Source organism: Pongo pygmaeus, chromosome 3, assembly GCF_028885625.2.
Source record: "Pongo pygmaeus isolate AG05252 chromosome 3, NHGRI_mPonPyg2-v2.0_pri, whole genome shotgun sequence".
NCBI lineage: Eukaryota > Metazoa > Chordata > Mammalia > Primates > Hominidae > Pongo > Pongo pygmaeus.
This window is the reverse complement of record NC_072376.2, coordinates 64485283-64611394: the sequence shown is the minus strand read 5'-3', so window position 1 is coordinate 64611394 and position 126112 is coordinate 64485283. Positions and strand designations below refer to the sequence as shown.

At 38.6% G+C, this 126112-nt stretch overlaps 1 protein-coding gene, 2 long non-coding RNA genes and 1 other non-coding gene across 19 annotated transcripts; 2 read left to right on the top strand and 2 right to left on the bottom strand.

The window, feature by feature from the left end:
* Positions 1 to 8779: 8779 nt before the first annotated feature.
* LOC129034786 (uncharacterized) lies at positions 8780 to 24024 on the bottom strand. Its single transcript, XR_008502017.1, has 3 exons — positions 23910 to 24024; positions 19029 to 19120; positions 8780 to 9323 (listed from the first exon to the last, which is right to left on the bottom strand). It is a non-coding gene; the product is annotated as an uncharacterized LOC129034786 (long non-coding RNA).
* Positions 23016 to 74686, top strand: EXOC1 (exocyst complex component 1). Of its 16 annotated transcripts, none has more exons than XM_063663671.1 (20): positions 23058 to 23362; positions 24310 to 24387; positions 27716 to 27849; positions 29820 to 29950; positions 33629 to 33788; positions 37727 to 37914; positions 40068 to 40295; positions 40493 to 40625; positions 41241 to 41350; positions 47315 to 47464; positions 53221 to 53326; positions 58305 to 58349; positions 59630 to 59793; positions 60728 to 60835; positions 62054 to 62130; positions 62960 to 63188; positions 66440 to 66623; positions 69393 to 69640; positions 72059 to 72253; positions 74011 to 74686. In XM_063663671.1, the coding sequence occupies exons 3-20, from the start codon at positions 27726 to 27728 to the stop codon at positions 74161 to 74163; spliced, it is 2733 nt and encodes a 910-aa protein (XP_063519741.1). In that variant the 5' UTR covers positions 23058 to 23362; positions 24310 to 24387; positions 27716 to 27725; the 3' UTR covers positions 74164 to 74686. The 16 variants fall into 16 exon arrangements, with proteins under 16 accessions (XP_054340388.1, XP_063519743.1, XP_054340394.1 ...); XM_054484415.2 differs by having other exon boundaries at positions 23060 to 23206; positions 69393 to 69592; XM_063663672.1 differs by having other exon boundaries at positions 23060 to 23206.
* LOC129035888 (U6 spliceosomal RNA) lies at positions 54994 to 55100 on the top strand. The gene has a single exon (XR_008502382.1). It is a non-coding gene; the product is annotated as a U6 spliceosomal RNA (small nuclear RNA).
* A 35434-nt stretch (positions 74687 to 110120) lies between the features above and the next one.
* LOC134739539 (uncharacterized) lies at positions 110121 to 120748 on the bottom strand. The gene is made up of 2 exons (XR_010126317.1): positions 120457 to 120748; positions 110121 to 112449 (listed from the first exon to the last, which is right to left on the bottom strand). It is a non-coding gene; the product is annotated as an uncharacterized LOC134739539 (long non-coding RNA).
* Positions 120749 to 126112: the final 5364 nt, after the last annotated feature.

Sequence of the window (126112 nt, the reverse complement as noted above, 5' to 3'; positions counted from 1 at the left end):
ACGTATTTCAAAATATCATGTTGTACCCCATAAATATATACAATTTTGGCCAGTGCTTTGAGAAGCCACGGTGGGAAGATTGCTTGAGACCCAGGAAATTCAAGACCAGCCCAGGCAATGTGGCAAGACCTTGACTCTAGAAAAAAGTTAAAAATTAGCCAGGCAGAGTGACATGCTCCTGTAATCCCCATTACTCAGGAGGCTGAGGCAGGAGCCCAGGAAGTGGAGGGTGCAGTGAGCTATGATCGCACCACTGCACTCCAGCCTGGGCAACGGAGTGAGACTCTGTCTCTTAAATGAATAAATAAATAAATAAACATGGGAGTCATTGCTGCAGACATGACCAACAAATTAATGCTTAAATTAGTGGGTAAAAGTTTAGGCAGAGATGGGATGTTTTAATAGCCTCAAAGTGTCCCCCCTAACATATTTGTTGACTAAAAATAAAAAAAAAATGTAAGTTGGCAATAGTAGACATCTGCTAAACATCATCTTAACCAGGGATCAAGGATAACATTCCAGTATGGGGACATATCAATATTGCATGCCACTGGATATGAGGCACTAAGAAAGGCACATCACCTCTGATATTCCTCCCATATCCATAACCCTAGTCTAGCCGTGAGACAACATCAGGCATACCCAAATTCAGGGGCATTCTACCAGGTACCACTCTTCAAAAGTGTCAAGGTCAGGAAAGACAAGGAAGAACTGAGTGAATTTGTTTGCTAGGGCTGCCATAACCAACTATCACAAATTGAGTGACATAAACAACAGAAATTTCTTGTCTCACAGTTCTGGAGTTCAGAAGCCCAAAATTAAGGGGCTGCAGGGCTCATTCCTTGTGAGAACTGTGAGGGAAGGATCTGTTCCTGGCCTCTCTCTCTTGGGCTTGTAGATGGTCATCACCTCCTTGTCTTCACGTCATCTCCCTTTATGTCTTTGTACAAATTTCCGCTTTTTATGAGGATACCAGTCATATTGGATTAGTATTAGATTACCACTCTATTGACCTCATTTTAACTTGATTACCTGTATAAAGACCCTATCTCCAATTAAGGTCACATTCTGAGGCATTGGAGAGTAGGACTTCAACGTGTGAATTGGAGGTGAGGAAACACAATTCAGTCCATAACCCTGATGAACAGATTGGAAGGAAGTTTAAGGAGACATGAAAACGATGTACAATGTAAATTGCTAGATTGGATCCTGAAGCAGAAAAAAAAAATATTGGTGAAGAAGCTGGTGAAATCTGATAAGGGCTATCATTTAGTCAGTGGCATTATACTGAGGTTAATTTCTTAGTTTTGATCATTGTACCATGGTTATGTGAGATGTTAGCTGTGGGGGAAGCTGGGTGACAAGTGTGTGTGTAGGAGTTCTCTGTACTATCTTTGCAGTTGTTCTGTAAGGCTTTTTTTTTCCCTAAATAAAAAAGTAAAGATCTATTCAAGTTTATTTCCTATGAAGGGGCTAAAATATAAAGGCCATCATTTTATAGACAGCATCAAAATGTGGAAAAATGAGTTAGTTTAATCTTATTCCCTGAAAACAAGTCATCTAATATCTAGTTGTGTTGAGAATTGTCCATATTGTTGAGAATTAACAAAGAGGGCAAGAGGTAAAAACAACTTTTGATCAAAGCAGGGAGTGAAAATGATGATGTGCTAAAAAAAAATCTCATATATCCTATGCCAAGTCTTGCATTGCCCTCTCCAGTGAATAAAAACCTATCCATATAGTTCATGTGTCTGCTTCTTAGGGGAAAAGTTCAGACTGTGGTTAACAAAAGTGACCACTTCCTATATTAGAGTGATGTATTTATAAAGAGAATAAAGATAGTATCTCATTCCCCTTTGGATTATATACAGGAGGCACTCAAGATATAAGTATTTAATTTTTGACATATAATTTTTATAAAGGAAATATGACTTTTGAGGTATTTATTGAAAACCTAATCACATTAGCACTACTTCCTCTTATGTTTTTTTTTATTTTATTATTATTATACTTTAAGTTTTAGGGTACATGTGCACAATGTGCAGGTTAGTTACATATGTATACATGTGCCATGCTGGTGTGCTGCACCCATTAACTCGTCATTTAGCATTAGATATATCTCCTAATGCTATCCCTCCCCCCTCCCCCCACCCCACAACAGTCCCCAGAGCGTGATGTTCCCCTTCCTGTGTCCATGTGTTCTCATTGTTCAATTCCCACCTATGAGTGAGAACATGCGGTGTTTGGTTTTTTGTCCTTGCGATAGTTTACTGAGAATGATGATTTCCAATTTCATCCATGTCCCTACAAAGGACATGAACTCATTTTTTATGGCTGCATAGTATTCCATGGTGTATATGTGCCACATTTTCTTAATCCAGTCTATCATTGTTGGACATTTGGGTTGGTTCCAAGTCTTTGCTACTGGGAATAGTGCCGCAATAAACATATGTGTGCATGTGTTTTCATAGCAGCATGATTAATAGTTCTTTGGGTATATACCCAGTAATGGGATGGCTGGGTCAAATGGTATTTCTAGTTCTAGATCCCTGAGGAATCGCCACACTGACTTCCACAATGTTTGAACTAGTTTACAGTCCCACCAACAGTGTAAAAGTGTTCCTATTTCTCCATATCCTCTCTAGCACCTGTTGTTTCCTGACTTTTTAATGATTATCATTCTAACTGGTGTGAGATGGTATCTCATTGTGGGTTTGATTTGCATTTTTCTGATGGCCAGTGATGGTGAGCATTTTTTCATGTGTTTTTTGGCTGCATAAATGTCTTCTTTTGAGAAGTGTCTGTTCATGTCCTTTGCCCACTTTTTGATGGGGTTGTTTGTTTGTTTCTTATAAATTTGTTTGAGTTCATTGTAGATTCTGGGTATTAGCCCTTTGTCAGATGAGTAGGTTGAGAAAATTTTCTTCCGTTTTGTAGGTTGCCTGTTCACTCTGATGGCAGTTTATTTTGCTGTGCAGAAGCTCTTTAGTTTAATTAGATCCCATTTGTCAATTTTGGCTTTTGTTGCCATTGCTTTTGGTGTTTTAGACATGAAGTCCTTGCCCATGCCTATGTCCTGAATGGTAATGCCTAGGTTTTCTTCTAGGGTTTTTATGGTTTTAGGTCTAACATTTAAGTCTTCAATCCATCTTGAATTCATTTTTGTATAAGGTGTAAGGAAGGGATCCAGTTTCAGCTTTCTACATATGGCTAGCCAGTTTTCTCAGCACCATTTATTAAATAGGGAATCCTTTCCCCATTTTTTGTTTTTGTCAGGTTTGTCAAAGATCAGATAGTTGTAGATATGCAGCATTATTTCTGAGGGCTCTGTTCTGTTCCATTGATCTATATCTCTGTTTTGGTACCAGTACCATGCTGTTTTGGTTACTGTAGCCTTGTAGTATAGTTTGAAATCAGGTAGCATGATGCCTCCAGCTTTGTTCTTTTGGCTTAGGACTGACTTGGTGATGCAGGCTCGTTTTTGGGTCCATATGAACTTTAAAGTAGTTTTTTCCAATTCTGTGAAGAAAGTCATTGGTAGCTTGATGGGGATGGCATTGAATCTATAAATTACCTTGGGCAGTATGGCCATTTTCACGATATTGATTCTTCCTACCCATGAGCATGGAATGTTCTTCCATTTGTTTGTATCCTCTTTTATTTCATTGAGCAGTGGTTTGTAGTTCTCCTTGAAGAGGTCCTTCATGTCCCTTGTAAGTTGGATTCCTAGGTATTTTATTCTCTTTGAAGCAGTTGTGAATGGGAGTTGATTCATGATTTGGCTCTCTGTTTGTCTCTTATTGGTGTATAAGAATGCTTGTGATTTTTGTACATTGATTTTGTATCCTGAGACTTTGCTGAAGTTGCTTATCAGCTTAAGGAGATTTTGGGCTGAGACAATGGGGTTTTCTACATATACAATCATGTCTTCTGCAAACAGGGACAATTTGACTTCCTCTTTTCCTAATTGAATACCCTTTATTTCCTTCTCCTGCCTAATTGCTCTGGCCAGAACTTCCAATACTATGTTGACTAGGAGTGGTGGGAGAGGGCATCCCTGTCTTGCGCCAGTTTTCAAAGGGAATGCTTCCAGTTTTTGCCCATTCAGTGTGATATTGGCTGTGGGTTTGTCATAGATAGCTCTTATTATTTTGAGATATGTGCCATCAATACCAAATTTCTTGAGAGTTTTTAGCATGAAGGGTTGTTGAATTTCGTCAAAGGCCTTTTCTGCATCTATTGAGATAATCATGTGGTTTTTGTCTTTGGTAATGTTTATATGCTGGATTACATTTATTGATTTGCATATATTGAACCAGCCTTGCATCCCAGGGATGAAGCCCACTTGATCATGGTGGATAAGCTTTTGGATGTGCTGCTGGATTCTGTTTGCCAGTATTTTATTGAGGATTTTTGCAGCAATGTTCATCAAGGAGATTGGTCTAAAATTCTCTTTTTTGGTTGTGTCTCTGCCCGGCTTTGGTATCAGGATGATGCTGGCCTCATAAAATGAGTTAGGGAGGATTCCCTCTTTTTCTATTGATTGGAATGGTTTCAGAAGGAATGGTACCAGTTCCTCCTTGTACCTCTGGTAGAATTTGGCTGTGAATCCATCTGGTCCTGGACTTTTTTTGGTTGGTAAGCTATTGATTATTGGCACAATTTCAGAGCCTGTTATTGGTCTATTCAGAGATTCAACTTCTTCCTGGTTTAGTCTTGGGAGGGTGTATGTGTTGAGGAATTTATCCATTTCTTCTAGATTTTCTAGTTTATTTGCATAGAGGTGTTTGTAATATTCTCTGATGGTAGTTTGTATTTCTGTGGGATCGGTGGTGATATCCCCTTTATCATTTTTTATTGTGTCTATTTGATTCTTCTCTCTTTTTTTCTTTATTAGTCTTGCTAGTGGTCTATCAATTTTGTTGATCCTTTCAAAAAACCAGCTCCTGGATTCATTAATTTTTTGAAGGGTTTTTTGTGTGTCTCTTTCCTTCAGTTCTGCTCTGATTTTAGTTATTTCTTGCCTTCTGCTAGCTTTTGAATGTGTTTGCTCTTGCTTTTCTAGTTCTTTTAATTGTGATGTTAGGGTGTTGATTTTGGATCTTTTCTGCTTTCTCTTGTGGGCATTTAGTGCTATAAATTTCCCTCTACACACTGCTTTGAATGTGTCCCAGAGATTCTGGGATGTTGTGTCTTTGTTCTCATTGGTTTCAAAGAACATCTTGATTTCTGCCTTCATTTCGTTATGTACCCAGTAGTCATTCAGGAGCAGGTTGTTCAGTTTCCATGTAGTTGAGTGGTTTTGAGTGAGTTTCTTAATCCTGAGTTCTAGTTTGATTGCATTGTGGTCTGAGAGACAGTTTGTTATAATTTCTGTTCTTTTACATTTGCTGAGGAGAGCTTTACTTCCAAGTATGTGGTCAATTTTGGAATAGGTGTGGTGTGGTGCTGAAAAAAATGTATATTCTGTTGATTTGTGGTGGAGAGTTCTGTAGATGTCTATTAGGTCCGCTTGGTGCAGAGCTGAGTTCAATTCCTGGGTATCCTTGTTAACTTTCTGTCTTGTTGATCTGTCTAATGTTGACAGTGGGGTGTTAAAGTCTCCCATTGTCATTGTGTGGGAGTCTAAGTCTCTTTGTAGGTCACTCAGGACTTGCTTTGTGAATCTGGGTGCTCCTGTATTGGGTGCATATATATTTAGGATAGTTAGCTCTTCTTGTTGAATTGATCCCTTTACCATTATATAATGGCCTTCTTTGTCTCTTTTGATCTTTGTTGGTTGAAAGTCTGTTTTATCAGAGACTAGGATTGCAACCCCTGCCTTTTTTTGTTTTCCATTTGCTTGGTAGATCTTCCTCCATCCTTTTATTTTGAGCCTATGTGTGTCTCTGCATGTGAGATGGGTTTCCTGAATACAGCACACTGATGGGTCTTGAGTCTTTATCCAATTTGCCAGTCTGTGTCTTTTAATTGGAGCATTTAGTCCATTTATATTTAAAGCTAATATTGTTATGTGTGAATTTGATCCTGTCATTATGATGTTAGCTGGTTATTTTGCTCGTTAGTTGATGCAGTTTCTTCCTAGTCTCGATGGTCTTTACATTTTGGCATGATTTTGCAGCAGCTGGTACCGGTTGTGCCTTTCCATGTTTAGTGCTTCCTTCAGGAGCTCTTTTAGGGCAGGCCTGGTGGTGACAAAATCTCTCAGCATTTTCTTGTCTATAAAGTATTTTATTTCTCCTTCACTTATGAAACTTAGTTTGGCTGGATATGAAATTCTGGGTTGAAAATTCTTTTCTTTAAGAATGTCAAATATTGGCCCCCACTCTCTTCTGGCTTGTAGAGTTTCTGATGAGAGATCTGCTGTTAGTCTGATGGGCTTCCCTTTGTGGGTAACCCGACCTTTCTCTCTGGCTGCCCTTAACATTTTTTCTTTCATTTCAACTTTGGTGAATCTGACAATCATGTGTCTTGGAGTTGCTCTTCTCGAGGAGTATCTTTGTGGCGTTCTCTGTATTTCCTGAATCTGAATGTTGGCCTGCCTTGCTAGATTGGGTAAGTTCTCCTGGATAATATCCTGCAGAGTTTTCCAACTTGTTTCCATTCTCCCCGTCACTTTCAGGTACACCAATCAGACGTAGATTTGGTCTTTTCACATCGTCCCATATTTCTTGGAGGCTTTGTTCATTTCTTTTTATTCTTTTTTCTCTAAACTTCCCTTCTCGCTTAATTTCATTCATTTCGTTTTCCATCACGGATACCCTTTCTTCCAGTTGATCACATCGGCTCCTGAGGCTTCTGCATTCTTCACATAGTTCTGTAGCCTTGGCTTTCAGCTCCATCAGCTCCTTTAAGCACTTCTCTGTATTAGTAATTCTAGTTATACATTTGTCTAAATTTTTTTCAAAGTTGTTAACTTCTTTGCCTTTGGTTTGAATTTCCTCCTGTAGCTCGGAGTAGTTTGATCGTCTGAAGCCTTCTTCTCTCAACTCGTCAAAGTCATTCTCCGTCCAGCTTTGTTCCATTGCTGGTGAGGAACTGCGTTCCTTTGGAGGAGGAGAGGCGCTCTGGTGTTTAGAGTTTCCAGTTTTTCTGCTCTGTTTTTTCCCCATCTTTGTGGTTTTATCTACTTTTGGTCTTTGATGATGGTGATGTACAGATGGGTTTTTGGTGTGGATGTCCTTTCTGTTTGTTAGTTTTCCTTCTAACAGACAGGACCCTCAGCTGCAGGTCTGTTGGAGTTTGCTAGAGGTCCACTCCAGACCCTGTTTGCCTGGGTATCAGCAGCAGTGGCTGCAGAACAGCGGATTTTCGTGAACCGCGAATGCTGCTGTCTGATTGTTCCTCTGGAAGTTTTGTCTCAGAGGAGTACCCGGCCGTGTGAGGTGTCAGTCTGCCCCTACTGGGGGGTGCCTCCCAGTTAGGCTGCTCGGGGGTCAGGGGTCAGAGACCCACTTGAGGAGGCAGTCTGCCCATTCTCAGATGTCCAGCTGTGTGCTGGGAGAACCACTGCTGTCTTCTAAGCTGTCAGAGAGGCACATTTAAGTCTGCAGATGTTACTGCTGTCTTTTTTTTTTTTGTCTGTGCCCTGCCCCCAGAGGTGGAGCCTACAGAGGCAGGCAGACCTCCTTGAGCTGTGGTGGGCTCCACCCAGTTCGAGCTTCCTGGCTGCTTTGTTTACCTAAGCAAGCCTGGGCAATGGCAGGCACCCCTCCCCCAGCCTCGCTGCCGCCTTGCAGTTTGATCTCAGACTGCTGTGCTAGCAATCAGCGAGACTCCGTGGGTGTAGGACCCTCTGAGCCAGGTGCGGGATATAATCTGCTGGTGCGCCGTTTTTTAAGCCCGTCGGAAAAGCACAGTATTAGGGTGGGAGTGACCCAATTTTCCAGGTGCCGTCTGTCACCCCTTTCTTTGACTAGGAAAGGGAACTCCCTGACCCCTTGCGCTTCCTGAGTGAGGCAATGCCTCGCCCTGCTTCGGCTCGTGCATGGTGCACTGCACCGACTGTCCTGCACCCACTCTCTGGCACTCCCTAGTGAGATGAACCCAGTACCTCAGATGGAAATGCAGAAATCACCCATCTTCTGCGTCACTCACACTGGGAGCTATAGACCGGAGCTGTTCCTATTCAGCCATCTTGGCTGCCCTCCCACTTCCTCTTATGTATCTTTTCTCTCCCCTTTGTGTTCTCTGTCTTCTTTTCTCCAACTCTTTCTGTTTAATTGCTCTGTAGGCCAAAATGTCTTTACTTCTCTACACTCTGCCCTTACGTATTTTTTCTTTTACTCCTCTTTTGCCGTAACCACTGCAAGCAGTTTGAAACTCCTAGAACCTAAATACTAAGAGTGACAGAGTCACCCATACTGGCATTCAGGCTGTACACCACACCTAAAGGAGAATCAGTCCTATCATAGATGTAAATTAACTCAGATGACAAACTACAAGTGAGCTCTACAATTTTAGGCCACCCAGCTGAGTTCTGGAGCAGTGGACAAGAGCTGCCTCCTTCATAAACCCTCATCAGCACACACAGAGAATTTCCACAAACATCCTCACTAGTGTACACTCCAGCAATTGTCTGTACCCTCTCTCTCTCTCTCTTTTTTTAAGAAACAGAGCCTTGCTATTGTCCAGGCTGGAGTACAGTGGCACAATCTTAGCTCACTGCAGCCTCAAACTCCTGAGCTCAAGCGATTCTCTCACCTCAGCTTCCGCAGTAGCTGACACTATAGGCACGTTCCACCACACCTGGCAAATTTTTTATTTATTTATTTTTTTTAGATACTGGGTCTCACTATGTTGCCCAGGCTGATATTGAATTCCTGGCCTCAAGCAATTCTCCTGTCTTGGCCTCCTAAAGTTCTAAGGTTACAGGCACGAGTTATTGTGCCTGGCCTGCATCCTCTCTCGGCCACATTCTGAGCATTTCTTTGTATTAGCTTGTAACTGAACCCAGGGTCAGCTGCTTGCCACTTGAAAGCCGAATACAAAAAGTGAGGTTTGGTGGGAGAAAAAGCAGGTTTTCATCGGGAAGCCAGCAAACCGAGAAGATGGTGAACTAGCATTCTAAGGTACCACCTCAAGTTTTAAAACTTACTACAGGATTTTTAAAGGGAAACTTGGTATGGGAGACATGGGAGTGGTGCAGGCTGCAGGGTCTGTATGTCTTGTTCCAATGGCTGTCTTGGGTAATTGCCCATCTGGAGGTCTGGTTGGTGTTATCTTGACTTCAACCAGATGATGGTGGATTAATTGTTCACAACTCCCCCTAAGCAGGAGGATTCTGTAGGGACTTCATGCCTAGATTGTTTCAAAATTAGCCCCTGAAATTTTAAAGAAGTGTATAGTTAGAGAAGCATGCATGATGCAAGAGTCTTGTAAGAAAGGGAGAGAAACAGAGTTTCAAAGTGCACTTCAAGGCCATATTTTAAGACTCAAGAAAAAAGTTTTAAAATGCGTTCCAAAGCTGAGATGCTTGGTTACAATCTGGCTATTTTCCCAATAATGCTATGTGACAAACAGTCATAAAACTGAGAGGCTTAAAAACAAGCAGTTAGCTCTTGCTCATGCATCTGTAGGTTGACTGCAATATGGTTGATCCAGGCTGGATTAGGCTGGACTAGACTGGGCTGGGCTGGGCTCGGCTCCAAGCTTCAGGTTAGGCTCAGGTTTGCTCCACATCTCCTTTCCTCCTGGTACCAACAACAACCCAAAACATGTTTTTCTTTTTTTTTTTTTTTTTTTTTTTTAAGATGTAGTCTTGCTCTGTTGCCCAGGCTGGAGTGCAATGGTGCAATCTTGACTCACTCCAACCTCCACCTCCTAGGTTCAAGTGATTCTCCTGCCTCAGCCTCCCAAGTAGCTGGGACTACAGGCACATGCCACCATGCCTGGCTAATATATATTTTTTTGAGATGGAGTCTGTCACCCTGTCACCCAGGGTGGAGTGCAGTGGTACGATCTCAGCTCACTGCAACCTCCGCCTCCCAGGTTCAAGCGATTCTTGTGTCTCAGCCTCCCAAGAAGCTGAGATTACAGGCGTGTGCCACTATGCCTGGCTAATTTTTGTATTTTTAGTAGAGACGGGGTTTCGCTGTGTTGGTCAGGCTGGTCTCAAACTCCTGACCTCAGGTGATCCACCCACCTCGGCCCCCCAAAGTGCTGGGATTACAGGTGTGAGCCACCACACCTGGCCAACTTTGTATTATTTTTGTAGAGAAAGAGTTTCACTATGTTGGCCAGGCTGGTCTCAAACTCCTGACCTCAGATGATCTGCCCACCTCGGCCTCCCAAAGTGCTGGGATTACAGGCCTGAGCCACCATGCCCAGTGCAAAGCTTTGTTTCCTTATGGTCAACGACAGAAATACAACAGTCAAGTTCAAGTATACAAGCACATTTCAAGCTTTTACTCGCATTATGTCTGCTAGCAATCCATTGTTCAAAGCAAGTCACTAGGCCAAGTCCAAAGTTAAAGAACAGGGACCTACCATGAGGTCATATCAAGGATTTGAATGAATAGTAGAAATAAAGGGGGGTAATAAGGACTAATAATTCAATCTACAGACCCCTCATGTTGCTTCTCTTGCTCACATGCTACTCTCAGAAGCCTGAGCCCTACCTGCTATTGTCTCCTCACCTAGATGGGGATTGGGAGGATGGCTGGTCACACAGAAGGCATTCTGCCTGCCTAGGCTCTGGAAATCCCTTTCAGGTGGAGTTATTCAAGTTATGCAAGAACATATTGCTTAAATTTTTATTATCATTTTTACTTTTAAAAAGTATAACATATGTTTCACTTAAATTCACACCAAGATATTGCATGGGCAAGGAAGTGGTAGTCCCACAGAGTGAATATAGCCAATGGTCATAAGTTTTCCTTCCAAGATTCTTGAAGGCACATTGAAAGCTTGTTCATCTTTGGGCTCTTTATGGCACATAATATAGTGTCTGCCCCAATACATGTCTATGTCTTAATTGCTTGAAATAAGTGAGATTTGGAAAATCTGATTTTTTTTTTTGTAACAAGGAGACCTAAATTTTAAATGTATTTCTTTGATTGATATTCTTTGATTGATAGTTCCCATTTGCAACATATTTTTTTTTATCCTTACTCAAGCAGCAAATAGGTCTATGATTCTACAAATCCATTGACTATGTTTTTTTAATTACAAAAAAAGTTCCCCTTGAAGTCTGGTTGTGGGAGAAGCTTGAAAACTTTCAGTTCTTGCATAAAATGAAGTCAAGTCCTGTGACCACTTGTTTAGACAGCCTCTAAGAACAGCTTATTCATGATGTGAGAATAGTCATTTGCCCCTTCGTGGGGAAGTTTGAGCCAAGAAATTATGAATTAACATAATTATTTCCCAGAGATTATAGAAGTGCTTAAAGAGACAAATATTTGTTTATCTTACACAGTATTTTAAAATCATCTAATTCTCTACTCCTAAAAAATACTATTAAAAGAAAATAACACTAAATAGGTTAGCAGGGGTTGAGGGGAGGGGAAAGGGGACTTACTATTTAATGGCTATAGAGTTTCAGTTTTCAAGATGAAAAGTGTTCTGGAAATGGATGGTTGTAATGGTTATACATTATGAATGTACTTAACACCATTGAACTGTACACTTAAAATGATTAAAATGGTAAATTTTATGTTATGTGTTTTTAATACAATGAAAATTTTAAAAAGAAAATATCGCTGAAAATATTAAGAAAATAAACAATTTCCTGTGCTTTCAAAAAATTTTCCCATCCTTAGGGAGAGCATTAGGTCAAATACCTAATGCATAAGGGGCTTAAAACCTAGATGACAGGTTGCTAAGTCCAGCAAACCACCATGGCACATGTATACGTATGCAACAAACCTGCATGTTCTGCACATGTATCCCAGAATGTAAAGTAAAATAAATTTAAAAATCCCACCCTTACACACACACACACACACACACACACACACACACACACACAAAACAATAGAAAGAAACATACCCTGTCCTAAAAGTTACCCCTGGGACTAATAATTCAATCTACAGACCCTTCATGTTGCTTCTCTTGCTTACATGCTACTCTCAGAAGCCTGAGCCCTACCTGCTATTGTCTCCTCACCTAATAGGGATTGGGAGGATGACTGGTCACACAAAAGGCATTCTGCCTGCCTAGGCTCTGGAAATCCTCTCAGATGGGATAGTTTAAGTGCATAGTTTAAGTACTACTTATCAGAAAGTTACTAACTACTGTTTAAACACTTACTAGTTGGTACATGTGAAAATATATCTTCTTATTGAATTTTATCCATACAAATGCTGAGCAATTTAATAATTCTTTGAGATAAAGGAGGGATATAAGTTTAAAGCAGAGTATTCAACATTAAATCTGATTTTTAATAAAAATGAATATGGTCAAGCCTGTGTAGTCAATTACGTTTATCTTGGTTTGCTTACACTTTTAGGGTGTGGTCTAGGCTTGCTAATGGCATCACTCCTGAATTGCCCAAGTACAGAAAAGAGAAAATCCTGTGTCCAGTGCTTGACCTAATTGTATTAATGGAGTCACACTGAAAATCATTAACTACCACTTAAAGCCAAAATATGCATATGATATCTACAGTGACCAATTCCTAGAAGAGATGTAGAATCAGTTAGGTAAGAGATGATCTCTGCACTTCTGAGAGAATCTCCTAGAATGTGTATAAGGAATTCAGCACTGTGCATTTGTAATGACTGCCCTTTATTGTAATATCACTCTACAATATGTATATTAAATAAGGCAGCTGCATAAGAAAAGCATTGAGACTCAATGTGATTCTGCAAGCCAATCTTTGCCTTCCTTATATTTATTTGTATGTCACATTATATTACTTTCCAATAATGATGTCAAATGTGCATCTACTATCTAACTAATATTTATTTATAATATTTACTTAATTAATATTGATACAGGTAATTACTATCCTCATTTAGTGACTCCCTGACTTCCTCCCATAAAGCTACAAAGAAATGGAAAGTATCGTGGGGATATTTACATCTATTTCTAACAAAACCTAAAACAAACACCAATTGCTTTATGTATTTAACAGTAGAGACATTTCTTCCTTGCTGCAGTTGTTAAAGATATTTAGAAAATAAAGAATCTGGTGAAAGGCCGAGGTGGGCAGATCACTTGAACCCAGGAGTTCGAGACCAGCCTGGGCAACATGGCAAAACCCCATCTCTACTAAACCCCATCTCTACTAAAAATACAAAACATCAGCCAGGCATGATGGCATGTGCTTGTAGTCCCAGCTACTTAGGAGGCTGAGGCAGAAGAATCGCTTGAACCTGGGAGGCAGAGGTTGCAGTGAGCTAACACCATTGCACTCCAGCTAACACCATTGCACTCCAAAGTCTTGCACCATTGCAAGACTTTGTCTCCAAAAAAAACAGAACGAAAAAGAAAATAAAGAATCTGGGAAGTGCAGCACTGTAACTCTTATTGTCCACCCCCCACCCCTACAAAGAGTTACTTGGTGTTCTTTGTGTTGATACTAATAGTCTTACATCTCTGAAAAAAAGTTCTTCCTTTCTTAGACAGGAACATGCACCATTAAATTATAAGAAAACAATGCTAAGAAATAGAGAAGAGAAAAATCAAAGTAAGTGTCCTAATAAATTTCAAATGTTTAAAATGTCAAATTTCAAATTGAAATTATATAAATCTACATGATTTTAAACATGTGAACATTTTAAACATTTGAAGATCCCTTAGCTTTATACCCAAATTAAAATTAATCAGACTGATATCAAAAGACAGTTTGGATGCCAGTAAAAGAGGCATCCAAATATGAAATATGAAAGTCCACTTCCATGAAATCTATGAGTTTTCTCACTAAACAATGTCCTCAAAGCCAGTGGAGCTACCACCGATGAGTGTGTCATCAGAGACAGCCCTAGAGGGAGTGGGGCACTTTTGCCCTTCCTCCTTCAGGGGTTCAAGCTGAGGAAAAGGATGGTCTCCCTCCCCCTTCAAAAGGTGCAAAATGGATTCAGGTCTTGAGAAGAACATGAAGTCTTTACAATCTTCAGGCCTCTGCTTTACTGGTGCACAGTAACAAGAGCGATTTCTCTGAGGAAACAATTAACTTCTATAAATCATCAATATTTACTACTCTTCACCACTTAGAAGAGACTTTTCCCTTGGAGCTTACTAACAATGGAAAAGTTATTTCATGCTATGTAAGTATGAGATTCCTTCATATGTGATACATGTTAATATATACAGCCTTCTTTCTATGTAAAGGAATCAGGACCTCAGAACCTCCTTGGGCAGAGAACTGAGTGACTATTACATGTTTTTCAAGTAGGTAAATCTGCCCAATTTAATCTACTAAACCAATCTGCATGTAATAACAGCTACCATTTATTGAATGCTTATACTGTGTGCCAAGCAATGAGACAAGTGCTTTACAAGAAACGTCTTAGCAAATATGCCCAAGACAGGATTACTATTTTTTATTTACAGATGAGAAAATTGAGGCTCTGAAGAGTTAAGTAACTTGCCCTGTGGTCATTGACTCAGTAAAGGGTAAAGACCAGATTTGAACCCCTGGTCTGTGTGATTCCGAAACAGGAAAATTCCCTTATCCCCGTCGCAGGGCATGCGATGGGGGTGTCACTCACTTCTTCAGTGCCCCACTGCTCAAACCTCTAGGGGGAGCATACAGAAGGGCAGGTTGTGGGGCTCGGACTCCACGGCAACGTATAGGGGTGAATGTTTACAGCTCCTGAAGCCCTGCTCAGCGTTTATTACAGGGTGCTCTTTTAGTTTAGTCATCCGGACGGGCTTGTGTTAGCTAGCTCAATTAGACCTCCTGCCTTATTGCAAGGAAAGGGCTTTCTGTGTCCTGAGGTTTCTTGCCTTGGTGTACCGGAAGAATCAGATCCCACGTGAGGGCTTGGAGAATGAGTGCAAGGTTTTATTGAATGGAAGTAGCTCTCAGCAGATGGAGAAGCCAGAAGGGAGATGGAATGGGAAGGTGGTTTTTCCCTGGAGTCCGGCTGCTCAGCAGCCCAGATGTCCCCTGACCACCTGGGGCCAAAATCTGCATCATTCCGCCGGTGGATGGCCTGTCGGTTGATGGCCTGCCTGCATCTGTTGTGTGCTCTTCCCCTGGCATGCTTCTATGAACGTCCAGCCGCTTGTGTGTTCTTCCGCCAGTGTGTTCCTCTCAACGTCCAGCTGCTTGTGTCTCTGCCTGCTAGGGTCTTGGTTTTTATAGACACAAGGCAGGGGTGTGGCAGGACAGGGTGGTCTTGGAAAATGCAACATTTGGGCAGGAAGGCAGGAGTGCCTGTCCTCACCTAGGTCAGTGGGCACAGGCCCAGGGGTGGAGCCCTAGCCAGGGCCCACGCCCTTCCCTTCCCAGCACTTGCCTGCCCCACTCCCTTGTCAATTCCAGTAATGATATACTTTTCATTATTTCATGTTGCTTCTTAAGTCTACTTTATGCAGTGGGCTGTGGTGACATAAAGATATTCATTGAGAGACTACCATGGTATACCATGTGTGCTAGGACTAGACAATCTGTTCCTCAGTTTTCTGGCTTTGAAATGAGGATAATAAAGATTCCTTCTTCACAGGGTAGTTGTGATGATTAAGTTAATTAATACATGTAAAATGCTTAGAATAGTACATAGCACATAATAAGTGCTATATAATTGTTATATATTATTCTGAGTTCCAGGAATCAGAGATACATCAGTGAAAAAAACAGATAAAAATCTTTGCTTTCATAAAACTTCATTCTAGAGAAACAGCAAATGAACAAACAACATATACAATATGTCAAAATGTAGCAAGAACCATGAAGAACAAAAGCAAAAAAGGAAGATAAAAAATACTGGGAGGAGGGTGGTTGGGGAACTATTTTACATAGGGCTCTCTTGGAAGGCCTCAGTGAGGTAACATTTGAGCAAAGACTTGGAAGCAACATGGTAGTAAGCCATGCAGATATTTAATGGAAAATCATTCCAGGCAGAGAGAATAGCAAGTGCAATCATTCCAGGTAGAGGGAATAGCAAGTGCAAAGGTCCTGAGGTAGTCTGCCTGGACTTTTGAAGAACCAACAATGGGTACGGGTGGGGGGGCGGTCAAAGGAGTAGAACAATCAGAAGGGGATAGTAGAAAATCAAGTCCCAGTGGCTGGGGAAAGAGGACTTGTAGTTCCCACAGGTAACTATAAGGATTTTTGCTTTTACTCTGAAGCTATTGGAGGTTTCCGAGCAAAGAGTAATCATGATTTGACTCATGCTTTTAAAAAGATCACGCTGACAGTTGTGTTCAGAATAATCTGTAGACAGATAAGCATGTGGTGGCTCATGCCTATAATCCCAGCATTTTGGGAGGCTGAGGTGGGAGGATTGCTTAAGCCTGGGAGTTCAAGACCAGCTTGGGCAACATAGGGAGACCTTGTCTACACACACACACACACACACACACACACACACACACACACACACACATGAATTTTTTAATTAGCTAGGTGTGGTAGTGTGCACCTTTAGTCCCAACTATTCTGGAGGAGAATTGCTTGAGCCAGCCTGGGCAACAGAGCAAGACCATATCTCTAAAGAGAGAAAGAGAGAAAGAGAGCGTGAGAGTGAGTGCAAACAGTATAGGAGGCTTTGCAATAATTCAGGAGAGACATGATATTGACAATAATCCAGGAAAGAGAAGCACTGAAGATAGTGAGAAGTAGTCTAGATATATTTTGAAGTCAGAATCAACAAGATTTTTTGAATGATTGGATATAAAGTATGAGAGAAAAATAGGAGTCAAAGCCAGGCATGGTGGTGCACACCTATAGTCTCAGGTGCTTGGGAGGCTGAGGTGAGATAACCCCTTGAGCTCAAGAATTTGAGGCCAGCCTGGGCAATGCAGCAAGACCACCATCTCTTAAAAAAATAGAGGTGTCAAAGACTGGTCTGAGTATCTGGAAAGATGGAGATAACATTAACTCAAACAGAGAAAACTGAGGCATGAGCAGTATTTGAACATTTCCCATTTACCATTTTAAATCCTCCCAGCCTCACTCCTTATTCTAGGTGTTGCTGCAGTGACCAATTCTGTGCAGGCATTAACTGCCCTCTGTCAAAGGCCATGTAACAGCGCCTTGCCTCTCTCACTCCCTATCCATGGCATAGGATATTGCATCTCATGCCATCGTATGGAATACCTGCAGAAGTCAACCCTACATGTATATATGCAACTAGAAGAAGTATGTGGTGAAAACTTTGACCAATGACAGACAGGAGCCAATGGATAAGTGTTTTCCTCTTTCTTCACTCCAGTGCAGAGTTCTGAGACACATTTCATAAGGCACACATTTCAGAAGGCACTACAGGATTTATCAACTAATTGCCCACAGTGGGAGTCTGTTCAATAATTTACCCTTGACTTGGCTTTTCCTTCTTCTCTGTTTTATTTCCTCTGAATTCCAATCCTAGTCTATGAATTCATATTCTCAAGCAAACTACCTGCACATTAGCCTGTGTCTTAGGCTCTGCTTTCAGGTGAATCCAGGCACCAAAAATGACCTTAATAAGCAAATCTTCAGTGTGGAATTTTGGAACCTGACCCTACAACACTGATCACAAGACAATAAGGAACACTGCTGGTGATAAGTGGTGAGTGGTAAACTGCAAGTGATGGCAAGCTCTGGCATGCAGTAGAGTCGCAATTACTCAGACACTCAACAGTAGTAGAATGGAATGAGATACAAGCAGAAGATGAGGCATTGGATTAGATGATGGATATGGTACTTGACCATTATGGAAACAACTATAACTATAAAGCAGGCTGACTTCTGTTAACCACTTTTGAGATCTTGACAAAAGAAAATGACAGGCTCAGTCCACCCAACTATCTAATCAGGAAACACTATGAAAGCCTTGAAGGCAGTGTAGCCACTGAGCAGATTGTACTGAAAATCATCCCCAGGATCTAATCAAAAGGGTTATGCTTATACTCCATTCCAACCATAGCTGCAAATGCACAGCCTGTAACATCATTCATGCTAAATCAGGTCCCTAATAGAAAAATAATAGACCTTTGAGATCTAGAATGGGGGCATTTGTGTGGGTCTTATAATCTTAAATTCCCAGGTTTTGTTTTTTCCTCTATACCAAGTCTTCTTCTTGGAAAAAACAAAACAAAACAACAACAACAACAACAAAAAAACAGCCTCCCTTGTCTGGAAATGCTGCAATATGGCCTCATTTTCCACAACATCTACCCCTATTGCCACCCCCTTGCCACATACACACACTGTCTCAAGCCTATAACCAGTGTCAGATTTCAACACAACCTATGTGGGGAATTGCAATCTCTGATCCAGGGAGAGCTAGAAAAGGGCTTCTAAACCTTGGTACTAGGGACATTTGGGCTGAATAATTCTTTGTTGGGGAGGGCTGTCTTATGTATTACAGATTGTTTTGAAGCATCTCTGGCATCTACCCACTAGATGATAATAGAACTCTCTCAGTAATGACAACCGAAAATGTCTCCATACGTTGCCAAACACCCCCGGCGGTCAAATATCACCCCCATTTGAAATTCACTGAATTAGATGAACTCAAAAGGAATTTCAAAATGGGCTAGCATGTATCAGTAGGAACAAGGGAGACATGAGTGAGAATGAATATTTAGAGTGTTAGAGCACAAGAATCGGATTGTAAAGCTGGACAGGGGACATTTTATGATGTGGTGCCATGCACCTATGATTATGGATTTAATGTTTTGACCAACACCTGGAGTAAGTCCTAATACACAACTTTGGGGTCTCCTTAAATATTGGGCATAATGATGATCTGTGCTAAAATGAGGTTGAGATGCTAGAACAATCTTGAATGAGTATTGAGAAGGAATTCGGAAGACTCAGGGAATCAGGAATGTTAGAGTGAATTTATTATGTGTGAGTGAAGAATCACCACTAGACTGTTTCCCAGGAGTAAAAATATTGGAATAAACTTAACTGTGAAACTAAAATACCCACCACTTGGATATGTTGCCCAGAAGGGTTGAGATGCAAAGTTGTCCTAATGTTCAGGCCATTTGTTGCAGCAGATCTGATGGTGCTAGAAGGACCTGTGATGAATAAGAGTATTGTATGAAATCTCTGGAAAGCTCCAGTGAGATCATTGCAGCACAGTTCCCTAGTGGTCTACAGGACCATGCCTTCTGAGGCAGAGAACTATTCTCCGTTGGGAAAACTAGGGCTGGATATTATCAATCAAACCAAATTGTAAGTACAGAAACAGTCTACTGAAGTATGGAAATAATATAGGTTCTAGTCTAAGTAGGTCCAGAAGACACAAGTAAATTACATGAATGTGTGACTCAGAATCCCCTGGCATGTGCTTTTATAGCATTGACATCTCTTCCTCAATTCGCTCCTATGGCCTCTTGGGAGTTCTTTATGAAAACCTCACACAGAATTAAACATTTGAGCCTGGTTCACAGATGGGTTGGCACATTATATTGGTGGGTAGGTAAAAGTGAACCACTACACTTTAGACCTACTCAGGAATGGCTCTAAGAATGATAGCCTGTGGCCAGGCATGGTGGCTCATGCCTGTAATCCCAGCACTTTGGGAGGCCAAGGCGGGCGGATTACGAGGTCAGAAGATCGAGACCATCCTGGCTAACATGGTGAAACCCCGTTTCTACTAAAAATACAAAAAATTAGCCGGGCATGATAGTGGGCACCTGTAGTGCCAGCTACTCAGGAGGCTGAGGCAGGAGAATGGCATGAACCTGGGAGGTGGAGCTTGCAGTGAGCTGAGATCGCACCACTGCACTCCAGCCTGGGCGACAGAGCAAGACTCTGTCTCAAAAAAAAGGGAATGGTAGCCTGTAGGAGTACTTTTCCCATTGGCAGAGCTTACAGCAGCACACTTTATTGTTCACCTTATATAGAAGGATAAGTGGCCTGAAGTAAAAATATTTACAGACTTCTAGATTTTCCTTTCTTGCCTACATCTATAATCACCAGAACTATGTCATTCTTCATCAACATTACCCCAACCAAGGAATCCACTTTATAGCCCCCCCAAAAGTAACAATGTACACATTGAATATACCATAGAATCCACAGATATTCACATATATTGCCATAGCCCTCATCACTCAGACGCAGCTAGTTTTATGAAATGGTGGAATGGCTATGGTGGAATGGTGGAATGGTGGAATGGTGGAATGGTGGAATGTTATAGGCTCAGCTAATATGTCTTCTTGGGATTGGGCTGTTGTCCTACAGGAGGTGGTAATGCACTGAATCGACTAATAAAGTGTGCCCATAACAGCTAAAGACATGACTCCAGAAACCCAGGAATGGGACAAGGATTGGTCCTTATTATTATCATTCCCAGTGACCCACTTGCAGAATTTGTGTTTCTTGCCTCTCAAATTTAGGATTTGGGCTGGGCAAGGTGGCTGACATCTGTAATCCCAGCACTTTGGGAGGCCAAGGATGTGGCCGAATCATCTGAGGTCGGGAGTTTGAGACCGGCCGGGCCAACATGATGAAACCCCATCTCTACTAAAAAAAATACAAAATTTAGCTGGGTGTGGTGGCACAAGCCTGTAATCCTAGCTACTTGGGAGACTGAGGCACAAGAAATGCTTGAACCCAGGAGGTAGGAGGTTGCAGTGAGCTGAGATCATGTAAGTGTACTCCAGCCTGGGTGACACAGCGAGACTCTGTCTCAAAAAAAAAATTAAGATTTGCTAGATTGCAATAATTGGTTCTTCAGGGGTTGAGTGGGGAATGCTGCCACCAGGATAAACACTATGGAATTCACTGCAGTTAAAACTTTTACTTAGTTATTTTGTGCTTCTTACGGAAGTGGACAAGCTGACAAAGAAAGGAGTTACTATGCTTGTGGGAGTAATTAACTGTGATTAGCAAAAGGATCTGGGATTGTTGCTCCACAATAGCACTAGGGAGGAATTTGGAATCCAAATAATTCGCTGGGGCTTACTAGGTGTTTCTGTACCCAGGGATAATTTGAACAGGTAATTACAGCAATCATGGCTTAACCAGAGAAAGGAAAATAAAGGCTGAAGGTGGGGGTCGTTTCACCAGAGAAACAACCTAGACCAGCTGATGTGCTGGCCAATGGTGAGGGAAAATTAGAATGGGTATTGGAAGAGGGAGTTAATACAAGTATGGTCCTGACATTGGTGCAGCAGTAAAAACTGAAGCTTATTCTATTAACTCTCTTATATTAAGGCTTTGCTGAGATTGTGGCTGGCCATCACCTTGAAGAGACCTCTGTGAAGGACTGAACATAACAGAGGGCACAGGCAGATCAGAGTGCTGCAAGGTATGGACACCTTCTATGTCCTTCTGTGCAACTTAGGCCATGACTTCAAATCCCTTCAGCCTATTATTCTAACCACTGCTGCAGCAACCTGCTCGGAGCAGGTTTGATGACCTTTGAACAAGTGCGAAATACCAGCACCTCTCCTCTCACTTCCTGCCCCAGCATGTCTCTGATGTGGGAGTCAGCTTGGCATTCATAACTGTGCGATTTGTAAGTGTGGACTAGTTAATGCCCAAGGGCATTAACCTTCGATCAAAGAGGACAGGAGCCAACATAAAAATGCTTCCTCCGTTATTTCCTTTAATGGACAGTTCCGAGACTCATTTCATAAAGCTTCTTAGAAGGTCCTAAGGGACTGAGAAAACATTCAAATATGGTGATGACCAATTCAGTAACACATTCTTATACTGCATCTCCCTCTTTTTTGTTTTGTCTTCTTCCTCTTCCCTCATTTTGCTCCGTGGGATCAAATTTCCAAATAAACTATTGCATATAAGTGTCACTTTGCAGGGAATCCAAGAGGAGAGAGGATAATTTAATTTTTGGACACACAAGTTTGAGGTGTCTATATGACATCCAAGTGGAAATGTCAGGCGATGGGCAGTATATACACAAATCTTGAGGTTCAAGAAAGAGATCTAGGCTTCTGAAATGCAATTCATTTCCCAACTTTGAGGAGGGCTATAAACATACAGGTAAATAAAAGAAAGATAATAGGACCAAAGAACACATGCAATTGTCATAGAGTGTCCACAGTAAGCATTCTGGTGCCAAGCAGGAAAGGGTCTTTGTAAAGATATAACCAGATCCTGCTCTTAAAAGAGAAGTCATCTGATGAAAGTGAAAAGTATTCTAACTACTGTTTGCTCATTTAAATTTCTAGCACACTTATCTGATCTGTACCTGTCTTTGGTCACTTATTTTTTGTCCTATTTTATATATATTTGTATCTACACCTTGTCTAGTCCTACCACACTGTGAACTCTTTTAGGGTAAGATTCATGCCTGAATCACCTCTGTACCTGGAATCAAAGTGCCTAGCATAAAAAAAAGGTGCCAGGAATATGGAATAAATAAAACACCTATCTCGCAACCAGCAACATTGGCATCATTTATGCCTCCCAAACTTAAATATGCATAAGCATCATCTTGCTAAGATGCAGATTCTGATTCAGTAGATCTGAAGTGAGTCAGAGAGGCTACATTTCCTAAAAAGCCCCCAGATGATGCCCAAGCAGCTGATCCACGGACCACACTTTGAGTATCAAGGTCATGAGGACAATGGTTCTTGACCTTAGCTGCATATGAGAATCATCTGGGAAGATATTAAAAGTACTGATGTCTGGGTCCCACCCGCAGAGATTCTGATTTAACTCATTTAAGCTCTCCAAAGTTTAAGTAGCAAAGATCGAGTTAATAGAGCTTTACATAGGAAAAAAGAAAACATTTAATCGAATTTCTTCTTAAATGAATTGCTGCAAATATCTGAATAAATAACTCTTAATCCCCAACTCCCAAGTCAGTTTCTGTACCGCAAAGGCCCCGCCCCTGCCCTTCCCTGACACGCCCCTCCAACGAGTTCTTGCTCCGCCTGGCCACGCCCGTCGGTTGGCGCCCCGCCCCTCCGCGTCTATTGGCCGCTCTCTTTTTCCCCTATCGCTTCTTCTTCCTTCTCTACGGGGTTAACTTCCGGCGCAGAGTTTGTCACGTGCCCGGATATAGGCAGTGTTGGGGAACGGCCGCTTCCCGTTCAACGCTTTATTGAGGGGCGCATCCTAGTGGCCCCCATCCGGTCTCCGTTTTGGAAGACCCGCCTCGGCACGGGCGGGCTCAGTCCGGCCTTGCGGTAAGCCTTCGGCCGCGGCTGCCTTGTAGTCCTGGCGGCGGCGGACAAACGAGCTGACAGGCACCAGGGTCTAAGGCGTCTCCTCAGTCCGGCTGCTCTCTCCACGCCTGGGGTCGGGCACCGGTCCCTCTGACCTTCCTTTCCCCGTTTGTCCCGGTAAGACGAAGTTTGGTCAGAGCATTCTCCAGCCCCTTGTCCTCGGGTCTAGGAGAATGCGGAGCTGGGAGGGCAGTCCTCACGCGCCCCATTACGGTTCCGCCCATCGGAACCAGATTTGGTTTGTACAAAATGACTGATCGTAAGCTCTTCGGCGTGGACCAGGAGAGGAGAGCGTGACTGTGCCTTCCTCTTTGTCCAAATTCACATCCCGGCACCCCAACCCCAACCCCAACCCCCCCCCCCACCCCCCGCCAAATCTCTTAAGTGTATTTCTCTATTTCCTTGCACAGTTTTATCTTCTAGATGACAGTGCTTCATGCACTAATATATCTCAGCAGCATACAGGGCCCAACGCACACGGGCACTCACACTGACCGACTATTTATCACACAGTGTGGTGGTCAAACTGAGCTGAAGGAAACAACCAGTACAGAGTAAGCGGTGGCTGGCTGCCTTTGGAACGTGGTCAGACATGGGTTCTCAGACCTGGAGAATAATTTTAGAGGACCTGTAGGGATTTATTTACTGACTTTCAGAAAAGTACCGTAAAGATTGAAGAGTTAATCACTCGACTCTCAGGATGTAAATGCCATAGAAGCACCCGGCTTCAGGTCTTCCTAAACATGTCTGTCATGTTGACTACTGTAACCTAGAATAGCGTCTGGCACCTAATAAACATGAGTATTTGCTGAATGAATGAAGAGTGACATACTGCTTTTCATTATGGCTAACTCCTTTATGAGGTATGCCCAATCCTGTCTTGTTTTGCCACTTACTGTACACTCAGTTGTTGCTTTTAGCCAGAGAAGGAGTATGTGGTAAACGTTGGTCCCTATTATTAATTTGACCAGTTTTTACTATTCAGTTCTAATTACGTTAACAGATATTTAAGTATCCACTAAACACAAAACTATGATGAACATCCCTCCCTTCTTTGTCTTTAGGAGAGTTCTTGAGATACAGAAGCTTATGATTTAATGAGCACATTAGACGGCAAATGCTTGATTTGTTTAGCAAATGCGGTAAGTGCTGTAGAAATTTAGAGGAGAGATCACTTTGGATTAAGATCTTCATGGAATCAACTTAATGTAAACCATGAAGTGTAATTAGGGTTTGGATAGGGCGGAGATGATATTCCTTACATGGAAAGTACCAAAGTGAAGATTTGACGTCCAAAATGAACAGAGTGCTTGGAGTGGAATGTTTTTGAGAACATTAGGAAAACGTTGAGTAAGAGCGTGATGTGATACAAACTTTTAAAATTATCTTGTTGTTCAGGGTTGTGGGACCTTGCAAAGAAATAACCAGATTTTGTAGGGTTAAATAACGTTGATATGAACCTGGGTCAGTATATTTGCAGTGGGAAAAGAAAGGAATAAATTACATGTAGATGGGGGGAAATCGCAGAATGTGGTAGCAGATTTCATGTTGACAAGGGAATAGGGAAGCAAATATGGTAGATTTTGAACCTGGACATTTGCTTATAGATGTGAAAGTTAGAAAAGGGGAATCTTGGAGGAGCTATAGCTGTCATGTTAGTTAATTTAAGCATTTGTTAAATGCCTAGTTTGCCAAGTTCTAGGAATACAAAGATGATTAAGACATGGTCCTACTTTTAATAGGGGATAAAATACAGCTAGCTAGAAAATACAATTCATAAATGCCATATTTATGAAGTAGAGGGGAAGTGTTAGAGAGGTAGAAATTACTCTGTGTGAGGCGGCAGCAGGGGGGGGCTACTTTACAGAAGAGATGACATTTTAGCACAATCTTGAAGGATGAATTGTAATTTCCTAGGGAGAAGAGAATTCTAGGAAAAGAAGATTGCATGAACAAAAGCCCAGAGATAGAAAAGTAAACTGGCCAGTGCCAATGTGGCTTGGGCTTAGGAAGAAATATAACATAGTGTCTGGGCCGTACAATATTAAGGGATTAGCAGCATGGACACTCTATAATAGGCCAAAAGGAGGATAGGTTGGGTGAAGGTGTGGAGAGATGGAGAAGCAAGCAATTGGGGAAAATTGTATTTCATGGCTTTTATATCCTCTGCAAGGTAGATTGTTAAGTCATTTGCAGAGAGGGAGGAGGCTAACCGCTAGACCTGGAAACTGAAGGAGAGTAATAAGGATTTGCAACAATAGTCATGGGGAATGGGAAAAGGAATCATCAAATGAGGGATTAATTGCCGAGCAGCATTGAAAGTCTAACTCATTGGATGTAGATATTTGTAATGCACGCAATGAGCGTGGATATGTGGCTTTTGAAAGTGGCATCTGGTAGTCCAAGAGAAGTGAAGAAAATAATACAGTTTATGGAGACTGATAAAAACAAGATCAGCTGGTCTACAAACAAGGTGAAATAATTGTAGGGGATAGTTTAGGTATAGGAAAATGAGCACTGTCTCCAGGCTAGGTTGGAAAAGAAGTAAACTTGGAGAGGCCAGATTAAGAACAGAAAGAGCAATGTCAGAAGACTAGAGGCTGAGATGAAGTGGAAGTGGGAAGATGTGAATTTTAGGAGAAAAGCAATTTTTGGAATTGGAGCAGAGATAGAAGTTTTACAGATTGAGTAAAATATTGGAAAGACCTGGTTTACAAAATAGTCATTGTGCTGTAAAAATGCGTTGTAAATCATTTATTTAAAAATCGTGATTTATTCATTTTCCCATAGAAATAGTGTTTTAGAAGTTAGTGTCCTAGGCAAGCTCACATGTATGAAATACTACACATTTGCATTGAAAAATTGTAATACATATCCACACAAATATGTATATGAAAAATAAAATAGAGATTTAAAATTATTTTAAGTTGATGTTTGAAAAGATGCTGAGTTAGATAAGAAAAAGGAGATAAGTGGAAACCTATTTTTATAACAGTTTTATTGAGATTACGTATCATAAAATTTACCCTTTTCAGTTGTATAATTGAGTGATTTTTGGCATATTCACAAGGTTTTACAACCATCATTACTATCTAGTTGAAAGACATTGTCATCACCCCAAAAAAGAAACTCCATACCCATTAACAGTCAATCCTCCTTTCCACCTTCCCTTCCAGCTCCCAAAAACCACTTATATTTCTGTATCTATGGATTTTCCTACTCTGGATATTTCATATAAATGGCATCATACAATACGTGGTCTTTTGTGTCTGGCTCCTTTCACTTAGCATAATCTTTTCAAGATTCATCAATATTTTAGCATGTTTCATTACTTCATTTCCTTTTTTTTTTTGAGACGAGTCTCACTCTGTTGCCCAGGCTGTAGTGCAGTGGCGCAATCTCGGCTCACTGCAAGCTCCGCCTCCCGGGTTCATGCCATTCTCCTGCCTCAGCCTCTCCGAGTAGCTGGGACTACAGGCGCCCGCCACCATGCCCGGCTAATCTTTTTGTATTTTTAGTAGAGACGGGGTTTCACCGTGGTCTCGATCTCCTGACCTCGTGATCCGCCCGCCTCGGCCTTCCAAAGTGCTGGGATTACAAGCGTGAGCCACCGCGCCCGGCCCTTTTTTTTTTTTGCAGCAGAATAATAATCCATTATATGGATATACCACATTTTGTGTATATATCATTTGATGGACATTTCTGTTATTTCCATTTTTTGGCTATTGCAAATAGTGCTTCCATGAACATTCATGTACAAATTTTTGTGTGGACATATGTTTTCAGTTCTCCTGGGAGTGGAGTTGTTGGATTATAAGGTAGCCCATGTTTCGCTTTATGAGGAATCACCAAGCTGTTTTCCAAAGTGGCTGCACCATTTTACAATCCCACCAGCAATGTATGAGAGTTCTGTTTCCTCTCATCTTCACCAACACTTGTTATTTTCTATCGTTTTTATTTTAACCACCCTCATGGGTGTAAAGTGGTTGATACCTCATTGCGGTTTTGATTTGCATTTCCCTAGTGGCCAGTGATGTTAAGCATGTTTTCATATGCTTATTGGCCATTTGTATATCTTTGGAAAAATGTCTGTTCAGGTCTTTTATTCAATTTTTAATTGGGTTATTTGTCTTTTTATTGTTGGAAGGGTTCTTTATGTAGAAAACTATTGAAAGATTGAGCAGTGGGTTGAAGATTTTTTTCTTAAATCTTGTGTGTGTGTGAGTGTGTGTGTGTGTGTGTGTGTATACTCGGTGAGCATTTCCAAACATTTTAGAGTTTGATAACACTGGTTCTCTAATTTTATTTCCAAACTTACAGCTTTATATTTTTGTGATATAGGTGTATTCATATATTAAATCATTTTTCCTAGGCTTGTTAACCAAAAATCATTTTCAAATCATAAATTCAGAAGTATAAGATGGAATGATGTTGAGAGTGAGCTTAATATCTATACTCCAAATTTTTCAGCTGAGAAAAGATGACAGCAATCAAGCATGCATTACAAAGAGACATTTTTACACCAAATGATGAACGCCTGCTGAGCATTGTGAATGTCTGCAAAGCAGGAAAAAAGAAAAAGAACTGTTTTTTATGTGCCACAGGTGGGTATTTAGTAAGAAAGAGTACTTGTTTTGTATCCTTTTATTATTTAGGAGATATTTCCTCTTTGTTTTGAATATCCTCATTGTCTCTGTAATTGGAAAAATTGTTGGGTCAACACATTCCTAGTTAACACTTGGCTTTGACAGGCTGTTAATTGTTACCAATCTGGTGGCAGTGAAATAGTATCTCATTGTGGTTTTAAATTATATTTCCCTATAATGATGAGATTGAGCATCTTCTCATGAATTTCTTAGTCATTTCATTCTGTTGTCTATGAAATTTACCTGTTTAAGCCTTTTACTTATTTTTCTGTTGTGTTGCTTGTCCTTTTACTGATTTGTACAAGTTCTTTCTATAATCTGGGTATCAACCTTTTGTTGGTTGTATGCATCCCAGTTAGTGGCTTGTCTTTTCACTTTTTATGATGCCTTTTAATGAAATTTATAATTTAAACTAAATGAAATTAATTAATCCTTTATGGCTTTCCCTTTTGGTGTCTTAAAAGATCCTTCCCTGTATCTTTCGTGCAGTCATAAAAATATTTTCCTAAATTCTATAAGTTTTATAATTTTGCCTTTTACAGTTTAGTCTTAGTTCACCTGTGTCGACATCTGTCATGGTGTGTGTGAGCATTTCTGGTTGTCATCTTATACGTTATTTTTATTTTGTTTTTGTTCTTTATTCCACCTAAATTTTAGAAACAACTTGTCGAGTTTCAGACTTTGTTGGCATTTTGATTGCAATTGTTTTGAACCTGTAGTTCAATTTGGAGAGAACTTGCATTTTTATTGTATTGAATCTTTGTGTCCATGAACATGGTACAGTTCTTTATTTATCTAGGTGTTTTTTAACTTTTTATAAGTTTCATCATTTTCTCTAAAGATTTGCCATGTATATTCTTGGATTTACTCCTGGGTATTGATTTATTCTTAGATTTTATTTGATAGTCATGAAAGCTCTTATTAACATTAATACATTTTAAAATCATATATTGTTAGAATTCTACAATGAATTGTTGATGTTTTATATGGATGTCTATCAATCCTGCCAAACTTTCTTATTCATTCTAATTATTTGTAGACTCTTTGAAAGTAGTGATATTTTTCTTCCTTCCTTTATAGTTTTTGTATCTTTTATTTTTGGTTTAGTTTCCTAGTTAGGACTATCAATACAGTCTCCATCTCAAGGAGAATGACTTCATTTTTAAGCACGGTATTTGGTATAGGGTTTTTATAGCTATCCTTTACAGTGTTAAGTAAGTTCCCTTCTATTCCTGGTTTCTTACACTTTTTTAAAAAATCATGAATGGGTGTTGAATTTTATCAACTGCTTTTTCATATCATTGATATTATCATAAAATTTTCTCCCTTGTTAGTGTAGTGTATAATTATACTTGGTTTTTCAAATGATAAATTGACTTTTTAGAATGACCTCATTCAATTGTAATGTATTTGTATTAGGCCATTCTTGCATTGCTATAAAGAAATTCTTAGGCCAGGAGCAGTGGCTCATGCCTGTAATTCCAGCACTTGGGGAAGCTGAGGTGGGCAGATCGCTGGAGCCCAGGAGTTTAATTAAGACCAGCCTGGGCAACATAGTAAGAACTTTATATATAAATAAATTGTTGCTCTTTGAAATGGTATTTTGCTCTTTCAAGCCTGGCAGACTTTACTTATGTCAATCATTCTTTAGATTTTTACCTCATACTTTTCTTTAAATCTGGTCTGAATTAATTTATAATTAATATATCATTCCCTTATTTTTCAAGGAATCTCCTCTGATCTTCTAGTCTGACTTAGATGCTTCTATTAGGATTCTGTGCTTTCCTCAGTCATAACACTTGTTGCAAAGTATTACACCTCTTTTAGTATCAGCTACTAGGCACCTGAAAGCTATACTTGCAATGAGTGAATGAAGAATGAGTGAAAGGAGTAATATTTCTAATAAAAGTGTGCGTTTTACTCAACAGTGACAACTGAACGCCCTGTGCAGGTTAAGGTGGTCAAAGTCAAGAAATCCGATAAGGGAGATTTCTACAAAAGGCAGATTGCATGGGCCCTTCGAGATCTTGCTGTGGTAGATGCCAAAGATGCTATCAAAGTAGGTTTTTCTCAGTTCTTTGACCTGTGTTCAGAAAGCATCTTTCGTTTTATAACATGGTATTATGTATTCTAAGATGATCTAAAAACAAATTAATATATATGTTTGTTTTCTTATTTTTTTGCTTTTTTTAAGCTATAATTATGTTTGTGCACAAGCTACATAAACTAGAGCAAAATTACCTTGACTGTATACATTTCTGTGTTTAGATTAAGTATAATTTGTATAAAATCTATACATAGTATGGATTTTAAAGTAGTGTGTCATGAGTTTTTTTGCTTGTTTGTTTGTTTAATCAGAATCATGTAACCAAAGTGATCCTTCCTTAGTCTTCATGAGTAAACATAGAATCACCAGCTGGGGCAGCCAGACTGGCCTTTTGAGGCCACCAAGGCTTTGATGTTTGTGGATCAAAAAAAAAAAGAAATGATAGTGGGTTACATACCTTATTTTAAGGAATGTAAATAATAAGATCTATAAAGATATAAACTTACACTTTATAGATAAACCACACTCAAACTCCAAGAAAGTTGATTAATGTGATGATCACATTAAAGGACCACCTATATTCCTGACAGTTAAAAGCTTTTCACAGCAATACCCTTTTTTCAAAGCAATCAAGTAGGCCTCCTTTGATTAAATTAGGTGCTTCCTCCCCCTGGCCCTCTCTCACTCTGCTCTTCATCTTTCTCTGCAGCCCTAACACACCTCCAGAGCACTAGGGAATACTTTGTACCATAACTACTTGTATGTCAGTGGGACTAACTTAATAGCAAGGCTTACACTAGTGAAACTACAGGTGCTCTTTGACTCTACAAATCTCATACATTTACTAAAAAGGCACAAAGTAAAAACAACAAAAAACAAAAAAACTGCCTGTGTAAAGCAATCTGATAAAATAAAATTCTGATTTTACCCTTACTTTGGTACAAACCTCCAAGGATCAAAAATCTGGACAAAATGACAGGTAGTTGAGTTGGGTGCAAAAAAATGAAGTAAGAACAATTTGAGGAAAGCCCTCTATATCTGTATAGTTCAGATTTCTTCCAAATGTAAATGATGCCTTTTCTTTAAGTATTCTAGGCTTACTGGCCCTTTGCTTTATCCCTAAGGAGCACCCAATGCTTAGAAAAATGTGAAATGTAGAAACTGGATTTGACAGAAATTTAGAAAGATGGAGATTGGAAAGAAAATTATAATGGGATGTTTAAAAATAATTTAGGCCAGGCGTGGTGGCTCACGCCTGTAATCCTAACACTTTGGGAGGCTGAGGCTGGTGGATTGCCTGAGCTCAGGAGTTCAAGACCAGCCTGTGTAACACGGTGAAACCCTGTCTCTACTAAAATACAAAAAATTAGCCAGGCATGGCAGCACGCACCTGTAGTCCCAGCTACTTGGGAGGCTGAGGCAGGAGAATTGCTTGAATCTGGGAGGCAGAGGTTGCAGTGAGTCGAGATCGTGCCACTGCACTCTAGCCTGGGCAACAGAGTGAGACTCTGTCTCCACAAAAAAAAAAAAAAAAAAAACTTTTATAAGTAATTTTATTACCATGGGGAGGGATCAAGAGTGGAAACTTTTCTGGTTGTTTTCTGTTTAAGACAAAACACTTTAAGGGCTTTCAAAACTGCACCTTTATTAAAAAACATTTTTCTCTTCAGTAGTTTTGCACTTTGTAACCCTGTTGACTTGCATAATTCAGTAACATTGCTGAATGCTTATTTGAATGCATTCTCGCAGCTGATGCCTCTTGCCAACTTGCTTAATGGAATTTTTTTTTTTTGCATTTTTTGTAGGCACCTTGGTGTGTGTACGCTATATATGGATATAAAACATAAAATTTTTATATATAACTTAACATTAGCCATTTAGTATCACACATTGATTTGTGTGAGTGTTGCCACTGGAGCACTCAGCTTCTTTTATGGTATTATGGGAAATATTCCCAGGGAAGAGATTATTTCCCATCAAGTTTCATATTAGTTGCCAATACTCTTGTTGTATTTTTTTGTAAGTAATAATGCAATTACCTTTTCATTGTAAATGCAGGTTTTAAATTTTTGATGCTTCAATTCTGTTTATTAAGCTATAAATTGAACTAATTAGTAGTTCCATGCTGCTGTAATATGATTGTTGTACCAAAGGTCAAGTCCTGATTCCTGAGATACTCCAGTTCTTCACAGTGAAAGTCTGATTAACTTCCCTTACTTTAATGTATTTACATTTCCCCCAAATAACACTTTAAATGAATCAAATATATTATTATTCTTTTACCCTGTAGAACATTAAGAATATTTGAGCCTATTTTTTAATTCTTTGGATGTGAAGTATACATCCATAAGTTTGTTTGTTTGTTTGCTTGTTTGTTTTGAGACAGGGTCTCACTCTGTCACCCAGGCTGGAGTGCAGTGGCACAATCTTGGCTCACTGCAGCCTCCACCTTCCAGGCTCAAGCCATCCTCCCACCTTAGCCTCCCAGGTAGCTGGGACTACACGTACATGCCACTACACCCGGCTAATTTTTGTGTTTTTTGTAGAGAAGGGTTTTGCCATGTTGCCCAGGCCGGTCTCAAATTCCTGGGTTCAATCAATCTACCCACCTTGGCCTCTCAAAGTGCTAGGATTACAGGTGTGAGCCACCAGGCCCAGCCTGTTTTTTTATATAATAGTCAAGTAGTTCTATTCATTCAAGGGAGAAATATTAGCCTGATGTGGATTATTGCTGTAACGTGGCTTAACAGACTTGTAGAAAGTATAGTGTAACTCTCTCAGATTGGTTGAGCTTCTTTATCACATGAAAGAACTTTAGGCCAGGAACAGGGCTCATGCCTGTGATGCCAGCACTTTGGGAGGCCAAAGCAGGAGGAACAACTGGATAACATGGGGATATCTTGTCTCTACAAAAAAATTTAAAAATTAGGCATGCTGGTATGTGTCCGTGGGCCCAGCTACTCAGGAGGCTGAGGTTGGGAGGATTGCCTGAGCCCAGGAGGTGGAGGCTGCAGTGAACCATGATTGCACCACTGCATTGTAGCCTTGGCAACAAAGTGAGACCCTGTCTCAAAAAAATAAAGAACTTTGAGACCTAGCAGCACTTTTCGCTTTTGAGATATCTTTTATCATTCCTTATTTTCAAAATAGAAAATAATTAGGAGCAATCTCTGCTTTTCACCTCAGTTCTTAGAAAGTACACCAGGATATACATTGCATTTTTCTCAAGTTTTATACTTAGAAGATATAGTCCTTATTAGGGAGTTAGTGTCCAATTATGGTTTCAAATAGTGGTAAATTATTAAAGAAAATGTATAACTAAAACTCTATAGGCAATTTAAAAAGAAAAATTAGGTCCATGTCAAAGCTAGAGACCATTGTCATCTTACTGATGAGGAAGCTAAGCCACAAAGCCATTAATGCATCCTATACTTCTACTCATAGACCTAAAGGGCATAGGGAGAAAATGACCACAACAGTATGTTGTTTTTTCTTCCAGCTTCTTTGGGGTGGTAAACTTTTTGCTATGAATTGAATTCTCCAAACTCTTCCCTTCCAGTTGCTTAGCTGATTTTTAATACCCTTCATTTTCCAAAAACAGCATAAATTCCTTTTTTTAATGCAGATTTTACATTAACAATGTAAAAGGATGTGATCAAAAATAGTATCTTTTGTATATTTTTATTTTAGGAAAATCCTGAATTTGATTTACACTTCGAAAAAATATATAAATGGGTTGCCAGCAGCACTGCTGAAAAGAATGCATTTATTTCATGCATTTGGAAATTGAATCAGCGATATCTCCGGAAGAAAATTGATTTTGTCAATGTTAGCTCACAGCTTTTGGAAGGTAAAGTTAAATAAAAATGTATATGTAAAATCAATTATATCTTTAAGTGAATATATAATTTGACATCATTCAAATTAATTAGAATACTGAATTATCTTATTGTAAAAGAACTTTAAAATAATTTTTCTTACTGCAGAAATTATGCTTTATTGTAGAATATTAATACATTATGATAAATAAAAACCATTTATTCTTCAGCGATAACTACTGTTAGCACTTTGTTAGATATTCGTCTAGTCTTTTTCCTATGCATAAACACCTTTTTAAGATAAAGAAATTTACATTATGTTTTCTAACATACTTTTTCATATAATGTATCATGAGCATTTTTCATGTTATTGAATACTTACCCCAACATTATTTTCAGTAGCACCATAGTATTCCATTATATGGATATACCATGTTATTTAACTAATCATTTATTTTTTAATTTTCCAATCTTTGCTTCTTTTAAACAGCTCTGGATAAATATCCTTGTAGCAGTATTTTTGTACAGAGGGTAGATGTAGTGGTTAAGAACATAGCTCTAGAGTCAGACTTCTTGGGTTCAAATCCTGGCTTTGCCACTAACTAGCTATATGACTTTGCATTGATACTTACTCTCTATGTTTCAGTTTCCTTTATCTCAGAACTAGAGATAATAATAGTATCTACCTCATAGGGTTGTTATGAGGATTAAATTACTTAATATATGAACATAGTAAGAACAGTGCCAGGTACATAGTAAGTGCTCAGTAAATATTAGCTATTATTATGTTACCAGTATAAAATCCTTAGACATGAAGGTTATTAGAATATTTTTGATCAATATATCTTCAGGAATGTTACTATGCATCATTTTGTGTTACAAGACAAAAACTCTACCATTAATTAGTGAAAATATGAGATTTTCTCTACTTTTAAAATTTCTTTCCTAAAGATAAAAACATTGTAAGATAGCACTTAGTAATTAGTGAGCCTGCTGCTGATTTTAGGCTTGATGCTTGGCACTGGCAGAAACAAGTCACATATGTCAGGCACCAGTAGTGCTGGTCTTATATAGGAATCCCCAGGGTTGCCATCTCACCAACACTAGTCCCCAATATCTTGGTAACTGAGTGTGTTGAGGGAATGACCTTCAAGAAATTTATGGTAACTTTTCATGCCTTGAATTGTGGTTTAATTTGCTTTGAATGGCTTTTATTTTTTTACCATTTCAGGGTTGAACATTCTGATGAGTCAGTGATTCAGTGATTCACAAGCTTGCTGTTCTGTCTTCAAATATTATGCATTTCCAGATGCTATTTATTGTGTAAGATGATTTTAAACCAGTATATTTCAGGACAGTCATATAGAAAAATACATACCCTACCTAGATCTGCCTCATTAAGAAATACTACCAAAATCAGTGAGAAGAGTATTACTGTTTTTGAAAATGAAGTGTCTAACTTAAAAAAAAAAAAAGCATTCAATTTTTCAGGCCATAAAACAGGAGTATAGACATGTTCATGTTTATAAACATTAACCCTAATTGAGATCGATTTTAAGAATACTGAGAAGATCCTTAAGGATCTCGTTTTGAAAATCACTTGCTATAGACGTCAATAACTCTTGCTTTGGTTTAGTGGAGTTCAGGGAATAGCTTCATTAATGTCTACAAACTTGTTTTATGGGCCTTGAAATCACAGCCTTTAATTCCCATTAAAAAAAATAAATGTCTCTAAGTTTTGAGTGATGTTAGAAAACAAATAAAAAATTATTACCACCCCAATTTAAGAGCTCAGTAATTAAGTAAGACTATTTTGATTATAAATGCTAGCAGTGGCAACTTGGTAGTTTTTATTGTTGACAATTGAATATGTAAGTTAAATAATGGGGCTCCTCAGCAGAATATGGTTTGTAAAAGAGGACTTTTCAACAGTTGAAGTAGATTGAAGTTTTTATTTGGCCTTTTTTTTCATTCTTTTACTTGCAACCAGCTTTTAAAAAAAAAAAAATCTTTGACTTGAATCCTTAAATGCTGGCTTGAACTGTTATTTTGTGTGATTTTTTACTTGCCTCAATCTTGTCCTTTCTAACCGTGTTTTGTGACTAATCCTCTGTGAGGGAGTGTCTGGATAAAGCTTTCGGGCCTTGAGTAACATAACTAGACTAAATGCATGAGTCACAACTGACCTAAATATAATCCCCAGGAAATGATTAGTTTCCCAGGTTTCTCTTCTAAGGGTTAGTTAGTACTGTTTCTTAAAAGACCAAGAGAAATTAGAAAGATAAATATATTTGTAGTCACTATCAGAAAGTGAATAAGAAAAATGAGCACGGCAAATTTAGCTTCTTATGGGTCTTTCCACTTGGTAGTTGATTTGGCTGTCTTTTGAACTTTAACGTGAAGTTCAAATGAGATATGGGTAGTATTTAAAAAATTTAAACCTGTTTACTTTTCTACCCAGCTAATATTCTTTGCTTACTTTCCTCTGCTTTTTTCATACTTTTTACTCTCCAGAACTGCCTAAAGTTACAGAAGGTGCGTAACACCTTTTCTTCTATTCCATATGTTTTTATTAGTTGCCTTTGTTGTATACCGTTGGTTGTATGTTTTATGAAATTATGTACCAGGACAAATTTATTTTAAAAATCTACATAGTAATAAAATTAATGATAGTATTTATTGTTGGCTTTCAAAGGACATATCATTAGAAAATACTTCTGAAGCAGTTAATTATAATCATGTAAAATATTTGTTTAAGTCTACTTGTGTAACGACCTGTACAGAATGATTTGGGCAGTCCCTGCCCCCTAGTGGCTAATAAACAGTCACACATGACAGCTGAACTTTTTCACAATGAGCTAAATGGACTCATTGAGAGGACAAGATCGGTAATATCTCTCTAAAGAACTTATATACTAAAATTTGTAATTGCCTGTACCAAAAGTTTTAGTCTCCTTTTTGTTCTGGGACAAATGAACATATTTCAGGTCATGCTGAATGTAAATATTCATTTTCCTATAAAATAATGAATACTAAAAGCATCCAGAGTTTATGATTTAAATCATGCCCCATTAAGTCTGTGAAATTGCTAACTTTATTTAGAGTGATAAAACAACATCTTAGGAGTTAAAAATGATTTTTCATTTTACCTCTCCTAACCTCAAGCTTTATATACAGTGCTCACATGCTAGTGTATTTCCTCAAAAAAAAAAAAAAAGAACTGAAACATCTAGAAAGCATTTCAGATTTGACCTCTTGGTCTTTTGTTATAAAGCATGAAGCCTGTTTAACTTTTTATAATTTCAAACAGCCATGTTGTTGTTGCTCTTACATTAGAGTTATTGAGAAAGCTGTAACTTATCTTTAGAAATGTTATCAATGCATGTGAAATTTTTTTAAGCAAAGAAATGGAAAATTCAGTTAATATTCTAGTGACCAAAATAAATTATGGATTATAGATACATTTTTCATTTTAATTAAAAAGTATTTGGCAAAAATATACATACTGAAGATGAAAGTAACAAAAGTAACAAAAGAAAAATTTCACCTGGGGAAAAAAAGGAAAGCAAATTGTTTTTGTGTGTACTGAATTCATAGTCATTGTTTTGTTAGAGCAACAGCCACATCAGGTACGAAAAAATGCTTAGGTTTGTTTCCACCTGTTTTTGTGTTTTGTTTTTACATTTTAGCTTAATTGTATTTTGGGAAATTGTGGTGAAAGCCTGTTGTAACACTTGTAAGTTAGTGCATTAGACTGCATGCTTTTTATTTATTTTTTAGGACTTTATTTCATTAACATATGAAATTATAACAATAAAGTTTGATTTTTTCATATCATTTGAATCATTCTTTCCTCTTTTTCAGCTGCTAAATGTGACCTGTGCTTATAACTATACCTAGCTATATGTATTATGTTATAGTCTTTTCTACTTTTTTGACTATTTTACTTTGAATTTTTACCCTCTTTAAGAATCTGTTCCAAGTGGAGAAAATCAGAGTGTGACAGGAGGTGATGAAGAAGTAGTAGATGAATACCAAGAGTTAAATGCAAGAGAAGAACAGGATATTGAAATAATGATGGAAGGCTGTGAATATGCAATCTCAAATGCGGAAGCCTTTGCAGAAAAATTGTCCAGAGAGCTGCAGGTGCTAGATGGGGTAAGACTTTCTTGAAATCTATGAATAAGTGATGTATAGTGGATTGAGAAGGCTAATGATATTCATATTATACTACCTCAGCATTTAAGCCTTTATAGTGTGTTATTGCCATCTTTATCTATAAGCACATTACCAGCTGCCATCAGTCTTTTACTGTTCTTGTTCAAAAGATGAACTATTCCTATTAAGCCGATGAAGACAGTTGGCTGAGATTCTGGATTTGGGGAGGTTCTTGATATGAAGTGATGGAAGTAAAAACTAGGCCAGAGAACATCTTGGGAGTTGATTCGCTCAGCCTCTGAAACATGTCTGAATAGTTTAGTGCCAAAGAATAGCATTTGTGTGTATGTGTGTGGTTTGAAAAAAATAAAAATAGGGATGAAGTATAAAGAGAGAAATGTGGCTGAAATATGTGACTCATTTACCAAAGAAGAGTGAAGTGAATGTGGTGAAAACAGGAGAGCCAGAGAAAAAGATCTGTGACTTCTCTGCTAAAATGTTTTAGAATAGAGCTTTTTGTTTTGTGTGTACTTTTTGAGTGTAATTCAAATGCACAGCACCTGCTGGGTGCAGTGGTTCACACCTGTAGTCTCAACACTTTGGGAGGCTGAGGCGAGCGGATCACCTGAGGTCAGGAATTCGAGACGAGCCTGGCCAACATGGCAAAACCACATCTCTACTAAAAAAAAAAAAAAAATTAGCCAGACATGGTGGCATGCTCCTGTGGTCCCAGCTACTTGGGAGGCTGAGGCACAAGAATCACTTGAACCTGGAAGACAGAGGTTGCCGTGAACTGAGATCGTGCCACTGTATTCCAGCTTGGGTGACAGAGTGACACTCTGTCTCAAAACAAAACAGAACAAAAAAAAAATCAAACGCACAGCATCTCTTATGCTAGAGTAATCTAAAATCATTTGGGTTGGTTCTGGTTTTAAGAAAAGGTAAGCATTTAAGAAATCCCTCAGAGGATAAGGAACATTTTAAAGACTTAAATTTTTGTGTTGTATACATGAAAGGTACAGAAGTTATGGGGTCTGACTCAGGCCCAGAGAGATTATATGAATAGTCCAAGCTTACAAGTTTACAGAGCTCACTGAAAGCAAAGCCTAGAAATGATTTTAAGATGTTAAGGAAGAAATTATCCTGGGCAGATTCAAACCCCAGCTCTGTTACTTAAGAGATGTCAGTGGCTTCTGAACCCTGCTGACTCTTAAAGTCGTATTGCACTTACATTTTATTTACTGTGGATAGTATATAAATAACGTGTGAAACCACAGCGTCAGCTGTACAGTGATATTCTTTAAATTTCTGGTCCAAGTTTTTCATCGTACCATGTTACTTGCCTTCTTAATATGGCTTAGTGATTTATACTTTTTGTTCTAATTAATATTGTATATGTGTTCCAAGTCAGCATATTGCTTTGCAGTTTAATTTTGGATTTGGCAGTTTCCTTATTTCAGGGAATTCAGAATCAATAGTCAGAATCATTTAGAAAATAGTGATAAGGGGATGGTGGTTTGTTACTGCTTTGCCTGGGGAAGGAAAAAAAACAGTTGAAAGAGAAAAGGAAAAAGATGATAGAAGGAGCTATCTATCGGCCATATGGTCTTCTACATCCTGTTACTAATTCCCATCATACTACAGTTATAAATTAGTTTCGTATATCCTTCAGAGTCTGGTATACAACTGCTGCTTTCTCAACTAAGATATCACATAGGTGATTATGCTTTTATTTAGGGTTTCACATAGGTGTTAAGAAAATTTCTAGCTGGTAGAATTGGAGGAAATGTTAGAGATAACATGGCCTAATGCCTCCTAAATGTACAGAAATGAGAATGTGCCGTTACTAATGATACTTTCTGGCACCTTACTTGTGCATTCTGGAGCCTTACTTGTGCAGTCTGTGGAAATATAAAATCCTAAGGCATGGTCCCTAACATTGATACAGAGGCAAGTGTACCTGCATGAAATACTGTGTAAAACATGGAAGAACATAAAGTGATAAACTAAAGTAGATGTGTAGATATATATCAACTTTTGTTACGCTACTTTCAAGGAAATTTAGCAACATTTCACCTTTATTCTTTTACACATTTAAATAACATGAAGTGTGTTTTTTGTTTGTTTGTTTGTTTTGGTCTTTAACTTTGTAGGCTAACATCCAGTCCATCATGGCATCTGAAAAACAAGTCAACATCCTGATGAAATTGCTAGATGAGGCTCTAAAGGAGGTAGATCAGATTGAATTGAAACTGAGCAGTTATGAGGAAATGCTCCAAAGTGTAAAAGAACAAATGGATCAGATCTCTGAAAGCAACCACCTAATTCATCTTAGTAACACTAATAATGTAAAACTCCTATCTGAGATAGAGTTCCTTGTGGTAAGTATGATCATAAATTACCAACAAAAAAAAAAACTAGTGATGATATATAAAACCCATTTGTAAACATTTTCTAATTTCCTTGTGAGAACAGGATTTAAAATAATTCCAGAGACCTAAAGATAGGACTGAGTAGCATCTTGCCTGTAAATTTCCCAAAATTACACATGCAAATGGTATGTTTGCATATATTCTAGAACCACATGGACTTGGCCAAAGGTCATATAAAGGCCCTTCAGGAAGGAGATCTTGCTTCTTCCAGAGGCATTGAGGCCTGCACCAATGCTGCTGATGCCCTTCTGCAGTGCATGAATGTAGCTCTTCGACCAGGTATGATCATTAGAAATGACAAAAATGTGACCAAGAATCTGAGACTAAGCCTGTAACTTGTTATAAAGGTTTTGACAAGAAATACATGAGACAAGTGGTTTAGGGTTACATTATTAGCTATTCAAGTTTCACTGATTTCCCAACTTATTTCTATTGATACTAGGAACTTTTTTACTTCAGTTCCTCCTTCTAATTGTCCTCAATGACTGTAGTCAACACCATGATCTTTATTTAGTACTATCCACAGAACCCAGCAGAAAGTAGGTGCTTTGGTTAGACCAGAGGCAATTATTTCAAAACTTGAGTGTCTGTCAGAATCCCTAGAGGTCTTCTTAAAAACATAGATTGCCTGGCCCCAGTCCCAGATTCAGCAGATCTGGGCCGAGATTTTAGAATCCACATTTCTAACAGTTCCCAGGTGATGGTGAGGCAAGACCACACTTTGAGAACCACTGTGAAATCCCATTTTTCTCCTGCTTAACTTTTATCAAGTAAATGAATACACCCATAAAACTTTCGGGTTCTTCAAAACGTTAGATATGTTTAATGTTCCATTAAACATCAAGGAAATCTTTTTACCCATTAAACTGGTCACAAAATGTCATTCTGTCTCAGGCCATGACATGCTTCTGGCAGTCAAACAGCAACAGCAGCGATTCAGTGATTTGCGAGAGCTTTTTGCCCGGAGACTGGCCAGTCACCTCAACAATGTTTTTGTTCAACAGGTAATTTTATTTTATTATTAAAACGAGCATGTTCCTATAGCTTATTTATGTATTATCTTAACCTTACATTTCCACAAAAATGTTAATATGTTTAATTGGGGTTGCAGTCAATTCCTTCACATATTTGATTTTAAGATTTTGAAATAGGTGCCTCTTTGCTCATAGATGTACTTTGGGCCTCAGCTGCCTCTTTTGGTAGACAGTCTAGTTCCTTTCAGCTGATGCTCTCTGATTCTAGAAATCAAGTAACTACGCATATGAATTGCATATACTACTTAGATATTTTTATTTATAAAAGTAAGTCCAAACTTGTTAGATGTTTACTATTGGACCTGTTTTATTTTTCAGTATTTTGAGGTGAGACTCAGGACTTGATTCAGTGTTTTAAATGTTTTGTAAGTTCTGTGTACTTAGTACATAGTATAATTGTTAAGAAAATGACTGTAGCTCAACTGCAAACTCCAGTTGATCTAATCTTCATATAAATGCTTTACCTATATTTTTATATGGAAAAGGATGTTATAATTAAGAGTGTGGTAATAATATTGCTATTAATAATATTAAGAGTACCTTTGAGGGATTTGAATAAAAGCCATTTTAATATCTAATATAATAAATTAGATTTCTTATTTTTTCATCTCTTTTAAAAGTCCCTTTTATTTTGAGTTATTGAATGACAAAAATTGGGGGGATATCTTGTTCATCAAGAAATACTGCCTGAAAACAATGGATTTTTACTTTATTTTCACTTTGCAATATTCTAAAACAAATGTATTTACTATATTTTATTTCTAATTAGTTTACTCAGGCCCTCCTTCAACTCTATAACAGGTCCTACTTTCTTTCGGTTCCTGTGAGTACATCAAATTTGGCTCAAGCTTCTCTGATTCTGTTTTTTTTTCTATAAAGTTTGCTAAACTTAACAGCAGCAGAATCTTTACAGATTATAACTTACTGATTTAAGCTACCTGTTAACCACATTTGTAGCAGTTTTTAAATGTCCCATAGTAGAGACTATTTTGGCCAAGAAAGCATTTAATCTCATTCTGCTTGCTTTTCTTTCTGTCATTTTTTCACTCACTTCATTTAGTAATAAATAGTAATATTACTCCTTCATTTAGTGATAGTAGTAATATTAATCCTTCATTTATTTAGTATTGCCAGGTGATTGAGGTACATACCAGACATTGACTTGGGATAAATGAGAGACCAATCCTGTCCTCAAGTAGTTCACAGTCTAGGGAAGGGAGACAAACAAATAATATACTTAAGAGGGATAAATGTTATGAGAGTGAGACTGTGGGAGCATAAAGGAAGACCACCTAACTAAAAGCACGGTAGGGAGAATCAGAGAGATTCCCTTAACATTCCACTTGACTGAAAAGTGCCGAGAAAATACAAGCTTAAATGTCACATAGGAAATACTAATTCATGTTTTTCTTAGGTAGTTACTTCAATAACATCTATTTCTATACAATTCCTTAGTTTTTAAAAATGACACTGTTGACAATTATGTTATCCACATTTGTTAGATAGTATTGAAAATACCAGCCAGTAAACAATAGTCTTTTCTGTACCCTTAATTGTTGTAACATGCAGTTATTTGTGATTTTGCTTCTTGCCTTGTAAACTAATGGCTTCGTTTAAAATGAATGCTTCCCATTTCTGAAAAGCTAATATGTGTTATTACATGTGAGTGATGCATGTTAAAAACCAGAATGCTGCAACAACCTGGGATGTGCCAAAAAAGGTGGAAGAAGATCTCCCACACATAAGAAAGAGATTTTCTTAGTGTTGCATTCAGTGCACCAGGTCACCTAGCAAAATTGTTGAGAAACATGGATATTTCTATTCCTGGTAGGGGGACAAGCTGGGAAAATTGATTAATATGGTACACCTCTTTGGCAATCACAGAATTTTCATTATATGCTTATTATGTACTCACTGTCTACCATATGTAAGAATAAGAAATAGTTCCTACCCTCAAGATGCTTGTAAGAAGGAATTAAAACTAATGTACTTACTCTTTGTAAGGAGTTAAGACTAATGTACATTAGCAATGTATGTAATAAATTGCTAATTGTAGAACTGTGGACTGTAAGTGCTAAAAAGGTTTAATCAAAAGTGAGTTTATTGAGAATTTAAGGAGTCAGATATGGAAGGAATTGCAGATAAGGTAGGACTTGAATGAGTCCGTGCAATACAGTTTATAGCAAATGTATAGTTACAACATTTACAAATATTGTACTGAAGAATCCAGTGAAAATAATCTATTCACAATATAACAGTAATTTCAAAGCATTGATTCTCAGTCTTTTTAAAATTCACAAATTAGTAAAATTAAAAGAAATAAAATTCGGAGACTGACCAAATCACCAATTTTTTTATTTTACCAAATAAAGACCTTTAAAAAGAAATACTAATGTCTACTTTCATTATCTTTTCATTTTAAAAAAGACATTTTAGCACTAAATAAGAATTTCCTTTCAGATTTTAAAAATTAATACATTTACCTTTATGAAGGACTCACTTCTTTCATTGTACTTTTTCTTATTGCTATAGGCCAGGAAAAACATCTTGCATTTGGGAATCACTGATCCAGAGCATGCTATCTGTGATGCAACTTTCCTATTAATACTTCCGTGTTATCTATACTTCAGTGAAACTTGAAGTGTATTTTAATATAATACTCACTGTAATATGAGAGTAATGTTACATAAAGAGTAGTTAGCTTCTTTTAGATCTTTCAGATCTTACACACTCAACTTCCCCTGAAATTATAGGCTCTTGCCCATAATTTTTACATTTACTAGGGATTTGTGTATCTACAAAGATCAGGTATGAGAATCTGGTCAGTTTACACTAATTAGGATTATGATATTAAAAACAGTCAAATTAAGGCTAATGAAATTCAGGAAATATTTGCATAAAGAATATGTCCTTTAAAAAATTGTTTTGGTTGTTTTTTGAAAGATTTATTTTGATAACTACTCTCTGCCTTTTGTTTCCCCCTTTGGTTCTACAGAGACCTCATGATTCTATCTACTTTTGCCTTTAGCAACATGATGAGACTGATTATGTACATAACTTAGAGAAAATGAAAATAAACTGAAATGCACTGAACTAAAAGTACAACCAGGAAAAAACTGAAGTTGTGGAACTTTTTACCATATGCTTAAGTTTAGAATTTTTTCTTTCAACATACATATGCAGAAACAAGCTATAATAAAATAAAACCTGTATTGTAGACCACCAACATTCAATTTCTTTTACAAAAATTGTTTCCTTAAGCATATGTCACATTTTTGTAAGCACGGATTGATGATCTCTGGTTAAAAGCTTAGAAAGACTTGTGATTAAGATCTATTTTTGTGAGATTTGTTGGAACTTTGCTCAGATTTTTTTTTTAAGAAAAGAATAAGTAAGTATGCCATAACAGAAAGAAAGAGTTCCAAATCTTGAAAATTTATTCAAATTTTGACCCCAATGTATCATTTCTTTAAAAAAGTCACTATAGCAAAGTGCTTAAGAGTGCAGACACTAGAGCCAAACTTCGTGGGTTCGATATCCTGACTCTCCTACCTCCTAGCTGGGTAACCTTGAACAAGTTAATTGACATTTGTGCCTGAGTAAACAGTAGTGGAAGAACGTAGACAATAATTTTGAGTCTTGAATCATTGAGAAAAATTAATGAGGAAGATTGTTTTGGATAACGATACATTGTTACTTATAAAAACTATTTGGTAAACATTTGTATGATATAAGTCTGTCAAATCTTCTTCCCCTTTAATCAGCGTGACCAGTTAAGGCTCATAGTTTAGGCCAGGTGCAGTGGCTCACACCTGTAATTCCAGCACTTTGGGAGGCTGAGGTGGGCCGATAACTTGAGCCCAGGAGTTTGGGGGCAACTTGGGCAACATAGTGAGACTCCATCTCTATCAATAAAAATAAAAATAAATTTTTAAAAAATAAAACACAATTGGGAGACATTTGGAGACCTAAAACTATAATATCTATATCTGGCTAGTATCTAATACATGTGATGCTGTAGAATCCTGATTATCCTTCTGGCATCTTGGTTAAAAAACATTTCTCTAATAGAATGTTTATATTGACCTTTGGCAACATAGAAATAGATAATAGTCCAGTGGTAATGCCTGTGTATTTTACTTAATATTATTGATTTTGTTCATCTTTATTGTTAGCCCTTACAGAAAAGATGTGGTAGCCCATGCATTCTAAATATATAGAATTGTTCCATTCTTCAACACTTTAGCTCTTAGTCCTCATTGATTCTTTTGGAAGATATGATTGTTTTATATTCAGGTAGCCACCCAGAAAAGAACATCCACATAGGTCCATGCTCTGTTATCCAGAATTCTGGGGGTCAGGAGTGTTTTTAAAATGTTTCAGATTTTAGAAAAGCAATACAGTATATATACTGTATATTATATAATCATTCCAAGCACATGTTTTTGCAACAAAAAATATGAATAGTCACTCTAAACAGTATAAATAGGCCCATGTCAGTTCAGGTCACGTTTTACCATTAAAATTGTTTTGGTGCCAAGCTTAGTCTGAGTTTTCAGAGCTTTTTGGATGTCAGAATTACAGAAGGGGATTGTGGACCTATTAATATACCTTGTGTATAACATCTGTGGTAGCTGTTAACTTCTGTTGCCCCTGTGTTCTAGTTATTTTGAACTGGTCGGTTTCATTTTGTGATATTTTTCTGCCATCTCTAGTTCAGTTTCCCAAGTTAACCTAAGTAGATATCAGTAACATGAATCTGAGAAGTATATTGGTTGTTTTCTACCATTTTATATGTAATTTCTGTGTAATAGGTCCTTCCTTTTTTCTTTTTAATTTCCACTTTAAATTGGGATGTATTCTCACATGAAGAAAATTTTCCAACAGACTGATTTGAAAACATTTATGAAGAAGGGACATGGATAATGATGCGGGTTTTTGTACTTGGCATGTCTTATACTCCCATCTTTCTTTCTTAGTTACCAGGGAACTCCTCATTCCTCTAGGCCAGAAATGTTTCTGAATAGTCTGTATTTAAAAGAAAATTTTTTAAAATTCATAACCACTAGGTTATTTTGTGTATATAGTAAAGTATATAAATTAGGTGAAAGAAATCCCTTTTAACTTAAAAGAATTTAAATTCTTTAAATTCAGGATGCTTATTAAGCTAATGTATACCAACTAGTATGATACACATTCATAATTAGCTTTAGGTAACCTTACCAGGAAATGAGTTAACTAGCTCCAAAACTCTAGCAGTCTGTGTAATTTTAATACAGTTTTCACAAAATGCTGACAAATAACTTCTGGCTATCTAGGCAAATTAGATTGAGTGAAAATTACATCAAATAAACCTGTCTTGTTTTGCCTTTTGCTTGTTGTTGGGAAATTGTATTTTCAATTTGAATCTGCTCCAAGACAGAAGTAAGACTCAGATGACCAAGGTTCCAATTCCAAGCTCTAAGACTTTATATTCTACATTTTTTTTTCTGTTGTTTTAAATATTACAAACTCTAATGGGAATACCATAAATGTAGACTGTTTTGAATGATTTCTCTATTTGTGTTTCTTAATTCAAGCTATATCAAGAAGGTCATTTGCTTGGTAAATTGTGAAATATGGTATGAGAGAGACAAGCTTCATTAAAACGTTCCATCTTCATTCCTTTAGAAGACGGAATGGGTAGTTGATTTATCAGAGTGCCATTCTTGCATGTTTACGATTATCTTATGGTGGTAATGTTCATTTGATATACACAGGATATAAAAGTTGTGTAAGTATTTGGTTTTTATTTTTCTGTGTTCTATTCTTAATTATTTTTCTATGTCTTATTGGTTTGGCTTGGCCACATTTTGGTCATTGTTTAGACTTTTTATTGTAACAATATTTCTTTGTACTGTTGATTACATTTATTTACTTATTTACTCACTTTAGGGTCATGATCAGAGTTCGACTCTTGCTCAACACTCTGTTGAACTGACTTTACCCAATCATCATCCATTTCATAGAGATTTGCTCCGATATGCCAAGCTGATGGAGTGGCTAAAGAGTACAGATTATGGAAAATATGAAGGACTAACAAAGGTATGGATTTGACTTCATTTACTCACTGAGAATAGAGCGTTATCTTTTAGAATCAAGAGGTCATGTGTTCAGTTCCCCAAGTTTAAAATACTGTAGTACATTCTTAGCAAAGCAGAAAATGAGTCAGTGCTCTTTACCAGTGATAACATTCATTTTATTTACTTGGATAAAGGAGAGATAAATTTTAAACTTCAGTATGGAAAAATATTAAGCCATACTGTAGCCTGAAGCATCAATTTAGTTAAATGCTATGCTTATTTCCTGAGTTTCTTTATGTACAGTATAGAAACAAGGAAGTATGAGCATTGCAAGTGAGGTATTTGCCCTCTGTGGATTTCTAATCTGTTCTGTTAAGGAAATACAAAGTGCCTGTTTATTAAGCAAGCATTCCACTATTCCAGGCACCTGGGGCCTACCTAATAAGCATCTACTCTAATGAGCTTTAAATCTGACTGGGAAGAATCATACATAAAACAATCAGCAAAAAATTAAACACTAAACTGGAAATGAATTTTAAGCGTGTGGCAGTATAGACAAGGAAAATCTCTGTCTCAAGACCATGGGGGAAACTTCATGGACAATATCGGACTTCAGTTGATTTTAAATAATGAGTGCAATTAAATAAACCAGAAATAAGAGGAAGGGCATTCCAGGGATGGCGAGAGAGATGTGCAGACAAAGGTGGGAAGAATATACGCTTGTCCTAGAACAATGAGGTTAAGGGTGACCAAAGCAGAAATTTCCTATTCTAGGGCAGTGAGAAATTATGTTGAAAAAGATGAGCTATGGGACCTACCAGCATTCCTCAAGCATGGGAAAAGATTAAATGAGGGAAATTTAATTAAGAACCTAAAGTAATAATTCAGATGAAATGAAGTGTTGAGCCAGGAAGATGGTGTTGGGAATAGACAGACAATATAAACCAAAAGAGAGACTCCAACAGCAGAAGGAACAGGTTGATGCCAAACTTGCTGGGCTTGGAGTTTAGAACAGTAGTATATACTGCTGACTAAAATTCTGCACTTGGGGAAGAGCAAAGTCATTTATTCGTATATTCAGTCAGTAAATGAATTGAGCACCTATTACATGCTAACACTTGTAAGCACTTAGAGATACAGCATTGAAGGAAACAGGCAAATATTTGCCTTCTCAGAGTACGTATTCTAGAGGAGACAGATAGACAAAAAAGTTAATTATATAGTATGTTAAAAGGTGCTGCTGAGTGTTCTAGAGAAAATAAAGCAGGGAATGCCAGGACTGGGAGAAGGGTGTGGGATAAGGATTTCCAGAGGAGAGCTTTCCAGGCACAGTGCAAGTTCCCTAAGGCAGAGCGTTCCTGTTGTGCTTGCAGAGCAGGGAGGCCAGTGTGGTAGGAGCACTGTGAGCCAGGGGCAGACCCTGGTGGGGGCAGGGTGGATCTGGAAGGGACTGTGGACCGTGTAAGGATTTGTCTTTTACTGTGCATGACATTGCAGGGTAGGGAGGGGAGATGGTGGACTTTGAGCCATGGAATGACATGGACTGACTTAGATTTAATAGCCATTGTAGCAGGAAGCCATAGGGACAGTACTTTTCTGGCATTTATGCTGTTGACCTTTAGTTTAGGAATTGGACATCATATCCCTTTTTAAAAAAATAAAGCTAAAGAATTCCCACCTATCTAGTCAAATATGTAAATAGCTAATAGTATTCTAGATAGTCCTGGCTGAAGATCCATTTTATTAAAATTCTGAAATACTCTGAGAAACATCTAAAATCTTTTATCTGTAAGTTTTTGTGAATTTGAAGTTTAAAAATAAGAAATCTAATGCATAAGCTGTGTTAATAATTAATAATAATTATATGGACAATATGGCCCTAAAAGATGTTCTAGAATTGGAAATAATGATATGTTTTGTCTCCGTGGAATGAGAATATTGGAATTGCTAATATAAAAGCAACTTCTATCTGGTATCTTAGATTCATGCTTCAGAAGACAGCAGAAGGGTTAGGTAGAGATTTATGAAAAGTGTGATAGTAAGAAGGAGGCAAATTATGTATTCCTATCCATGCATTTGTGTTTACACATTTGACAGTAGGACATTTTTATGTATCGGTTTTCATGTATTTTCTCTTTGAAATGCCTTTGCCCATTTAAAGTAAAATCTGGCTCTTGCACTTCTAAACTGAGATAATAAGAAAAGGGATATAAAACTTAGTAAAATAAATAATATTTTTAAATTATAATTTTAAAAATGCTTTTCAAAAAAAAAAAGTATCCTGAGATGCTTGTATACTTCTTGTCTGGCTAGCTATTTTAGGTGAGATTGTTTTAGTTCCTCAGAATTAGTATATTAAGCATTATACACCTCCACTGTTGTGTTATATTTTGTTTTGTCTTGTTTTCATTCAACAGAATTCTGATTTGGAGATATCCTAAGGAAAAAATTTACATTACTGGAATTCTTTGCCTTTTGAAGTTTTAGGAGGATTAATATTCTGAATAATTAAACATAAATTATATTTCCTTAAGAGTTTTGTGCCAACAAGTGCTTTGTCCCCTAGTGAATATTCAAATAAGTAATCAATAAGCTTTTTGCCTAATTGTGTTCCCAGTGATTATTATTGCCCTATCTTTATATATAATGCAGTATTCATGAATGTAATTTAAAGTGAAGAAAGAAGTTTAGAGCCAACCTAGTAATGATTTATGGAATCATTCTCTGCTCAGAGTATATTTTTGATTGACAATATTAATGAGCTTTTTAAATGAAATTGACTTTTTCCCAGGAATGTTGCATCATCCTGTGATTTGAGCTTTTGACAGATTATGTATTTTTACCTCATCATCTAATTTGGTTGCTGAAGAGTAGTCAAAAACAGGAATTTTACTTAAGGAAGAAGGAAGAAAGGAATGAAAGAAAAAAGAAGGAAACAGACAAATCAGTGTTTCTTTAGTAAGAAATAATTCAGAAAGCTATTTGCACTTGGTTAGGTTTACACAGCTCACACTTTTTGGCAGGAACAGGAAAAACTTGTTCAAAATTCTTTGGGAATAAGAATCAGTAGCCACTGCCTCTAGCTGTACTGAGGCTGAATCTAAGCAAAGCCCCATTTTTTGGTGTACAGAAAATAGTTGTAGCTTGGACTGCCCAGATTCCCTCCTCCCAGGACTGCTACCCCTGTCTGCAACTCTGAGTCATACATGTAGGGCAGTTAGTAGAGATGGTCCATCCATGCTTGGGTAGGAAAGGAGTTTTCCTCTCCTAATAGCCTGCTGAGATTGGCAGTCTGACTTGAAGATGACTCACATGTCTTCTCTCCACCTCAGTTTTACATTTGTAGAATTTGTCTTGCTGTTGTGAACCCCAAATGTCTGAGACAAGATCTCAGTCAATTTAGGAAGTTTATTTTGCCAAAGTTAAGGATGCGCACCCATGACACAGCCTCAGGAGGTCCTGACGACATGTGCCCAGGGTGGTCCGAGCACAGCTTGGTTTTATACATTTTAGGCAGACATGGGACGTCAATCAGTATATGTAAGGTGAACACTGGTTTGGTCTGGAAAGGCCAAACAACTCGAAGCAAAGGTGGGACAACAAAGTGGGGAGGGGGCTTCCAGATCGTAGCTAGATAAGCAACAAATGGTTGCATTCCTTTGAGTTTCTGATTAGCCTTTCCAAAGGAGCCAATCAAATACGCGTTTATCTCAGTGAGCAGAAGAATGACTTTGAATAGAAAGGGAGGCAGGTTTGCCCAAGCAGTTCCCAGCTTGACTTTTCCCTTTAACTTAGTGATTTTGGGGCCCCAAGATTTATTTTCCTTTCAAATTGTATAAAGAAAAAGTCAACCATGGAGACCCTACAGTGGGCCCAGGTTCCACTGCTTGCTACTCGAAAGCCAAACACTAGAGGCAAGGGTTGCTGTGAGGAAAGGCAGATTTAATCAGCCAGAGAAGTTGAGGCGAGTGGAAGGAAAAAAAAAATCAGAGAGCCAGTAGAGAAGATGGCGAACTAGCATTCTAAAGTACCATCTTAAAATTTAAAACTTACCATAGGGTTTTGTTTTTTGTTGTTGTTGTATTGTGTTTTGTTTTGTTTTTGTTTTCGTTTTTGTTTTTTTAGACAGGGTCTCACTCTGACACCCAGGCTGGAATGCAGTGATGTGATCACAGCTCACTGCAGCCTCAACTTCCTTGGCTCAGGCAGTCCTCCTGCCTCAGCCTCCTGAGTAGCTGGGACTACAGCCATGTGCCACCACTCCCGGCTAATTTTGCATTTTCTGTAGATACAGGGTTTCGCCATGTTGCCCAGGCTGGCATCATAGAGTTTTGGAGAGACACTGATACAGTAAAACCTTCCTGTGGTCTTTCCTATCAGTGAGTTGTGTTGAGTGCCAGGAAAAAAGGTATCTAAGTCATTTGAGTCCCACTGAAAAAGTAATACATCCCAATGAAACAGGAATTTTAATTTATATTTGCTTTTAAAGTTATACAAAAATCATGGGAAATAATTGCCCATTTGACTAAGTGTTCTTACAGAGATATGTGAAAAATGTATATGGCCTACAAATTGAAAAAGAACAGGATCTATATATATTATGTTTGGTCCAAATGCTATTTTATAAGAATACAGCTATAAAATATTTTAAGACAATCAATGGTAAACTGTGAATCAATATACAAATATTTACACAACATGTACCTTTTGGAAGGTATACCTGATCTTTAAAGCAGGTAAACATGTTCTAAAAATGGACATATTAATTTGAAATAATATAGGAAGTTGAAACTTAGATTTTATGATAAACTTAAAAGAATAGCTAGGTACAACTTTTCTGCTTTATTTAAATTTTATTTTCTGGTTTATTTAAATTTAGTCAAATTCTGTTTGTGGCATTTAACTTCATACTTGGAAAAATATACAGTCTCCCACTCTTGAGGAACTCTTCTGGAGAGTATATTTTTGTGTGATAATAAGTAGAGATGATGAAGAAATGATTTTTGTATGCCAAAGGATAGATGTTTTTATTTAAGCGAGAATTAATCAAATCTGTTTTAAGAAAGTTAATTACTTGATTTTGAAAGCTGTAAGATATACTAATTAAATTCTTATGGAAAATAACCTATTTTGGAGTAATAACCCAAGCTGGCAGAGGCTCAGTGAAACTAAATATTCTTAAGTGCCATTGACACTATTTATTATTGGTCTGTTTTTAAAGCAACATGACAATACAGAGGAAGAGCAGTTAAGATTCCCATACACTTTGACCCTGTAATTCCATCCTTAAGAAATTATTTCAAAGAAATAGTTCATTAGAGATGAAAAGCTTATTGTAACATTGTCTATCATAGCAAAACGTGGAAACCACTTCATTGTCCTGTGTTAGGGGATTGGTTTACTTAATGGTGCTACACCAACAAAACTGAATACTGTGCTGTCATTAAAATGTGAGACTGGAGAAACGTGTTTGTTCTGATTTAGATATTCTGTATAGTATGATTACAGTGATATTTAAAATATGCAAAAGGTAATATAGAAAAATGAAAATATAAATATGGTTATGTTTGACTACATATTTTTGTAAATTGTTGATGTTATGATGCCTATTCAATTGTTTTTTAAGACAGAAAAATAACCTATTTTTATATCCTGTGAAATACATCAAAGTTTTGGACTATGAAATTTAAAACAAGCATGAAGGACTTGGGGAATTGAAAAAATGAAATTGTTATATGTGTTTTATTAATAAGAAGTACATGTTACTTTTATTTTAAGAATTACATGGATTATTTATCCCGACTATATGAAAGAGAAATCAAAGATTTCTTTGAAGTTGCAAAGATCAAGATGACTGGCACAACTAAAGAAAGCAAGAAGTTTGGTAAGCTTAGGCATGTCAGTTCATTATCTTCCTATTAAAAATGGTTTTATTTATAACAAATAATTCTAAGACTTCTTAAGCAAGGTGGAGGTAGATCCAGCAGAATTTATGAAAAAAGAGGTCTAAAACATTGGCTTGATTTATAGCTGTTTCATAGAACAAATATGTATATCTGTAAATTTTCTTTAATTAAAATTCTGCAGTATGTGACTGTGACAGCGATTGTGTATTCATGCTGTAATCAAATATATATATTCATAAGAACAGCAGTTGGTGAGAAAATGAAGTGCAGTCAAGTAGAGAAAGTACTAGACTGAGAGACAGATGTTGGGAGTTCAGTTTCACTGATTCCCTAAGACTTTTTATAACAGTTGGGGGCAAGTCACTAATCTCTTAAGTCATTGCTCTCCACGTAGAAATGAAACTGGTTCCTGGCTTCTTACTTCTCACTGGCTATTTTGAATCAAAAAGAAAGTTTAAATATTTTCTCCCCTGCCAAAGGGCTATAAAACTGTCACCAAACATTCTCATGTTATTTTACCTTATTTTTCTAAAGAGATGCTTTGATGCATGTTAATTTTTGTTGTTTATAAGTATTTTAAATGGACAAAAACATTATTTGAAAGAATAGCCAGTGACAGTATCAAGTTATGAGGAAGGTGATTTGCCGAGGCCACATTCTGCTCTTGCATGTATCCATCTCTGGAGTTCCTTTTGGATGGAGTTTTGTGCCTATTCAAGTCAAAACCTGGCCTTAAATGGCCACATCGTGTACTCCTCAGTGTGTCTGCATAGCTCCCCTTTAGAATAATGAGTTTAGCATTTGCCTGTTGAAAGGAGCCTATGCCCTAAGCAACTTCAGTAATCAAGAAACAGGATTGAAAACTGATAGTACATGTTTCCATTCTTTTCCGTAGGACAGAGAAGACTGTCATTAATGGGTAATTATTCTGTAACTCACTGTTTTTAAAAAATGCAACACTAATATATTGATTATACTAGTCCAGACATTTGAAATGGTTTGAATTTGTCTGTAAATATGCTACACTTTACAGATACTGATAAGAATCTTGGGACAGTAGGCTTTCGGAAACAGAAATGCTAACTCATCCTAAAGGTTAATTGTTCTTAAACAGCAGTGTGTTTATATCCCTGTTAATGTTTCACTGTGGATATGTTATGCTTTTTTTTTGAGTAAACAGCATATTATTAATGCAGTTACATGTTTAATGTTTTCATTAAGTATATTTGTCACCACTTGTTAGTGAACCATTTTATTTTGAAAGAACTCCTTCAGTATATGAAAACTGGAGGTAAGAGAGAAATATTTCTAAAATTATCTCCTGAGTAGGTCATTAATCCCAGTATCATAATAGTTTATCGAGTCTAAGATTCACATTAAGATAAGTGAAATAATAAGAATATAACTTAAATCAAGTACAATAGTATCTTAATGTTATCATTGCATTAACCTGAAACCTAAATTTTTTCCTCCTTGAGAAATTCTTAAATTATCTTGTTAAAAACATTTTTAACTAACATAATACAGGTTAAAAGGTACTTTTGTAGTTTTATAAGTGTTAAGATCACATATCTTCTATTAAATGTGCCTATTAAATAACAAGGAATAGGAGAGTTATTTGTGACAATTGAGTGCACAGAAAATTGCGCTCACTTTAGCAGCACATATACTAAAATTGGAACAATATAGAGAAGATGAGCATTGTCCCTGTGCAAGGATGACACACTAATTTGTGTAATGTTCTATAAAACAAATGAAAATTACAGTATCAGTTATTTTGATATCAGCTACAGGAGAAGAAAAACTAAATAAACAATTTGGAGAATACAAATTGTTTGGTTCATGTTTGAAAATCCAACTTTTAGCCAGTATTTTAAAAATTAATTTCAAGTTAAATGCAAATGACTTGAGAAGTTCTAAATAAGATATAGTGTACATTTTTTTCAAAGACATCTTTTCAGTGATTCAAATTGTGTTTAAGTGAATTTTTAATACTATAGACTGTCCTGGCTTATAATGTTCGACTTAGGATTTTTTTATTTTACGGTGTTTTGAAAGCAGTCTGCAGTCAGTACAAACCATACTTCAAATACCCATAGCCATTCTGTTTTTTACTTTCAGTATGGTATTCAGTAAATTACATGAAATATTCAATACTTTATTATAAAACAGGCTTTGTGTTAGATGATTTTGCCCAACTCTAGGCTAATGTGTTTTCACCATGTTTAAGGTAGGCTAGGCCTCTGGTGTTCAGTAAGTTGGGTGTGTTAAATGCATTTTCTCTTTATAATATTTTCAACGTGTAATGGGTTTATCAAAATGTAACTCCAGCCTGACGCAGTGGCTCACACCTATAAACCCAGCACTTTGGGAGGCTGAGCCAGAAGGATGACTTGAGCCCTGGAGTTCGAGACAAGCCTTGGTAACATGGCAAAACCCCATATATACAAAAAAATAAAAAATTAGCCAGGCATGATGGCATGCACCTGTGATCCTATCTACTCAGGAGGCTGAGGGGTATGGATCACTTGAGCCTGAGAGGTCAAGGCTGCAGTGAGCCATGATTGTGCCACTACACTCCACCAGCCTGGACAACAGAGCAAGACCCTGTCTAAAAAAAAACAAAAAAACAAAACAAAACAAAAAAAAACAAATGTAACCCCATTGTAAGTCAAGGAGCATCTGTAATTATAATTAAAATAGAAATCTCAAATTTTGGAAAGATGACTTTTCAGTGAATGAAAATTAATTATAAATGAAATTTAAATTAATTTTGCTTTTTGCTTGCTTGCTTGCTCTGAAAATTCTGGGTCACAAATGCTAGTAAGAATAAATGCTGGTAAGAATAGTCAGAATGAATGCATCTTACAAAAAGAAACTATATAGTCAATATAGTGATAGAGAATCAGGGGAATAGAGAATCCTTTCTTTTTCAGCCACTATTGAGTCAAGTCTTTTACATCTACTTAGCTGAAATAATTCAAAATTATGCTAAAGTACCAGGGAAGTAGCTTTTCTTTGTGATAAGGCCTTTGTGTAGGTTACTGCCTTTTTAAATAGATTTATTTTTGATATTTTCAAAGGCATGGAATTTTTTCCCACAGGATTGATATTTCAGTGTATTTTTTTCCTTTGTATTCTACAAATTTAATGAAATGACAGGGAAAGGAAATTTAGTAATTTTTTTTAGTCATGATTTTTACTTTCTACAGTTGAGATATATATATCACTTCTCATTTGTATGCGCTTTTAGTCCCTTAATACATACATTTACATAATCATTGCCCTCCTTCCAATTTAATATTCCAAATCTTTAAAATAACCAAGATTATTCTATTATTGTTTCTCTGCTGAACTAAGAAACCTTGTTGATTCCAAAGAGTCATGAATACAATGCTGAATTCAGGGATGGCTGGAAGATTAACTCAATAAATATTTATAAATTACCTATTATCTAATAACTCACTGTTATAAGTACTGGGAATGCAGCAGTAAACAAAGACCCTACCTTTATGAAGTTTACATTCTAGTGGGGATTATTTAAAGATATTTAACATTTTACTTGAGTATTATCACTTGCTGATAAGTGATATATGCTGTTTTATGAACCTCAAATTATAATTAATAGGCACTACTACTAAGTCTGTATTCCTTATTGACTACCAAAGAAAGAAAACTAGTCAGGCATGGTGATCCACATCTATAATCTCAGCTATATGGCAGGCTGAGGTAGGAGGATCACTTGAGCCCAGGAGTTCAGGTCCAACCTTGTCAACCTAATGAGATCCTGTCTCAAAAAAAGAAACCATATAAAGAATTAGATTTTGCTCTGGCACTGCTGAACATAGCATAGTGACACCTTAAGGCACCAGAAAGTACTGTTCAGATTGGCTAGCTAGTAGCTCCAGCATGATCCCTGTTTGCCACTTTAATGTCCAGCCTTGTTTTTTCATATTCCCTTGAGCTTCAGGTAGCCAAGGTTAGAAAGATATACCTGTCACTGACGAAGATATACCAGTCACTGATGTGACAAGATTTTTGCCTTGAAGCTTGGCAGGGATAATGTCAGTTGACACATCTTTTTGCTGTTTTAAAGACATTTTTAGGTTTTAGTTTTATTCTTTAACATTCTGTTTCATCCTGTGATCTTTCTTCACCTTTCACATCAACTTCTGAGTGTTGTAGACTGTTTTGCAAAATTAGCTCTCATATTGATCTAATAGATGTTATAGAGAGAGAAGTTTTAGATAAAAGAAATGCCTAATGACCTAAAAAGAGTTCAAACTCTTATATTACATCTGTTCCCTAAACTTTACCCTTTTATTCATACATCTGATTGTTAGTATTATGATATATACCTTTCATTCTGAGCACTCACAAAGCCAGTGATTAAGTAATTCAGCTTGATAATTAGTTTTAACTTTTCAGTGGTTTTAAAGCCCTACTCATATAATTTTTTGTTAGATATAGTATAAAATTATTTAGTCAGTGGAGAATCCTTTCAGGAGTTTTCAGGGAATACAAGATTGTTGACATCTAAATCTACAGCTGCATTCTAATAAATTGCCACTTTATTTACTTGAATTATATTTTCTCAGGAAACCAAAACTTGCAAATGTAGTCTTTTAAATTTAAGTGTACCAGCTTCATAAACTTAAAAAAAAAAAAAAAAAAAAAACACATTTTAAAGTGTAGGGGGGTTACACGTAGATATTTCTACCTGAATATTTGAATAAAAACAATACATTAAAAGTAAAGTTTTTTTCTCTCATATAATTTCTCAAACAGTAGGTGACCAACTAAACATGTGTTTGCACTTCTTGTTACTTGATGCTCATGGTTCTTTGCATGTGTCTTTTAAACTAGAGCTTTAACTTCCTCTTGTGCATGGTTTGTGCAAATTGCAGTTTATTAACTTGTCTTTGTCTTTGATGCTTGCAACCTAATCCATCACAGCTACACTGCCTCGAAAAGAAAGTGCTGTCAAACAGGAAACAGAGAGTGAGTATGCTTAGTGTATTAGTAGGTATTCTCAATGCATGTTTGTTTAATGTCTAGAAATTAGTTGTCTTGAAAAAAGGTAACACCAAAAATTTTGATTGCTCTGAATTGCCAGGTATTGGTGAAAGAAAGCCAACATGATGGTAGTGATACGGCTGTATCCAAGAAATATATGATATAGTTAAAATTACTTGACGAGTAGTAGAACATTGTGTCAGAAATTTGTGAAAAGACTTAACCATTATACTTCTATTTTCAGGCTGTTTAGAAGCTATAAAAAATCTTATATAGATATGGTCGGATTTTACATAATGAAGCCAAAGTTTATCTTTAATTGTACCTATTCTGTCTTCATTTGTCTTTTCTGACCATTAGCAAATAGTACAAGTTAACTGAGAGATATTCAGGAAGGATGTTTTTAAAATATATTAGTTATTGTTTATGTTTAATTCTGAATAAAAACATCACATTTTCTTCTAAAAATCAAATCCTTTAATTCCTTGGTGTATGTGAGCTATTGCCAGCTATATGTTCTCATTTTTCCTCGTGGCTATGATGGATACCAAAATTTTACCTAAACACAGATGTCCCATATTAATATGATTAGTGATGTATGTATTACATTTCAGTTGTATTTTAAATATAACGAGTTTTCAGGGTGTCTTTTTTGTTCATTTTATTTAGTTTTTAAAGGACTATAATCAGTTCACTTACTGGAAAAGCAGTTTCAGAGTTTGGAACATACTAAGTTGAATCATATGTAATTGACTTTTTTTGGTAGGGCAAAATGATCAAGTATGGGCAGTTTCATGTGGTTCAACCTAATATATTGATTTATTGTGGAGGTAACATTGAGATGCAGCAATTTTCTTCTGAAGTATAACAAAGTCATGCTGGCTAATATTCTAACGTGGTCCTCATTGACCTTCATCCATATTCCTGTCCTTTTGAATGGAAAAGAAACCCTCAATTACTTTAGTCTAGCGATATCACCAGGCGACTTTATGAAATGGGCAGGTTATAGACAGTATGCTCTTTAAGGTCCCTTTCAGTCCCATTCTATGCATCTGTGTAGTTTCGCTTCTTTTTTCAATATGCTCAGGATTAGGACACAAATATTAATGGAAGATAAGGAAACTATACCACCTATCCCTTATAGAAGATTTGTGCACTAATATGAGCCCTGGAAGATCAAGCCAGTAGAAGATAGAAGATCTATCCCTGCTTTATACTTTGGATCATTTGTTTGATCCAACTTTCAAAGTTTTATTATTTCTTAGGTCTTCATGGAAGTTCGGGGAAATTAACTGGATCTACTTCTAGTCTAAATAAACTCAGTGTTCAGAGTTCAGGGAATCGCAGATCTCAGTCATCTTCCCTGCTGGATATGGGAAACATGTCTGCCTCTGATCTCGATGTTGCCGACAGGACCAAATTTGATAAGGTAAACTAAAATAACAAGTACTTCTTAAACATTAACATTAGTTTTATTTTCTAACAGCAGTTTGTGGTTGCTCTAAGTGTGTTCAAAGATTTGGGTTCTTCTGGCTCTCTTAAGCATTAACCATGTCTTACTTTCCAACTGAATCGAATCTGGGAAAAAAAAAAAAAAACTAGTCAAAGGACAAGTAAAATGTGAATTATCAATGAAATGGCATAAAAGTTTTATTAAAATTTGTTACAAATCATAAAATGCTTGTATCTCAAATCTAAGTTGTTTGAGCACCTAGAAAGTAACAGGAAATAAAAGCTATTGTGCTGCTGGCCTTTCTCTGTACTAAATTAAATAAGTTTTTTGTTTGTTTGTTTTTGAAATGGAGTCTTGCTCTGTCACCCAGGCTGGAATGCAGTGGCACAGTCTCAGCTCACTGCAACCTCCACCTTCTGGGTTCAAGCAGTTCTTCTGCGTCCCTCCCAAGTAGCTGGGATTGCAGGTGCCTGCCACCACACCCAGCTAATTTTTGTATTTTTAGTGGAGATGGGGTTTCACCATGCTGGCCAGGCTGGTTTCGAACTCCTGAGCTCAAGTGATCTGCCCACTTTGGCCTCCCAAAGTGCTGGGATTACAGGCATGAGCCACCATGCCTGGCCATAAATAAGTTGTAAAAGTTGATCTTTGTGCTCCTCCTTCCAGATGTGAAGTGAATAACTGTGAGTTTTATTTTAGGTTTATTTTGTGGCCTTATTATACCTTGCTAATACCATTGTCCTGTAGATCTTGGAAGAGTTTGTTTTTAGGATTCCATTGAGATTATAAATTCATAGATTAGTGAGATTATGGATCCATGGTCTGTGCAGAAAAGAAAATTAAATGTGGAGTGTTATTTTAAGCATTTGGTGCAGTTCTTTCATTATAGGATCACTTTGGTTTTCTTCAGATCTTTGAACAGGTACTAAGTGAACTGGAGCCCCTATGTCTGGCAGAACAGGACTTCATAAGTAAATTTTTCAAACTACAGCAACATCAAAGTATGCCTGGAACTATGGTATGGCTCACAGTGTATTTTGGCTAGTATTTATGATCTGTAACATAATTAGCTTAATTAATATGTGGTCACAATTTTATTATCAGAAGAGAAAAGGAAAGAATTTATCATGTAAGGATTTTTTTATGATGTAAGGATTTAGGATGTAAGGAATTTTGGTAATACCGTAAGATAATAAAAACAGTGACAGATGAAGTTTGGGCATCTAGTTTAATATTTCAGAATATTACAAGCCTAAATATTCTCTAAATTAGTAGGGGGAGGATTGTCTGAGTTTACTTTGCAAAGAACATTATTTAAAAGGCTATTTTAACATTCTAGTAGTCATCAAGACAAATATAATGTTTTAAAATGATGTATGAGTGTATACACTATGGTATACCAAATAACAATAATGATAAATAAAAGAAAATGAGGCCTCAGATTTGCCTTCCTTGTGGCTTTGTTACTAACTAGCCATGAGATCTTAAGCCAGTTATTCGATCCCCAGCTTTCCTCTTCTGTAAAGTAGATATCATAGTGCCTATTCAGCATGCCTTTCTGGTAGCATACATATAAGAGAATAAGATGAGAGAGTTTCTTGAGTATTTTGAAGAACTTAAAAACAGTGCAAATAAAAGCGTTTTTTAAATTATCATCTCAAAATTGTATGCCACAGACAACCAACTTATAAAAGCAGTCATAAAATAAATGAGAAATGTATTATGATAAATGGTTTAGAGTGTTCATTGTTATGGTAGTAATGGCGGCAAATTTGTTTATTTGTTGGCTTCTGTTAAGAATTTTTTATAGCATTTTTTTAATGCTGAAATTTTATTAGAATAATTGATGAGATTTCCTTAATTTTTTAAATTCTCTTTTGAAAGTTGTGTTTGGACGTTTTCTATTTTTGTGGTGGTTGTTGTCAAGCTGCCCCCATTCCCACACCTTGCGTTCAGCTTCCTGTACCTCCCTACTTCCCCTCAGGTGCACACACAAATACAACTTCTCACCCCACAAAAGTTCTTGGGTAAAACCTAAGAAGAGTATCTCATGAACATTCTTAAACAGCATACTAAATTATATAGCTAGCTTTGTCATAATGCTACCTTTAAAAATCATTATTTTTCATAATGTATTCTTTCCTAGGAATTTTAAGACTGAGCAGGCTTTTGCTATATAAGTACTAGTCAAATTGTTGGTCTTTTATTATGTAAAGTGCCTGAATAATTTTTGCAGGCTGAAGCAGAGGACCTGGATGGAGGAACATTATCACGGCAACATAATTGTGGCACACCACTGCCTGTTTCATCTGAGTATGTCTTCATTACTATCATTGTTTATTTTGGAAAAAATAAACTTTAAAACGTGGAGTGCTGCTCATTGAGGGGTCTAGATGTTTCTCAGTAGCCTGACAGCACTCACAGCACCAGCATCTGTGTCCATTGTCTTATCAAACATTTTACTGATTTAAAATAGGTCCTATTTTATGGCTCTTCAACTCTTCCTTGCTCCAGGACTTACAGAAGATGAAGTCAGTCCGTTGTTTGCTGGTAGGGGGAAGCGTTTGAATTGTAGTGTATTTCTTAGAAATCACAAAGCACATTTCATGACCCAGCATTACAAATTAAAACTAATTCAAATGATAAAACCCAACGTCAGTAAAATATTTTTGTATCAAAAACTACTATAATCATATTTAGACATTTTTATTTGTTTTTTGTTGTTGTTGTTTTCTGAGACGGAGTCTCCCTCTGTTGCCCAGGCTGGAATGCAATGGCACCATCTCAGCTGCACTTCACCTCCTGGGTTCAAGCGATTCTCCTGACTCAGCCTCCCAAGTAGCTGGGATTACAGACATGCACCACCATGTCTGGCTAATTTTTGTACTTTTGGTAGAGACAGGGTTTTACCTGTTGGCCAGGCTGGTCTCGAACTCCTGACCTCAGGTGACCTGCGCACCTTGGCCTCTCAAAGTGCTGGGATTACAGGTGTGAGCCACCACGCCCAGCTATTTAGACATTTTTAATTGAAATTGAATTATGGTATTTTTGTCCTTTTGTATATACCCAGTGGATTAAATTTAAAGGTGAATTCACCTGAAGCTTGTTATAACTTCATACTTCTTGTCTATTTTCTGAACAGGAAAGATATGATCCGCCAAATGATGATTAAAATATTTCGCTGCATTGAGCCAGAGCTGAACAACCTAATTGCATTAGGAGACAAAATTGATAGCTTCAACTCTCTTTATATGCTAGTCAAAATGAGTCATCATGTGTGGACTGCACAAAATGTGGACCCTGCTTCTTTCCTAAGTACTACATTGGGAAATGTTTTGGTGACTGTCAAAAGGAACTTTGACAAATGCATTGTAAGTTTTCTTTTTTAAAAAAATACCTTAGCATCCTAGTCATTGCAAAATGTAGGTAAATGTATTTAAATCGAGGGATTTCCAGCTTTCTGTTGGGGAATCTGTTGTTTATGTCCCTCAAAGCAGGGCATGGCAACAGTCTACATGAACAGTTAGTTGGGTGGCACTATGCCAGCTAGTTTCCATTCCACACTGTGAATCTTGGCAAGTTCTGGAGGAAGTGGCACATGGCACCAGTTGCTTAAGAGATCCACTGGAGGCCAGACGCAGTGACTCACACCTGTAATGCCAGCACTTTGGAAGGCCGAGGTGGGCAGATCACCTGAGGTCAGGAGTTCGAGACCAGCCTGGTGAACATGGTGAAACCCCATCTCTACTAAAAATACAAAAATTAGCCGGGCGTGGTAGCACATGCCTATAATCCCAACTACTCGGGAGGCTGGGGCAGGAGAATTGCTTGAACCTGTGAGGTGGAGGTTGCAGTGAGCCAAGATTGCACCAGTTCTCTCCAGCCTGGGTGACAAGAGTGAAGACTGTGTCAAAAAAAAAAAAAAAAAATCCACCAAATCACTGACATCTCAGTTTATTAGTCAATCACCACTGATTTAATGAAACAATTGAAACTATCACTTGGGTTTATTGTTATTGTTCTTCTTTTAATACATTCTAATAAGAAAACTAATTTGATTATTTTAATTGTTTAATTTATTTTAATAGTTTAGTAGCTTTAATAATTGGATTTTAAGAATAAATTGTTATAACTGAGCAATTATCATTTTCCTCCTAATAGAAAAAAATTTAACAACTTTCTTACTATCTGTTACTATTTCTTTTTTTTTTTTTTTTTTTGAGATGGAGTTTCGCTCTTGTTGCCCAGGCTGGAGTGCAACAGTGCAGTCTCGGCTCACCACAACCTCAGCCTCCTGGGTTCAAGCAATTCTCCTGCCTCAGCCTCCTGAATAGCTGGGATTGCAGGCATGCGCCACCACGCCCGGCTAGTTTTGTATTTTTAGTAGAGATGGGGTTTCTCCATGTTGGTCATGCTGGTCTCAAACTCCCAACCTCAGGTGATCTTCCCGCCTCAGCCTCCCAAAGTCCTGGGATTACAGGCAAGAGACACCAGCCATCTATCCATTACATTTTTTACACTTGTATGTATGAATTGGGCTGGGCCAGGTTAAAAAATGCTTCATGAACACTTCTCAAGGCATGGCCCTAGAGAAGGTGATCTAGACAAAGATATAAATTCACATTTTCTCATAAGTTACATATATATATATATATAAAGGACATAGGTTTGCCACTAAAGAAGAGGGTGGTTTCTTCTGCCTGTCATCCTTCTGTATATCTTATTTTAATAATGTCTTATTTTTGATAAGATCTTATCTCTCATTTATGAACACTGGTCAATAAGATCAATAGACAGCATTTATAAATGAGTGCTTACTGTGTACCAGGCACAAGTCTGGGCACTTTGCACACATTGTGTCATCTAATCTTAAACCCAGCCCCTCAGTCAGGTAGATTGTTTGAGAGGTGAAGTTACTTTCCCCAGGTCCACAGTTAAAAAATATGGATCTTGTATTCAAACCCAGACAGTCTGGTTCTAGTACCTGCAATCTTACCACTACCTTTTCTACTGCATCCGTTTTTCACCTCACAGTTACCAATACTGATGAAGTAGAACATTAGTACAGATAATATGAAATAACTGACTATATTCATAGGGTTTTCTTATACTAATGTCAGAAGCCTAGAGATAATTATTTTTCTAATCCATGTGTCATGGTTTTCGAGTTATACTCCCCAGATCTCAACACAATGAAATGTTAGGTAGAAGCTGAAATAATACAAAAGTATTTGGCAGTGTAATAATCATTCCTACTGAGTAGATTTAGATCCCTTCAGAATCATAGAACCATAATTGAATCCGTGGATCGTTTTGAACCTAGGATTCGGTCTGCATGAAACATTTCTTTCGCATTTTGTCATATCATGCACAAGCAGTTTGTGGAACTAAGGCTAAATGACTAATAAATATATGGAAAACTAAATAATGCAAATCCATATGGAAATGCCTATCCTCCCTCTTTGTTTCTGTACTCTGAAAATAGAGTTTGTCTATCCAGACAGAAATTTTAGACTGATGAAAATTGGAAATGACTGTGGTTCTCAAACTTGACCACGTGGCCGCCAACCAGAAGTTACCTGGAGGGATCCTATAGGTGCTCTGGAATCTTCTCTCCTGTAACCTAAAATCAGTAATTGCCTTGTACTCATCTTTCATAAATGGTAGAAATGTGTCTTGACTGTTTTTACTTTGTACAGAGACTTGAAGTTCACAGCCTTGATTGTATTTTGTTTTGTTTCATTTTATTTTTTGAGATAGTCTTGCTCTGTCGCCCAGGCTGGAGTGCAGTGGCGCAATCTTGGCTCACTGCAACCTCTGCCTCCCAGGTTCAAGCAATTCTCATTCCTCAGCCTCCCAAGTAGCTGGGATTACAGGCATGCACCACCCCACCCAGCTAAATTTTTTAAATATTTTTTGTAGAGACGAAAATGGCCAGGCTGGTCTTGAACTCTTGGCCTCAAGCGATCCACCTACCTTGGCCTCCCAAAATGCTGGGATTACAGGCATGAGCCACCGTCCCCAGCTTATAGTTGGTTTTAAATAATCTGTATTATTTTGATTTTCTTTTTTTTTTTCTTTTTTTTTTTTTTTGATATGGAGTTTTGCTCTTGTTGCCCAGGCTGGAGTGCAATGGCACGTCCTCTGCTCACCGCAACCTCCGCCTCCTGGGTTCAAGCAATTCTCCTGCCTCAGCCTCCCGAGTAGCTGGGATTACAGGCATGCTCCACTATGCCCAGCTAATTTTGTATTTTTAGTAGAGACAAGGTTTCTCCATGTTGGTCAGGCTGGTCTCGAACTCCCAACCTCAGGTGATCCGCCCGCCTCGGCCTCCCAAAATGCTGGGATTACAGGCGTGAGCCACTGTGCCCGGCCTATTTTGATTTTCTTAAACTTACTGTAAAATGGTTTTATTATCTATAGAATTAGTTTTTCTTAGTTATCCTTGTTGTGATTCATCTTCAATTAGTAAGCATCCAAAGTGTTCTAGGTACCACATAATATCCTGCCTGTATGATATCTATGTATATATCTATATCTCCATCTATATATTTTGTTATGATTATATGTAGTTTTAAAGTTGCTTGGTTATTTATCTCCCTTGCTCTCTGCCTAACTTTAGAGTAACCAAATAAGGCAAATGGAAGAAGTAAAGATCTCAAAGAAGAGTAAAGTCGGAATTCTTCCATTTGTTGCTGAATTTGAAGAATTTGCTGGACTTGCAGAATCAATCTTCAAAAATGCTGAGCGTCGTGGAGACCTAGATAAAGCATACACCAAACTTATCAGAGGAGTGTTTGTTAATGGTAAGCTTTTGTTATGTTCTAAAGAATTGTTATAGCTATTGTTTTTATTTCTGGTAACTAAGAAGTCGGGAACAGATAGGTTCATTATTTTGTATATCTTATAGTCTTTTTTAGGTTTTCCAACATTAAGGATTTCTTGAATTTGAAAAATAAAACCTATTCGTATTCATTATGAACCACTTACATTTTAGGGTTTATGTGGGCTTATGACTATGCAAAATTGAAAATCTTTTTTTTTTTTTTTTAAGATGGGCCTCACTCTGTCACCCAGGCTGGAGTGCGGTGGCATGATCTTGGCTCACTGCAGCCTCCACCTCCCAGGCTCAAACGATCCTCCTACCTCACCCTCCCAAGTAGCTGGGACTACAGATGCACCCCACCATGCCCTGCTAATTTTTTGTAGAAAATCATTTTTTAAACACAAAAACATGACCTTCCAGATTACATTTGCATTTTAACGAGTGGTCTTCTAGAGATGATGGGCTGTGATGTGTGTGTAACCTTAAGCAAATCAATTCACTTATTTAGGCCTTAGGTTTTCATATCTATTATACAAGGAAATTAGTACTAAAATACAAGAGAAATTAGTGCTGAAATACTGTAATTCGCTTTCTTCCTGTGTCAGATCCCACAATTAAGTTACAGAAAAGTCTGGACATGTCATTTCATCTGAAATAAATGATCTGATTGCATATATTCAGGAATTGTAAAAGCTAAAAAATTGATAGAAAATGGAATCATCTCACCAATTGTTGCCCAGGTTGGAGTGCAGTGGCATAATCTCGGCTCACTGCAACCTTCACCTCCCGAGTTCAAGCAATTCTGCTGCCTCAGCCTCCTAAGTAGCTGGGATTATAGGCAAGTGTCATCACGCCTGGCTAATTTTTGTATTTTTAAGAGAGACGGGGTTTCACCATGTTGGTCAGACTTGTCTCAAACTCTTGACCTCAAGTGATCTGCCCGCCTTGGCCTCCCAAACTGCTGGGATTACAGGCATGAGCCACCATGTCCGGCCTTGATTTTTTATTTTAAAATTCAAAGTAGCTTTGCTTTATCTGATTCTAAAGTAATGTGGCTAGGCACAGTGGCCCACACCTGTAATCGCAGCACTTTGGACCAGTTGGGGTATTGCTTGAGCCCAGGAGTTCAAGACCAGCCTGGGCATCATAGTGAGGCCTTGTCTCTACAAAAAAAATTTAAAAAATTAGCCAGACGTGGTGGTGTGTCCCTGAGTTTCAGCTACACAGGAGGCTGAGGCAGGAGAATCATTTGAGCTCAGGAGGTCAAGGCTGCAGTGAGCCTTGTTCATGCTACTGCACTCTAGCCTGGATGACAAAGCCAGACCCTGTCTTAAAAATAAATAATAAATGAATGAATGAATTCATTGTTCATTCTTTATAAATCTTTATAAACTAAAACTTATAAAACTTAAGAACAGACAGATATTCCTTTAATTGGATAAAAAATCTATCTCAGGCCTAAAGCTTACATGATACTTAACTGCAACAGTAGAGATATTCCCTCTGAAATGAATTTAAAGCAGAAATATTGTTAGATCCTTTATTATTTAGCATTGTTATTGAAGTGCTAGCCAGTACAAGACCTGAAACATAAATATTTATCCCCAAAAATCAGCAAATAGAATTTTCAAATCAAGAAGAAAGTAAGATCATTTTTAATCTTATTGTACAGAGATAATGTTAAATTTTTATTCTTCCAAACTTTTAAATTCCCTGTCCTTCTGTTCTATATATGGGCATATTGTGTGTGTGTTTTCTTTAATATAAAAGTGTTGTCATACCTGACACACTATTTTTGAAGCTGTTGGACTCTATATAATCTTAATATCTTTCTTTGTTAGTTAATATAGATAAACAATCATTTTTAACGATTGCATAGTCATCCATATGCCATTATCCATTTACCAAATTTTCTATTAATAAACATCTAGGATTTTTTTAGTTTATATATCTTTGTATACTTGTCAAATAATTTCTTTAGGGTAAATTACTAGAAATGGAATTACTGGGTCAAAGGATTTATGTATCTCAAGTCTTTTCCCAAATTGTGATACAGAAAGCTTATGTCAGTTTAGTGCTATGAGCAGTTGCATTACAGCTGTACCAATGCTGGGTATTACTAGGTATTACCAATCTTTTTATTCTTTGTCAACCTGATAGGCTATAAATTATCTCACTATTTTATTTTGCATTTCATTGATTTTGTGTATGGTGTCTTTACGTGAATTTTCAAATTTTACGTCCAATTTATTCATCTTTCCCCTTAACAGTCTTCTAAATTTTGGGCCATTCTTAGCAAGGTCACACTGTCACAAAATTATTATTTTTCTATTAGTTATATTTTCTTTAGTACTTATGATTGTATTAATTTGTTTGCTTTTTACATTTTAAATAATTTAGCAATTTAGAATTTGACTGCAAGATGTAAAATAGGAACTTAAATTTCATATATTAAAATGGTCCAGCCGGTTGTCCTAACACATTTTGAATAATTCATCATTTCTCCATTGATTTGAAAAGCTACTTTTATTATATACTGAATTTCCATATACACATGGGACTGTTTTAGGATGACTTTTTATTATGATTAGGTAGATCTGAAGACTCCCATTACAATGTATTTTATTAAGTCCAGAAATATGCTGAATTCTTAAACTTACAAATGAAAAAAAATTAATCATATAAATGTTTATAGCTAAATATGGTCATACTCAGAGATGTTATTTTATTTTTTCTGTTTTGGTTTTAGTGGAGAAAGTAGCAAATGAAAGCCAGAAGACCCCCAGGGATGTGGTTATGATGGAAAACTTTCACCATATTTTTGCAACTCTTTCTCGATTGAAAATCTCATGTTTAGAAGCAGAAAAAAAAGAAGCCAAACAAAAATACACAGATCACCTTCAGTCTTATGTCATTTACTCTTTAGGACAACCTCTTGAAAAACTAAATGTAAATATATTTTCATTCAGTATTTTTCCTACTTTTGAACCTATACACGTAAGTTTGCATATGAATAACCTGCAGACATTTATCTTAAATTTTCTCATGTGTTGGTGCAAAGGGGACTCAGTTATTGAAGCTGCCAGTGTGCCAGACACTGCTAGATGCTATATATTTTATTTCTTCTTTCTGTACATTATTTTTATACATTATTTGTCTACTGTATTTTAATGATAATTTTACTAATATTATTCTATTACTTATGCATTATTTCTTTTAATTCTTAGAAACAATGATGTGTAAGCTAAGATAATATTATCCCCATTTCACAAATGAAGAGACTGAAAGTAAAAAAACTTGCCCGACATCATAATAGCTTATAAATTACAAAGCTGGGGGATGAACTTAGGTTAGGCTTTGCCGTTACTCTTTCCCATTTCTTACTTTATAAATGACCAAGTTTACAATGTCTAGGTGGAAATTTCAAAAATATTATCAAGATAAAAACCAAAAATTGCTTTCTACATTGCCTTTTACTTTTCTTTCCCTTCTTTTTCTTTCCTTACTTGAGTCATTTCCCAGAGTAAGTCTGTTAATTAAAGTTAAGAAATGATGATTTTAGGGAACTTTACAACATAGTGAAAGCTTAAATGAACCTTTTAAACTAACTTTGTCTACAATATAGTTATCTTTTATAAGTTCTTAACTTGAAGTTAGAGTAAAATAGCGCGGTGACTCACACCTGTAATCCCAGCACTTTGGGAGGCCAAGGCAGGCAGATCACAAGGTCAGAAGATCGAGACCATCCTGGCTAACAAGGTGAAACCCCATCTCTACTAAAAATATAAAAAAAATTAACTGGGCGTGGTGGCACGCGCCTGTAGTCGTAGCTACTCAGGAGGCTGAGGCAGGAGAATCACTTGAACCCAGGAGGTGGTGGTTGCAATGAGTGGAGATCACACCACTGTGCTCCAGCCTGGGCGACAGAGTGAGACTCAGTCTCAAAACAAAACAAAACAAAAAGAATATGTATCTGCTGTCAACAATTCAAAGAAATACTTGAAAGACATTTAATCAAATGCAGAACTAATTCCTTATAAAACTTAAGAACAGACAAATATTCCTTTAATTGGATAAAAGATCTATCTTAGGCCTAAAGCTTACCTGATACTTAACTGCAACATTAGAGACATTCCCTCTGAAATCAATTTAAAGCAGAAATGTTGTTAGATCCTTTATTATTTAGCATTGTTGTTGAAGCGCTAGCCAGTTCAACAAGACCTGAAACATAAATAAGAGATATGGAAAACAGAGACAAGATTATCACCGCCTGTATATGATATGTTGAAATTACTGGTGTTGATCAAGTGACAGAATTTAAAGCAAATATACTAAAAAACAATGTATTTCCTGTCTACCAATTCAGAGCTTATGTAAAAACAAAATTTTTAAAGCACTAAGAATAACTTATCAAAGAATGATAATTTAATGAATAAATAGTCACTAAGAAAATTTTAGAAAAAAGTAATGAGAGGGAATGGGGTTTGTCAGCATTAATTCTTTGTGTCATGCTCAAATACAGTTATGCCAGTCAACAAAAGTGTATATATAAAAGAAGACCTGGGAATAATATTTATAATAATATAACAGAGTCAGTATATTTAATATAAAAGATCTTACTAAAATCAATAAGAAAAGCACTAGGACCGCAATTTATAAATGGGGCAAGGGGCTGAATCACTACTAAATATATGAAAGCAGGTTAACCTTATTAATAGCCAAAGAATTATAAAATAAAACGACAAATAAACTTTTTTTACTCTGGCAACTATTGTTTTAAATTGTCATAATGCTTATGATGGTATAGTGAAGTAGCAACCTCATACACTGTTGACAGAAATATAAATTGGTTGAGCTTTCCTAGGAAGCAGTTTGTATATATAATGAAGAATCTTTCAAATACTTAAAGTTATGCTCTTCAATAGAGTAATTATAGTCCTGGAAATTTAATCAGTAAGGTGGGGAAATACTTATATACAAAAAAAATTTCTGACAAATATATTTATAGTAGATTTTCTAAAGTCTCACTAGATTTGCCAAGTCCAAAAAAAGAAGGGGAGTGAGATGTTAAATATCTAGTACTAGAGGAATGAATAATAATTGTGGTTCAGTCATTGTATGAAATATTATGCAGCCATTAAAATTTATATTTAGGAAAAAATATTAAATGTAAAGTGTGACATGAAATTTTAATCTCATGTATGTATTCACACATCAAAAGATTAGAAGGAACTCTACAGTATTAACAATGCTCATCTCAGAAGTTTGTTAATAAGTGATTGTTATTTTATTGTTTATACTTTTACACACTGATTTTTGCATAGTGATTATACACTACTTTGTAATCAGATTTTTTTTAATGTAAATAATAATAAAAGCAGGTCTTAGCCATTGTTTCTTTTCATTTCCTTGAAGCATTTCTTTGACGGTGTTGAAGCTCGTGTGGCACAGGGCATAAGGGAGGAGGAAGTAAGTTACCAACTTGCGTTTAACAAACAAGAACTTCGTAAAGTCATTAAGGAGTACCCTGGAAAGGAAGTAAAAAAAGGTCTAGATAACCTCTACAAGAAAGTTGATAAACATTTATGTGAAGAAGAGAACTTACTTCAGGTATGCTTAGTTCTTTTGACCATCTGACTTGAAGATCCTTACATATATTGCTTTTCTTTAAATATTTTTCTAGAAATGCTACAGATCTAGAGCAGGAGGAGAGTTCCATTAGAGTACAGACCAGATTAATGAATTGTGAGGAAGAAAGGAATACTGTTTATATAAGCATATATGGCTATTTCTGCTTATTTCGTATTTCTACTTTATTATGGTGAGGCATTAAGTTTGTTTTTCTTTGGTTGGTTGGTTGGTTGAGTGGTTGGAATTAGAAATGAGTTCGTAATCTGGCTCCAGATTAAGCTGTGTGACTTTGGGAAGTTACTTAACCTCTCTGAGCCTTAGTTTCCTTATTCGAAAAGTGAAAATGATACCTCTCTTGTACAGTAGTCACTGTATTGGGCAACATAGCAAGACCTTGTCTCTACTAAAAATTAAAAAAATTAGCTGGGCATGGTGGCATGTGCCTGTAGTCCCAGCTACTCGGGAAGCGGAGGCAGGAGGATCACTTGAGCCCAGGAGATTGAGGCTGCAGTGAACTATGATCCTACCACTGCACTCCAGCCTAGGCAACAGAGTGAGGCCATGTCTCAATAAAAAAAGAAAGAAAGAAAGAAAGAAAATCAGCTTAGAGAGGTGGAGTAATAGGACCAAGCTCTCTTAACTAATGGGTAGTGGAGCCGGATTTAAAGCCCAAATTAGGCCATTATTCTTTATAAACCATTTTGAAAGGCCCAGATATGAGTGAGAGTAATTCTGATTTCAACATCATGGAAGACTTCCTGAGAGATATTGCATTGTTTGTTTTAACCTCTGAAAGTCAGATGTACTTGAACAGGCAAAGTGGGATTGGAGGGAGTAGCATTCTAGAAAGAAACAATATGAGCTAAACGATGAAAAGTAAAAAGCATAACACTGCTTAGGGAATAGCGATTGATCTTAAGTTGGCAGGAATTTAGGATTTATGAGATTTAGGATTTACAAGAAAAAATCTTGGAAGTATACATTCCCTCAGCTGTCAAATAGGGAAGATGATCATAATACCCACCCTCACCAGGTCATCATGAGACTTAGTACTATAATATATTCATAAAGTGCTTTGTACTGTGCTGATAAAGAGTAAGCTTCAATTAATGTAATCTATTTAAGCCATTATGTCAATGTGTGTATCACATTGTGTCTTGGTAGTTGTCTACATATTAGCCTCCACTGTTAGATTGTAAATCACATGATTGCAGATAATGGGTCTGACTCATTTTGCTGTCCTCCAAGGCATCAAGCAATGTTTTGCATCAACAATTTTAGATAAAGAAAATGTTAAATGTTATAGGAAATGAAATTAAAGCATTACATTTTATGTAATCACTAGTCTTAGTTCTAGACATAATTGTCCATATCCACATCTGTGTTGCATATTGGAGTATATAAGATAATAGCTAAAATGTCATGAGTGCTTACTTGTGTCAAACATAGTTCTAAGCACTTTATGTACATTTCTTATTTAATTCTCACAGCATTATGAGGAAGGTCTCATTATTATCTTGGTTTATAGATGAGGAACTTGAGGCATAGAGCAGTGATGTCATATACTGAAGGTCACAAATCTTGTAGGTAAAAGTGACTAGGATTCTGGTTCCAGAATGCATGTTCTTAGCTACTATACTACCCAAATTCTTAGAATATGCCTTGGCATTATTTTTGCATACTAGATTACATATTATTTCCATTCATAGCCTAATGACTTTTTTTTTAAATAATAGGTGGTGTGGCACTCCATGCAAGATGAATTTATACGTCAGTATAAGCACTTTGAAGGTTTGATAGCTCGCTGTTATCCTGGATCTGGTGTTACAATGGAATTCACTATTCAGGACATTCTGGATTATTGTTCCAGCATTGCACAGTCCCACTAAACCTTGTGAAAGAAGAAAAGATAACTGAATGAAGCATTTGAGTATACCAGACACTATACCAAAATACCAAGCAACTGTTTTGAGAACCCAGACTTAAAATTTTATGTATTATTAAATGTTAGATAAATGGGTAGAACCATACTACAAATATTTAAATGCAAAATTACCAACCTATATAGCAGTTTTATTTGCCCTATAGGTTGCATGCTAACTTAAGCATTCATGTCATCATAAAATGCCCTTAGCATTTCTCAGTGTCTGAATGGCAAATTTTCCTTTATTGCCTGGCTGCTTGTGTTTGAGTGGTTGTCCTATGAGCAATGCATTTGGAGTTCTTCAGCTTTCACTACTTCTCTGTTGCTTGCTAATCATGTAACTACTAAGATACTGTACAAAATTGTTTTTTCACACTAACAAATGTGTATATGGAGAAGAGGGCTCGTGTGATGAGCATTTGTGAACTTAGATTTTTGAGGATTATGTGACTAGTAATAAATGTGAAATAAATTTTCAAAAAAGTTGACATTTGATAATATTTTAGGTCTGTTTTATGCTGTCTTCTGTATTAAAGCAAATTCTTACAAAATCCATATTCAAAAATTAATTGCAAGTTTATATACCACAAAACACTTAAAAGTTTAATAATAAGTAAAGTAAGCTGGGTGCGTGGCTCATGCCTGTAATTCCAGCACTCTAGGAGGCCAAGGAGGGAGGACTGATTGAGGCCAGGAATTTGAGACTAGCCTGGGCAACACAGTGAGACCCTGTCTCCATAGAAAAACAATTTTTTGTGGTGGCACATGTCTATAATCTAAGCCACTTGAGAAGCTGAGGCAGGAGGATTGCTCCAGCCCAAGAGTTCGAGTGAGTTGTGATTGTGCCACTGTACTCCATCCTGGGCAACATAGCAAGATACTGTCACTTAAAATAATAATAAGAAGAAAAATAATAATATTGAAGATGTTTAGTATTTAGGACTAACTCTAACAAAAGATGTGCTATATCCTGAATTGTGGCCCTACTAACATTTTATGTTGATGTCCTAACCCCCCATGTGGCTATATTGGAGATAGGGTCTTTAAGGAGATGATTAAGTTTAAATGAGGTCAGAAGAGTAGGAACCCTGATCCAATAGACTCAATGCCCTTGTAAGAAGAGGAAGAGACAGCAGAGCTCACTCTCCCTCTGCCATGGGAGGGCACAATGAGAAGGCAGCTGTCTGCAAACCAGGAAGAGAGCCCTCACCAGAACCTGACCATGCTGGCACCGTGATCTCAGACTTCCAGCCTCCAAAACTGAGAAAATAGTTTGGCAGCCCAAGCTAATACAAGATGTATAAGACATTTATGGAGAAATTATAACTACTGAAAGATATTAAAGAAGACCAAAATAAGAAGTATTTAATGTTTCCAGATAAGAACACACATACTAAAGTAGAAATGATATATATATATGAAGGAATACTAGTCGGCCATAAAAAGGAATGAATTAACAGCATTTGCAGTGACCTGCATGAGATTGGAGACTATTATTCTGAGTAAAGTAACTCAGGAATGGAAAACAAAACATTGTATGTTCTCACTGATATGTAGGAGTTAAGCTATGAGGATGCAAAGGCATAAGCATGATACAATGGACTTTGGGGACTTGTGGGGAAGAGCAGGGGTGCGAGGGGTAAAAGACTAAAAACATGGTGCAGTGTATACTGATCGCGGGTGATGGGTGCACCAAAATCTCACAAATCACCAGTAAAGAACTTACTCATGTAATCAGACACCACCTCTACCCCAATAACTTATGGAAAATTTTTTAAAAAGAGAGACAGGATGGGGGAAGAAAGTCAAAAGGCAGTGGGATAGATGAAACAGGGAAGAAGAATATATTAATATAGATGGAGAAAGTGTTATAGGACCAACAGGCTCATATGCCTGCTGCAGTAACAGACCAATTACACAGAGATGGCAGAGATGCCACACAGAGTTTAATGACTGTAGGTGTCTGGGCACGTGGCTCACGCCTGTAATTTCCACATTTTGGGAGGCTGAGGTGGGAGGATTGCTTGAGCCCCGGAGTTTGAGACCAGCTTGGACAACATGGTGAGACTCCGTCTCTACAAAGTTTTCCTTTAAATTAGCTGGGCATGGTGGTAGGCACCTATAGTCCTGGCTACTAGGGAGGCTGAGGCAGGGGGATCACTTGAGCCCAGGAGTTTGAGGCTGCAGTGAACTGTGATTGCACCACTGCATTCCAGCCTGGGTGACAGAGCAAGAAATATCCTGTCTCTCTTTTTTTTTAATTAATTAATTATTGCAGGTGCTGAGCAAGAAGATGTGAGGAGACCCTCAAATCCATCTCCCAGAGAAGTTCCAGGCTGGAATTTTTAAGGGGATCATGGAGAGTGAGGGGTTGGAAAATTAGGGTCAGACAAGGGGGATGGATCCATCAGGATGTGGAAACTACATTCTTTGGTGAGTCAACTCCTCATGGGGGGGCCTTCAGACCAGCTGAGTCAGTAGTGTGATCAGTGTGCAGGACCTGAAGGACTATTTCCAGGGGAAGACTAACATTTCACAATGTGAAAGTTGTTATCTATAGAGCAGTTAAGGAAAATGGTAATCCAGGGTCTACGTGATTCTAGGACACTAGGCACCAAACAACCATGAAGAAGCAGGCCAGAGAGCAAGCTGACCTCATGGTTAATGCTGAATATGCTGCAAACTTGGTTTATTTTCCTTTCTCCCCTCTCTCCTTTCCTGGTTAATTTTATAAAGTTTACAGGGCAGTTTCAAAAGGGAGTTCTAGGAGGCAATGGAGAATACAATAAGCAAGACAAAGCAACAGCAGCCTGTGAGCATATTGCTTGCCCAATGGTCTTGTGAGAATGGCTTCTCTGCATTCAGCATCTTAGTCAACTTCAGATGCGTATCTGGATCTCATACAAGATGATGGGTCTTTCTAGAAGTTACATATTTTGCCTAATTGGCTAGAAGAGAGGGTAGTGAAGAGGTTAAATTGAAGGCATATGTTCTGATCTGAATTTTATACTTGTCTCCATTTAATTTTAAACAGCTTTTCCTGTCATCCTTTAATTTAAATTATGTTGCCCCATAATTCCCGCCTAAGAGCCTATTCTTTTCCTTTGTGGCATTTACCTGAATTTGAAATATATTTATTTGTCTCTTTATTTCTTCAGTATCTTGCCTCCCACACTTAGATTGCAAGGTTTATAATTTGGATCAAGACTGTTCTGTTTACTAGTATCTATCTAGCACATGTAAGTACTTAATAAATATTACATTTTGGGGGCTTGGGTGATTTTGTTTTGAGGCAAGTTCTCGCTGTGTTTCCCAGGCTGGAGTGCAGTAGCACAATCATGGCTCACTGCAGCCTCAACCTCCTGGTCTCAAGCGATCCTCCCACCTCAGCCTCCTAAGTAGCTGGGACTACAGATGCACCCCCACCACACGTGGCAATTTTTAACAATTTTTTGTAGAGATGAGGTCTCACCATGTTGCCCAGGCTAGTCTTGAACTCCTGGCCACAGGAGATCCTCCCACCTCAGCCTCCCAAAGTGCTGGGATGACAGGCATAAGCCACAGCACCCAGCCTGCTGACAGGCATAAGCTATAGCACCTAGCCTAAATATTAAGTTTAAAAAGACAAAAAGTGAGCTGGATACCATGGCTCACGCCTGTAAGCCCAACACTCTGGGAGGCTGAGGCGGGTGGATCGCTTTGAGCTCAGGAGTTTAAGACCAACTCGGGCAACACGGCAAAACCCCATATCTACAAAAAATACAAAAATTATGGCTCACGCCTGTAGTCACAGCTACTCAGGAGGCTAAGGTGAGAGGATCACTTGAGCCCGGGAGGTGGAGATTGCAATGAGCCGAAATGGCACCACTGCACTCCAGCCTGGGTGACAGAGCAGGACCCTGTCTCAGAAAAAAAAAAAAAAAAAAGACAAAAAGTGAACAGGTCATTGTTAATTCATGGAAAGATGAAATGGCAACTCCTATTTCTTTATACTGCCTTCAATGTCTAAAGCACAGCCATACTCTCCAACGTCACTTCCAGTTGGGTGGAGGCTTTGCTCACTTTGTTCCCTGCTTGAGCCCAGTGCCTAATATCCTGCCTTGCTTCAAGAGCTCAGTAACTAGATGTTGAAGACATATTCATGCTAGGGTCTGAGTGAAGGAGTTGTTATCAGGAAGTTGGCCCACAAAGTAAAGAAAATTGTGCTCTGCCTCTAATTCTTACTTCACACAGCATTCAGTACAGGATCTTGCACACACTGTAGTATCAATTCAACCTATGCCTGTGGATTGAATTAAGTTCATGAAGGGAACTAAGTGAACGTTATCGCCTGTAGAATTTAGACATGCTGTCTTTGGGAAGAGGATTTTCTAGATCTACTTCTGTAAGGCCCTCTGCTAGACACTGTGGGCTGTGAGGACTGCCTACTCTGCCTTACTAATAGAAGCTGCTTTTTTTTAAGCCTTGTTCTGTCACTGAGGCTGGAGTGCAGTGGCGCTATCTCGGCTCACTGCCACCTCCGCCTTCTGGAGAAGTCTGCTTTTTATAAGGCAGGAACATGCCCAGACTAAGGTGAAGAATAAAAATTGGCACAAAGCATTGGATCCCGATCTGCTGCATATTAAAATCACTGGGGAAATGTTAAAAAATACTGATATCTGCAACCCACTTCAGCCAAATAAGAATCTCTGACTGACAGCAGTGGCTCGCCCTGTAATCCCAACACTTTAGGAAGCTAAGGCGGGAAGATCATTTGAGCCAAAGAGTTCAAGACCAGCCTAGGCAACATACTGGAAACTTGTCTCTACAAAAAGTAAAAAAGAATTAGCCGGATGTGGTGGTGCACACCTATAATCCCAGCTACTCAACAGGCTGAGGTGGAGGATTGCTTGAGCCCAGGATGTGGAGGCTGCAGTGAGCTGTGATCACGCCACTGCATTCCAGCCTGGGCGACAGAGTGAGACCCTGTCTCAATCAATCAATCAATCAATACATACATACGTACATACATACTACCTCAGGATTTCCCTAAACATAGTAATCATACTTTAAAATCTTGTTATTCAAAAATTACACTTTAGAATCTCCACATACAACTCAAAGTATGAGACCTATAACTACATAGTGATTTGTCTTTTTGGTTTTTTTCCTAGAAGCATTCTATGAAAAGCAAAAGAATATTCAACAGTAGCCTGGCTCTAGCCATTTGCAATTAAAATGAGAAGGTGAAATGTGGTATCACACATTATTGTAGATTAGAACAGTATTTTGTTTCATTAATGGTTTTATAAGCCTGATTTTACTACTCAAGAGTAGTAATGAGTTGTTTCTATGTTGAATGAACCAGCACATTAGTTTTAAAGTGATGTGCCATTCATACTTTAGGGCTAATAGAGAACAGAAGCTGTGTCCTTGTTTGGGAAGAAAAGATGAACTAAAAACCTCACTGGATGAATGTACAAATGCTCTGGTGAGCATTTTGAAATGAGAGGTATTAGTTTTGTTTCTTGTGTCCAATATGAGGGGAAAGGTAGGAGGTTTTATACTGAGGGATCAAAGAAAAATGTAGACCACTTGAATGATATGTGTGCATTCACAGCAAATATGTAAAAATAACGTGTATATAAATAGTAGAGTGTGGGCGCAGTCATTTAAAATTTTAGAAGATTGGGCTAAAATTTCTTTAAGGGTTATCTAGACGTTGCTTTTAAGCATTAGGGGGTCCTATATAAGTTTCATTGAGTAATGGATTATATAGGATAAATAAATTCTTGCCCAAACTTTTACACTCATTTACTGGGTAACATTAGGCAAGTTATTTAACATTTTTGGGTTTTGAGAAGCACAATCATGGTACTTTTGTGTCCTGTACATGACACATCATTATATGTGCAGAAAAATGTGAGGGTTATTTGGGAGAAATTGTATGTTGTTTCATTCGAATTTAACATATCTGGCATTTGCCATATTTTAAGAGAGATATTTAGCCTTTGGATAGTTCGTGTGGGCCAACAGTTGTTTTTAGTTTATCCCCCAGGCTTTGCCAAGTGGCAACCAAACCAATATCTATTGCTCTTCAACAACTTCGAGGTCAGCATTGACCAGTCAATATTACAGCACTTAGTCCAGGAGAACTTTCTTTTTTTATTATTATTATTATTATTATTATTATTATTATACTTTAGGATTTACGGTACATGTGCGCAATGTTCAGGTAAGTTACATATGTATATATGTGCCATGCTGGTGCGCTGCACCCACTAACTCACCATCTAGCATTAGGTATATCTCCCAGTGCTATCCCTCCCCCCTCCCCCCACCCCACAACAGTCCCCGAAGTGTGATGTTCCCCTTCCTGTGTCCATGTGTTCTCATTGTTCAATTCCCACCTATGAGTGAGAATATGCGGTGTTTGGTTTTTTGTTCTTGCGATAGTTTACTGAGAATGATGATTTCCAATTTCATCCATGTCCCTACAAAGGACATGAACTCATCATTTTTTATGGCTGCATAGTATTCCATGGTGTATATGTGCCACATTTTCTTAATCCAGTCTATCATTGTTGGACATTTGGGTTGGTTCCAAGTCTTTGCTATTGTGAATAATGCCGCAATAAACATACGTGTGCATGTGTCTTTATAGCAGCATGATTTATAGTCCTTTGGGTATATACCCAGTAATGGGATGGCTGGGTCAAATAGAATTTCTAGTTCTAGATCCCTGAGGAATGGCCACACTGACTTCCACAAGGGTTGAACTAGTTTACAGTCCCACCAACAGTGTAAAAGTGTTCCTATTTCTCCACATCCTCTCCAGCACCTGTTGTTTCCTGACTTTTTAATGATTGCCATTCTAACTGGTGTGAGATGGTATCTCATTGTGGTTTTGATTTGCATTTCTCTGATGGCCAGTGATGGTGAGCATTTTTTCACGTGTTTTTTGGCTGCATAAATGTCTTCTTTTGAGAAGTGTCTGTTCATGTCTTTTGCCCACTTTTTGATGGGGTTGTTTGTTTTTTTCTTGTAAATTTGTTGGAGTTCATTGTAGATTCTGGATATTAGCCCTTTGTCAGATGAGTAGGTTGCGAAAATTTTCTCCCATTTTGTAGGTTGCCTGTTCACTCTGATGGTAGTTTCTTTTGCTGTGCAGAAGCTCTTTAGTTTAATTAGATCCCATTTGTCAATTTTGGCTTTTGTTGCCATTGCTTTTGGTGTTTTAGACATGAAGTCCTTGCCCGTGCCTATGTCCTGAATGGTAATGCCTAGGTTTTCTTCTAGGGTTTTTATGGTTTTCGGTCTAACATTTAAGTCTTTAATCCATCTTGAATTGATTTTTGTATAAGGTGTAAGGAAGGGATCCAGTTTCAGCTTTCTACATATGGCTAGCCAGTTTTCCCAGCACCATTTATTAAATAGGGAATCCTTTCCCCATTTCTTGTTTTTCTCAGGTTTGTCAAAGATCAGATAGTTGTAGATATGTGGCATTATTTCTGAGGGCTCTGTTCTGTTCCATTGATCTATATCTCTGTTTTGGTACCAGTACCATGCTGTTTTGGTTACTGTAGCCTTGTAGTATAGTTTGAAGTCAGGTAGTGTGATGCCTCCAGCTTTGTTCTTTTGGCTTAGGATTGACTTGGCGATGCGGGCTCTTTTTTGGTTCCATATGAACTTTAAAGTAGTTTTTTCCAATTCTGTGAAGAAAGTCATTGGTAGCTTGATGGGGATGGCATTGAATCTGTAAATTACCTTGGGAAGGATGGCCATTTTCACGATATTGATTCTTCCTACCCATGAGCATGGAATATTCTTCCATTTGTTTGTATCCTCTTTTATTTCCTTGAGCAGTGGTTTGTAGTTCTCCTTGAAGAGGTCCTTCACATCCCTTGTAAGTTGGATTCCTAGGTATTTTATTCTCTTTGAAGCAATTGTGAATGGGAGTTCACTCATGATTTGGCTCTCTATTTGTCTGTTATTGATGTATAAGAATGCTTGTGATTTTTCTACATTGATTTTGTATCCTGAGACTTTGCTGAAGTTGCTTATCAGCTTAAGGAGATTTTGGGCTGAGACAATGGGGTTTTCTAGATATACAATCATGTCATCTGCAAACAGGGACAATTTGACTTCCTCTTTTCCTAATTGAATACCCTTGATTTCCTTCTCTTGCCTAATTGCCCTGGCCAGAACTTCCAACACTATGTTGAATAGAAGTGGTGAGAGAGGACATCCCTGTCTTGTGCCAGTTTTCAAAGGGAATGCTTCCAGTTTTTGCGCATTCAGTATGATATTGGCTGTGGGTTTGTCATAGATAGCTCTTATTATTTTGAGATACATCCCATCAATACCGAATTTCTTGAGAGTTTTTAGCATGAAGGGTTGTTGAATTTTGTCAAAGGCCTTTTCTGCATCTATTGAGATAATCATGTGGTTTTTGTCTTTGGTTCTGTTTATATGCTGGATTACATTTATTGATTTGCGTATATTGAACCAGCCTTGCATCCCAGGGATGAAGCCCACTTGATCATGGTGGATAAGCTTTTGGATGTGCTGCTGGATTCTGTTTGCCAGTATTTTATTGAGGATTTTTGCAGCAATGTTCATCAAGGAGATTGGTCTAAAATTCTCTTTTTTTGTTGTGTCTCTGCCAGGCTTTGGTATCAAGATGATGCTGGCCTCATAAAATGAGTTAGGGAGGATTCCCTCTTTTTCTATTGATTGGAATAGTTTCAGAAGGAATGGTACCAGCTCCTCCTTGTACCTCTGGTAGAATTTGGCTGTGAACCCATCTGGTCCTGGACTTTTTTTGGTTGGTAAGCTATTGATTATTGCCACAATTTCAGCTCCTGTTATTGGTCTATTCAGAGATTCAACTTCTTCCTGGTTTAGTCTTGGGAGGGTGTAACTGTTGAGGAATTTATCCATTTCTTCTAGATTTTCTAGTTTATTTGCGTAGAGGTGTTTGTAATATTCTCTGATGGTAGTTTGTATTTCTGTGGGATCGGTGGTGATATCCCCTTTATCATTTTTTATTGCATCTATTTGATTCTTCTCTCTTTTTTTCTTTATTAATCTTGCTAGCGGTCTATCAATTTTGTTGATCCTTTCAAAAAACCAGCTCCTGGATTCATTAATTTTTTGAAGGGTTTTTTGTGTCTCTATTTCCTTCAGTTCTGCTCTGATTTTAATTGTTTCTTGCCTTCTGCTAGCTTTTGAATGTGTTTGCTCTTGCTTTTCTAGTTCTTTTAATTGTGATGTTAGGGTGTCGATTTTGGATCTTTCCTGCTTTCTCTTGTGGGCATTTAGTGCTATAAATTTCCCTCTACACACTGCTTTGAATGCATCCCAGAGATTCTGGTATGTTGTGTCTTGGTTCTCATTGGTTTCAAAGAACATCTTTATTTCTGCCTCCATTTCGTTATGTACCCAGTAGTCATTCAGGAGCAGGTTGTTCAGTTTCCATGTGGTTGAGCGGTTTGGAGTGAGACTCTTAATCCTGAGTTCTAGCTTGATTGCACTGTGATCTGAGAGATAGTTTGTTATAATTTCTGTTCTTTTACATTTATTGAGGAGAGCTTTACTTCCAAGTATGTGGTCAGTTTTGGAATAGGTGTGGTGTGCTGCTGAAAAAAAATGTATATTCTGTTGATTTGGGGTGGAGAGTTCTGTAGATGTCTATTAGGTCCACTTGGTGCAGAGCTGAGTTCAATTCCCGGGTATCCTTGTTGACTTTCTGTCTCATTGATCTGTCTAATGTTGACAGTGGGGTGGTAAAGTCTCCCATTATTAATGTGTGGGAGTCTAAGTCTCTTTGTAGGTCACTCAGGACTTGCTTTATGAATCTGGGTGCTCCTGTATTGGGTGCATATATATTTAGGAGAGTTAGCTCTTCTTGTTGAATTAATCCCTTTACCATTATGTAATGGCCTTCTTTGTCTCTTTTGATCTTTGTTGGTTGAAAGTCTGTTTTATCTGAGACTAGGATTGCAACCCCTGCCTTTTTTTGCTTTCCATTTGCTTGGTAGATCTTCCTCCATCCTTTTATTTTGAGCCTATGTGTGTCTCTGCATGTGAGATGGGTTTCCTGAATACAGCACACTGATGGGTCTTGAGTCTTTATCCAATTTGCCAGTGTGTGTCTTTTAATTGGAGCATTTAGTCCATTTACATTTAAAGTTAATATTGTTATGTGTGAATCTGATCCTGTCATTATGATGTTAGCTGGTTATTTTGCTCGTTAGTTGAGGCAGTCCCTTCCTAGTCTCGATGGTCTTTACATTTTGGCATGATTTTGCAGTGGCTGGTACCGGTTGTGCCTTTCCATGTTTAGTGCTTCCTTCAGGAGCTCTTTTAGGGCAGGCCTGGTGGTGACAAAATCTCTCAGCATTTGCTTGTCTGTAAACTATTTTATTTCTCCTTCACTTATGAAGCTTAGTTTGGCTGGATATGAAATTCTGGGTTGAAAATTCTTTTCTTTAAGAATGTTGAATATGGGCCCCCACTCTCTTCTGGCTTGTAGGGTTTCTGCCGAGAGATCCGCTGTTAGTCTGATGGGCTTCGCTTTGATGGTAACCCGACCTTTCTCTCTGGCTGCCCTTAACATTTTTTCCTTCATTTCAACTTTGGTGAATCTGACAATTATGTGTCTTGGAGTTGCTCTTCTCGAGGAGTATCTTTGTGGCATTCTCTCTATTTCCTGAATCTGAATGTTGGCCTGCCTTGCGAGATTGGGGAAGTTCTCCTGGATAATATCCTGCCGAGTGTTTTCCAACTTGTTTCCATTCTCCCCGTCACTTTCAGGTACACCAATCAGACGTAGATTTGGCCTTTTCACATAGTCCCACATTTCTTGGAGGCTTTGCTCGTTTCTTTTTATTCTTTTTTCTCTAAACTTCCCTTCTCGCTTCATTTCATTCATTTCATCTTCCAGGGCTGACACCCTTTCTTCCATTTGATCGCATCGGCTCCTGAGGCTTCTGCATTCTTCACGTAGTTCTTGAGCCTTGGTTTTCAGCTCCATCAGCTCCTTTAAGCACTTCTCTGTATTGGTTATTCTAGTTATACATTCTTCTAAATTTTTTTCAAAGTTTTCAACTTCTTTGCCTTTGGTTTGAATATCCTCCCGTAGCTCGGAGTAATTTGATCGTCTGAAGCCTTCTTCTCTCAGCTCGTCAAAGTCATTCTCCGTCCAGCTTTGTTCCGTTGCTGGTGAGGAACTGCGTTCCTTTGGAGGAGGAGAGGTACTCTGCTTTTTAGAGTTTCCAGTTTTTCTGCTCTGTTTTTTCCCCATCTTTGTGGTTTTATCTACTTTTGGTCTTTGATGATGGTGATGTACAGATGGGTTTTTGGTGTGGATGTCCTTTCTGTTAGTTTTCCTTCTAACAGACAGGACCCTCAGCTGCAGGTCTGTTGGAGTACCTGGCCGGCCGTGTGAGGTGTCAGTCTGCCCCTGCTGGGGGGTGCCTCCCAGTTAGGCTGCTCGGGGGTCAGGGGTCAGGGACCCACTTGAGGAGGCAGTCTGCCCATCAGGAGAAATTTCTAAAAGGATTTTAAAGTGCTGGAAGAATACATTTAATCCAAAATACCACATGCTTTCCTAAGAAAGCTTGGAAGCCTTAAATTTAATATGAATTAAAATAATCTTAAAGTAGTATTAAAGTTGACTTATGATAACTTTCCTTGAAATTTATAAACCAAGTTTTCTTTAAATTAATGATAGCTATAAATGTACTACATCTACCCTGTGCTCATAAAAATTCATGTCCATATTTATTTATTCAGGAGGAGTAATCTGCTATAAGATTGATCAAACCATGAAATGTATCACAGTGAACAGGACTCCAAGTAGAAGAGAGGAGGAGGCTCTGACTTTTATTGGTGAAGCCTGAATGATGTGCCTCTCCCTAGGGCACCATTCTAAGCATTCTGATTTTTCTGCTGCTTCTCAGAATCCCTTGTCTTTTAAATAATTTCTTGCTGTCTAGTCTTGTCTTTGGACATATACACATAGTTTATTTTTCTGTCTGAAAAATTATATTGCTTTTCAACAGAAAGTAATAATTCTCTCAAATTACTCTGTAAATAAATCAAATTGTCTCTCATTCTATATCACAGTAGAATCATGCTGGATCCTGGTGGGAATATCCACCACTGTCCCACTCTCAACAAGGACTGGGCATATGACTAAACTAACTGGACCAGGTGAACACTCTACTTCTCTGCTAGGAATCGGAATCTTGAGCAGAGTGACACTGGGTGGAATGAAGGTAGTTGGAGTTAAGTCCTTCCTGTGGTCATACCAAAAGAGACTGCCCATAAGTTTATTCTATAAAGACCCCCAAGAGTTGTCCTGGTTTCTATCCCACCTCAAGGTCAGGTGGTTCTGTTTTCCTTTATTCTGTGAATTACCCAATGTTCTTCCATGCTAGGGTGCAGGAGTGGTAGAAAGCACTTAACCGAAGCCAATTTCTGTAGCTTGCAACCAAAGATCTCCAATTGATACAAGCATAAAACATGTATATAAACAAAATAAATAAACTATGTAAGACAATACAGTACATCATAGATGCCAAACAAACGACACAGATAGCAGGTGTTGCAGTAGCTCAGAGGAGCTAGATATGCCTATGGTCTGATAAAGTCAAGGAAGATTTTATAAAGGAAATGGGTTATGTATCTTTGAGTTACTGTTGCCCATCCATTGGGCAGCATCTTTGAAAGATCAATAGCAGTATAGCACCGAGTTAAGAGCTCAGGCTCTAAGTCAGAGAGAACTTGGGCTTAAATCCTGGCTCTGTCTGGCTATATAATTTTATTCAGGTAAGTTAACCGTTAACGTCTTTGCTCCTGTTTCTTTATTTGTAAAACATAAGGATTAATACTCATATGATAGGTTCACTGTAAGCATTAAATCAGATAATGCTTGTAAAATGCTTAACACAGTACTAATATGTACTCAATTTTAAAAAGAAATGAGCCGGGCACTGTGGCTCATGCCTGTAATTTCAGCACTTTGGGAAGCCAAGGCGGGAGGATTACTTGAGCCCAGGAGTTTGAGACCAGCCTAGGCAATGTAGCGAGACCCCTGTCTCTACAAAAAAATTTAAAAATTAGCTGAGCATTGTGGTGCATGCCTGTAGCCCCAGCTACTTGGGAGGCTGAAATGGGAGGATCACTTGAGTCCAGGAGGTTGAAGCTGCAGTAAGCCATGTCTGTCCCACTGCACTCCAGCCTGAGCAACACAGCAAGACCCTGTCTCAAAAATAAATAAGTAAATAATTTAAATTTTAAAAATGAAAATAAATAAATCAATAGTGTGTTTCTTGGCAATGATTAGGAACTCAAACTCAAATATCCAGGGTGAATGGATGAAATTGTACAATATCCTTGGTCCAAGAAAAGGACGACACTAGAAAAGAATCCATTTCTCTTGCTGCCTCCTATCCAGCCCCCAACCCACCCCTACACTGTCACACACACATACATTTTCTGAGGATAGAGGGAATCTCATCAAGGTTTTTGTGAAGCTTTAATTATCCACAAAGTCTTTAATAGTGTGCCAAAGTTATTTCATTAGCCTTGTAATAACCCTGCGAGGTAAGCCTTCTTATCACTGTTACGCACAGAGGATACGATGTCTTCACCCAGGCCACAGTATCACCTGAAGATTAAGAAATGGATTTTTATCAGTTTGCTGCCTTTCTTAAATCATAAAGCCTCTGTTCCTTTTATATTTGGCCAAACATGACTAAGAAGGTAACTATTTTAACAATTATTTTTGTTTTTGTTTTTGTTTTGTTTTGGAGACGGAGTTTTGCTCTTATTGCCCAGGCTGGACTGCAATGGCGTGACCTTGGCTCACTGCAACCGCCACCTCCCAGGTTCAAGCAATTCTCCTGTCTCAGCCTCCAGAGTAGGTGGGATTACAGTCGCCCACCACCAAGCCTGACTAATTTTTTGTGTTTTTAGTAGAGACATGGTTTCACCATGTTGGTCCTCTGGTCTCGAACTTCTGACCTTAAGTAATCCGCCCCCGCCTCAGCCTCCCAAAATGCTGGGATTACAGGCATGAGCCACAGTGCCCAGCCAATTTCTTTTCATAAGGAAGCCTTTCAGAATTTTTCAAACAAGATCTATTTTAGCTTTCCTAGAGAGAAAAAATTATCCTCTAAAGTTTAAGATTCTTGAGAGAGATGTAGGCCCATAAGTATAATCAATTTAAAGGTGATATTCTAGAAGTATGCGTAATAAGTTGGAGGAATGGATTCTAGCTGGGAGATTTTAGGGAGCCTTGATACTTTTTTTCTGCTACTCCATATAATCTATTCTTCTCATAGGAGCCAAAATGGCATTTAAAAATATGAACAGATCATACAAATTTCCTTGTTTATATCCTTTTGTTCCAGCTATTATAGCTATGTAACAAATTACCCCAAACTGCAATGGGGGGAAAACAGCCATTTTGTTTTGCTCATGTGTTATGCGGACTAGGATTCAGGCCCAGCAGAGATGGCTTTGTCTTTGCTCCATGATGTCTGAAAGCTCAGTTGATGCAACTCAGGTTGGGACTGAACTCATCTGAACACTCCTCTTGCAGGACTGGCTGTTGGTTGGGAGCTTCAGTCCCCTCCAGATGGTTTCTCTATGAAGTCTTTGTGCTTTCTTACAGCGTGGTGGCTAGGTTCCAAGGAAAGGTGTTAGAGGAGAGAAAAACACACACACACACTCATACGCACACACACACACAGAGATTATGACCTACCTGCAAAAGTCACATCGCCTCACTTCTGCCATATTTGATTAGTCAGAGAAGTGATATATATGCCCCTTGCATACCCTCAAATTGAGGGAACATTGACTCTACCTCTCAATGGAGAGTGTCAGTCACTTTGTAAAAAGAGCGTATGGATGGGATATATACTGTGGCAGCTATCTTTGGAAAATTCCATCTACCACACCTTTCAATAGTTTCCTAGAACAATGAGGCCTGGCTCAGAGTAGGTGTGCAGCACATATTTGTTGAGGGAGGAACTGAGTGAATAAGAAGGGATGGTGTTTATTCTGAGCCTTAAAAGGCAAGCTACTGAGTTTTTTTTTGGTTTTTTTTGTTTGTTTGTTTTTTGTTTTTATTTTGACAGGGTCTCCCTCTGTTGCCAAAGCTGAGTACAGTGGCACGATCTTGGCTTACTGCAGCTTCAACCTCCTGGGCTTAAGTGATCCTCCTGCCTCAGCCTCCTGGGTAGCTTGGGACTACAGATGCATACCACCATGCCCGGCTTTTTTTTTTTTTTTTTTTTTTCTGGAGATGAGCCAGTCTCAAACTTCTGGGCTCAAGTGATCTTCCCATTTCAGCTTCCCAAAGTATTGGGATTACAGGCATGAGCCACTGTGCCCAGCTGAGATTTTTTAAAAACAACTTTGCTGAGCTATATAATTCACATATATTACAACTTAAATACAAAAGGTAACCTTTACAATCAATGGCTTTTAGTGTATTTGCAGAGTTGTGCAACCATCACCACTAATTCCACAACATATTTTATTAACCCAGAAAGAAACCCCATACCCACTAGCAGTCACCCTCCATTTCCCTCCAACCCCTAGCAACCACAAACCTACTTTCTTTATAGATTCACCTATTTTAGATATTTTGTATGAATGACTAGAATCACACAATAGGTAGTCTTTTTCTGATTGACTTCTTTCACTTAACATTATATTTTCAAGGTTCATCCATGCTGTGGCATGTATCAAGGGCTTCACTCCCTTTTATTGCCAAATAATATTTCATTTTATGGACATATATTTTATTCATCCATTCATCAGTTGATAGAAATTTGGATTGTTTTTGCCTTTTAGCTACTGTGAATTATGCTGCTCTAAACATTTAAGTCCATTTTTCTGTGGAAGCACTCTTTTATTTCTCCTGAGTATATATCTGGGAGAAGAATTGGTGGGTCATATGGTAAGTCTATATTTAACTTTTTGTGGAACTGCCAAACTGTTTTCCAAAGTGGCTATACCATTTTACATTCCCAGCAGCCATGTGTGAGAGTTTTGATTTCTCCACATCCTTGCCAACACTTGTTATTACCTGTCTTTTGGATTATAGCCATTTTAGTAGGTGTGAAGTAGTTTTTCATTATGATTTATCCATATAGATGATTTATCCATTTCTGATGAATAATGATGATGAGCATCTTTTGATGTGCTTTTTGGCCATTTATATATCTTCTTTAGAGAAATGTGCATTTAAATCATTTTGCCCATTTTAAAATTGGATTATCTCTTTATTATCAAGTTGTCATCATTCTTCAGCATATCCTGAATTTAAGTCCCTCTTCAGATATATAATTTGCAGAAAATTATTCCTATTTGGCAGAAAAGGTTTTCACTTTTTTGATGTTCTTGTTTGTAGCATAAAAGATTTTAGTTTTGATGGAGCCCAATTCATCTATTGTTTCTTTTGTCAACGTATCCTCTTGGTATTGTATCTAAGAAAACATTGTCTAACAAGCAAGTGTTTTTATAGTTAAGGAAAATTTGGGTGTAGGGGAGAAATAACAAGGGGGAAAGAGCCATGTAAGTTAAGGCATGGGAGAATGAAAGCACCTGGCAAGACGTTTTCAGAATTCAACATATTTGGAGGCAGAAGGGTAGAGAGGAGGGAGTCTACAGTGCCCACAGCATGAAGGATTTGTATACAGCAGAGGGGTAGAGATTTGAGAGTCGTTACCATAGGTACAGTAGCAGAAATCACAGAAGTCTATTTGATTGCTCAGTGTATTATACTAAGAAGAGAAGAGCTCTGAAGCTGGAACTCTGGGGAGTGCCAAAATTTAGAGAGGATAAGGAGCTCACAATTGAGGTTGACCAAGAGTGACCAAAGATGTAAGAGGTAGTCGGGAGAGATTGTATTACAGGGACCAAGAGAAGAACACGTTCCAGAAAGAAAAGTGTGATCCACAGTGTCCAATAGTGGTTAAATAAGACAAGGATGGAAAGAGTCCACTAAAATTGGCATTTGGTTGGTCATTGCTGACCTCGGTCAAGGCATATCAGTGCTTCAGTAGCAGAAAGAAAGCCTGATTGTGGTAGAATTAAATGCAAAGGTGCATAGGAAGCTTTAGGTATTAAGGAACCACTCTTCCCAGAAGCTTGATCATGAAGAAAAGAACAGTATTCGCAGCACTTTGGGAGGCCAAGGTGGGTGGCTCATGAGGTCAGGAGACGGAGACCATCCTGACCAACATGGTGAACCCAGTCGCTACTAAAAATACAAAAATTAGCTGGGCATGGTGGCACGTGCCTGTAATCCCAGCTACTCAGGAGGCTGAGGCAGGAGAATTGCTTGAACCAGGGAGTCAGAGGTTGCAGTGAGCCGAGATCACATCACTGCTCTCCAGCCTGGTGACATAGTGAGACTCCGTCTCAAAAAAAAAAAAAAAAACAAAGAAAGAAAAGAACAGTAGTAACCTAGATTGGTACCCAGGGTCAAAGCCAGGATTTTATTTAAATGACCTTGAGCACTTGTATCTGTTAGAGTTCAGTGAAGAAAATCAAAAACATTCTAGTTATTTGAAGAATTTAGGCCAGGCAAGGTGGCTCACACCTGTAATCCCAGTACTTTGGGAGGCCGAGGCAGGCAGATTGCTTAAGCACAGGAGTTTGAGACCAGCCTGGGCAACATGACAAAACTCCATCTCTACTAAAAATACAAAAAAAAAAAAAAAAAAAAAAAATGACTGTCATGGTGGTGCCCATCTGTAATACCAGCTACTCAGGAGGCTGAGATGAGAGGATTGCTTGAGCCCAGGAGGTCAGAGTTGCAGTGAGCTGTGATCATGCTGCTCCACTCCAGCCTGGCTGACAGAGAAAGACTCTGTCTCAATAATAATAATAATAATAATAATAATAATAATTCACAAAATTATGTGCTTACAAAATCAGTGGAAGTGCTGGAGGGCCAGAAGTCAAAGGGCCATCACTGAACTTTTGGCTTCAAGATGACATCACTACTGCTGCTTCCACCACTGCTACCACTGTAGCTGCCACACCCATAGCCTCCCTGCTCCACCTCTGAGATAGCAAAGGGGAAAAGTACGACAGCTGGTTTAGATTTTTTGAGCTGGTTTAGATGACCGTGGATGTGGAAGCAGGAAGTGAAGATTTGCTCCTTCCCATATGTAGCAACCCAAACATATACTGGTTAGAAACAGAGCCCTGTTTCCAAATGGATAGTTGTATGTGATTATCCCAGAGCACCGTGTACCAAGCACTGCAGTCAGAATGTACTGTCTGGTTTAATTTTCACAACAAGCACACTAAGGGAAGTCAGCTGCCCATATAAGCAGTTTTCCAAGTCACATGACTAAGAAGTGATGCAGCCACAATTCCAACCCTGGCTTGTCTGACTTCAGTTGTGCTTCCCTGGCATGGTCACCAAGCAAAGACATTTGCTACCTGCCCACCTGGGACAAAGCAGAGAAGAAGGGCTTTTATTTTCAACTGACCTTCCAAGAAATTGGTTTAGAATACTCCAAAATGACCTTGGAAAGAGCCCTGCTCACCAGTCCTGGAAACTAGACATAAACTGGGTCCTGTTTCTTATGTCTACGCCAACAATTGATTCACTGGATTGGCATGTCTCATCCCCATTTTAATCAGCCTGTCAAAGTTATGTCTTCTTTAATTTAAAAAAGAATCATATTACTACTTTTTAAGACATTGACAAATCCAATTGATCAATCACCACTGCATTCCACGTTACTCTATCACATTAGAGAGCAGAGGCTGTATTGGCTATGCTTTATGACACATCAAAAATAAAATAAGACATGAAAGCTTTGAACATTACTGCTATGGTATCAGTCACATGAAAACAGGAAAGCCGTGATAAAATGCCTCGTCATCATCTAATATCTTCACTCTATTACTCAGTGTAAGGACACTTATATATGAAGCACTTTTATACGAAGCAATTAAAAGAAACCTGTAAATAAAACCTCATAGGCCGAGCACAGTGGCTCACACCTATAATCCCAGCACTTTAGGAGGCCGAGGTGGGAGGATTGCTTGAGCCCAGGAGTTCAAGACCAGCCTGGGCAGCAAAATAAGACCTCATTTCTACCAAAAAAAAAAAAAATTGTTTAATTAGCCGGGCTTGGCAGCAGGCACCTGTGGTCCCAGCTACTCAAGAAGCTGAGGTAGGAGGAACGCTTGAGCTAGAGAAGTCAAGGCTGCAGTGAGCTGCCCTGGGTGACAGAGCAAGACCCTATCCCCAAAAATAAATAAATAAAATTAAAAATAAACCCTGACAATTTAATCTCTGTTCTATTTAAACTATTATAATAAGATATAATCCTGTCAAGAAAGCTAAAAAAAACACTAGGCATCCCAGCAAGTTTATATAACAGTATATTTTTTAAAAGATACTTAATTTACTCTGTATTACTTGATAATTGTGTCCAGTAACTATTCAATAATTTATTCATTTATCAAACATTTCATTTATTGATGGCTTATGGAACTACCTCTGTAGGTTACTTACTTCAAAAACTCATAGTGTAATGGAGGAGATGGATGAGTGAAAAAATTCAACCAAAATATTTAGTCTTCATCGTTAACGAAAAGAGTAAAATGGGGGCCAGAACAGGGAAAATGTTCAAAGTTAAGTGAGGGGCCGAGCATGGCGGCTCACACCTGTAATCCTAGCACTTTGGGAGGCCGAGGTAGGCTGATCACTTTAGGTCAGGAGTTCAAGACCAGCCTGGCCAACATGGCGAAACCCCATCTCTACTAATAATACAAAAATTAGTGGGGCATGGTGGTGCATGCCTGTAATCCCAGCTACTTGGGAGGCTGAGGCATAAGAATCGCTTGAGCCTAGGAGGCAGAGGTTGCAGTGAGCGGAGATCTCACCACTGCACTTCAGCCTGGGCAACAGAGCGAGACTGTCTCAAAAAAAAAAAAAAAAAAAAACACAAACACAAAGTTAAGCAAGGACTTTTACTTTGTAATCATGACACTTGTATATTGTTTGAATTTCTCTCCAAGCATATATGAGTTGATAATTTTGAAATATGGTAAAATGTAAATGTTAATGAGGTTGATATCTTAGAAATTATTAATATGATTTTTCTCTTTTGCTTTTGCTGGAACATATTTTTCTTAGTGGGCCCAAGATACTAACCAGCCTCAGAAGGAGATTAATTTGTTATACAATAGCAACATTTGTCACTTACTGTGTCCCAGTCACGCTTCTAAGTAATTTACATGTAATGCAAAGAGACAGAATTAATACTCAATTTCTGACCTTTAAAATAAAATTGTGCAACCAAACAATAGCCTTAAAAACCAGGCTATTATAATTTTTTTTCTTTTTTCTTTTTTTTAGACAGGGTCTCACTCTGTCACCCAGGCTGGAGTGAAGTGACAGAATAGTGGCTCACTGAAGCCTCAACCTCCTGGGCTCCATGAATCCTCAGCCTCCTGAGTAGTGGGAACTACAGGCATGTGCCACCATGCCCAGCTAATTTTTTTTGAGGAGGGGTAGATATGAGGTCTCACTAAGTTGCCCAGGTTTGTCTTGAACTTCTGGGCTCAAGTGATCCCTCCATCTTGACCTCCCAAAGTGCTGGAATTACAGGCGTGAGCCACCGCACCTGGCCTCAAGCTATTGTATTAGGAGAGGACTTTTCAAATTATTTTATTAACCTTCATCCCCTATCTATTAGAAACCAAGTGTATTAATCAAGTTTCTCCAGAGGAATGGAACCAATAGGATACACACACACACACACATCTCACATATGTATACTTACATTAATATATTTCTCACATATATTCTACATACTATAGATATATATGAGAATTGGCTCATGTAATTATGGAGGCCCAGAAGTCCCACCATCTGCCATATGCAAGCTAGAGAACCAGGAAAGCTGGTGGTGTGATTCAGTCTGAGTCTGAAGGCCCCAGAACTGGGCACTTCAATGTGAAGGGCAGAAGAAGATGAATGTCCCAGCTCAAGGAGAGAGAGGATTTGCCCTTCCTCTACCTTTTCACTCTATTCAGGCCCTCAACTGATTGGGTGATGCCACCCACATTAGTGAGGGTAGATCTTGTCTACTTATTCAAATGTTACTCTCTTCCAGAAACACCCTCACAGAGACACCCAGAAATAATGTTTCACCAGCTATCCAGGCATCTTCAGCCCAGTCAAGTCAACACATAAAATTAACCATCGCACTGAGCCTGGAGACTTAACTCAGAGCATTCTCTCATACTGCAGAGAAGACACCCTCCTGTTATAAGGAGAGGAGCAGGGCCATGGGTTTAACTCTAAGTAGAAGGGCGATGGGTTACAGAGGAAGAGGAGGAGGGAAGTCATTCCTCTTCTGTCCCAGAATTTGGGGAAGGAAAAGGAGAGACAGACAGAGCCAGGGACAGAGACGAAGAAGCAACGCAGTCAGAAGTGTGTCCTGACTGTGCATGAGGTGACTGGGGGAAACATCAAGGACAAAAGGGCATCATTCTCCCCAACTCCCCATCTGAGACTCTGAGAAGAGACTTTACTGCAGGCTACCTCATCTCAACCCTAGTGGGGCCAGCATGGCCAGGTAGAGGGAGGTTATGAGGTTTAACTTGAGAGTCTTCTAAAGTTTCCACAGGGGGCCCTATGACCCAGAAGTCTATGAGAATCTGGTGGGGATCCATAGTGCAGGTGAGGTGGGTGAAGGACTACCAGGTAGGCCAGGACTAAACTGGAGTCACAGCCAGAAGTCAGAGGTGTCCTGCAGGGAGGACCCAGGGGAAACCGAGGGAATCAGAGAGAGCTGATAAGGAATCACTCCAGCCCCAGACATCAGCTGCATTGCCACCCGTGCTGAGAGCTACCAGGGGGATAAAAGTCAACAAGGTGGAGGACACTGTTCCCAAGACCTCAGGGTCAGGCAACCCCATTCCTCCCAAGATACAAAACACCTAGTCAACATCTTGGGGCTGAAAGGGTGAGAAATCTGACAGCTGAGCTTTTCTTTTCCTACACAGACTAACCTTTCTTAAGGGATTGCTAAGTGAGTAGATCAGATTAAGTTTAAACCAGGAAGGATTTAAAAGTTAATTGTTTTTACTCCTCACCAGCAGGTGGGATTCAAGGAAGAAGGCTGGACTCATTAACAAAGGGACTATATAATGTCTCCATACTTCTGAGATGCAATGTGAGTTAAATTCACAATCTTGCTAAATAAATTTAAAAACCAATGACAATACAGACTATTAAATGCTATGAAAAGAAGCATAGGGTACAATGGGACTTCTAGGCAGCAAAAGTAATTGCTGTATGGCATCGGACCCATGGAGCACCCAGCCTGGGATCTGGTCTTCCCAGTGAAACCTCTGCACATTTGCTGAGGATTGGAGCAAGGGAGCATGGTTGATCCCATTTTGTCAAGTAGAAAATTAAGAGCATTCCCATTCTCTATTTGACATCCATTGATTTATCCAACTCTTCTTGAATAATTTTAATACATCTGTACTACTGATTTATCCAACTCTTCTTGAATATTTTAATACATCTGTACTACCTCTTGGAGGCTTCAGGTATCTGTAGAGAATATTTCTGAAAGTTCTGTTTGTTAGCATCCAATTTTGGAGTGTTAGAGAGGTGAAACAGGCCCTGTCTGTGTATCAGAATATTCCTCTTCCACTGCATTTTTCCCTTAAGAAGAAAAATAAATATACTCTATTTATTTGCAAGGTTTAGACAGTATGTTACCGGAAAGAGGTCACAATCCAGACCCAAGAGAGGGTTCTTGGATCTCATGCAAGAAAGAATTTGAGGCAAATCCATAGAGTAAAGAAAAAGCAAGTTTATCAAGAAAGTAAAGGAATAAAGAATGGCTACTCCATAGCAGAGCAGCACCATGGGCTGCTCAGCTGCTTGTACTTATTGTTAGTTCCTTCTTGATTATATGGTAAACAAGGGGTGGATTATTCATCAGTTTTCCAGGAAAGGGGTGGGTAATTCCTGGAACCAAGGGTTCCTCCCCTTTTTAGACCATATGGGGTGACTTCCTAACATTGCCATGGCATTTGTAAACTGTCATGGTGCTGGTGAGAATGTCTTTTAGCATGCTAATGCATTCTAATTAGCGTATGATGAGCAGTAAAGATGATCAGAGGTCATTCTCCTTACAATCTTGGTTTTGGTGGGATTCAGCTGGCTTCTTTACTGCAAACTGCTGTTATCAGCAGGGTCTTTGTGACCTGTATCTTGTGCCAACCTCCCATCTCACCATGTGACTTAGAATACCCAGCCTCCTGTGAATGCAGCCCAGTAGGTCTCAGCCTTATTTTACTCAATCTCTGTTCAAGATGGGGTTGCTCTGCTTCAAACGCCTCTCACAAGCATTGTTTCACTCAGAATGGCTCAAAACATGAATTTTATATCCTCGGCCGGGCGCGATGGCTCATGCCTGTAATCCCAGCACTTTGGGAGGCCGAGGCAGGTGGATCACGAAGTCAGGAGATCGAGACCATCCTTGCTAACAAGATGAAACCCCATCTCTACTAAAAATACAAAAATTAGCTGGGCATGGTGGCGGGTGCCTGTAGTCCCAGCTACTCGGGAGGCTGAGGCAGGAGAACGGCGTGAACCTGGGAGGCGGAGCTTACAGTGAGCTGAGATTGCACCACTGCACTTCAGCCTGGGCAACAGAGCAAGACTCTGTCTCAAAAAAAAAAAAAAATTATATCCTCACATCCAATTCTTCCCCTTGCTCCTGGATAATAACTCAGGCAAAATCCATGACTTTTCTGGTCTCTCTGTTGTAAAGCAAGCTCTTAATCAGTAATTAAAATATCTAGTTCCATTTTATAACCAAATCTTTAAGCACAGCTTATGATCAATATTCTCATTCTTCTCCAGCTTGGGCCTGCTGCCAGCAGAGAAGAAAAGGGAGGTGGTCACGGTCACGTTCTTTAATCATGCCCACTTCCATTCTTCCCCTCCCTGAATTGCTGATGGAGAGCAGGAGAGCTCTCACTTGACCAGTACTGCTATGACCCAGCCTCTGCCCTCTGGCCCTATCAGGTGTTTAAACCTGACTGTCTTTTTTGCTGTGGGTTCTTTGGGGATCCTCCTCCCTTGAGAGAGAGAGAGAGATGAGAGAGAGAGACAGGAAACAACTGGGCAAGCCAGCCTGGACCTAGGAAATAGACCTGTATCAAGCCCAAGTCAACAAGTGAGTATTTTCATGTTTCTGCACAGTTAGGACTTTCTGAGCAAGTTTTTCTGGAGTCCAGATTAAAGAACAAACTTTAGAAGTTAAATTATGACTATGACTGAATAGGTAATGAGACAACTGTAGAGAGATTTGTCTCCCCAGAGGTCTGTGTTTACACTTCAGAGGAGCAGGGTGGGAGGGGGTAAAACCTGCAACCAAGAAAACATCCCAAGAGTTGTAAATGAGGAGAAGCTTCTCTTATCTTCCCCCAGACACTTATTTGCATTCCAAAAGGTAAGAAGCCCAGACCTTTCCCTTTACTTCCCCAGCAAAATTGGTGTACACTAGAAAGCAGTGGTTTCTCTGCCTTTCTCAGAAGGGGAAAAGAGAAAGCTGACCCTCTCATATATAAGCTTTCAGATTCATAATTTTGAGGGGGGCTTTCTCTCCTGCAGTACGGAACCTAGTACATATAAGAGGACATCTGGCTTTCATCAGATCACTCTAGGGGGTTGGGGCAAGGGAACTGACAGTTATTGACATGAATTATAATAACTTTGATATCTGCTCCAGAAACTTTATATTTGCACTCAGAATAATATAAATAAATACAGGTATTAAAAACCTATCAGCCATTGAAAGAAGACTGTGCATAGTTCTGTCAGAGGTTTGTGAACGAGAGCAACTCCATCTTAAATAGGAACTGGGTAAAATGAGGCTGAAACCTACTGGGCTGCATTCCCAGATGGTTAAGGCATCTATGTCACAGGATGAGATAGGAGGTCAGCGAAGATACAGGTCATAAAGACCTTGCTGATAAAACAGGTTGCAGTAAAGAAGCCAGCCAAAACCTACCAAAACCAAGATGACCACGAGAGTGACCTCTGGTCGTCCTCACTGCTGCACTCCCACCAGTGTCATGACAGTTTACAAATGCCACAGCAACGTCAAGAAGTTACCCTGTATTATTTAAAAAGGGGAGGCATGAATAATCCGCCTCTTGTTTAGCATATAATCAAGAAATAACCAGAAAAATGGGCAACCAGCAGCCCTTGGGCCTGCTCTGCCTATGGAGTAGCCATTCTTTTATTCCTTTACTTTCTTAATAAACTTGGCTTCACTTTAATCTGTGGATTCACCCTGAATTCTTTCTTGCATGAGATCCAAGAACCCTTTCTTGGGGTTTGGATCGGGACCCCTTTCCAGTAATAGTTCTTCACTGGAGCATATGTGATTCATACGCTAAAAAGGCTAATATAATGCCGAAACTGCCCTTAAAAAGATTATGACAGCAAGAGAAATTTAGCATGGCTGACTCTATCTTGCTTGTAGACTCATGTGCTGGCTGTACTCACTCACTCCTGGGCATAGGCCAGGCTAACCATGAGATGAATTTAGTTTACAGTTTAACTATGAAGCAAGGATGATAATAGTCCTTCTCTAAAATGGATTCCCTCCTTGTTGGGGGGCTGCAACTGCCTTTGTAAGACTAATGAAAGGCCACAAGATTAGGATTTTGGTAAGGGCCTACATTCTCCTAAAATATAGACATAGTTTCTATAATCCCTTACTGCTCAGGAGTCATGTAGCCAGAGGTCAGAAGATTTGTCACTTCCCCATTTGCTCCTGTAGATAACATCACTATTACAGAAACTAAGATTGGTCTTTTGAGATGTTTCTCAGACTTTAGCATTCTGGAAACCAATTGACCCCACCCAGACCCATGAATTATTACTCAGCTGGTCTTGTGGTCCCCACTCAGAGGCAGAATCAGCACATGAGGACTGTTTCCACACCCCTATGACGTTATCCCCAACCCATCAGCAGCACCAATTCCCTAGGCCCCTGCCCATGAAATTTTCTATAAAAATCCTAGCCTCTGAGTTCTCTGGGAGACTGATTTGAGTGATAACTCTAGTCCTTCACTCAGCTGCCTTGCCTTATGTAAACTCTTTCTTTACTGCAATACCCTGGTCTCAGTGAATTGGTTTTGCCTGTGCAGTGGAAGAAGCAAGAATGAACCCATTGGGCGATTACAGTAATAGACTATTTGATATACACTGAGTGTGCTGTGCAGGTATAGTAAGAGAAATAAGCATATCTCAACTCAGCCATAATCTAACACAATCATTTCTGGGAATACATTTTAATAAAAAACTGAGAAACTAGACTGTTTCTACTCCAGAGGAGTTAGCCAGATAAGGGATGGGCTTGGAGACCATGTCAAGTGAGCAAAAATGGAAGGATCTGGGTTATTTATTCTGAAGAGTTATCACATGCATGAGACAAAAAATTCATTTTCTTTTGATTGCTTGGAACAAATTGCTCGTACTTATGGAGAGACAGATTTTAGCTTCATATAAAGAAGACTTTTTCCAACAAAGACGTTCAGCAATGCAATGAGCTGCTTTAACAAGTAGAGCACTCTCTTTTGTCATTGGACGTGTTTAGGTGGCAGCTGGGATGGCCATCTGTTGGAGAGGTTGCAGAGGAAGTCTGTGTTCTATGTTGGAGGTTGGTCTAATTGAATTTTTAGGACTCTGGCAACTCTATGTCTCCACAAAGTTTAATTGATCTTTGTCTGAATATTTCCATTTTTGGTCATTGTCCTGCAGAGCTCCCTTTCTTGGCAGCCTGCTATATTCCCAGAATTGTGTTAACTTCCAGAGTTCAAGTCAAGGCTCTGTGATTTACTTTGTGATTTCTGGTAAATTACTTAATCCCACCTGTAACATTGTGAAACCAATACTTCCTACTTCTAGGCCTATTATGGAGATTAAATGAAATGGTACTTGTAAAACATGAATTGTGTAAAGCAGCACTCACTAGAACCCAGTAATACACAATGGCTATAATTAGTTTATTAGTCTCTTAGCTTCTTGTCTGTCTCCATCCTTCTTTCACTTGGCTGCCTACTCACCCTTCACATCTCACTTAGTTTTCATTTATATGCCTCTTATTTCCAGTGAGTTTGAGTCTCTTCTTATGGTAAAGAGCCATTTGGCAAATTATATTTTCATACTTGTGCCTACTGTTAAATTATTTTTCTAATTTATTCTACTATTTGTTAGTCATTTTACTGTCAATTTATAGGATCTCTTTCTATATTAGGTTTACAATATTAGTTGCGAATATTTTCCTGGCTTATTCTTTGTCTTTTGATCATAGACCTTTTGACGTGAAGCAGGCTTGTTGTTCTAATATTTTTATTGATTTTATTTTTTTACATAGGGTCGCTCTCTACCGCCCAGGCTGAAGTGCAGTGGCACAATCCTGGCTCACTGTAGCCTCAACCTCCCCAGGCTCAGTTGATCCTCCCACCTCAGCCTCCCAAGCAGCTGCACACAGCTTTTAGGTTAGTGCAAAAGTAACTGCGATTTTTGCCATTAAAATAGCAAAACCACAATTACTTTTGCACCAGTCTAATAATTTTTTTATTTTATGTAGGGATGGAATCTCTCTATGTTGCCCAGGCTTGTCTCGATCTCCTGGGCTCAAGCAATCTACCTGTCTTGGCTTCCCAAAATGCCTAAGCCATCGTGCCCAGCCTGTTGTTTTTAATATAGTAGTGTTCCTCAAGTCTTTCATTCATACAGAGGCCGTGAATCTCTACCTCTATTTCTTACTGACACCAAAAAGTGATTAAAAGGTATAATTCCTTGCGCTATCATTATGAAATGAAAATGTCTGCTGTCGTAGACACACAAACTGCTACATCATCAAGATGCTTCAGCACTGTGCTTTTAAAAGGGACCCTTTCTTGGTATAATTTTCCAGTGTCTCTGCTACTAAAGAATAGCTTCTCATAATATCTGATCATTTACACAGCTTGAGTGTCTTTTGTAGCCAAGGTACTACAGAGGCTCCACTACAAGGCTCCAGACAGGCTGGAACTCTTGTAACCATTATCTTTACCTGCCAAGTCATCAGGTTGCCAGTCAAACTGTACACCTATGGAATAGGGAAATTGAGTCCCTGCTGCTTAAATAAAAGGCCCTGAATTAGCTGGCAGTAACACTGACATTTTAGATTCATCTCTGGCCTAGTCACTACAAGGAAGCAACTGTGTTATACTGGAGAGAATACTGGACTTTGTGTCAGAAGGCTTGATTCATTTACTTCAGTGCAGTGCGATTCAATTCAATTCACATTTCCTGATCTTCTATTAAGGCCAGATAGTCTGCTTGGGTTATGGGTACAAAGAAGCTGTTTTGTCCCTTAAAGAGCTCACAGTCTAATGGGAGAAACAGGATCATCAGTGACTACAGTAAACAACATCCAAATACACAGACTGTCTTAAAAATACAGAGAAGAAACCTAAGAAAAAGGAACTTGATTTCTCTCTGTTAATTTCTCTTACATATTATGTGCACACACCCAACTATATCCCAGACATTGCTGTTATATTACCTTCAGCGCCTTATATCACAAACCAAAGTTACTATTAGTCCCCTGTCCCTTTCCAGCCCCTCTGCCACACCAACAAGATAGCTTCCTGATTATGCCATCTCAGGGTCTTCAGTCTCTGAAACTCAAAACCTTGATGTTTATCTGGATTCCTTCCTCTCCACTCACAGAGGCCCTTCCCTCACTAAGCCCTGCCCATTCTTCCTTTGTAATATTTTGAACATTTCCTTCAGACCTTTATCATGTCATTAAAAAAATCTTCTGACTCTTGTCCTAGATAACATTGTTTTCTGCACCAGTCACTATTCACCATTCCATCCTTCTACTACCCAGATATATTTCCCCCAAACTAATTTCATCATGTGATTTTCCAGCTTTAAAAGGTCAATAATTCTCCATTACATATTGGATAAAATTCAAGCTCTGAAATCTAATATTTGGTGGGTCCTTTAGTCATCTGACTTCACTTTTTATTTTCAGTCTTGTCATTATCTATGCCATTCTGCTTGTCCCTGGCCCCATCAGATGGCTGTATTTATTATTGAGAAAAACATTCTTCCCTATCATTTTTTCCCATCCTGTTATCTCCTCTCCTCCCTTTCTTCCATCCCCACATCTCTTGCTTCCTCTTCTTTATGCATCCAAGTTCTAGTCATTTCAAGGTCCAAATCCAAGTCTTATCTACTCCGTAAAACTGAGAAGTAGCTCAGTTTTATGCTGAGGTCTTCATATCAGACCTTCCTCTGAAGGTCATCAGAGCGTTTTTTTCTTTTCCGAATTCCTAAAATATTTATTCTGTGGCCTTAATGGGTACTTAAGCATATATGTATCAGATTGCCAGGGCGGCTTAACCAACAGAAATGTATTGTGAAACAATACATTTCTGGAGACTTGCGTTCTGAGATCAATGAGTTATCAGGGTTGATTCTTTCTGAGGGCTGTGAGGGAGAATCTGTTCCATGCCCTTCTCCTGGCTTCTGGTGGTTTGCTGGCAATTTTGGCATTCCTAGTAGATAACATTCTCCCTGTGTTTGCATGATCTTCCCTCTATCTCTCTACATGGTGGTATTCTTTTTATAAGGATACCAGTCATATGGTGTTCTTTTTATAAGGATACCAGTCATATTGGATTAGAGGCCCACTCTACTCCAGTATGACCTCATCTTAACAAATTAATTCTGCAATGACCTTATTTCCAAATGAGGTGATATGCTGAGGTATTTAGAGATAAACTTTAAAGTCCCAGGGTGGGGTGCAGTGGCTTGATCACAGCTCACTGCAGCCTCAACCTCCTGGGCTCAAGCTCTCCTCCTGCTCGAGCCTCCTGAGTAGCTGGGACTACAGGCATGTGCCACCACACCTGGCGAATTCTTTTTTGTTTTGTAGAGACAGGTTCCTATTTTATTGCCCAGGCTGGTCTCGAACTCTTGGGCTTAAGCAGTCCTCCCACCTCAGCCTCCCAAACTGCCGGGATTTCAGGCATGAACCACTGCGCCTGGCCCGTTTGTGATCATTGTTAACAGCAGCTTGAGGAAACTAATACAAGGAGGAAAAGTAAGGAAGGGACCAGATACACTGACGGAATCAGCACAAATCAGGTTGGAATCAGCTGGGCCATGCACTGATGGAATCAGCTCTGGCCCAGGAAATTCCTGCCTTTCACACCCCACACCCTGAGCAAGCAAATGCCAAGGAGCTGCTGGAAGACAGGTTAGTCTGGGGAGACAAGTTAGCCTAAGCATTTCTATCACAGTGTCTAGGAGCATCATCTATCTTTCTTATTGTTCCCTAGAGGAGACCACATTGATAGCAGCCAGAAAAGAGCTTGTTGATGTCTGGCATGAATAATGCCTGTCTGTGCCCAGAGAGTTTGCTCAGCCTGCCATGGATCCTTCCTGCTGGGGGCACCTGCAGAAATCGTGAAGGTGGGGAAGGAAAGCATCCACCCATGCCTTAGGTGAAACTGCATGGAACCAGCTCACGATTCTCTACAGCAGAAGACGGTGGGAAACACTCCACCAGAGACAATCCTGCTGCTTTTAGCCCCACTTCATTTCCACTTCCAGAGCTACCTGGTGCCACCTGTGCCTTTTGAGGTTTCTACAGAGTAGTTAGGTTGCTCCTGAGCTTTTCCCACTGCTGGATGAGATTCAAAATTTTCAGAGCTAAGTCAGTTTCCAGCTGTCCTTCTGCTATGCAATCCTCAAATTGTGTTGATATTGTCTTCTCTACAATCTCTTTGTCCTAATGGTTTTTAAAAAGCACCTTAAAAATTCCTTTATTGGCCAGGTGTGGTGTCTCATGCCTGTAATCCCAGCACTTTGGGAGGCTGAGGCAGGCGAATCACTGGAGCCCAGGAGTTGGAGACTAGCTTGGGCAACATGGTGAAACCCCATCTCTACAAAAAATACAAAAGTTAGCTAGTAATGGTGGCGCACTCCTGTGGTCCCAGCTACTTGGGAGGCTGAGGCAGGAGAATCACTTGAGCCCAGGAGCAGGCAGGTTGCAGAGATTGTGCCACTGCACTGCAGCCTAAGCGACAGAGCAAGACTCTGTCAAATAAATAAATAAGCCCTTTATTGTAATTTTAGGGGAGTGAAGGAGGGAGAGAGCTGAAATAACTGTGTATGTTTAACTTGCTCTCCTTAGTTAGATGGTGCAAACTTTTTATCTGAAGATTTGTGCCTTGATTCAGTTCCGGAAAATTCTTAGCTGTTATCTCTTCAAGCCTGACTTCTCAGCTATATTTGTTTTTCTGTTGCTACAAAAACAAACCACCCCAACCTTAGCAGCTTAGAACAACTCACAGGTATTATCTCATAGTTCTGCAGGTCAGAACTCTCTAGGTGGGCTCTGCTCCCTAAATCAAAGTGCCTGGGCTCTTATCTAGAGATAAGAGAATCTGGGGTAGGGCCTGCTCATTCAGATTGGTGTAAGGAATTCATTTCCTACAGCTGTAGGGCTAAGGTTCAGTTAACAGTTGCTGGCTGTGAACAGGCTCTCTCTCAGGCCTTCTAAGATGTTTGCATTCCTCTCAGGTTGCCCCTTCCATTTTTGAGCCAGTAAGCCAGCTTGTTATGTCCTTTTTCTTTCATCAAGTCCTTCTTATACTTCACTGCTTTTGTTTGTTTTGTCTTGTTTTGTTTTGTTTTGAAGTGAACCATCTTTCTACTCTCTATCTCCATGAGTTCAATGGTTTTAAGTTTTAGCTCCCACAAATAAGTGAGAACATACAAAGTTTGTCTTTCTCTGCCTGGCTTATCTTAACACAGTGGCCTCCAGTTCCATCCATGTTGTTGCAAATGACAGAATCTCATTCTTTTTTATGGCTGAATAGTATTCCATTGTGTATACGTACCACATTTTCTTTATCCATTCATCTGCTGATGAACATTTAGGTTACTTTCAAATCTTGGCTACTATAAATAGTGCTGCAATAAGCATAGGAGTGTAGATATCTCTTTGATATACTGATTTCCTTTCTTTTAGGAATATACCTGGCAGTGGGGTTGCTAGATCATATGGTAGCTCTATTTTTAGTTTTTGGAGGCATCTCCAAACTTTTCTCCACAGTGGTTGTACCGATTTACATTCCCAACAATAGTGAACGAGGGTCCCTTTTCTCCATATCCTGTCCAGCATTTATTATTGTCTCACTTTTGGATATAAACCATTTTAACTGGAGTGAGATGATATCTCATTGTAGCTTTGATTTGCATTTCTCTGATGATCAATTTCATATACCTGTCTGCCATTTGTATGTCATCTTTTGAGAAGTGTCTATTCAGATCTTTTGCTCATTTTTTAAATTGGATTATTATATTTTTCCTTTAGAGTTGTTTGAGCTCCTTATAGTTTCTGTTATTCATCCCTTGTCAGATGGTAGTTTGCGAATATTTTCTCCCATTCTGCAGGTTGCCTCTTTGTTGATGGTTTCTTTTGCTGTGCAGAAGCTTTTTAACTTGATGTGAACCTATTTTACATTTTTGCTTTGGTTGTCTGTGTTTTTGGAGTATTACTCAAGAAATCTTTGCCTAGTCCAATGTCCTGGAGAGTTTCCCCAATGTTTTCTTGTAGTAGTTTCATAGTTTGAGGAGTTAGATATGTCTTTAATCCATTTTGATTTGATTTTTGTATATGAGGAGAGATAGTGGTCTAGTTTCATTCTGCATATGGATATCCAGTTTTCCCAGCACCATTTACTGAAGAGACTGTCCTTTCCCCAATGCATGTTATTGGCACCTTTGTCAAAAATGAGTTCACTCTGGATGTATGGATTTGTTTCTGCATTCTCTGTTCTGTTCCATTGGTCTATTTTTATGCCAGTACTATGCCATTTTGGTTACTATACCTCTGTAGTATTATCTGAAATCAAGTAATGGGATTCCTCCAGTTTTGTTCTTTTTGCTCAGGATAGCTTTGGCTACTCTGGTTCTTTTGTGGTTCCATATCAATTTTAGGATTTTTTAAAATTTCTGTGCAGAATGTTATTGATATTTTGGCAGAGATTGCATTGAATCTGTGCTGTGGGAATTCAGGGACCCCGAATGGAGGGACCGGCTGAAGCCATGGTAGAAGAACATAAATTGTGAAGATTTCATGGGCATTTATTAGTTCCCCAAATTAATACTTTTATAATTTCTTATGCCTGTCTTTACTGCAATCTCTGAACATAAATTGTGAAGATTTCATGGACATTTATCACTCCCCAATCAATACTCTTGTGATTTCCTATGCCTGTCTTTACTTTAATCTCTTAATCCTGTCATCTTCATAAGCTGAGGATGTATGTTGCCTCAGGACCCTGTGATGATTGCGTTAACTGCACAAATTGTTTAAACAATGTGAAATCTGGGCACCTTGAAAAAAGAACAGGATAATAGCAATGTTCAGGGAACAAGGGAGATAACCATTAGGTCTGGCTGCCTGAAAGCTGGGCAGAACAGAGCCATATTTCTCTTTTTTCAAAAGCAAATAGGAGAAATATCACTGAATTCTTTTTCTCAGCAAGGAACAGCCCAGAGAAAGAGAATGCGTTCCTAGGAGGAGGTCTCTGAAATGGCTGCTCTGGGAATGTCTGTCTTTTACAGTTGTAGACAAGGGATGGAATAAGCCCCAGTCTCCCATAGTGCTCCCAGGCTTATTAGGATGAGGAAATTCCCGCCTAATAAATTTTGATCAGACTGGTTGTCTGCTCTCAAACCCTGTCTCCTGATAAGATGTTATCAATGACAATGCATGCCTGAAACTTCATTAGCAATTTTAATTTCACCCCAGTCCTGTGATCTCGCCCTGCCTCCATTTGCCTTGTAATATTTTATTACCTTGTGAAGCATGTGATCTCTGTGACTCACACCCTATTCACACACTCCCTCCCCTTTTGAAAATCACTAATAAAAACTTGCTGGTTTTGCAGCTTGGGGGGCATCATGGAAACTGCCGACATGTGATGTCTCCCCCGGACACCCAGCTTTAAAATTTCTCTCTTTTGTACTCTTTCCCTTTATTTCTCAGACCAGCCATCACTTAGGGAAGATAGAAAAGGACCCACATTGAATATCAGGGGCTGAATTTTAGATTACTTTAAGTATTATGGACATTTTAACAATATTTATTCTTCCAATTCATGAACATGGAATATCCTTCCATTTTTGTGTGTCCTCTTCAATTTCTTTCATCACATGTTTTATAGTTTTGAATTGTAGCAATCTTTCACTTCTTTAATTAAGGTAATTCCTAGGTATCTAATTTTATTTGTAGCTATTGTAAGTGGGATAACTTTTAAAATTCTTTTTTAGATTGTTACTGTTGGCATGTGGAAATGCTACTGATTTTCATAAGTTGATTTTGTATCGCACAACTTTACTGAATTTATCAGTTCTAATACTTTTTTGGTGGAGTCTTTAGGTTTTTCCAAATATAAGATCATATCTTCTGCAAACAAGGATAATTTGACCTCTTCATTTCCAATTTGAATGCTCTTTATTTTGTTCTCTTCTCTGAAATTCTCTAGTTAAGACTTCCAGCACTATGTTGAACAACAGTGGTGAAAGTGGGCATCCTTGTCATGTTCTAGGTCTTACAGGAAAGATTTTTTCTCTCTTTTAGTATGATACAAGCTGTGGCTTTTATTATGTAGAGGTAGTTCCTTCTATACCCAGTTTTTTGAGATTCTTTTTTGAGAAAGGGTCTCACTTTGTTGCCCAGGCTGGAATGCAGTGGCGTGATCTCCTCACTGAATCCTTGACCTCCTGACCTGAGGCAATCCTCCCACCTCAGCTTCCCAAGTATCTGGGACTACAGGTGTGTACCACCACACCTGGCTAACTTTTGTATTTTTTTGTAGAGATGGGATTTTACCTTGTTGTCCAGGCTGGTCTCCAACTCTTGGGCTTAAGCAATCTGCCCACCTCAGCCTACCAAAGTGCTTGGATTACAGGTGTGAGCCACTGTGCCTGGCCCTTTGAGGGTTATCATGAAGGGATATTGAATTTTATCAAATGCTTTTTCAGCATCAATTGAAATAATCATATAGTTTTTGTCCTTCATTCTGTTAATGTGATGTATCACATTGATTTGCATATGTTGAACCATCCTTTCATCCCTGGGGTAAATCCCATTTGGTCGTAATGATCTTTTAAATGTGGTTTGCTAGTAAGTCAATTGAACCTCTTTTCTTTATAAATTACCCAGTCTCCGGTATTTCTTTATAGCAATGTGAGAACTGCCTAAAACATCCAGGGACCCTGACCTCAGGCCTTGAAGTTCAGCAATGACCTTGAGTCTGGTCTTCCATGTCACTTGGAACAAAGCTCACCAATGGCTTTCATCCTACTCACCTTTTTGCATTTCTTTTTTGGGTTTTATTTTTATATTTTCTAATTGGTATGTGCTTGGGGCAAAGGGAAGCTAAAGAGTAATCTTGACTGGATGGCTGTTGCACAGCCATTTTGCTATGATATTAATCTATTTATGACTACCTCTTTTCAAAAAAGATATCTGTTGTTCACAAAAAAGTGTTAAATTGTACATGTGCAAGATGTACAAAAGTCATCTATAGAACTCAACTAATTGCCTCCTAGAAATTCCATAAAACAACTCATTAAGGCATGAGAAAAACAGAGGAGGCATAAAAATTGGAAACATTAATATGTGAATGGGTACAACCAATAGAGCAGCTACATGCTATACAAAGAGTAAGCACACTTTTAGAGTAGAAGCGTTACCAGATTGGAAGTTGGAGTTCCAGGTTCTTGGTGTTGCAAACAAAGAATTGGAGGAGACGCACAAATAATGACCCCACAAAATTTATTAAGCAAAGAATGTTCCAGAGAGAGGAATGGGCTGATCGCGCGTGGTATCAGCCCTGGGTTAACATAGCCTTTGTTCTTTTATACCCTCTTCCTACTCTTGCTTAACTTTTAGGGAGGAGGTTGCCTATAATTGACATATCAGTTTTCTTGTTGTTTTTCTCTCTCAGTGCACCTGCGTGTGCTTGCCATTCCATAATTGTAAGCGTATGTATGATATGCATTCCATATGTATGGGCTTTAAGTAACTTATTATAATAAAAGGTTATACCAGATTTGTTTACTGCAGAAAGCATTGGTTCATTGCTTCAGCTTCCTTATCAGATGCTGCCTTATGCTTGTTTTGGTGAGAACGGGCTGTGAGTTGATTTTCTGACTTCCTTCCCTATTCTCCTGCCTCAATTCCCTCTGAGAGATGTGATCCCCATAAATCATAATAGGTTGCTGAGGGTTGAAGTTCTTTCTTCTATAGCTGCTTCCGGCTGAGTGGGACTGTTGGCCCCACCTAACGGGACCACAGAACTCTCACCCTGCTCTATCCAGGGGGAAATTAAGAAGTCTGGACTTATTTCTTGTAGGATGATGTCTGGGGCTTCAGCCAATATAGCCATTTGTAGCTTGATAGATTCTAAACAGAAAGAAATAAATCTGGTTAGCAAATTTACAGTGTAAGGACCAAAAATGAACAACAGAAGAATTACAGCTAAGGGTCCTGTAAAATGGGCTATCCAACTTTTTGCAGTTGTTTAAACAGAATTTAGGGTGTTTTGTGCAGTTCTTAATTTGGTTATATTAGTTGCCTCAGTCAGATGTCCCAGTACTTTGCCTGAGGAGTTAATATAGAAACAAGATTCTTCTTTTCGAAAAATGCATAATCCCCTCCGATTAGCTGCAAGGAGACCTAGCCCCCTCCTGTTTTGTAAGACAATACCTGCCCGGGAATCTATATGTCATTGTTCTTGGATAGCTGCTGTAATTTCTGCCAAAGCCTGTGTTTGTTGTGAAGACAAGTGAAGAGAAACGGACCCAAGTGTGGTTCCTAAAAGTCCTGTTATTGCAGTTGCTAAAGGATGTAATACTGCTGGAACTGCCCTTTTTACAAATGCATGGCTGTGTCTTATATGGAACGGGAATTTTGTACTAGCATTTGCATAAGACAGTCTTGGAAGTAAAGCAGCAATGCCGCAAGTCCCTTTGCGTTGGCTCAGAAGACTCATGTACCCTGTATTTCCACATACGAAATACAACCCTTGCCCAGGGTCCAAAGATACTTCATATCCCCATGATGCTAGTTCCAAAGGTGCGTCTGAGCCACTAGAGGAAGTTCCAGTGAGTTGTTCCCATAAAAGTGTTCCAGCCACAGCAAGTTGTGCATTAAGCCTAGAGTGGAAAGATAAGCCGGGGTGGAATTTTAAGAATGATCTTTGGACCCCCCAAGCCAAAGCTTGAGCTAGAGGCAAAGATGAATTGTTGATTAACACTGTGGTCCAACCAGTGGAAATATTGGAAGAATTGGTATTACTTGTATATTGAGGTCACCTTGGATCAGGATACTTAAGGAGGAGGAATTGGTTTTGTTTTCCTAGTTTGCAATATGAATTGATTTTTGTTTCTGAGGAATTATAATGTTTCTCTTGATTTGTCCAACTGAGGACAACCTCATATAAACAATTGTTTAGGGATCCCAGAAAGGTCCCATTCGTTTGGTGGGAAGTGAAACAAATTGGGAATTGGCTCTCTGAGGTTAGGTTGTGAAAAACCCTTACAGGATTTGGGGCATTTGTAAAATTTAAATTTGGGTTTTTTCTTATGATCTGAGATAACAGTGTTAGGAATAAGCTTTCCACAGCTGGACTGGGATATGTAACTTCTGACTGGGTGGCAACAGTGACTCTGGCATTGACCTTGACTATATCTTCTAATGGTAATGGTAAAACTTCAGCTGATAGTGATCCTGAGGTACAAATGTAACAGGAAGCTAAGTTAGTTAGTGTGGCTAACTGTTGAATCTGTTTAAACACTTGGTATTGAGGCTGGACCCCCAATATTGGTGAAAATAGGATTATGGACATAAAAAGTGGTTCCATTGTGGGGGAAGCAAGCAGTTAAATGATAAATATATATAAATAACTAGGATTACTTACTCCACAGTAACTATGCAACAAAGACACCAGCAAAGTCAGTAGGGATTTACTTATCTTTTGGATGCCTTTTAAACAGGTACTTCAGATCCTCCACAGGTTCACAAAGTAGAGACTGATGGGAGCTTTGGGTTCTAGGTCTGGAGCTTTAGGTATTGCAGGCTTGACCCTGGAAAGATGTATCCAACTATTTAATCCTAACACATTAACTGCAGAGGGTGGTTATTATAACTGAAAAAGGTCCCTTCCATTGGGTTGTAGCTGCTGAACAGGTGACCCCTCTTTCCATGTTTTAACAAGTACTCTATCTCCTGGCCTAATCTTGGGTTGCTGGTTAGTTCCTGGTATGGGAAGCGTTTCGGTCCAGAACCTTTGTAACGCTTGTTGAAATTTTCTCAGATTAATTAGGTATTTTATTAGCCCAGCTGTTTCTGGATTAGTTATTAGATCATTAGTTAAGAAGGGTCTCCTGTACAGCATTTCCTATGGGCTCATATTTACTTTTGCCCTTGAGGAGTTATGGAATTTCAAAAGGGGTATGTATGGGTAGGAAACTGACCAAAGTTTCTGATGTTTCCTGGCATAGTTTAGCTAGTGCCCATTTTAGAGTTTGATTAGCTCTTTCTACTTTCCTGGAGGATTAAGTTCTCAATGCTGAACATAAATAGTATTTAATTCTGAGCACCGTAGCCACCCCTTGAGTTATCTGGGAGACAAAGGATGGGCCGTTATCACTCTGGAGGCTTTGGGATAACTCAAACTGTGGAATTATTTATTTTAAGAGGACTTTTACAACTTCATTAGCCTTTTCTGTTCTAGTAGGGTAAGCTTCAACTTAGCCTGTAAAGGTATCTGTCAGTATTAGCAAAAAACTTTTATCATCTGCAAGCTGGCTCATGGGTAAAGTCCAAATGCCAGTCTTCCCCAGGGTAAGTTCCCCTTCTTTGGACTGGTTCCATTAGTGGAGGGATCTTGTTTCCTGGATTGTTAAATGCACACAGTAAGCAGGCTTGGCAGACCTGCTTAACTACTGAGGCTAAGTTAGACCCAATAAAGACCCTGTTTGCCATGGCCAGAGTGGCATCTCTCCCCATCTGGAAACTGTTGTGCAGGGTTTCTAATAACCTTCCATTGGGCTGTTTGAGGGATATATACTTTTGATCCCATATACTACCAAGATCCTTGTTTCTGTCCCCCTTGCTCCCTTATAACCCCTTCCTCCTGTGATGTGTATTCAGGTTCTACTGGGGAATCATAGAAGGGAAGCAGTGCTAAGATTTTTTGAGATTGCGCCTTGAGGTCCACTGCTTTTGCTTACCTGTCCATCTTTTTGTTCCCTTGTGCTATAGGAGCTAAGGCCTTTTGATACCCTCTACAATGGATTATAGCAATGGCTTTTGGCAAATGTATTGCCTCCAACAACTAGAGAATTTCAGGCCCATGCTCTATGGGCAAGTGGTTCCTAGTTAGTAGTCCTCTTTCTTTCCAAATTGCAGCATGAGCCTTAACCACAAGAAATGCATATTTGGAGTCTGTACAGATATTAAGCTTTTTTCCTTTCCCCAATATCAGGACTCAGATAAGAGCAATTATTTCAGCTTTTTGTGCTGACATGCCCTGGGGACAGCAGTTGGACTTCAGTGATGGTGTTGTCATTTACTATTGTATATCCAGCCTGGCATTTCCCATTTGACACAAAGCTGCTGCCATCTGTGAACCAGTCATTCTCTGAGTCTGGGAGTGGCCAATCTTTTAAATCAGGTCAGCTTACATATGTATGTGTGATGACCTGCTCACATGAATGACCAATTATTGGGCCTATGGGCAGCATGGAGCTGGATTCAGGGTATTACAGGTTTTAAGAATTACCTCTGGATTGTCTAGGAGTATAGCCTGGTACTTGGTTAACCTTTTCCTCATCATCCAAATATACCCTTTTATTTCCAAGACTGATTTCACCTGATGTGGTGTTAAAATTTCCAGTGGTTGACCTAGGGTGATTTTAGTGCCTTATTCCACTAAAATAGCAGTAGCTGTTATTGCTTACAGGCAGCCTGGCCACCCCAAGGTCACACGTCCAATCTCTTGGAAAAATAGGCAATTGGTCTGGGTTCTGATCCCAATTTTCGGGTTAGCACCCCCACAGCTGTGCCCTTCTTTTCTGCTACATACAAGGAAAAGGGCTTAGTGAGGTCTGGGATGCCAAGAATGGGGGCTTGGACAAATGCCTGTTTTAACTTGACAAAGGCTTTCCTTACTTCTGGAGTCCATTCTACTAACTCATTTTATGGCCCCCTTGTTGCTTCATAAAGGGGCTTTGCTATGAGCCCAAAATTTGGTATCCATATCCTGCAGAACCCCGCCATTCCTGAAAAGGAACAGAGCTGTTGTTTGGTATAAGGGGGTCCAGACTGCATATGACTTACACCTCTTCTGGGGATATCTGCTGGACCCAAGGGTTTAGAATATAGCCCATATATTGGACTTGTTGGAGGGTGATTTGAAATTTTTCTTTGACATTTTGTATCCCCTGTCTTCCAGGAAATTCAAAACTTTTACAGTATTTTAGTCAGATGCTTCCTGGGTTGGGCTACACACAAGAAGGTCATCTACATATCGAAGTATGCTTCCATTTTCCAATAATAATGGAAAACCCATAAAAATCCCTTTATAGGGTTTGAACAAAGAAATGGGTGCTATCCCAAAAGCCCTGAGGGAGCACTGTCCAAGTGTATTGTTTTTCTTTGGTATCTGGATTTTGCCATTCAAAGACAAAAAGATGTTGAGACTCTGGGGCCAGAGGAATGGAAAAGAAGGCATCTTTCAGTTTTAGGACCAAGAACCATTTTCCATCCCATGGCACCTGAGCCAAGACAGTGTATGGATCTGCCACCAATGGATGGATGGGGATAACAGCTTCATTGATTATTCTGAGATCCTGTACTAGCTGATATTCCCCTGAAGTTTTTAAGATGGATAAAATGGGAGTATTGCAAGGTGAATTGCAAGGCTTTAAAAGTTCAAGAGTTAGCAATTCCTGAATTAGGGGCCTCCAGCTTGATTGGATATGACTTTCAGTTTGGAAAATAGCTGGAGTCTTTTAAAGCTGTATTTTGACCAGCTTTGCCATTTCCCTGGTTTCCCGGTATACCAAGCTAGTAGGTTAACCTGTTTGTTAATGGGGTCTGGGACACTGTTTATTTCCCCAACTGTCATCAATCCTGCTGGGCAGTGTTTATATTGTAGTAATTCCCCTATTTTAACAATGACATCTGCCCCCAACAAGGGGACTGGGCAGCTTGGTATTACTAGAAACTCCTGTTGGAAAATTTGCTTCTCAAATTGATAAGTTAAAGGAGGATCAAAGGATCTCATTTTTGGCTTCCCCTCCATTCCCATAACATTCATGGACTGGGAGGAAAGTTTTCCTGCAATAAGCAATAAGGACAGAGTAATTTGCCTCTGTATCAAAAAGAAACTAAATTTGGGTGCCCATGATGTCCAGAGTTACCCGGGGCTCCTCAATAGTAATGATGATGTTCCTGGACAGGGACAGTGAGGAAGACCCCAGGCCGCTTCAGTCTTCATCTAACTCCTCCTTTTACACTGCCAGAGTTTTGACTGACCAAGCCCCTCGGTGGGAGCAGGGGCAGTCAACTGGCCAGTGCCAACGGTCATGACTGGCACCTTCATATTGATGGCAAAGGCCCAGTACGGGCTTAATATGGTCCTTTGCCCAATGCCCATCTTTTTTTGCACTTGAAGCAAGAGTCTTTGCTAGCATTATCTTTGTAGCCCTTTGTGTTTCCCTTGGATGCTCTTTGGGCATTCAGGGCATCGCTAACGATGGCTGCCATAATTCTGGCTTGCTGGGTTTTTTTTTTTTACTCTGTTCCCCTTTTCCTTCCCCCAGTTCACGATTGTTGTACACCATAAAGGTGGTGTCAAGGAACTGGTTTTGTCTGTGGCTCCATTTGTACCTTCTGGAGATTATGTCTAATATCTCGGGTAGAGTGACTAATGAAATGTTGTGCCATTAATATCTTGCCTTCAGGAGAAGCAGGATCTAAGTTTGTATATATTTTAAAGGCTTCTTCTAGTCTACTATAAAACATGGTTGGATTCTCTTCTTTCCCCTGAGTGATCTCCCTAAACTTATCATAGTTTACTGCCTTTGTTACCCCTTTTTTCATTCCCCTCAGGGGTGCCTCAAGAAATTTAGTGTGATTATTCATTCTCATGGGGGTATTATATTTCCAACTGGGTTCAGTAGTAGGGACTGTATCTGCTCCCAGTGTGTTGCCCTGCAGGCTACATGGAAAACGTTCATCAGTGTCCTGGCGAGCAGCCTCAAATATTCATTCCTTTTCCAGAGGTGTGCAACACGTGGACAAAATGAATTGCATGTCTCTCCAAGAAAGGTTGAAAGCCAAAGTCAAAGTCTGGAACCCATCAGCAAATTTCTGAGTAACTGTCCAGTTTTTCCTTACATTGTTGGATATCAGTTATTAAGAAGGAGACCTGTACCCTGATGGGACCCTCAGTTCCTGCCACCTCTCTGAGAGGTAGCAGGACAGGTGGTGTCATTGAATATGGTGTTCCTAAGCTAGTATGGGGAGGGATCGCTAGGACCCATGACTCTTGTCCTTCTTTTGAAGCTTCAAGTGCACTTGGACCTGGATTATAGGAAAGTGGCTATTGTTCACCCTGACACATATGTACCCTTTGCAAGAGGGGGTTATCTACAGTATCCAGCTCAGTTTTAGGAGTTTCTTTCTGTGGAGAAGTGCTGGGAGCTTTGAAAATGGTAGGCTTCAGCCGCCCCATCTGGGAAGTGAGGAGAGCCTCTGCCCAGCCGCCCATCGTCTAGGATGTGAGGAGCACCTCTGCCCCGCCGCCCTTCGTCTGGGAGGTGAGGAGCGCCTCTGCCCGGCCGCCCCATCTGGGAAGTGAGGAACGCCTCTGCCCAGCCGCCCATCCTCTGGGAAGTGAGGAGCGCCTCTGCCCGGCCGCCCCGTCTGGGAAGTGAGGAGCACCTCTGCCCGGCCGCCCTTCGTCTGGGAGGTGAGGAGCGCCTCTGCCCGGCCGCCCCATCTGGGAAGTGAGGAGCACCTCTGCCCGGCCGCCCCGTCTGGGAAGTGAGGAGCGCCTCTGCCCGGCCGCCCCGTCTGGGAAGTGAGGAGCGCCTCTGCCCGGCTGCCCCGTCTGGGAAGTGAGGAGCACCTCTGCCCGGCCGCCCCGTCTGGGAGGAGAAATTCTCCTGCCTTGGGATGCTGTTGATCTATGGCCTTGCCCCCAGCCCCCCTGCTCTCTGAAATATGTACTGTGTCAACTCAGGGTTAAATGGATTAAGGGCGGTGCAAGATGTGCTTTGTTAAACAGATGCTTGAAGGCAGCATGCTCTTTAAGAGTCATCACCACTCCCTAATCTCAAGTACCCAGGGACACAAACACTGCGGAAGGCTGCCGCAGGGACCTCTGCCTAGGAAAACCAGGGACCTTTGTTCACGTGTTTATCTGCTGACCTTCTCTCCACTATTATCCTATGACCCTGCCACATCCCCCTCTCCGAAAAACACCCAAGAATGATCAATAAATACTTAAAAAAAAAAAAAAAGAAAAGAAAATGGTAGGCTTTTGGTATAGGGCCATGAAGGCTTGCACATATGGTATTTCTGACCATTTGCCTTGCCTCTTATAAAATAGTTCTAATTGGAGGATGGTGTCATAATTGAGACTTCCATTGACTGGCCATTGCTCTTGACTCCCTAGCTGAAATTGAGGCCAAAAGGTGTTACAATAAAATATTAGGCATTTCTTTCACAGGTTTTCAGGGTCAAATTGATTCCAATGATTGAAGATGCAGCCAAGAGGGGAGTCAGATAGGACTGAAGGAATGTTTCCCATGACTAATCTGTGGAAAAGAAGAAGGGAGTTGTCAGGCCTCTGAGCCCAAGCCAAGCCATCGCATCCCCTGTGACTTGCACATATACGCCCAGATGGCCTGAAGTAACTGAAGAATCACAAAAGAAGTGAAAATACCCTGCCCCACCTTAACTGATGACATTCCACCACAAAAGAAGTGAAAATGGCCGGTCCTTGTCTTAAGTGATGACATTACCTTGTGAAAGTCCTTTTCCTGGCTCATCCTGGCTCAAAAAGCTCCCCCACTGAGCACCTTGTGACCCCCACTCCTGCCCACCAGAGAACAACCCCTTTGACTGTAATTTTCCCTTACCTACCCAAATCCTATAAAACTGCCCCACCCCCATCTCCTTTCGCTGACTCTCTTTTCAGACTCAGCCCGCCTGCACCCAGGTGAAATAAACAGCCTTGTTGCTCACACAAAGCCTGTTTGGTGGTCTTTTCACATGGACGCGCATGAAAGGAGTCTCATAGGTTCATGAGTTTACATCTAGAGTCTCCCTTAAGGGTGTCCCCTATTGAAGGATCTGGACTGTAATTTTGGTCCATTGGGGCATCCCCAAAATGGACCTGTCTTCTGAGTACCAGACATCTCTAGCCATAGGTGGGCACCAGTGCCATTTGAAGAAGGATCCTGCCATAATTGGTGACCTATGATAAGATTCCCTTTAGTTCCTGAGTGTAACCTTTGGCTTCTAGTATCCCTGTAGCTGGCCAAAAGAGTTTCTTACCAAATGGTTTCCTTAATTATTGTAGTAACTCTAGTTTGAAGGGCAAGGAATTGCAGACTGCCTAGTTTAAATTTATTATTAGAGACTGGCCTCTCAATAAGATAGTAGAGTGCTCTCTGACCATATGAGATAAACCAGGCACAGCAATTTCCCCATGGATCCACTGCGCAATTTATGCAATGATCCGAGAGTCCACCAGGAGTTTTCTTTTAGCACCAGATGTACTACACTAAAACAATCTAGATCTGATCCCTCACAGAAGAAGCAGGGTACTCTCATTATCCAGGTGGTTGGCCCTAATCTTCAGGCTGATGCTAACCCTTGGGCTCCCCACAGTCAGTTACCTATTGCCCTGGCCCTTTGGGTTTGGGGGAGATCTCTAATTGGTCTAAACATGATATCCCAACACAAATGAAGAAAAGAAAAAAAAAAAGCAGCAAGGCCGGGCACGGTGGCTGGCTGGGCATGGTGGCTCATGCTTGTAATACCAGCACTTCGGGAGGCCAAGGTGAGCGGATCACCTGAGGTCAGGAGTTCGAGACCAGCCTGGCCAACATGGTGAAACTCTGTCTCTACTAAAAATACAAAAATTAGCTGGGCATGGTGGTGGGTGCCTGTAATCCCAGCTACTCAGGAGGCTAAGGCAGGATAATTGCTTGATCCCGGGAGGTGAAGGTTGCAGTGAGCCGAGATGATGCCACTGCACTCCAGCCTGGGCGACAGAGCAAGACTCCATCTCAAAACAAAAACAAAAACAAAAACAAAAAAACAAGCAGCAAATAATGTAATAATTATAGCCACACAAACATGCACCTCACTGTTGCAGGGACTGATTTTGTACCCCGTGGGACCTATCTGTTCCATTCCCCAATCAGGTTATCCAGTCACGTTGAGGCAGGAATTTAAAAAAAGTTTTGTACTGCATTTACTCACTCTAAGGATAGTAACAAGCAAGGCTATAGGAAGGTCATGGTGACCTAGTCTAAGAAGCCAGGAAGGAGCTCCAACCCCTGAGCAATAGTTAAGAAAAACAAATTCCTTTACTGTTTCTCTTTCCTTAGACCATGAGTTATGATTATTTTTGCCTATGTTTAGCAAGATTTGTAGGTTCCTGTTTTTCTTCTGACGCAGCTGCAAGGCCATCAGCTAAGTAAAGCCACAAGTTATGCAAATTTCAGCAGTTATGCTATAGATTACAAAACCTGTCATTGTGTGATTTACTGCCTTGGTTCTGCTTCTGTAATGTAGCCTATATAAGCCAAGCTCTGTCTTTGTTCATGGCTCAGCTTTTTGGATGCAAATCCACGGAGCCAGTGCACACCTTAATAAAATCCTCCTGCTCCACCCATTGGTCTTTCTGGTCCTCTGCTTTCCCGCAACAATGGGAGTCTTCAAGCGGCCAGTGTCTTTTTCATTCTTAACTGCCCAATCCATGCCAGCAGAAGGCAGCTTTAAACCAAAGTGAAAGAGCTGAAGCAAAAAAGAAAGAAAATAAAAATTCCCAGTTCTTCTGGGCTTACCTTCTGGCTGGCTCACCAAAATATGTTACCAGATTGGAAGTTGGGAGTTCCAGGTTCTTGGTGTTATGAACAAAGAATTGGATGAGACACCACAAATAACCACCCCACAAAATTTATTAAGCAAAGAATGTTCCAGAGCGAGGAACGGGCTGATTTTCAAGTGGTGTCAGCCCCGGATTAATATAGCCTTTGTTCTTTTATACCCACTTCCTACACTTCCTTAACTCTAGGGAGGGGATTTCCTATAATTGTCATAACTGTTTTCTTGTTTTTTCTCTCTTAGTGCGCCTGCGTGAGCTTGCCATAATTTTAAGTGTATGTATGATAGGCATTCCATACGTATGAGCTGGTCAGTCTTCTGACTTCCTTCCCTATTCTGCTGCCTCAGAAGGCCTATTTGGGAGAAAAGTAAACAGGAAAGAATGAAACTCCCTCTGATTGTCTGGGAAATTTTCAAGGGAGAAATGGAATTCTAGGATTTTACTATGTGTTTTCCATCTGTGTGTGGACTATAACGGTTTATTTCAATTTAATTCCACTCACAAATGTTTTGCTGAGTAGAATAGTCTCTGACTCAAGGAATTCACATTTGGGGGCAGCAGAGAGAGACGGATCAAAAAATAATTGTGTTTTGATGCATGAATTCCATGGTTCTACAGACAGCCTGAGGGGGATACTATTGTGGGACAATTAATTGCATTGGGTGGTTGTCAGGGAAAGTTGCAGAAACCCATGGGAACACCTACATTTAAGAAATAAAAGAATAATAGAAAACTGAAAATATGCTTGAGAATAATTAGTTTGAGGACTGTTAAGAAGACCAGAGAGAGAGAGTGGTGTTTAACAGGACAAATGAGTTGTTTAAGAAGTGAGTGATTAACCAGTTAGACAATGCAGAGATATAAAGAAAAATGAGAGTAATTTGTCAATTTAGAGGTAGTAGAAGGGTTTCAGTGAATGGAAGGGTCATAGAAGGGTCAAAAACCAGACTTTAGCAGTTTAGAAATTACTGGGAGGTCTGGAAGTGGAGACAATGAGAACAGATGGATCATCATTTTAAAAATATAAAGGCAGCACACATAATTGTTGGAAAAGGTCATGGAGGAGATAAGAGGAAAGGGAATCTAAAGGACAGGTAGATGAAACAGTTTTTGGAACTTTCAAAATGTTACGATGGCCTGGTTGATGTCTTGCTACACTCTTTGCAATAAAGCAGTCAATAAAAAATGAGACTAAACACACAAATATCAATAGCTGTGCCAGTTTATTCATAATGTGTATTGATTGATAGAGAGGAATACAGTGCATTCAAAAGTGCATTCAAAACAGAATGAACTTACTTTTACACAATATGTAAGTTACATTTTAATATCATATGCCCAATATATTTCTCTTTAATCTGAATATACTTCTTCAATAAAGGAACTGTAAGTGTAAAGTCTTCAATTCAATTGTGAATCAGCAAAAGCATCATAAATACATAATAAATACAATACATTATTTATGCTGGGCTTCCAGATTTTTATGGACATTCTGTAGGATATCTAAGATATATATACCTGCGTACTACTGATAATGAGGGATTCATTCTGGCAATAGCAGAACTGTTGAGAGAATTATCTAATTTATAAGAATAGCTGTTCAGTGGTTTGCAGAGTTTTGGGCAGCTACGTAAGATGTAAAGTCCACTGTCATTGTGATTGTGGTTGTAGTGTCTTTGTCATATTTCTTGTTAGGTTTTTGCTATGATCCTGGTTGTTACCTAGCATTTCTCATTTCCACCCTAGTTGAAAACCCAGTTCTCCTGCCTGCTGATTACGGGAGCCACCTTAAAACTTTTCAATGTATTACCTTTCAGTTTTAATCATAGAAAATCAGTGTTCCTTGTTGTGCCTAAGAAACCATGGTGATAAACCTGTGGTATTACTTCATCATTGATGAGAAGCTGCATGTTCTTTTCATGGAAATAGTAATATCAGAGGAAATATGAATCCAACAAAACTGAAGGATATCCATGCATTATAAAAATGCATTACCCCATAGAAATGTAAACTGTTCACACAAAAACCCATACATGAATATTCAGAGCAGCTTTATTTGTAATAACCCCAAATTGAAAATGTCCAAGAAAGCCTTCAGCAGATGAAGGGTTAAATAAACTGGTACCTTTATGTTCTGGAATCTTTTATATTACAGAATAATAAACTACTGAAACACACAACAGCTTTATTTAATCTCCAGGGCACTGCACCTGGATGAAAAAAAAGTCCCCAAAATGTACATACCCTGTGATTCCATTGTATAATATTCTTGAAATGACAAAATTATGGAAATAGAGAACACATTAATGGTCTTCAGGAATCAGGAACGGGAGGTGAGGCAGGGAAGGAGTTTAACAATAAAAGACAACATGAGGGATCTATGTGATAATGAAAATGTTCTTTATCTTTACTGTTTCAAAGTCAATACCCTGGTTGTGATATGCATCATAGTTTTGTGAAATGTTACTGTTGGGAAAATCTAGGTAAAGTTACATAAAATCTCCGGTATTATTTCTTATGACTTCATGGAAATCTTTAATTCTCTCAAATCAAAACAGTTTAATGAAAAAGTGCATTAAAATGTATAATTTTTTTTTTTTTTTTTTTTTCTGGAATCTTGCTCTGTTGCACAGGCTGGAGAGCAGTGGTATAATCTCGGCCCACTGCAATTTCTACCTCCCGTGTTCAAGTGAATCTCCTACCTCAGCCTCCCAATTAGCTGGGATTACTAGGCACGCACCACCATGCCTGACTAAGTTTTGTATTTTTAGTAGAGACTGGGTTTTGCCATGTTGGACAAGCTGGTCCCGAACTCCTGACCTCAAATGATCCACCTGCCTCAGCCTCCCAGAGTGCTGGGATTACAGGTGTGAGCCACTGTGCCCAGTCTGAAAGGTATGAATTTCTTATAGAAAAGACCTGGTCTAAAATGTCTAGAACCTTATTGTTTTGATGTGTGGATTTTCCAAAACAAAATGTGTATCATTAAGTATTATGCAGGGTTGCTTATTGTAGTAGGCTTTTGAAAAAAATCACAAACAGTTTGAGATACCTTGGTTTCTTTGTGTCCTGGAAAAAATTCAGTTCCTCAATCCCTGGGGGTGAGACAAAGAAAATTTGAAAAATAAATGCCTCCTTCAAACTATTACATTCATCCCAGATCAATGACATTTCATCTACTATTTTAAATATCAAAGAGAAATAAAAGCTACACAATTTCCATTCAACAAGTAAATGAAAGAACTACTAACATCTATCAGTTATTCATACTGACACAATCAATGAAGAATAATATTTTGGGAGCCCATTTTGAAAACTTCAGGGATCATTGATTTTATTTTTAAATAGAAATGTTACTGTACTGATGGAAACATCATTTGAAAGAAAAATCTCAAATTGTTGTGTGCATTGGAAACCGTTACAGGCTTGACATAATATCTGGTTTTGGTTATTTGATAAAGTAGGAAGCTTCAACTCTGAATAATGATTTTTACAGGAGCTGCATTTCCATTTGAGATTCTGATAAAAAATTCTTAAAGACTTTTTTTGCTTACCTAAAATTTGTCAATGTACTTAATATTAGGATCATTTTAAGGGTTTTGCTAAGAATTAAAGATATAATCAACTATATAAGCCTTTCAAGAAAACAGTCTTGGATCACCTGCTTAAAATTTGAAAATAAAATTGCTTTTTCAGAAAAAAACAAAAACAAGAACAAAAAAAAAACTGCAGTATAGTTCTCAGGCTATTAAAAAGAGAATAAATTTTACCTACATGATGCAAGATATATTTGTTTAAATAAGAAGGTAAATCATCTTTATTTAAAGCCATTTGGGTCATCATTTTATGGAAGACAAATATACACTCCTCTGACCAAACTGTCATTGTGCAAGAAGAGATGAGATAAAGATGTCAGTTCAAACTTCCCATTGTTAGCAACATTAACCGTCATGTAAGCCAGGATTAAAATCAGTAAATACTTGTCTATTTATCTACAGACAGACTCTGAAGACACCTTGAAATTCTGTAAATAATTCTGCATATAAATTCTTAAATGACTTTAAATGCGAAATATAAATTCACAATTCTTATGGACACAGATAACAACAATAAGGAAGAACTTGCTGAGTATGATTCCTTGAACTAGTGACAAAAGAAATAATGGTGTTTGGTTTCCAACTTGGATACCTAGTGGCTTCTTATATGAGACTAAGGTCCTTTAGCAACGTGACCGATGTGAACCCCAGTTTTGTTTTTTGATTTTTTTTTTTTTAGTAACATGGGATTTATAGTCAGTGTTTTCTAAATTGTACATATTAAAATGAAAAGCCAAAACCGATCAAATGATATTGTTAAAAGACACAAATGATGGTACAGCACTATTAAAGAGTATGATTCCAGTTTTATTTAAAAACACCAACTATAACTGTGTAAATATACATCATCCATGCTTTTCAGGGTTTAGGGTCAAATTTGTCATGATGTATCAAAACATTAATAATGGTTATCTTTGGAGACCAAGATTGTGTAAAATCAATTATATAGCTATCTTACATTTGTAATAAAACATGTAATACATATGACTACCAGAGAGGGAATATATGTTATCAAGACAAAGTCTTCAGCTTCCTTTCAAGATATCAAAGCAATCTACTTTTGTGCAGAAATAAAATGTGTAGGATTTATTTAGTGCTTTTATTTGCAAAATTTAGAATTTTCTTCTTTTTTGGAAGAAAGAAATAACTATATGAAAATGAAAAAAGAAAAAACAACAATACTAATATTATGAATTTTGATCATGTGAATAAATAACTTTCTAATTATTTAGGTCTAGATTTATTTCATTTTCATTCTGTGTGAAGTGAAATAGCAAATGAAAAGGGAAATTTTATGTAAATTATAACTGCAAACATGTAAAAGTCCCAGTGTGGGAATACATATCTTGGAAAGAAAATATGTGAACACACACACACACGTTTATGCAGACACAAGCCTTTATACAACATTCTCAAAGAGAATCAAGACCGTATTTGATTAAGAAATACTGAGGAAATACAGAATATCAAATGGGATATATATATATATATATATGCACTCATTTTCAGATTTTTAACTCTACTAGTTCTAATCAGGATATCTGATAGATCCTTTTTCATGTTCTATTCAGTGTCACCATTTTCTTTTCTTTTGTTATTCCAATACGAAAGCATCCTAGCTATCAGGATGCAAAATAGACACTAGTTGAGATTTTTGTCATGATGATGTGACTGTTGTGTCATAAGACAAAATAAATGTCAGTGGCAAATTAGAGTGAAAGTATTATTGTCCGAAGAGCTATCTCCAAAGTGTTTCCTATGAATTGGCTCACATGACACCCCAAAGAAGATATGGAGTGGGAGTAGCAATAGCAGTAGTTTATTATTTTCATCAGTATTTTGTATTAAATATGTGCATGTCTTATCTAACAGTGGTTGTCTTTGCATGGCTATAAAAATTCTAGCAATACAACATATCATTATCTTGACTATTATACTCTGTCATCAGTAATAAAAAAGTTGAACAAAAGCCAATTATGGTAAAAAAAAAAAAAAAAAAAACACTAAAGAAGACCAAAC

What these genes read in the sequence shown, in the direction of transcription:
- EXOC1 (XM_063663673.1), top strand. Translation starts at nt 27,726, where the DNA reads ATGACAGCAATCAAGCATGCATTACAAAGAGACATTTTTACACCAAAT. An exon ending in CTGTTTTTTATGTGCCACAG is followed by an intron (nt 27,850 to 29,819) that starts GTGGGTATTTAG and finishes TTTACTCAACAG; the next exon opens with TGACAACTGAACGCCCTGTG. An exon ending in ACAGGACCAAATTTGATAAG is followed by an intron (nt 59,794 to 60,727) that starts GTAAACTAAAAT and finishes GGTTTTCTTCAG; the next exon opens with ATCTTTGAACAGGTACTAAG.